We start from the raw sequence: 139739 nt of genomic DNA, 5'->3' as shown, positions 1-139739 counted from the left end.
CAGCCTAGAGTTCCAGATCCTGACCTACAAACCCTTGTTCTGCCATTCTGTCTAGTCCAGGTCCCCAAATATTTCTGAATTTGTGCATAGTCTGTTAAATATAATGTAATTTCTTCCTAGCAGAATGTTAGCCAGACTCGATTGATTATTTTGGCTAAATTTGGCATAGGGCCTTTCCCGGAGGTAGCTATGGCGCATCTGGTTGCCGCCAGAATATGCTCATAGTATGGTATATTTAACAGGGAGTCATTTAGCAGGAAAATACTGATTTGTAACACAAAAAATACTGAATAAAAGGTAAGGACATGCTCAGGGGGAAGGAACTAACAGCATATGAGTTAAACTTACAGGGTATTTTGGGGGAGTGTTAATGAGTGCACAAGCCTAAAAGATGTTTGCACAGTGGCGGGGTTAGATCAGTTAGGAGTGGCTGGACAATGGAGCTCCACCAAAGGTGTGGATACCTTGAAGGATGTCAGCTTGCAGTTTCACCAAAGAATCTATGTTCAAAAATTAGATCTTTGGTAGAAAAAGTAAATCCAACTTTTAACATATTTTTGGAACTTTTTGGAACTTTTTGGAATGTTCAGATACAAAAATGTGTAACGAATTTCCATAATTTTGCTCATTTCTATTACTAATTACTTTCATTGTTGTTCTGGTCTAAGGTCAAAACATTTTTTGTGTTTTGGTTTTCAATTCTTAAAGAAACTATTGAAAAAAAAACTCAAAATGAACAAAACAACAATTCTGAGGATTTTCAAGTTGTGACTCATATTTTGGTCAGATATGAAAATGTGTTCGGATTTCAAAACTGCCAACCTGCCCATCTGTAATAGATACAACCATTAAACAGATTCTTGAGACCAAGGACCTTGGAATCATGTAACATGCAGTCAGGTTGTCCAATAGCTCTATATTGCCTTATCAAGAAGATAAGAATATCATGTATGCACGAGAACCCTAACCAATTTGTATTTACACAACCAGAAACTTGTATATTATATTAAAAGCTAAGAACATGCTAGAGTCTCCCTTCTATGCACTACTTGATCAGTTTTTGAGCACCCAAGTTTCCGCATAACCTCCTTCACCTCTTTGTTCCTCAGGCAGTAGATGATTGGATTAAGCAACGGTGTAATCACGGTGTAGACGACAGATACCAGCTTGTTGTAGTTGAAAGACTGAGCTCTACTGGGTCGAGCATACATGAAGAGAGCGGCCCCATAGAATATAACAACCACAACCAGGTGTGAGGCACAGGTAGAGAAGGCCTTTTGGCGCCCGCTAGAGGTTGGGATGTGCAGGATGGTGACCAGGATGCAGATGTATGAAATGAAAGTTAGCAAGAGTGGGGCAAGAAGAATAAACAGGGCAAGGATAAAATCCACCAGCTCAGCCACTTTTATGTCTGTACAGGACAGGTTGAGAATAGGAGAGATATCGCAGTAGAAGTGGTTGATGAGACCTGAATGGCAAAAAGTGAGACGAGAAATGTAGTAAACCTTAACAAAGGAGATAAGGAAGCCACTGACATAGGAGCCTAGTGCCAGAAAGAGGCAGAGATGCTGGCTCATGATGGTGACATAACGCAAGGGGTGGCAGATAGCCACATAGCGGTCAAATGCCATAGCAGCCAGCAGGACACACTCAGTGCAGCCCAATGAAATGAAGAAGTAAAGCTGCGACATACAGGCAGTGATTGAGATGTGCTTACTCTCTACCAGGAATATGGAGAGCAGCTTAGGGACAGTGACAGTGACGTACCACAACTCTAGGAAGGACAGATGCCCCAAGAAGAAGTACATCGGTTTGTGCAGCTTGGAACTAGTCCAGATAATGACGACGATGAGCAGATTCTCCACCACAGTCAAGAAGTAAGCGAAGAAGAAGATGAAAAAGAGCAGGATTTGAATGGGCGGAGAAGTGGAGAATCCCAGGAGAAAAAAGTTGCTGATGTTTTCTGTCATGTTTTCTGCTTCTGCCATCATCCAATAAGTTTCCTGTTATGATTAAAGAGACCACATTCAACTGAATGTCTAGATTACAAAATCAGGGACGTGTTTGCCACATACATATGTAGCAGACATTTGTACAAAATCGCACAATGTTGTTTCAATGGAGCGGTAACGTGTGTAATAACATCTGCTACATCTGTATAAATAACTTCAACTTCAATAGAAAAGTGTCCTTGATATTGTTTTAATTGTTTCTTTGCCTTCTTTTTCCTTCGCTTTTATGTACAGTATCAATAATTTGGAAACATCAAAAGGTACATTGTGCGCACCAATAATTTACTCAAAAAGATCTTTGAAAATTATTTTATAAAAGAAATGAAAAGATGGGGATGAGGTGCCCCTGCATGACAAATTCCTATGCTAATCCTTCTTAATAATAGCTCTGAGTCTGATGATGCTACTCGGGACTCGTCTGATAAAGGGTCACGAGGAACCAAAAAATTTCACTTGGGGACGCTCACTTGGATCATTTTATTTCAACCACTTATAGACTCCCACTCCGCTCTATATTCAACCATAGGAGATGTGTGACTTTTTTGCACCATATTAACTTGTGAACGAATATTTACCTTTTGCTAACACTCATTTAGAATGTATACTTTTGCTTTATCTAAATCAATTGGAATAAAGGGCATAAGGCACTAATTGACGGGTAATTGCATCTGCTTTACTTTGAATAACTTTATTTTTGGAAATAAATTATAGCACCAATGCTAGCTAAATAAAAGGCATATTTGAAAGAAGTTTCATAAAATCTTAAAAACATCCTAGTGGCCGCTGGGTCTGTATATTGTAGTTTGTACCAGTCAATGATAGAGGAAATCTTTTTTCTTTTTTTTTAAATTAGACACTGGATACTGTGACGGCAAATTACATTATTACATTTAAACAATGATTTAACATACCCAAGTAGGGTAAGTCAGTCAATGCACATTAGTAAGATAGACAACATATTTGACTATCTTTATATCCCCCGAAGGGAGGACGCAGACGATGCTTTGACCACTAGAACCCCAGTGGTGGAGTGTCCAGTGCAGCTGTTGGAGACCAGAATGAAAGCATCACGCACCGTTACTGAGCCACAAGGCGTTCTTCTTCTCTTACCTTACAATGAATCCTTAATTAACTGGATTTTCAGTCTTTTAAAGCAATGGAAGTGTTTATAGAAACAAATCAACACCTCTTCTTGTTTAATTCTAGAATAGAGGAATGCCAGGAAATGTCAAATCAGCATAATTATTCCATTAAAATGAGGATTCATTGGTGACAGACGGTACAGGCCGGCGTACGCAAGTAACAAACCGTATTTATTTAAACTGGGACAAAATATTAGAGATTGTGTCCCTAAGAAGATAAACATATTAACTACACCTCTGCTTTGCACTGAACATCTTTCTTTTGAGTATCTAAACAAGTCATGACATTGTGCATAAAATGTTTGAATTTTTACATTAATGTGTTCATATGTCCCAAATAAAGGACGCTTTTTAGAATCCCAAAACAATATCCACAAATAGATTGTACATAGAGTACGCAGCTCTGTTGTGGATTGGGACATTTTGTAATGAAGAAACACAGCCCTTCTATAGACCAACATGACAAGTCTTCCCAAATAAGTTTAGACATTAGCTTTGGGACTCATGCAGTACAATTAGCTGCTTTAGATGTCATCTGTGATCAGTTCTGAAGAAAACTTTGTCATTTTCAAGTGTGACTTGCAACCTCAATTAAGGTACATATGTATGTAGATTCGTTTTATACATTGAGATCTATATAATAAGAACAACATGCAGCTACATTAATGCAAGAAGAGGTATATTTATGCTGCATCTCTTAGCTGAATTTATTAAGGTACTTCTATGTCAGAAATGTGATCAGCAGGTTTATTACATTTTACAGCCACCAGCAAGAAGTACAATGCATCAATAGAAACGTTGTGTTGCCTTGGTAAATAGACCAATAGGATTTTTCTCAGAGACTGTGAAAAATAGTAAAATCCTCAACTGCTCTTTAACATATAATTTATCACATTAAAAATCAAGCCAAGATCAGCAGAACAATATAGGTGTTACCTTCCACTGCATTTTCTTCACGGTCACAATGTGCATAATAGGGATCACACACTGTTAATTGAAGCTTTCCATGGGATCCTACTTGGCCGTTTAATAAATTAACCTGCGCTGGAGACCTATTTATTCCCTCTCACTGAAGGTGAGCAGATCAGCTGGCTGGATTCTTATTGGCTGGGAGGCTGCTCTGTCATTTGGATGTTTGGTTGCTCCCTTAAGGGAGGAGATCCAGTGAACTAACAAAGAAGATGCAGAACTACTGGGAATAGTGCGATTTTGTAGTCTAAAAATGCAGCGTTCATAGAAATGATTAATGTAATATGATGTCAGGGCCGGCCCGTCCATTAGGCAAACATAGCCAGTCGCCTAGGGCACCAAGGTCCTAAGGCACATTAATAATCATAATAATTTTTTCCTCTTATTATTTTTTATTTATCTTTTTTTAATTATTTTTCATTTTTTTGCTCGTTATATTTTGGCGCCCTATTATTTATATTTTGCGTTGCGCTGAGGTGCGGTTTCACAGCCTGCAGCCCCGATAGCTACGCCACTGTTTATTTTATTTATCTTATTATTTTTGATACAGCCAGGGTGCAAAATTTAAGTTTCGCCTAGGGCGCAGGAAACCCTTGTGCCGGCCCTGATTGTTATCTGTGTATGACACGGCTTCTCATTGAATTGTGGGGCTGGAGAGATGAGGAAATGAAGCATAAAGGGCAGAAATAAGAGAGAGAAGGTGAGAGTGACAAGGACTTTATGAGGTATAAAGTGAGACAGCGAGAGAGAGGAGAGTTGAGAGAATGGGGGAAAGAAATGGAGTAAAGAAAGAGAGAAGCAAATATAAAAGCAGAAAGGAGAGACCAATGTGTCACTAGGAGGAACATAAATTAGGAACTTTGTGTTCACAAAATGTGTGTGTGCGTGTGTGTCTTTGTGCGTATGTGTGTGTGTTTGTGTGTGCGTGTGGAGAAGATTTCTTGTAGGTTGTGATACCCTGTAGCAGACCACCATTAGGGGCCTATTCTAGTAGCTTCATTAAGTGACTTATCGAGAATTTGGGGCACTTCTGGAACGAGTTTGAATACAGTATGTAGCTATTCAGAAAGCTCCGATAACACGCCAAACTCGCTCGAGAACGGCTTCTTCCTGATTAGTCGCAGTCACACTCCCGTACAGACAAACCATGCGGGAGGTCAAAAAATACTCAAACTCGCAATTTTTGGCACATCCAGCTATTCTCGCAGATTCTTAACTCGCCACCTCAAGGCCACCTCAATTTAAACTGATTGCCTGGGGAGAGAGCAGGGCCTGTGTAAGAGAGCTGCCCTCCTCCTCCTCGACTTCGCGGCATCATGCGACACTGTGTTGTCAGGGTGACATGATGTCACATGACGATGATTTTCCATGACAACGCGCCGCCTTGTGACGCAGCAATGTCATGACGTCACGACATCGCGGGACAACGAGGGCCGGCAGTTACCAACTTTGTACCCCATCATTATGCAGGAAATCGTAGATGGCGGTGCAACTGCCTTGGAAAGAACTATGACCAGAATTGCAGTAAAAGCTCTTTGATAAAGCGTGGGAGGAGTTTTTTGCTGCTTCCATATGTGCCAATAAATTTTTGTACTTAACTTTTACTGCAATTCTGGTCATAGTTCTTTCCAAGGCAGTTGCACCGCCATCTACGATTTCCTGCATGTTGTTCATCCTCTCCAGTAGGAGCACGCCGACAGCACACAGATCTCCAGCGCATCAACTGAGTGTGTAACTTTTATTATTCAGCTACTCCAAGTGTCAAAGTGTTTATACAGCAACCCAAACCACTGAAAACCACATAAAATTTACCTATCAAGGCTAGTGGAAGTCTATCAGGAATGGTTACACCAGACACGATTTGTGACATCATTGACTTATGTGGATAATGGAGGTCTAGACTGATTATGCTGTCTTTTTCTGGGAAGGAATACAAGACTTCAAAGGCTATTATGCCTGTGTTTTAAACGTGGTTAATCCCAGTGAGCATTGCTAGGGGAGCACTTAACCCCTTACTCTTCGGCTACCCCATCAATATGAATTTATTGTTGTGCTCCAGAGTCTGACCATTTTGCAGAAACACTCACAGGCTGCCCATCCATTGCCATTGTGGCAATCCATACCCATATTGGGGGCATGGTTTATCACAGTGACAATCAATGGGTTTATTGGCTACTGTGTAATGTATTGTACTGTTATGTAAATGTTATTTTATTGTGTATTTTTTTGTTTTGCAAACAAGTGGGCAAACGTGCTATTAGCCATTTTTGGCTACTAATGCTTTAGTCCATTTGCTTGTGTGATGATGGGGTTAGTTGCCCCAGGGAGGGTGGTTAGGCCTCCCGGGTGGGTATCGTGTATGGTTAACCCCTCAATCACTACAGCAGTTAATAACCGCTGAGGTAATTAAGGGGTTAGTGGCCTGTAGTTACTTTTTAATTTTAATGTTGCTGCCCACGGAAGACGTGGAAGATGGAGATGAGGGCGAGGGCAGCCTTCATCCTGGCAGGGGTAAGTACAACTTTAATTTACTATATGCTGGCTGGGTAATGTTTAGGGTTGCCAGGTTGCTTGTCCAAAAATATTGGACAAAATGGTGAAAGGTGCTACGTGCGCGCGAATCGTTGGTGAGGAAGAATGTTATTTATAAATGACACAAAAATAGGAGCGCCTGATTACTTGTAAATCTCCGTGGTGGCGTCCTCGTGGTGTCTCTGGGCTATAGCAGCAGCGCAATGTCTGTCGTCACAGATTTGCGTTGCTGCGTGATGACGTCACCTACGCGTTTTGTGTCAAATGACACTTCTTCAGGGGTGCATTATTTATAAATGACCTGACTGTTATGTAATTTTTTCTAAATTTCACTCCAAGTATTCATTAATTTGCACCACTTTATATTCTGTTTCGTAAAAAATCTGGGAGGGGTCTTGGGAGGGAGTGTCTGTAGAGGGAGAAAGGGGGTGGCCCGGTATTAAAGGAATTGCACCCCATTTGGCCATCCCCTGACCTCACCAGGGAGACAAGGGTTAACTGGGCTGCGGTCCAGAAAGGTGATTTAACCCTTGTTATAACATGAAAATGTATATTCCCCTGTTCCCATGCTTTATTGTTATATCTGGTTTAATCAGTGTCTGCATCACATACACACTGGGATCCATCCGGGAGTACAAGGGTTAATAGTTCTTTAGTGATTATAGCTCTTTGTGTAATTTTCCCACCTTTTCAGGCACCATTTTGCAGGGTCCCATAGGCCGCCATTGGAGCTCAATGCATTTCAATGGCGGATCTTGCTATTTTAGTCTTGTTTCCTGTGAAGACCAGCAGGTGGCGTCCGAGAGGAGGAGCGGCGGTTTCCCATTGTAAGTCAATGGGCCCATTGACTTCAATGGAGATTCCTCGACAGCGCTTTCCAGGAACGAGTTGGCTGCCGTCCAAACCGCAAAACCGCAAATCGGATACATTATCTAAAAGAGAGCTTTGATCACTTAGCAGTCAAGTTCAACGTTAAGTGGCATGGGAATCTACAGTTCTAGAGCACCTAGAAATAAAATTCTTTTTGCCCCTAGTTCCTAGGCCTCCCCCCACTCGACCACAACCGGGTCCCCAAATCCTGGACCTCCGAGAAGGGTCATGCCGAGAGAGCGGGTCGCGCCATAGGGTCCGATGGCGGCGGCAGAAACAGCTCAAGAAATTGACTAAGTGGAAAAAGCTGAAAACCATGAATCCATATCTCCGGTTCCAGAGGGTCCAGAGGGCCAGGGTTTGGGGTACCTGTAGTCACTGCTCCGGCATGGCTGCAGAACCATCCTTGACCCTCTTGGACCAACCCGACGGAGTATGGACCCCCTTGAAAGTCCGGGACTTTTCCCATAGACTCCAATGGCGGCCAATTTCCATTGACCGGCTATGGCGGAAAAACCCCATAGACTTCAACGGCGGCGATGCCCCATTGAAAGTCTATGGCGGCGGATTCCCATAGCTGCCAACGGCGGCGGTTTGCCATTGAAAGTCTATGGCGGCGGAGCCCGTTGTTTTCAATGGGGATTTAGTGAAAAACCGTGATTTAATTTACAGCGGAGTTTATTGTATTAAAATAGGAAACGGTTTAAGGTGTATTTGTGTAACTTTGGTTCCGAAGGTCCCAGCGGGCTGAAACTCGGACCATATGGTGTCCCAGTTCCGGCATTGAGATCTGGGTAGTTTGGACCCGCTAGACCCAACGGAACCGGATATTTTAATATGTTTGTGTTTTACTTATAACACTGTATCCCAAGGCAGGGATAAAACTCAGATGAAATTCCTTTGTACAAAGGGCAGCAGATGGCCGGGGAAGCGTCCCAATGTCTATAATTTAAGTGCTGTTCAAAGGAGTTTATCACCTCCACTGTTTACATGAGGGCGGAGACGACTCAAACCAGAGCAGTCTGTAAGTGTCACATTTAACACCTTCCAACAAAGAGTATCCTGCCAGAAATCCCATTTGGTAGACTGGCTGGCATTCCTGATGTAAATGTGGGGCTACAGAAATGAGACCCCAGAGTCCTAATGCGCATGTGCCAACTAGCAGGGAGGCATGGATTATCATGTGTTCCCACGTTAAAGATTGGCTACAGGTAATTGTGGCCCAAACACCTGTACTTAATGTTAAGGATATGGTTACAAAAGATATATAAACTGTGGTCAACCCTATATCCTGTGTCTTCTATACCATCTTGATTGTACCTGATTGCTGGAGAATTGCTATGCAATATACTTCTCATCCCCCGCTCCCCAAGTAAGTGTTACCTCTTGCCTGTTTACTGTACTATATTGTGTGTTCACCTATTTAAAGGAATAAATATACTTTATTATATCTAAGCCTCGTTCAGTTCAAACCAGTTATTTGGTGTAAATTACAACCTGTCATAAGTTACCGTGACAGTGCCCTTCCAAGGATTTTTTTAGGAAATAGAATATGAAATAGTGCAAATTGATGCAAATTGGTGCATGCTTGGAGTGAAATTTAGAACAAATGACATAATGGTCAGAACATTTATAAATATCTGACCTGCAGTCATACTGTACATGGCGAGCAATACTGTACCCCTCCTCATCCTCTCTCTCTCCCCTTATCCTCTCACCCTCCCACCCCCCTCGTCCCTCTCACCCCCCTCCCCTCATCCTCTCTCACCCCCCTCCCTTCATCCTCTCATCCCCCCTCCCTTCATCCTCTCTCATCCCCCCTCCCTTCATCCTCTCTCATCCCCCCTCCCTTCATCCTCTTTCACCCCCCCCTTCATCCTCTCACCCCCTCCCTGTCATTATCACCCCCACAGGACAGCCAGAGAAAACACACACACACGAAACAGTACAAGTACAAATACATACACACTCACCAGGACAAAACAGAACAAATACACACAGGACACAGGCAGACAAGACACAGCTTCACCTCTCTCTGCCCCATGCTTTTCCTCTACTCTTTGGGCCCACCCCAAGGCTCCTGCCACCTCCTCCTAATTGGCTGCATTACACAGCAGCAGCCAATCAGGATCTAACAGCGCTTCTTACATCAGATGCATTGTAAATTCTTCTATATTTGGTACACTTTTTAAATTACCTGAAAATCACAGGGAACCCTTTAGGGATGCCAGGGGAACCCTGCTTGAAAAACACTGGCCCTGGAGGTTGTTAGATGCCTTTCCCACTTGTTACTGATGTGATGTAAAGCAAGTGTATGAACTTCTCGTGCTGTATTCCTTTTGGTGTATCCAGGACTAACTTTGCTTATTGTTTACCCCCATTTTTGTCTTTTTCCCCCTTTTCCCTATTGTGTTTACCCCAATCACCACTGTATTATTGTTGTTGGATTCTATTACATTTGTGCTGCCTCACTCCCTGCATTATCTTATGTTTACATTAAATCTCTTTTTCTAGTGGCATTATCCATAGTACCATTTTTCCTTCAGACAGTGTGTGCTGGGACTTTTGTTTGTTACTATTGGTTAGGGGGTTTTGGGTCCTCCTAGTTCTGTTGGCACCCTGCCGTTTCATTGGTATATTTTCTAGAGAGTGCTGTCTACTCTATATAGTTTTGCTTATTAACTCTTCCTATTACGCCATATAATCACTACCTATAATTCACCCTACAATTCCATATTACTGCTGCCTATAACTCTTCCTATTACTCAATAAAACTGCCCCTATAACTCCTCTTATTGTTCCATGTAGCTGATCCCTATAACCAGAGCTTGTGATTTTTGGGATGGTACGCTCCGGTACAGCCTACCGGCACCTACCATCACCTTTTTCTCTTACCTTCTTCTCCTCCTGCTCCTCCTCTCCGGTGGCATCTTCTTGTAATGACGCGTCATCATGGCAAAGCGGCGTAGAATGGCATCAAATGACACAGTGACGCTTAACATCATGCGGTGCCGCATTGACATGATAACGCAATGTCACATGACGCCGCAACGTCACAACGAAGATGAGGACCAGGAGAAGTTGCTGCAGGCTTATAACGCTTACTAATGAGAATACTAACTATGTATTTTGTCACATTGGATGTAGCATTGGGAATCTGTCTTTTGTTGTATACATTTGGCCACGCTCAGTAGCACTTCTTTTGACACAAATATATATATGATGTGGTGGGTTCTGGGGTTAGAGCTTGCTGGGGTTGTGTGTTCATTAATTTTAATTTTCAACTGGTATCAGTTGTTTGGAGGTTAGTGACCCCTCCTCCCAGGGTTTAAGCTCACCCCTCCCCACTTTTTAAGTAGCAGGTTTTTCCATGTTCCTGTGCAGGACAGGTCCACTGAGGTCATTCTCCCTCCACTGCAGAGGAGATGAGAATTTTCACAGGTAGTGTTCGGACCTGCATACTGGTCATGCCATGACATGGCTGCATACTGGTCATGCCGTGACGTGGCTGCAGGCTTATAACGCTTTGGCCAGAGGGTTTAACTAAATGGCCCTTACTCGTGAGAATACTAACATTTAAGTATTTAACAATGTTTTTTGTCACATTGGATGTAGCATTGGGTATTGTTTTTTTGTTTTTTTCTCCCTATAACTCCTCCCTAACTCCTCGTTTTGATTGATAATAACATACATAATAATAGTAATATATTATTATGCCCCTTCTAACTCCTCCTTTAACTCCTTCTATAACTTTTGTGTCCCTTGAAATACTGTATGTCACATCATTTACTGATCACGGCAGGAACCTATTTGAATTATCAGGGGGCACAGAGAGGATGTTCTAGGTTCAAGTAATATTTTCAGTAGAGACTTCTTACATAGGAATGGGCTACAAATAGATAAATAAGAAACACCTGACTCCTCCCACAGGAAGGGGCAAGTTGATCCGTTGTTAGAAAATATATTTGCAATATGAATAACTCATCCTATTAGTAATTAGAAGAGGTAAAAAATGATGGGCATTTGACTTTTTTTCCATCAAAACTAGAATGGGGAAATTCTCTAAGCGCGGATACAGGATATTGTATCCCAATATAGCATTACTGTACCTGCCATCGGGAATCGTGATGCAATGGCGCCCGAATCAGCGCTTAGCAAATCGCAGAATATTTATTTTTTTCAATAGAAATGTTCACAGAACTCGATTTGGCAGGATTCTGCCAAATTAAAGGGTTACCTTGGTTGTATGGTAATTTTCTTAAGTGCTGCAAATTATTGTGTAAAATAAACAATCTTTGGCCTTTAGAATACATTTTTATTACATGTCCATACATATGACTTTTGCTTCACAAGAAAAGTAACAAAGTTGAAATACAGTAAATGAGGCAATTTTGGTCAATATAAACATAATATTTCACATAAAAATATTAGAAAATAAAAAAAACTTTATTCACGCACACGCACTACATTCAGCGTGCTTGGTAAGTCCTGCTCAAAAGAGCTTGCCATCTAAACCAGAGAAAGGTAAGGTGACTTGTTCTGGACAGTGACTCAGTCTGTAAATCATCGATATTATGCATAACTTCCAGGCCAGCCCTAAATTAAAAAAAACAATACTTGCTTTCTGTCAGTGAAAGCATTGTTAAATAACACAATTACTCCATTGCCAATTTTCTTATTTAGCCAGGGCCGAGTTCGGAAGTTGGAGCCCGACTTCCTTCCAGGCTCCTTCTCCTTGTTGAAGGAATGGACCAGCTGGTCATGATGGGTAGGGTCCCAGGGCTCAACAGCTCTGCCTTTCCAAACCACCCTCCCACTCAACAACTGTCTGCAGGGCTGTATGTAGGCCTGACAGTGTGCACAGCAATGTACATAAACATTTAAAAGAACAATGAGTCCCTGCCTAGAGTTCCCATTATTTAATTTTGATCCTAAAGCACATAGACATAAAGAGACTTTAGCAAAGGTAGCCCAATGTCACAGGGAATTGGGATTTAAGCCAGGTTCACTCACTTCAAGGACACTGACATTACCACTGAGCAGCTTGGTTTTGTGAATAAAGAACATCAACTCAGACTAAAGGCAAAGGAGCTTCCAACCTATCGTCATGTTTTTATTAAAAGCTGATGTCATCATCTTCCTTTGAACAGGAAGTTTGAAGTCAGAGTAAGATTTTCTCCATTTCATTTGTATTTAAGAATCAGCCTCTTTAAGAACCACCATGAGTCCATCTGGTACAAAAAGGGAGATGGTTGTAGAATCTCCTTATTTGGTAGAGTAGGACATGCCATTCCTAAGTGCTGACTTTTTGTTCATCACTTTCCTCAGAGCCTCTTTCATGTTTTTGTTCCTCAGACAGTAGATAATAGGGTTGAGCAGAGGCGTTACCACTGTATTGAAGATACCCAAGACCTTGTTGATGTCCACAGGGTAAGACACACTGGGCCTTACGTAGATAAATATGACAGTCCCATATAAAATAGTGACCACAGTGAAATGGGAAACACAGGTGGAGAAAGCCTTTTGCCTCCCTTTGTTGGAGGGGATCTTGGAGATGGTGGAAATAATGAGCGCATAGGACACAACAGTCAGAAGGAGGGAGGTCAGGATGATGCTGCAAGCAAAAAAAAAGGCCATTATCTCCTCCAGGAATGTCTCTCGACAGGACAATCTGAGCAGAGATGGGATGTCACAAAAGAAATGGTTAATGACAGCAGGTTTGCAGAACTGCAATCGGGATATCAGAACTACCAGGAAAAATACAGCAAGGAAGGCAACCAACCAGCAAGCTGAGGCTGCCTGTATACATACTTGACCATTCATGATGGACGTATAACGCAAGGGGTTGCAAATAGCCAAGTAACGGTCAATGGCCATCACTCCCAGAAGAAAGAACTCTGCTGAGCCCAAAGAGAAGTAGAAATACATCTGCGAGATGCAGCTGGGGAATGAAATGTGTTTCCACCCAGCCAAATTGGCCAGAAGTTTGGGGACAATGGATGATGTGTACCAAATCTCCAGGAAAGAGAGTTGGCTGAGGAAAAAGTACATGGGAGTGTGAAGTCTTGGGTCCACCCGGACCAAGCTAATAATGGCGACATTGGCCGTCACCGTCAGGATATAGATTGAAAAGAAGACTATGAACAGCAAGACCTGCAGCTCCGTTGAGACCGAGAAACCCACCAGGAGAAAATCGCTCACACTGCTCTGATTATCCATTGTTCCTGTGAAAATGATGGAGTTAAGGTGAGTGATAATCATATTTTCAGCATCCTACACAAAAGGAAGCACAAAAAGTACTTTTTAAATATATTTGAAGGCAATGTACAGTATGTCTCCATGTCTGTGCTGGAAATTAAGGAAGCATGCTACTTTGACTTTCTCTGTGTGACAGCTTAAAAGTGGAATGGAAGACAAATGAACGTTTCTACAGTTATCATTACCCATTAAAACTGGATAAACCAAGCAAGGAATAAGATACACATTGGTTATTATAAGATATGCAACTTCTATCACTGCTGCCATTGTTTTCCGTGCTGACCGTTCTCGCAGCTATGATCATGTTAAATGAAGATCGTATTTTTAAACATGAGCTCATTTTTTAATATGCAGTTTTTTTATTATTAATATTATTTATTTATAAAATGTTTTACCAGGACGTAATACATTGAGAGTTACCTCTCATTTTCAAGTATTTCCTGGGATATCATGATCTGTAGAAGTTTCATCTGATGACAGATGTCTGTTTCAAGTTGAATACATATGGTGCACATTTTTAGATATGCAGTAAAGTTCCAGCCCCCATTTGGTGGTTCAAAATGATAACGCAAACAAATTAATACTTCCTATTATCATATCGGGTGCATGTTGATTTCATAGGTTTGACAGACGTCCTATATATACGGGATTGCCCCTTATTTCATTGATGTGCGTCGTTGTCCCAGAAAGGTCTGTCAGGACACATAATTGTCCCGTTTTTTAGCGCCTTGACGTGAAATGCCTGAACTTAAAATTACTTTAATTAAATCAGTCTTAAAAATGTAATAGATTTCTAATTGTGTCAAAGTTAACTTTTCTGATTAAATGTCGCCTTACTAAATGAATAAAATAATAAAGTTAGGACACTGCCTGGTCATCTCATATTAACATGACCCCCACCCTTACAGGTGGTACTTTTTCTCCCACCACTACTTGTTAGTTCATTGCGCATCTTTCCCCGCCCGGCCAAGCGCAGAAATGATAAAAAACAGAGAATATAACAGTCAACTGGGAGATACCATTGAGCTCAATGCATTTGCAACTCAGTCATCAATCATTATGACGTCCCATTTCATGCTGGATTTTGCAATGTGGCGAACCTATGATTGCCCCAGCTACTTTTAAGAAGCATATTAAAACGACTATCTACATCAATGTAGTTTCAAGCAGACAGTGCAGGTGCTTGATACACACACTCACCTTATTTCCAGTCTCTGAAAAACAGAGAGTTTCCGTTTTCAAGAACCTGGTGATTGTGTCAGATTTGTGGTGTCCATTCCAGCTCTGATTCTGGCTCTGGGTGACCATTGACTACCCAGACGCACCCCAGTTGTGTTGTAGCTCTGTCCATTAGTGTAAAGCTGCAGTCTCACAAGAACTCTCTTCTATCTCCCAACGGAATGTCTGCTCTTCTCCTGGTTTTGCATATGATCTTGAATACAATACACTTCTATATTGGCACAATCCTCAGATCCACTGAATATTTGCACAAAGTTGCAAAACCCCGATTAGGCCTGTTTAGTGCACCAATTTGCAGGCTATAATGTATAAAACGTCTAGCTTTCTTAACACTTTTCTAAAGTTTGCTCTTCTTCCAAGCACTGTATGTTAAGAGATAATGGGGAAGGGCAGGGGGTTGCAGACCTGCCTGGGCTATGTGAATGTGCTCAATCACAAGTGATACTTTTATTTGCTGCACACTGTGCGGTGGAGGGTTTTTGTCACTTTTTTACCTCCTATAACGTATGTGTGGAAGGGAGCCTGAGAGACCTCTGTGTTTTCTAAAGCCCTGTACACTATAATTTAATTATCCATTGAAAAGTATCAAAAACACACAGAAAGCTACACTGCTCTGGGACCAATATGGACCATTAAAAAACACTTGAGCAGAATGAGCAATTTGCCCTGATTGTGGTTTGTGGCTACATACACAAAGGTACAAACAACAGCGAGTCTGTATCTAAACAAGCTGATTAATACTTTATATACCAAATCTTCATTTTCATTATTGTAGGGGTGACAAAATCTGCATAGACTATTGCTATTGTTTTATTACTTGAGTATGTATTTACGACTTCCCCAGTGATGTGCCCAATTTCTATGGCAGAGAACAAAATATGTGAATTCTTTTCATTTGTGTTTAACAGGTGCAAATTTCTCTACTTCTGCCACTTAGTACTTATTTTGGGCCTGTGTTACATGGTCTGTTCTTCAACAACTTCTGCTGATGCCTTTCCCTCTATGCACCGACTTCCTCTCACTAAACCTTTGCTTGCCTTTGAGTAAATGATAGGCTTCTAATAACTCTGTCCCTGTGATGTGTTGCTGGTTCTTTTATGGAGCAGGAGGCAGAGCAAATTCTACAAAGAGTAAAGCCAGAGAGTGTTTCCTGCAAGAGAAAGAGGGAGAAGCAATACAACCTTGTGTAAAATAACATGCTAAACAATGATATATGCAATACTGTGAAGTGTTTTCCCTATTGACCTTGGTGTTGGAGATTGGGGGTGTTGGAGATTGGGGGTGTTGGAGACTGGGGGTGTTGGAGATTGGGGGTGTTGGAGATTGGGGGTGTTGCAGATTGGGGGTGTTGGAGACTGGGGTGTTGGAGATTGGGGTGTTGGAGATTGAGGGTGTTGGAGACTGGGGTGTTGGAAATTGGGGGTGTTGGAGACTGGGAGTGTTGGAGACTGGGAGTGTTGGAGACTGGGGGTGTTGGTGTCTGGGGGTGTTGGTGTCTGGGGGTGTTGGTGTCTGGGGGTGTTGGTGATCATTGGTATTGGCATCTGAGCTTTGTTCAAATGGGAACGCTGGGACCACTGATTGAAGTGACTAGAATTAACCGGAGAGAGTGCCCTCATGTTACAGCGGTTTTTATTTAGATGTGCCCAAATTGCTGTCCCCACCAACATCATATACATCTATATCAAATATGTAATATATGATCTTTAAACCATGCAGGGACACAGAACTTTTTTCTTTGAACTTGTCAGAGTTGCTTTAATAATTTTCAAATAATTTCAACTCCACCGCCCGTCTCTCACCTTGAACAATCACATTGCTCAGATGCTTTAAAAGACATATTAGAGCTCTACCTGTTTTTTGGAGAACGTAATAACATGAAATCAGAAAGCAAAGCCAGCAACCCAGTTTCTAAAGCTTTATATTTTATATTTGTGCTTTAATAATAAAAAAAATAACATGAACACTTATTTAAAAAAAAAATAGAGTGAGAAGTATTGTATGTGAAAGGAACAGGTACTCCACCTCACATAGTGCCTTCACATGTCAAACACTTACTTTAATTCCTATTGCCTCAGACAAGCCAGCTTGTCTGTGAGCTTTTCTCTGATCTTACCTCTTTCCTTTATGGCTCCTCATGTGATACTTGGGTGGTCAGTTGAGATGCTCCATGAACTTCTTGGGTCCTCTCTACCCTCCTCCAACACTCTGAGGCAAGAGGAGCCTGTCTATCAGGTAGGGAGAAGTATATGTAGGAAGATTTTCCCACATGGGAAACATACCAGACGGACTCGTGGGACACCCATTGGTTTTACATCTCCAGAGTGTGCTTCAGGGATTAGTCTAGTAGTCTGAACTATGTATGGAATTAACCTAAATGAACTGTGCCAATGGGATGTATGGGACTGGATCAAGTGTTAACGTGGCAATGTGAAGTAGTAGTATAAAAATATTTGTACATGGTACCTACATGGGTTTATCTATTTATTTTATCATTTCCCAGCCACATTTTTATTCAGCACTGTGAGAAATAAAAATACGATGAAAAATGGTAAACCAAATAGCAAAAATATTTATTAAAACATGAAGAGCTTAAGAAATAAAACATTAAAGAGCTTCCTGTAGTTTAGATTTACTGAACAACTATTGTAATCTGGATGGTTATTATGGTGTTTTGGGGGAAATGAAAGCAGTTAATTTTTAGAGCAAGAAAACATTTAGAGCAATGTTTCTGAGAAATACATTTGGATTCTGCCATCAATAAAATTGGTTATTGAGATCAGTAAGAGCAGGAAGGAATGCAGCTTGTAGTGGAACGTGGACTTATGGGTGAAGAAGTTAAACAAATATTAAAAATGTTAAAATCTGTTTTTTTATATAACTGCTATAAACCTAGCTCAGGAAAGATAATCCAAGCAATACATGATTTAACAACAAGAATCGGGGCTGCTGACAGCATTGCCGGGACCCAAGACTAGAGTGTCCACCCGGGGTGCCCCTGTCAGTGACTCTGAGATTCCTCGTCCTCTCATTTTCTTACACTCCCTTCTTTCTTTCTCTTATACTCCTCCCTCTCTTTCTTCCCCTTCCTCTCTCAATCTGCAACCCTCACTCCCCCCTGTATTTCACCTCTCCACTCTCTCCCACCCTCCATTTCTACTCCATCACTCTCCCCACTCTCTCCCCCTCAGTTGCTCTCCCCCTGTATTACTGCCTCCCCAGTCACTCTCCCCCCCACCTCCCCCACCCCTGTTTTTATCATCCCTCTGTATTTATCCCCCTCAGTCACTCTCCCCCAGTACTCCTCCCCCAGTATTTTCTGGTGTTCATCAATGATCTTCCTACAGCTTGTAAGGGAGCTTCAATACACATGTATGCAGATGACACAATCCTATATGCACACAGCCCTAGCCTCTCCGGCCTTGAACACACACTTCAGTCTGACTTTTTGAAACTTGAAAATTGGATTTCCCAAAACAAACTGTTTGTTAACACTGACAAGACTGTAACAATGGTATCTGGGACCAAGGCTAAATTTTTAAAGCTTACAATGACTGAGCTCCAGATCAGAACCAACGCTAACACCACCCTAACTCCTGTTACTAGTTTAAAATACTTGGGCATATGGTTTGACTCCCACTTAACATTCGGAATGCACATTGATACCCTGACATCCAAAACCTATGCCAAACTAGATGTACTTTATAGGAACAAATCCTCCCTGACTATTGTCAGTGTGATGTGGTATAATCAGTAAGATATGTTATAATCAGTATTATGTGTTATACAACATGGAAGAGACCCTTTCATTTTTTTTATACTGTAACTCAAATGTTATTTATTTATGTTTTCATGACAATTGAACACAAATTTGGGTGGGGTTACAGAAAATGACAGTGCTGGGAAGTCACATCCAGTTGTGTTACTGATACCTGCATAAACAAAGTCCCGTAGATTGATCTGAGTAAAGTTACATCCATCAGTTCCCCTAATTGGGTCAGAAATTGAAACAACAAGCAAAATGGAGCAGGGGTAACCAGTGGATAAGGGAGACCTGGGGTGGACCCAGTGGGGATCTCGACCTTCTTAGGGGGTGGGATTATTTCTCCATGGGGTGGTGACAACAGGTCAGGACCCAGGTGAACAATCTCTGGGCCCAGAGGAGAGAGTCTGGAGGGTCGGTAATCAGAGAAGCACAGTTGTTGGGTCTAGTTCAGGGATGCCCATATTGGTGAACTAGGGTTGCCAAACCTTCTGGAATCTGTAGCAAGAGTAATTCAAGAGACTTGTCAACTTCTCCGTCTCACATACAAACCATAGTTTATGGGTTGTACAAGAGAAGGATAGGGTCTTGCTTCCATATCGCAGAAAGCTCCCATCTGGTCACCATGGCTATGTGGGAGAGCAGCTTATTCTCCACTCTGAACAGGTCTTGGAGGAACCTATTCAGGAGGAACAGCCAGTGATCAAGTGGGAGATCTATGTCCAATAGCCGCTGTTCCCAGATCAGAACCTTTTTCCAAAGTCGGGCTATTGGGGGCAGGTTCACCACGTGTGAATGAAAGAAACTCTTTCTCCACAGCCTTTGGGCATCAGGGGTGAGTAGTCCGGGACATATTTGGACAGCGCCAAGGTGGTCTTGTACCTCCTCAGCATAACCTTATACTGTATGCATTCTCTTTTATGGTTGTGCAGATAGAGTTGGTCACCACCATCTCGAATATATCCTCCCATCGTCCCCCTCCAGCTCCTCGACTAAGTCTGCCTCACTCTGCCTTATGAACTCCAGTTTTTCCAGAGTGTCAGTTTCCGGTTATGAGAAGTAACCAGAGAGCTGTAATGTCAGATTAATTTGGTCCTCAGCCTCTAAGCAAAGCCTCTCAAAACCAAGCATGGGCGAGGTTGGATTTTTTTTTGAGCATTAGGCTTTGAGTTTTAGATAGCAGAATAGCTCACTATTGGGTAACCCCTTATCTTTAGAAAAGTAGTGAAACTGCCTCATCCCCAGATCCGGATCCAGATCCCCCAACCTTGTGATATTAGCCATATCCCAGTTCAGGAATGTGCTCCTCGATAAACCTGGTGCAAAGACTGGATTATCCACGAATGGGATCATTAGAGAATTTTTAGAATTACATTTGTACTTAAATCTGAGTTTGTCCCATAATTTGAGTGAGTGCGTAATTGTGGGTAGTAAACCCTGCTGTAATCCCTCTTTATTTCCCTAAAAGGAATGAATACGTATATGTACCTGGGATAGAATAGTCAGCCTGCAGAGAATCCGCCTGCAGACAGACAACACAGCAGGACACGTATCTTATTAATAACCGTATTTTTATAGGTAAGGAACAAGGAAATCACATGCCGTGGCCCTCAAAATCAGGGGACCATATGCAACACTTTGGTAATCATACATAGAGTATCACTTATTCAGTCCCGGTGGCCCGTGTGCTGACTAGTTGTCCACTGTTCATGCCGGCACAGTGTTGGAGTTCGTGTAGAGTTGTGTGTGTTAAAACAGTTGCAGGCGGGGGCGTGTCCAGGACGTCAACGAGGATGGTCGTGTGAGAGGAGAGCTCCACAGACCCTCGTAAATAACCTTACTTAAAAGCGCTTTTCCCCCCAGCTTTTGGACCCCAAAGTGCTGATTTTGATTGCCCAAACAAGCAGACATGGCAAACAAACAAAAAACAGAGCCTGCTCAAGGGGTGACGACGTTTTTCTCCCCCTCGCAAAAGGGCACCGAAGCGGCCTCTAAAATACAAGATGGCGCCGGATCCACGAACGCACGCGGCGCAAAGCAGCAGGCCCTGGAGCGAGAACGAGGAGATGAAACACAGAGCCCTGAAACAACCCTTACCAGGGAATATATGCAGGACCTGATGACAGCCATGCTGGACAAACTGCATGTCTCAATCCAGAATGATTTGTGGGCGGCTGTAACGGAGCTCCGACGGGATATTACAGGCCTGACTGAACACACCTCCGCTCTGGAAACCAAAATGGAGGAGACATTGCAGGCGCAAACAGCGGCGGAGGATGAGATATTCAGACTGGGGCTAGAGGTCAGCAGCCTGAAGGATACCCTGGAGGACCACGAAAACCGCGATAGGCGGCAGAATATCAGACTAAGAGGGATACCCGAGTCTGTCCTCCCCGACCAGCTGAAATCATACCTCATAGACTTTTTCTCCTCACTATGTGAGGATCTGGATGCTAGAGACCTGGAAATGGACAGGGCCCATCGCGCCCATGGACCGCGATCGGACGACCCAAACAGAACAAGGGACGTCATAGCTCGCCTCCATAGATATGCGGTCAAGGATAAAATAATGATGGCCTGCAGGATGAAGGAGCCTATCACGTTTCAAGATGACCATCTCCAGGTGTTTAACGACCTAGCAAAGCTCACGGTTGACAAAAGACGTGAGTTGAAACCGCTGACCAAGATGATGAGGGAACATGGCATAAAATATAAATGGGGATTTCCATTCAAATTGATAGTGAATAGGAACGGAAAGTTCCACACTATAAGACACCCCGCGGAGATGACCCGACTGGCCAAAGCGGTGGGCCTAAACCCCCCTCCCACGTGGGATTCAGACACCTCCAGGTCCCACAGCCAAGAAACTGAGGAACCGCCGGTTAGAGCATCGCAAAGGTTGGCTGGACAAAAACAACAACCAAGAAGATAAAGAAACAAGGACTAACCTGTATTACTCTGATCCCAGTTCACAGTTGTTCCACAGTTACACTCAGTCACGTTGACAGAGGAAGTCCTAAGAGTTCAGAAAAACCCAGCTGCAGCAGACGTGAGCCAAGACCACAGAGGATCCACAAAAGGTGAACGCCAGAAGCAAGCCCTACAACCGTCGGCAAGAGGCCTGACCTCCACCGCCTCCAGACCCACGGAAGTGCGTCCGCCGGGACACAGAACGAAGATAACCGCCGACCCGCCTAGGATTCGGCCAGGGCCTCGGAGCAGCTGTCCAGGATCTGCCTATATGGAGAGGCGAGAAAATGAGGGATTAGTTCCCTCGATGTACGGAGGGAGGGAGCGGCTGTGAAAGAGCTGTTATTCTCCTTTTTTTTTCCTCTTCCCCCGCTGATGAGGCACTTCCTGAGCAGCATTGGCGCAATGGCCTGGAGCATGGGCCGGCTGGTTTGTAAACGACCACCGAGGTCTGCGGCCCTGTGCGGAGGCCCCGGGTAGAAACCCCACCTTAACTGTGAGTACATTAACCCTTTAAGCTGGACTCCCAGCATTGAAGGCGGAAGGCACTCAGCGAGCGGCCTCGGAGACACAAGGAGACAAAGCAACCGATAAGACCACAGACTGTGTATGACGGGATACCCGTGCTATACCTGCAGACAAACATTGCTACCACATTTAGACCAGACCCGAGGGTGATACCAGGTTTCATAGTTGTTATAGTAAATATAATTAATGTGACCACTGTTGACACCCCCTGAGCATCCCGTTCCCCCCCCCCATCTCCCGTACACCCCCCCCCCTCCTCCCGTTCCCCCCACCCTCCTCCCTTCCCTAACCTCTCCCCCCCTCCCCTGGTTGTCAAAAGCTGCCATATCAGAGAATGATAGACGGGAGTGAGAGGAGCGACACCGAGGGGTCCACACAATGTATAAAATAGATGACTATTGCTGTGCTATGCTTGAAATGACCATGCGAGTTTTTGCAGATGATGTGTTTATCCCACAAGAGTCCTAAAAATGTTATTCACTCCGTTAGGAATGCTCTATATGTTGCTACCCGTGATATGAAGCCCAACATGGGGGACTAGAGCCACATAAGCCCCTATATATGCAGTCCCGCCCGCTCCGGGGAGTGGACACAGACACCTCTGCAGACCAAATAGCAATAAGAGCAAGCCCCCACTATAACCCTCACCACAACAGCGGAGGTATCCCCCCCCATCCTCCCCCTCCCTCCACCCTCCCCCCTCACCCTCACCCCCCCCCCCTTCCCACTCCCCTCCTCCCCACCTCTCCTTCCCACATCCCCCCCCTCCCCCTTCCCCCCTCCCCCCTCCTTCCCCTCCTCCCCCTCCTCCCCCCTCCTTCCCCTCCTCCCCCTCCTCCCCACCTCTCCTTCCCACCTCCCCCCCCTCTCCCCCTTCTCCCCCCTCCTTCCCCTCCTCCCCCTCCACCTCCACCCCCTCCTTCCTCTCCCTCCCCTCCCCAACTCAAAATAACTCTCCAAAGCAGCTCATGGGTTCCTAACTTAGATCACAGGGTCCAGTAGTAGAAAGCACGGTCTGAGGCAAAATGGATTGCACTGTTTAACTCATGGAACAGAGTCTGACCTTCCTGATATTTATGTTGTCACCCCAGACTCAAGGGACGAGAGGATGTTGTATTAACTTCCCTAGCTGGAAGACTCATTCCATGCGATAGAGGAAACAAAACTGTTAAATATTGTTGATTGTTGTAGAATCCAAGGTTGAAAAGAAATGTTAAAGAATTTTGAATCTGTTTCCCCTACCCTGCCCCCTTCTACCCCTCCCCCCTCCCACTCTCTTCCCTCTCCCATACCCTCCTCCTCCGTCACCCTCTCGCCCCTCCGTCACACCCCCCCTCGTCACCCCTCCCCCCCTTTTACCCCCTTTTTTCCCTACAATCCCAAAGAAGGTACATTGGGAAATTGAAACAATAATACGGGAAAAGGAGGGGAAAGTGCTTAGTAAAGGCACCAAAGGGTCTGGACCCCTCTGATGCCCTCCGGTTGTTGACGCCAGAACCACCCCCGAAGAGCACAATTGCCCAAATGCCGGTCGCCCATGGACCGGGAGATTTTGTTGTTAGGTTCCACATTGGACCTAATCACTACTATCTACTATTCGCTGATCCTGTCCCAGCGGATCTTTGCCCCACCCTCTCCTCCCCCTCCAACCCTCCCACCTCCTCAGTATACTGGGTTTACCTCACAAGAAAAAGGTACCTGTTCTAAAGGTTTGCTGGAGCTTTGTAAATCCCTAGACTACAAAATCAAGACCCCCTCCCCCCAGTGGGAAAGGAGGGGTCCTAATACACAATTTCACAATACAAACAAACCAAATGGCTACTAAGGCCCCAATTAAAATATTATCATTAAATGTCAAAGGACTACAAAATAACAGAAAGCTGAGACTGGCTCTCCAAGATATGAAAAAATCAGGGGGAGACATCATATTCCTACAGGAGACCCACTTCACATCGCAAGACCCCCCAAATTTATTCAAAAAAGTGTTTCCAACGTGTTTCTTTGCGTCATTTAGTAGTAAAAAACGGGGAGTGGCCATACTAATCAAACAAGGCACCCCATTCAATCACATCAAAACAGAAGTGGACCCAGAGGGTAGATTTTTGGTGGTATATGGCTCCCTAGCGGGCTCGGCAATTGCCCTGATTAATGTATACGCCCCTAACGAGAACCAAATAGAGTTTTTAAAACAGTTGCAGGCCTGATACTTTATAATGGATGGAATTAGCTGGGTACTTTGAAAGGATACTGATGAGTTGTTCGGGCCGATCCCCTAGATGCATTCTCAATTGGTTTACTCACAGCTTCGAAGTCCAGTTTACACGGGTGACGTATCCCTCCTGGATCTTATCTGCTGTCTCCAGCAAGTGCTAGGACTGGATACTGTCTCATTTCCTGGACTCCTCTGGACAGGTACTCTCTCTTTGCTTCCTCATGGGTCTCTCTCATGTGCTCTTCCAGCCTATCTATTTCTCCACTCCTCTTTCCATGATGTCATCTTCCCAGTATCCAATGGTCTTGGTCCTTTCTTCTGCTCACAGCCATTGGCCAAAAGACGTGTCCATCAATACACTTGAAACTGTGATATGTAGAGCAGGTTAACTCCTTATATCCACCGGGGGAATACGTGAATATACTCTTATATTTTGTGTGTGTTGTGTTTTATACTCTTATATTTGTATACTTAGGGGTGTTACACTGCTTTGGAATAGGAGCCGAACTCAGGAGCCATATAAGCCTATCCAACCCTATAGGGTGGATTACCAAGTCCTTCAGGGCAACCCACCATCTCAATTCACACCTTGTGTGCCAGGCCACCAACTGGCTTGTCTAAGCCGCCCTATAGTAGGAGGTGAGGCAAGTGAAGGGTGAGAATTTGTTTGCGAATTCTGGGTCTTTTATTGTTCTAGATAGATTTGGTAATCAGCAATTTGTTTTGTTGATTGAAAAGTGCAAAGATTCAAATAGATAAAGTAAGCATGGCAAGAGATTCATTGTTACCGACTGGACCCTATCTATCCAGGTATTGTTGAAGCTCATCCAGCCACTTAGATCGTCTTGGAGGGTTTTCAGCTGGGTAGGGTAATTAGCTTTGTAACGAGTGTTGTATTCTGGGGTCAGAATGTCCCCTAGGTATTTGCCATTTAAAATGAAACCTTTAACAGCTTCACTACCTCTCTTTTCCTCTGTCCGAGAGGAGACCTGCACTTTGTATCTCTGTCCCACAGGAGACCTGTACTTTGTATCTCTCTCCCAGAGGAGACCCGTACTTTGTATCTCTGTCCCAGAGGAGACTTGTACTTTGTATCCCTGTCCCAAAGGAGACCTGTACTTTGTATCTCTGTCCCAGAGGAGACCTGTACTCTGTATCTCTGTTCCAGAGGAGACCTGCACTTTGTATCTCTGTCCCAGAGGAGACCCGTACTTTGTATCTCTGTCCCAGAGGAGACCTGTACTTTGTATCTCTGACCCTGAGGAGACCTGTACTTTGTATCTCTGTCACAGAGGAGACCTGCACTTTGTATCTCTGTCCCAGAGGAGACCTGCACTTTGTATCTCTGTCCCAGAGGAGACCTGTACTCTGTATCTCTGTCCCAGAGGAGACCTGTACTCTGTATCTCTGTCCCAGAGGAGACCTGCACTTTGTATCTCTGTCCCAGAGAAGACCCGTACTTTGTATCTCTGTCCCAGAGGAGACCTATACTTTGTATCTCTGTCCCAAAGGAGACCTGTACTCTGTATCTCTGTCCCAGAGGAGACCTGTACTTTGTATCTCTGTCCCAGAGGAGACCTGTACTGTGTATCTCTGTCCCAGAGAAGACCTGTACTCTGTATCTCTGACCCAGAGGAGACCTATACTCTGTATCTCTGTCCCAAAAGAGACCTGTACTCTGTATCTCTGTCCCAGAGGAGACCTGTACTTTGTATCTCTGTCCCAGAGGAGACCTGCACTTTGAATCTCTGTCCCAGAGAAGATCTGTACTCTGTATCTCTGACCCAGAGGAGACCTATACTCTGTATCTCTGTCCCAAAGGAGACCTGTACTCTGTATCCCTGTCCCAGAGGAGACCTGTACTTTGTATCTCTGTCACAGAGGAGACCTTTACTCTGTATCTCTGTCCCAGAGGAGACCTGCACTTTGTATCTCTGTCCCAGAGGAGTACTGCATTTTGTATCTCTGTCCCAGAGGAGACTTGTACGTTGTATCTCTGTCCCAGAGGAGACCTGCACTTTGTATCTCTGTCCCAGAGGAGTACTGCATTTTGTATCTCTGTCCCAGAGGAGACCTGTACTTTGTATCTCTGTCCCAGAGGAGACCTGTACTCTGTATCTCTGTCCCAGAAGAGACCTGTACTTTGTATCTCTGTCCCAGAGGAGACCTGTACTCTGTATCTCTGTTCCAGAGGAGACCTGCACTTTGTATCTCTGTCCCAGAGGAGACCCGTACTTTGTATCTCTGTCCCAGAGGAGACCTGTACTTTGTATCTCTGACCCTGAGGAGACCTGTACTTTGTATCTCTGTCATAGAGGAGACCTGCACTTTGTATCTCTGTCCCAGAGGAGACCTGCACTTTGTATCTCTGTCCCAGAGGAGACCTGTACTCTGTATCTCTGTCCCAGAGGAGACCTGTACTCTGTATCTCTGTCCCAGAGGAGACCTGCACTTTGTATCTCTGTCCCAGAGAAGACCCGTACTTTGTATCTCTGTCCCAGAGGAGACCTATACTTTGTATCTCTGTCCCAAAGGAGACCTGTACTCTGTATCTCTGTCCCAGAGGAGACCTGTACTTTGTATCTCTGTCCCTGAGGAGTTGTACTGTGTATCTCTGTCCCAGAGAAGACCTGTACTCTGTATCTCTGACCCAGAGGAGACCTATACTCTGTATCTCTGTCCCAAAAGAGACCTGTACTCTGTATCTCTGTCCCAGAGGAGACCTGTACTTTGTATCTCTGTCCCAGAGGAGACCTGCACTTTGAATCTCTGTCCCAGAGAAGATCTGTACTCTGTATCTCTGACCCAGAGGAGACCTATACTCTGTATCTCTGTCCCAAAGGAGACCTGTACTCTGTATCCCTGTCCCAGAGGAGACCTGTACTTTGTATCTCTGTCACAGAGGAGACCTTTACTCTGTATCTCTGTCCCAGAGGAGACCTGCACTTTGTATCTCTGTCCCAGAGGAGTACTGCATTTTGTATCTCTGTCCCAGAGGAGACTTGTACGTTGTATCTCTGTCCCAGAGGAGACCTGCACTTTGTATCTCTGTCCCAGAGGAGTACTGCATTTTGTATCTCTGTCCCAGAGGAGACCTGTACTTTGTATCTCTGTCCCAGAGGAGACCTGTACTCTGTATCTCTGTCCCAGAAGAGACCTGTACTTTGTATCTCTGTCCCAGAGGAGACCTGTACTCTGTATCTCTGTCCCAGAGGAGACCTATACTCTGTATCTCTGTCCCAAGGGAGACCTGTACTCTGTATCTCTGTCACAGAGGAGACCTGTACTTTGTATCTCTGTCCCAGAGGAGACCTGCACTTTGTATCTCTGTCCCAGAGGAGACCTGTACTTTGTATCTCTGTCCCAGAGGAGACCTGTACTTTGTATCTCTGTCCCAGAGGAGACCTGCACTTTGTATCTCTGTCCCAGAGCAGACCTGTACTGTGTATCTCTGTCCCAGAGGAGACCTGTACTTTGTATCTCTGTCCCAGAGGAGACCTGTACTTTGTATCTCTGTCCCAGAGGAGACCTGTACTTTGTATCTCTGTCCCAAGGGAGACCTGCACTTTGTATCTCTGTCCCAGAGGAGACCTGTACTCTGTATCTCTGTCCCAAAGGAGACCTGTACTTTGAATCTCTGTCCCAGAGGGGACCTGTACTTTGTATCTCTGTCCCAGAGGAGACCTGTACTCTGTATCTCTGTCCCAGAGGAGACCTGTACTTTGTATCTCTGTCCCAGAGGAGACCTGTACTTTGTATCTCTGTCCCAGAGGAGACCTGTACTTTGTATCTCTGTCCCAGAGGAGACCTGTATTTTGTATCTCTGTCCCAGAGGAGACCTGTACTTTGAAGAATTTGTTTGTCTAGTGGTCAACCCCATCTCTGCCAGACTGGTTACTGCCCTTTCTCACTGCAAAAGGGTTTCAAGTGCTAGTCTTAAAATCACAGGACCTGTTTACTAGCGCAGGGAAATGTCATTTTAAAATGCACTTGTGTGCACCTACAGTACGAACGTTCCTGACATGTCCCAATCTTCACCATCAGTGTCAAAAATTGTAAAAAATAAAAATAAATATGTATTTTTGGTGCAGAGAAATGGACTGCCTTATCTGATACACAGTTAATGGTACGCACTAAAAATTAACGCTTTTGTGTGCCAAAGTGCGTCAAAATCGTCTGCCATGTTACACCTGGCGTAAACCTTGGAAAGACTGTTATTAGTGTCAGCGCAGGATTAAGTTGAAATGTATTAACTTAAACATTTATTTGAGGCAGCAGGAATGTTTCATGGTCTAGGTTACCAAACATTTTCACAATATAGCTATTAATAATAATATCACACTAATCATTTTTTTTTAAAAAACACCAGCTCCAAATTAAAAAAAAAACACAACTTTTTTTTTTTAGGCCAAAAATGTTTTTGGAATAAGCTCATTGTTATTAGTACATAGGGGGCCTATGCTATAAGCATTCATAAAAAAATTTAATTCGCCTATTTTTGGAGCGTTGCTATCACGGTATCAGAAAGCCTCGATTACCTGTGATAGCAAAATTCCCAAAACGGGGCGAGTACCCTGCGATGTGAGGATCGACTCCCAAAAAGGCCAAATCCGACAATTTCTTTCACTGCAGAGAGAGCCGCATCTCGCCAGCGATCAATTTTTTTTTTTAATAAAAAATGTAGTACTAGTGTAGATGAGCAGGGGGTCTCCGGAGCACAACCGCATTGATTTGAGGTCCGGGGACCCCCTGGTTCCCGAGCTACAGGCCCTGTATGGGGTGCCGGTATCTCCTATGCATTTTTATTCCCGCGGTCACGTGACGCGGGACATTTAAATGCATAGAAGATACCGGCACCTCATAACGGGGCCTGTATCTCGGGAAGCAGGGGGGGTCCCCGGACCTCAAATCAACGCGGTTCTGCTCCGGAGACCCCCTGCTCACATACACCAGTATAACATTTTATATTAAAACAGCTGCTAAACACAATAAACATTAAAAACACTACAACACTGGGTGACGTCACCGCGTATGGATGCCTGAAGAGAGAGCTCCGGATCCCTCCGTTGAATAGCCCAGCAAAACAGCGCTAATCAGAAGCCATTCTCCCCCTAAAAACAAAAAAGGAACAGGGGAAAGTCTCACGAATGAGCAATAGACCCAAAAAAGCGGCTCAGCAGAGTGTTTCAAACTATTTTACGCCGAGCCAGAGGTCCGCAGGGAGCTGCGGGCCTTTTCAAGATGGCGACGCGACAGACACGATGGAAAACCCTGGCGGTGCAGCTGAAAAGGGAAACGGACGGAGCAAGCACAGCAATCAATAAAGAATACCTTGAAGCTCTATTTACCAAAATGAGACAGGGGTTTCAAGAAGACCTGTCAAAAGCTGTGCACACGCTTAGATCGGACATGAACCTACTGGCAGCGAAAACGGACACTTTAAAAAAAACAAAGTGGAAATGTTGGAGCAGGCCCACTCCTCGGCGGAGGATGAAATTAACCGGATGCAGTTTGAAATAAGAGCACTCAGGGAGAACGCCGAAGAGCAAGAGAACCGGGATCGCCGGCAAAACCTACGAGTAAGATACATACCGGAGACAGTAGATGCTGAGATGTTACGTCCCTATTTAGTAGACCTATTTGCATATCTGGTACCAGATCTAACACCAGAAAAAATGGAAATGGACCGGGCCCACAGAGCCCTGGGCCCCAAATCTACAGACACCAAGAGGGCGAGGGGCGTCATAATAAGACTGCATTACTACTTAACAAAAGAAAAAATCCTAACCGCCAGTAGGGAAAAGGGTAATGTGCAATTTCGAAACACACATGTAGAAATATACAGCGACCTATCCAAGGCTACAATAGATAGGCGACGAGAATTGAAACCCCTGACACAGAAATTAAAGGTCAATAAAGTGAAATACAGGTGGGGTTTCCCCTTCAAGATTGTGGTTCAAAGGGCAAGACAGTTTCATACCTTAACATATCCAGAAGACAGCTCGCGATTCCTGAGAGGACTGGGTCTACCCCACACAGGCGACGAAGCAGCCCCTGAGGATGCAGAGGACGAACGGAACCAACAGCCGCAGACGGGAATGCCGAGAACCTCGCAGCGAATAGCCACGCAGAGGATCCCGGCCGGTGAAGAATGAGGGATTCCCACAACCAAAGCAACCAACCCCCGCGGCTCCCAGCTGATCACTACGACCGCTCCCAGACAACAAGAGCCACTCAGGTTGAACCGAGGCACCATCTGTCTAGTGTCGATCCTGGGACCCCTCTGAAGGTACCGGGGGCCTGGGGAGACTCCCCCGCCCCCGGCGCTCCTTCCCCTCCTTCCCTGGCTGTGGCCCCCGCGCCCTGGGCCTGGTTCTGCCCCCCTCCCCTCACTCCCCATCCCCCGCTCCTCGTTCCAGGCTCCTAGCTCCCCGCTCATACCGATGCCCGTGGACACAGCTCTCGCCGGCCATGCCTTCACCGGAGCCCAGTGGAGCAAACCAGCTATCGAATACTTGCGCGTCCCAGTCTCGCCCTCTCACCTTCTTCCTGGGGAGGGGGACACGGTGTTGGAGTTGTGCCCCGCGGACATTGGGCTGCCGCCGCTTCGGGGGGTCTGGGTTGGCGGGAGGGGGGGGGGGCTGGACTCGAGTTAACTTCCCGGTGTGGGGGGGTCTTGGTGGGTTTGGGGGGGAGCTCGGAGAGTCCCGCAAGGAATAAAGCGAGACTGAGCTCTCGGAGATGTCCCAGAGGAACAAAAGAAACAAACGGGAGCAACCAAAGGAGAAACTAACGAGGACTCAGGTTGTAAAATGTTCATGTAGCCCTGGTAAGAAAATACGGCTGTATGTCTATCCTCCTACTGGTATAAGCCCTGCTACGGGCAGGTTGCCAGTAGTTATCATGGGCTTTCCCCACCTCAAGCCCTGCTTTGAGTGGTGGAGGTAGGCCACCTGACTCTGTGTCTAAGGCAAGAGATACGGGAGGGGTCTGCTGACATCATGAGGGGCAGGGCTGTCTCAATTTAGTTGCCTGTTCCTGTCAGTGACAGTTAGTTGAGTTCTGTTCTGTCCTGGGCTCAGTGCTGAGCAGTAAGACAGTGTGTGAGCTAGCTAGGTGCCTGAGGGGTAGGGCCTAGTTAGCTATAAGTGGACCTCTCACCCTGCCTAGTGGGTGAGGGAAGAGCTAGCCCCACCCCTGAGCGCCCGCGGCTTGGGGTGGTGGCAGGGACACAGTGAGTACCCAGAGACCATCCTGAGGGTGTGCAGTCTGGAGAGAGAAGACCCTGTACCTGATTGACAACTTTCTTGCTGGTGTTGCTGCTGTGTGCTGTGTGCTGTGAATAAAGAGAGCTGCTGCTGATTTTAAAGACTGACTGAGACTGGAATCTCTCAGCCCTGAGTGGGAAGTTCTCTGTAAGGGTTCCACCCCATATCCCTGGGGCTTCACGGAGATGAAGGCGTTGCACCACTGAGAACGGATTAAGGCACGAACCCCAGAAACCTGGTCCTGTCCTCCCCCACACCATCGCGGGAGACTCAGGCCCTCCTGTTGCCAGCAGGTATGCACCACACCCAAGTGAAAAAATTATATATCAATGTGGCGCTCAAGAGTTATATCCCTATATAAACAAGTGTATAAATAATAAAAATAAAGTGATACTAATACAAACACATGCGAATGCAGCTTAACCCAGTGGGGGGGTCGTTCACTCGATCCCGTGGACGTGGAAGGGGTGAAGATCATCGGGAAGCGCAAAATCATGTAAAACAGAAGAAATTTTCTGATGGTGCAGTATTGTGATATTAATAAATAAATATTTATAGTGCTGTGTGATATGTACTCACAAGTATATGGTGAGTAATGTTCCCATAAAGGTATCTTTCAGGGACAGCCCGTCTGCCCGTGGTGTAGGTGGGTCTGTGTACGTGGATGGATGCTGAGGACCTTAGGTGATGAAACCGCAATACGGAGAAACGCGTAGAGTGAACCCTGATGAGAGAAGATCACTGCAGGATCGGAGTCCCCCAGAGCAGATGACGTCACTTCCGGTTTCCGGTTTGGGTGAGACGCATCAGTGAAACGCACGCCGAGGCGGAGGGGGGACTGATACAGCTACCTTGCACTGAGATCCGATATGTGATCAAAACGCTTGTATTCTTTTAACACATTATGAGTGTATTGTACTTTCACTTACAATTTTTAACAGAATTTTGTACAGTCTGCACTATGTCCGTTTCCTTATTATTCACCTAAGGTCCTCAGCATCCATCCACGTACACAGACCCACCTACACCACGGGCAGACGGGCTGTCCCTGAAAGATACCTTTATGGGAACATTACTCACCATATACTTGTGAGTACATATCACACAGCACTATAAATATTTATTTATTAATATCACAATACTGCACCATCAGAAAATTTCTTCTGTTTTACATGATTTTGCGCTTCCCGATGATCTTCACCCATGCACCACACCCAGACACGTAGCCAGACCTTAGTACACCCTAGGGGGTCCGATCTGCGACCGGGGGGGGGGGGGGCTGAGGGCTACATTCATTTATATGTTTTTGAGACCTATCCCTTCAAATTGTTATTGAAGTTAGGCTAAAATGTCTCTATGACCCCTATAATTAAGTTAAGATAAAGTAAAGTTGGTATTATGTAGTTCATGGTAACAAAACACTAGAAATGTCAAAATTTGCCCTTTATGCGGAACAATTTTAATCCTCTAGCCCCACCTTGTGGTTAATCTAAGAATTGAAGATAATGTTGGGACTCTCATGAAGAGAGAACTAGAAGGAAAAGAAAAGGAAAAGAAATAAATTCCCGATGTTCACAATGTCCAGAAATAACTAATCTCTATGCTAGACCAAACTACTTAATTCCTAGGTACCAAGGTCTTGAACTATATTAGATTATATTGTTGCAGGTTTAACTTCAAGTCTAAATACTAAGATCTCCAGAACGGGAAAATGGGGAAAAATGTTTCACAGAAAAATCTATGACAGCCTCATCAAGTTGAACTTATTGCAAATGTTAAAATATGCTCTATCTGGTGTATAATCGTAATCCCTGAGCTCCACCCTGAGGTGAACTCTGGAAATGTTAACCCTGCTAGGAGGTATACATAAAGGTATACATAGAGAGGGAACTAGAGGTAATAGACAAGTCAATAAATAATTCTCAGATTCCTATAGGGTTTAAAATAATAACTAAACTCTATGTTATGCCTAAGTATTTAATTCCCTGTTACCAATATCCTGTTTTGTATTATATTACGCTGTTCTACAATCCCCTACACAGTTCTGATTAGCTACATGGTTTCCCCCGGGGGGCTCCAGGTGCTCCCAAATGGGTACCGAGGCGCGACACATCAAGAAGTCTCCAGTGGGCACTATGCCCAACTCTCTCACCCTTAGCGCGGTGAGGGTCACTATGTTGGGGCGCAGTTACCGTCCACTTTCTCTTTTCTTTTTCTTTTCTACTACTCTTCTTCCCCTCCTCCCCAGCTGCCCACTCCTCCCCTCCCCCTCCCAGGTCCCCCCAGTACGGAACAACTAGGGTCCAGAGGAACTAGAGACACATACACCAAGGTCACGCAAGGACTACACATAGACATGTATACAAGGGAAGACCATAAGCCACCCCACCACCCTGGGAAAGTGGAGGGTCTACAAGGCCTCACCCAATTAAAAAAAACAAAATGGCCAATAAAACAACACTTAAACTAGTATCACTAAATGTAAAGGGACTGAACTCTGTAATTAAGAGAAAACTTGCCCTACAAGAACTTAAGAAAACAAATGGAGATATTCTATTCCTCCAAGAGACCCACTTTAACACTACAACCCCCCCAAACACCTTCAAAAGAATCTATCCCCAAGCATACTATGCGTCCTGCACAGCAAAAAAAAAGAGGTGTAGCTATACTCTTCAAACACAATATTCCATTCACCTTAAACAAAGAGGTTTCAGACCAAGAAGGCAGGTACCTAATTTTGTATGGTACCCTTTCAGGGGTAGAAATAATCTTAGTAAATGTGTACTCCCCAAATGAAGGCCAAGCGAAGTTTCTGAGAGACCTATGCGATAATATATGCCCCCAACCACAAACTACACTACTCCTGGTAGGAGATATGAAGATGATAGCAGTCCCAGAGCAAGACAGAACAAGCATACAAGGAACCCCTCACCCACGCTCCACAGATAAAAATGCTAGAGAATTTTGAAACATATTAAAAGAGTTCTCACTCACTGAGATTTGGAGGGCGCAACACCAGGGTCAGCGGGATTACTCGTTCTTCTCACCCCCACACGAGACCTATTCGAGGATTGACTATTTTCTGGGTACTAAAGACATTATACAGGCATCCTCCCAGTCAGATATAGGATCAGTATCATGGTCGGATCACGCTCCGGTATCACTGGTTCTCTCTCTCCCCTTCTATAAAAACAATGAATATAACTGGAAGCTAAACGATTCTCTGCTAAATCAAATGGATGTAGAAATTGATATTAAACAAAAGCTCAGAGAGTATTTTATGCTGAATAAGGGCCCAGTAGAGTCACCAGCAATGCTATGGGAAGCCCATAAGGCCACAATAAGAGGAACTATAATTTCCATAGCATCACACAAGAAAAAAGCTAAGCAAAAACTATATAATGAATTAGCTGAGAAAGTACAACTTCTGGAACAAAAACACAAAAACAACCCCTCAAAAAAACTATTTAAATTATTAGATAAAACCAGATCTGAATTTAAACAGATTCAACTAGACGAAGTGGAGAGGGCGTTAAGGTGGACCAAGCAAAAGTACTATGACAAAGGCAACAAAGTCGACCGACTATTAGCATCCAAACTTAGAGGTCTGACAACTAAGTCACAAATCACAGCTATCCAAACTAGGTCAGGAGCAAAAACATACAGTAAAAAGCAAATAGCAAAAGAATTCTCTGATTTCTATTCTAAATTTTACAACCTAAATTTTCCAAAAAAACGATCCTCTGGCTCGGAAGCCATTTCCAGGTATTTGGAGAAGTGTAAACTTCCTGAACTTTCGGAAAAAAATATCCTAGAATTGAACAAAGATATAACACAGGAAGAACTATTGAAAGCCATTGCCCAACTGAAAGCCAGCAAAACGTCAGGCCCGGGTGGATTCTCAAATCAGTATTATAAAAAATTTAAGATGGTGTTAGCCCCGTACATGCTAGATGTATTTAATTAGTTTCTAGAGGGAGCGGCCATACGGCCATCAATGTCCAAAGCAAATCTAGCAATCATACATAAGGAAGGGAGAGACCCACTACAGTGTGGTAATTATCACCCCATAGCCCTCCTTAATTCAGACTTAAAACTTTTCTGCAAAATTCTAGCAAACAGACTTACCCCAATACTACCCAGTTTAATCCATATAGACCAGGTCGAGTTTGTCTCGGGCAGACAAGCCTCAGACAATACTAGAAAAATGATCAATCTTATAGCCATGTACATCTCTCAAACACGAAGGCTATCCTGCTGAGCCTAGATGCTGAAAAAGCATTCGACAGGATAAGATGGGACTTTTTAGACCAAACATTGACTAAATTTGGATTTAGGGGCCAGTATTTAGAGGGGATCAGAGCTCTCTACAAAACTCCCACAGCTGTAGTGAAACTCCCAGGAGGAGACTCAAATCCTATAAAAATAAATAATGGTACCCGACAGGAATGTCCCCTGTCTCCGCTTCTATTCGCCATCTCCATAGAACCCTTGGCAACTACAATTAGAGACGAAAAGAGTAATAATGGAATTGAAATTGGAGAGACAAACTACAAAATATCCCTCTTTGCCGACGACAACCCCTTGAGTCCCTCCCGAACTTACATTCCCAACTAGATCAATTCAGTAAAATTTCGGGATATAAAATGAAAGCTGCAGTTCTTTTTTTTTTTTTTTTTTTAATTTATTTTTTTACTTCAATAGTTTCATGTGGGCAATCTCTAATTACCTAAAGAACAACATAGCTGCCGGTCAATTCGTTCTCCGTCTATTGATCGGCAAAGTTTGGCGACATCTTTAAATATGGGGAATGTAAATCGTTGCTATAGGAACAAGCATGCTTGTTAAAATAGAATACAAGAAAATTGGCCTTTCAACATTGTTTTTTTTAAAACAGAAAACGCTAAAAGTATTTTTTCTTACTACAGAACTGATTTATTAAAAAAAAAACACATGCAGGATATTGCCTGAACTGCAGCTTTAACACGGACAAGTCAGAGGCATTGAATTTATCCTTACCTGAACCCGAAGTTAGACTGCTACAAGCAAACTTCAACTATTAATGGAGTTCGACAAAGATTAAATATCTGGGAATACAGATAGCAAGGGTATATAAATCTTTATACCAACATAACTACCTCCCCCCCTTTTTTTTAAAGATAAAAAAAGATCTCCAGAGCTGGAACGAATGTCTGATATCTTGGCTAGGAAGAATAGCCACAGTTAAAATAAATATCCTGCCAAGACTCCTATATTATTTCCAGACTCTACCAATAGACATCTCACTGTCCAAGCTCAAAAATATCCAAAACAGAATTTTTCAATTTATCTGGAAAAACAAAAGACCAAGGGTTGCTAGATCAATTTTACTAGCCCCTAAAGAGTGCGGAGGCCTGGGAGTCCCGGATATCACTAAATACTATCTAGCGGCCCAATTAAAACAAGTAATAATGTGGAACAATGATCCAACTACAAGTTGTTGGCTTGAGATTGTGTCTACCTATGCGAGACCTCTTTCTCTCCCGGCCGCTCTCTGGACTGAGGGAGGAAGAGAGACCTTCGCGGAAAAATTAAAACTGGGAGCAATGAGATGTACATGGAAGATATGGACTAGAAACAAGGGGAAATATGATCTAGCATCCTCCCCCACACTATTAACCCCTATATTCAATAACCCTGAGTTTCTTCCAGGCTGGCTCCCAAAGGGACTTAGTAAATTCAAAAAGCTAAAGATGGTAATAGCCGATGACTTTGTATCCAAAGGTAAGATTTGACCACTTCCAGATTTAGAGAAAAAATATCAAATTACAAACCTACCAGTATTCGGTTTCCTTCAAATTCGACACTATTTACAAACAGTCTCTAAAGATTCGATGTTTCAGACTCTAACAAAATTTGAGAGACTATGCAGAAGAGGCTATTACTGTAAAGGACTGATTTCGGAGATATACCTGGGCCTGGCGAGAACCGCAGTACGCTCTAATCATAGTTACATGCTAAAATGGGCAGAAGATCTAAATTTATATATAGATAGAGAAGACTTGGAGGATATTTGGGAAGCAGCCTCGAAAACATCAATTTGTACCACTATAAAAGAGAATATTTACAAAATCTTATTTCATTGGTACCTAACCCCGAATAGGCTGAGACAGATTTTCCCCGGAACCTCAGATTTGTGCTGGAGAGGATGCGGGCAAAGAGGAGACATGGCTCATATCTGGTGGAATTGTCCAAAAATTCAGGGGTTCTGGATCATGATACAAACACTGATACGAGAACACCTGGGGGGTGGAGATAGAGGTGGACCCACTATCCATGATCTTAGCTAAACCAATAGATGCACTACAGTCGCAAGAGAGTAAAATGATAAACCATGTCCTCACAGCAGCCCAATGCTCGATTGCAGCGGCCTGGAAGAAGATCAATGCTCCCTCCAAACAGACAGTATTGAGAAGAATCAGGGAAATCAAGGTGATGGAACTCCTCTCGGCACAACTTAGCCAAAATGTAGATAAATTCCACAAAACCTGGGAGATTTGGCCAGAATATTAACAACCTAATGAGTCTGTCCACCATATGACTGGACTGATTATCCCCCCACCCTCTTCCACCCACCCCTCTTTTTCTTCTCTACTCTCTTCTATCCTTTGATATTTCCCAGAGAGATACACAAGGAAGCGGCTGCTTCCCTAATAAGTCCTGAAAGGTGATGTTGGATCACATCAAAAAAAAAAAAAGAAGGAAGATACGCAAGAAAAAAAAGACAACAACACAATGTTCATGTTTAAAACCAATGTTTAATCTAATTGATGTGAAAGATTGTTGATATGTATCACTTGTATGGAAATGTCTATTATATGATGTTTATCTCTCTATAAACAATAAAAAAAATTGAAACAAAAAAAAAACACTACAACTCTAATACCCACCCTCTACCCCACGATTGATACCCGTGGTCCCTGCGGGTGTCTAGGGGCCCTTGGGTGGTCCGAGTGGGTCCCCGCTGGCCTGCGGTACCAATCCTGTGGCAAAAAAAAATGTGCTGCTAAGGTAATGAAGTTGCCTGTAAATGCATTTTTATTGCATGGGATTCATGCCGGGGGTCTGATATTAATGGATAATGGACTCCGGCATCAATCCGTTGCAGAAAAAAAGCTTTTTTTTTTCTAAGTCCTGTATCGCCGCCTCTCAGCAGCTTCTCACCAGCCTCACGCCAACTTTTCCTGGCGTGAGGATTTTGGGAGAAACTTGCCATTCTAGAGCCGCGATTAGCCTCAATAACCTAATCGCGGCTACTAGAATCACACGAGTTTCAGAACCTGCCGATAAGTGGCTTATCGACGCTCACCCGGAGATCTTTTTTTGACGTTTGAAAAATTTGGCGATCCATGCCATTATCGCCCACTTATCGAGGCATACAGAATCGCAGTACGCATTTTGGCTGATAAGTGCTTGATAAGTGGCTTATGAACGCTTATAGCATACTGTAGGCCCCATAGTGTTTTTCTTACTTTCTCTTCGTGGCCATTTTATTTCCCTGTGTCTAAATGATTTACCTGTTCCTTTCCCCCTAGCCATGCTTCCCTTCTCAGATCAGAGTAGCAGAACTGTGCTGCCTAGATTCCACCCATAAGGTGGGTGCATGAACAAACATATGGTTAATGTTTGAAATTGAGGGTGCTATATTTAATAAAAAGGATCTTTATATTACTTAATAACTTTATTCATAGTTTTTGTTTTTCAATTCATTTAGTACTATGAAAAGCAGAGCAATCTAATTAGATGTCTGAGCATGCAATTTAGAACTCAAGTCTCCTTGATCACAGTTCTAGATCTTAACCAATAGACCCTAAATGCATCAAGTCTACTGAAGACTCACATAATAATAATAATAATAATAGCATGTTCTTGTATAGCGCTGCTAGTTATACACAGCACTTTACAGAGACATTTTGCAGGCACGGGTCTCTGCCCCATGCAGCTTATAATCTATGTTTTTGGTGCCTGAGGCACAGGGAGATAAAGTGACTTGACCAAGGTCATAAGGAGCCAACACTGGGAATTGAACCAGGTTCTCCTGCTCCAAACTCATTGCCAGTCAGTGTCTTTACTCACTGACACACTCCTTCTCCCATGACATCAACCTCCTACTGATTATTCCAGTGCTTCTTTATCGTGTTCTGTATTCCTGTTCTAATACTTGTATTTCTTAGGCTATAAATAATTGGATTGAGCAGTGGGGTCACCACAGAGTAGAAGACCGATATTATTTTGTCCACATGGGATGTGCTTATAGCTGAAGGCCTCATGTACGTGAAAATGATGGTGCCATAGAAGATACTAACCACACTAAGATGGGAGGCACAGGTAGAGAAGGCTTTATGACGACCACTAAGAGATGGGATCTTCAGGATGGTGGATATGATGTAAATATATGAAACCATTGTCACAAGAAAACAGCTCAGGATAAGTATCCAAGCCTGTCCAAAGAAAGTCTTCACTGCCAAAGTGGTATCAGAGCAGGACAGTTTTACCAATGGACCAAAGTCACAGAAAAATGGTCAATCTCCCTTTGACCACAAAAGTGTAGCCTTGCCACCCAAATTGTAGGCATCAAAGGAATGAGGCAGCCACTCATCCAGGATGCAAGGGCCAACCAATAACAGACTGTGCAAGTCATTATGGATGAATAGCGTAAAGGGTTACAAATGGCCAAGTAGCGGTCGTACCCCATGATGGCTAGAAGTACATTTTCAATAGAACCAGAAAAGAAAATAAAGTAAAATTGTGTGAGGCATCCTGGCATGGATATAGTCCCCTTGTCAACCAACAGATCAGCTAGCATTTTAGGAATAATAACTGTGGTGTAACCAATTTCCATCAGGGAGAAGTTACAAAGGAAAATGTACATGGGAATTTGAAGACAGATATTTATTCTGACTACAGTGATGATGAGAATGTTGGCCACCAAGGTGACACAGTAGGAAGCCATGGTTAAGGTGAAGACGAGATTCTTCAGCTCAGGAGACAGAGGGAATCCAAGTAGAATGAAGTCTGTAACACGGGAAGCATTCAGTGTCTCCATATCTCCTTATCTGGACCTGCTTAATAAAGAGGAATCAAAAGAATGTCAGGAAACTGTCACGATAAAGCATGGAGATGCTTTGTTTGTCTGTCAAGATCAGGACCATGAATAGTGGTGTTGCTAGGTGAATAGAAGCAGCAGAGCAACAGTATTATGATGGAACTGAGCTTATGATAAGATCATTGTTGCTATAATAATTAAAATGGTAATGGAGATAGTTTTCCAGTATAGTGTACACATGTATGGATATTTATCCATTATTATATACAGAAGCCTCCACAGACACTGCAGTATTTATACCCTCGGTATAAAGGGTTATACATTACTAATAAACTGGTCAAACCAAAGCTTTTTACACGTACGTGAATCATTTGCATTAATTAGGATGAGATAAATACAGATTTCGCTTTCTTGTTCTAGCAGAGACAGTGTTTGATGTTTGATGGGAAACCTACATAATTAATGGGTCCGCAAAGCCTGTATTGGAGATTCTTAATTTCTACCTCAATCACATTTGTGGCAAGCAAAGGGAAAGTAATGGTCGATGCTGCAGTGAGCAGAGGATTGAATCGGGAATGGTTTCTTTCCCTGAAAGATAGATGTTCGCAGGAAATGTGTGCGTGAAAAGTGTACATTATAATTGATTGGGTATTCGTCTATTGATCATTTTCCTCTTCAGTTAAGAGCCAGTTCCCAGCCTACAAGACTTGGCACTAAGCACTACATCTTCTGTTTAAACTCCAATACGAGATAGTTATCAAAGCCTCTCATCTGCAAAACTAGTACAAAAACAGCACCCGATTTATAGAGGAATACAAATCAACGTTAAGGCAATCAGATTGGATCAAATGGTGCTATTATTTTGCACCAGAAGAGTTTGATAAATAGCTGCACATTGTCTTGCAAAACATATTTGTTGTCAGAGGGACTGGCAATGTATATTCTTGGGTTGGTATCTGGCAATATTGACTATTTCTGATTTTTAAATTCGGATAAGAGATTTAAATACCCATAGGAAAAAAAAAAAAACTATGTACCAGGCATACGTGTTTTCATTTGGATTCATGCCCTATAACCTGTTATAATTCAATATTCCTCCTGTAGCATAAAAACTTATCACATATTTTGTTTAACTTCCAGGCAGGATACTGCTGTCAGAAGTTCCTCAGGCTAAAAAGCACCTACCTGGTGATGTATATGACAAATGGAATCGTCTCAAACAAAGACATTTCACTCTTAAATCACGATATTACCATCTATTTAATGGCATGGCACTGATATGTCACCACATTGTGTCTCACCTGTGCTCGTTGTTCCATACTCTGCTTCACCTGTGTATTTTTTCTGTTACGCCTGGATATTGCCCCAGGGCGCTTTGTTCTTATATTATTTCTGTTGGTCTCCAGGGTATAGACCCCAGGGTATTCTCTCAACTTGTTAATCATCCCTGTGTCTGTTCTTAACCCACAGGCACAACCCTCTGTCTCCAAAGGAATATTCTGGTGAGCAAGACACTACAATTGTGTTACTGCGCTAATTAGAGACAATACGTCCTGCAGTGATATACCAGGCAGAGCAATGTGAGCACCAGATAATAATAATAATAATAATAATAATAATAATAATAATAGCATGTTCTTGTATAGTGCTGCTAGTTTTACGCAGCGCTTTACAGAGACATTTTGCAGGCACAGGTCCCTGCCCCATGGAGCTTACAATCTATTTGTTGGTGCCTGAGGCACAGGGAGATAAAGTGACTTACCCAAGGTCACAAGGAGCCAACACCAGGAATTGAACCAGTTTCCTGTGCATCAAACTCGGTGCCAGTCAGTGTCTTTACTCACTGAGCCGCTCCTTCTCCCTACATATCTCCCTAGATACAGTATAAACACTGAGAGAAGGGGCTCTCTGGCCCGATTACATACAATCATATTACTAATGTCGGTCAGATAGTAAGCAGGACACTGCCTGGGGAAGTTGGGGACACGACGCCCACGTGAAATCAGCTGTCTGTGACAGGTATGATGTGATACAGAAAAACAGAGACACTCCCGCTCAGCTTAAAGTATACGTATAGGGGGAAGGTGCTGCTCTGGGTAGAGGGGTATATGTATACGTATAGGGGGAAGGTGCTGCTCTGGGTAGAGGGGTATATGTATACGTATAGGGGGAAGGTGCTGCTCTGGGAAGAGGGGTATATGTATACGTATAGGGGGAAGGTGCTGCTCTGGGAAGAGGGGTATATGTATACGTATAGGGGGAAGGTGCTGCTCTGGGTAGAGGGGTATATGTATACGTACAGGGAGAATGTGCTGCTCTGGGTAGAGGGGTATATGTATACGTACAGGGGGAAGGTGCTGCTCTGGGTAGAGGGGTATATGTATACGTATAGGGGGATGGTGCTGCTCTGGGAAGAGGGGTATATGTATACGTATAGGGGGAAGGTGCTGCTCTGGGTAGAGGGGTATATGTATACGTATAGGGGGAAGGTGCTGCTCTGGGTAGAGGGGTATATGTATACGTATAGGGGGAAGGTGCTGCTCTGGGTAGAGGGGTATATGTATACGTACAGGGGGAATGTGCTGCTCTGGGTAGAGGGGTATATGTATACGTGCAGGGGGAAGGTGCTGCTTTGGGTAGAGGGGTATATGTATACGTATAGGGGGAAGGTGCTGCTCTGGGTAGAGGGGTATATGTATACATACAGGGGGAAGGTGCTGCTCTGGGTAGAGGGGTATATGTATACGTACAGGGGGAATGTGCTGCTCTGGGTAGAGGGGTATATGTATACGTATAGGGGGAAGGTGCTGCTCTGGGTAGAGGGGTATATGTATACGTATAGGGGGAAGGTGCTGCTCTGGGTAGAGGGGTATATGTATACGTATAGGGGGAAGGTGCTGCTCTGGGTAGAGGGGTATATGTATACGTATAGGGGGAATGTGCTGCTCTGGGTAGAGGGGTATATGTATACATACAGGGGGAATGTGCTGCTCTGGGTAGAGGGGTATATGTATACGTATAGCGGGAAGGTGCTGCTCTGGGAAGAGGGGTATATGTACAGTATACGTATAGGGGGAAGGTGCTGCTCTGGGAAGAGGGGTATATGTATACGTATAGGGGGAAGGTGCTGCTCTGGGTAGAGGAATATATGTATACGTATAGGGGGAAGGTGCTGCTCTGGGAAGAGGGGTATATGTATACGTATAGGGGAAGGTGCTGCTCTGGGTAGAGGGGTATATGTATACGTACAGGGGGAATGTGCTGCTCTGGGTAGAGGAGTATATGTATACGTACAGGGGGAAGGTGCTGCTCTGGGTAGAGGGGTATATGTATACGTATAGGGGGAAGGTGCTGCTCTGGGAAGAGGGGTATATGTATACATATAGGGGGAAGGTGCTGCTCTGGGTAGAGGGGTATATGTATACGTACAGGGGGAAGGTGTTGCTCTGGGTAGAGGGGTATATGTATACGTACAGGGGGAAGGTGCTGCTCTGGGTAGAGGAGTATATGTATACGTACAGAGGGAAGGTGCTGCTCTGGGTAGAGGGGTATATGTATACGTATAGGGGGAAGGTGCTGCTCTGGGTAGAGGGGTATATGTATACGTATAGGGGGAAGGTGCTGCTCTGGGTAGAGGGGTATATGTATACGTATAGGGGGAAGGTGCTGCTCTGGGAAGAGGGGTATATGTATACGTATAGGGGGATGGTGCTGCTCTGGGTAGAGGGGTATATGTTAAACTTTTTCAAGACAGGTAAACCCAGTTATGGGCACTCAAATCTCCTAGTTAATATATTGACATAAGCTTTTCAAGTATATTGGTATAAAACAACGACGCAGTGTTGGATCCCTCAACGCCTGTGTAGGTGTTAGAATCTATATATTGTGAAGGAGTATTTGGTTATATATAATGCTCAATGTCCTTGGGTTTGATAACCGACCAAATCTAATCTAATACCCCGTCAATACAGACAAGGATTGGAGTGTTAATACACCATAAATATGCATTTAGGATTTATAGGTTGAGCATAGCGATTGCAATGAATAATTGCAATGCAACGGCACGTGACAACACAACATCACAGATAAAGATGCCAGAAACAAGGCTAGTAAAATTGCGGGGCTCAGTGCAGGGCAGTGGTGCGGGGCCTTTTACCTTCTCCTGCGTGCTCTCATCCTGTCGGTATTCCTCCTCATGGCGCCGAGACGTCAAATTGTGCCATGTTGCCATGACAACAGGATGCCACGTCATGTCGCAACGTTATGTGGTGTCCCGTTGTCATGGCAATGCGTGTCACGACATCACATGGCACCCTATTGTCATGCCAACGTGGCACCATTTGACATCTCGGCGCCATGAGGAGGGACACTGACAGCAAGAGAGCGCGCATGAAAAGGTAAGAGAGTTACAGAGGCCCCACGCTCTCCCCTGACAATCAGTTTAATTGTTGTGGGGAAGAACGCGGGGCCTCTGTAACCACGGGGCTCGGAGCAGTGGCACCAATAGCACCACCATCAAGCCATCAAACTAATGCATTTAGTACTAGGGAAATAAGAGCAAGGGTCTTGTAATCTAATTAGATGTCTGAGCATCATATTCAGAACTCAGATCTACTTGATCACAGTTCTAGATCTTACCTAATAGACCCTTAGTACATCAAGCCCATTGACGACTCACATGACATCAACCTCCTACTGCTTATCCCAGTGCCTCTTTATCATGTTGTACAACCGCATTCTTACACTTGTTGTCATGGGAGACTCCTGTGGCGGGTAGGATCTCGGTGGCTGGAACAGCAGAAGCGGAGTAGGGGTCACAATCAGACGTCCGAGGCAGGCGGCAGATAGCGTAGTCGGGTGAAAAGCAGGGGTCCGAGGCAGGCGGCAAATAGCGTAGTCGGGTGAAAAGCAGGGGTCTGAGGCAGGCGGCAGATAGCGTAGTCAGGTAGCAAGCAGAGGTCGGCAACAAGGAGACTGAAACAGGACAGGGGAGCAGGAACAGGTCTGGGAGCAGGGACTGAGACCGGGTAGCAGGGTCTGAGACCAGGGAGCAGTGACTGAGACCGGGGAACAGGGACTGAGACCAGGGAACAGAGACTGAGACCAGGAAACAAACAGGGACAAGCCAGATTACCAGCAAGGGCCTTTACTATGAACAGAATCAGATACAGGACTGGTACAGGAACAGATCAGGATCAGAGACAGAAGCATGTGCATAGGAGTCTGACTCTAAACAAAGGCAAGGGAACAAACAGGAAGCAGAACTATAAGACAAAGAGAGGAGCAACAAGAAGACAGACAGACAGAGGAACCCAGAGCAAACAGAAAGCAGCAGCACACCCGGTGGACAAGGAAAGAACTATGGCTAGGCAGGAGGTCTAGGAGACCCTGACACTTGTATTGCTCAGGCTATAAATAAATGAATTGAGCAGTGGGGTCACCACAGAGTAGAACATAGATACTATTTTGTCCACGTGGGATGTGCTTACAGCTGACCGCCTCACGTAAATTAAAATGATGGTGCCGTACAATATACTAACCACAATGACATGGGAGGCACAGGTGGAGAAGCCTTTCTGACGACCACTAAGAGATGGGATTTTCATGATGGTGGATATAATGTAAATATATGAAACCATTGTCAGGAGAAAACAGCTCAGGATAAGAATCTAAGCCTGTCCTAATAAAGTCATGTAGAAAAAGTTTATTTGATGAAAATGTAGGGTGAATCTGAAGTAAAACATTGCATCAGGTGTATGCAAGAAAATATTCACACAAAGCCACCGTTTAGCAGTGTTTTACCTCAGAATTGTACCAAAGAAATGAAGATATACAACTCCCCGCCATTAATAAACATTTCCCTCTAGCTTTACTTGATCTGTGACTCTCCTGGAGCAGCACCACAATGGTCTTAATAGTGGAAGTCTCCCCGTTCACAAGATTTGCCGCTATGCTGAATAAATGCTGGCGGGGGGGGGGGGGAATATGATGATCCACTGATTGATTAACTCGTTGACCAAAGAAAATGTCTTAAAGAAGAATTCTAGTCGTTCATCTAAATTGAAAGACGGCACCAAATTAAACCAACTCTTTATCCGCAGTTTGTATCTGAAAAAGGAAAAAAAATGGAAATATGGGAAGGTCTACTTATTGTTTTCAAAGACACCAGGCCATCAACGATGCCACAAAGACCTTCTCAGTCCTGGTTACCGGCACTTAACCAGTTTGGATTTTCAGATTTCATTGTCTATAAAGCAGGTTTCCCTGACAATCTATCTGGAGTGGTCAGAACATGGTTGTTCAGGTTAGCAAAGAGAACCCTTACTTTTTTTTATTTAGACACCTCCATTTACACTTTTCTTTAGAGAAAATATGATCTACATTAAGGTGACTTGCTCCATGTCTGTCCTTCTAGCATAAATATATGGGGGAAACCTTGGCACACAGGACACTTTGAACCAAATTTAGTAAGCTGTGCTAGCTCAAAAGACCTTGTATGGCGCCATAAGATACAGTTTTCGTCAGACTAGCCTTCCTTTATTTTTTAGACCTGGCCAGTCATGCCCAGGCATTCTTCTGCAATATTACCATTGAATCCTACGGAGACTCTTGAGGCATGCCTCGAAATTTTAAGGTATCTGTGGGAACAGTAAGCCCTACCACACCTGTACCTAACACTAACAGGCCATTTAAGTGAATGGGTCATAAGGTGTCTTATATATATATGATATATTCCCCCCCCCCCCCCCTTGTAACAATATCAGTTTCTCTTCTGGTGTCCCTCTTACCAAACACAGTAGGCTTCATAAGTTACATCTTCCTATGTTGTCTTTTGTGTTGTGTTCCACTAGTTGTAATGGCTCCCATGCTTCTGCTTATAAACTCTTCTATGGTCTCGGTGGAGAATGACACTAGAGAATGCTATGGAATTGTTAACACTGCCCCTGTTCATATTACATACAACATTCCGACTCTGACTGAGAAATGAGCCTGTTAATTGTTTATAGTAATTATATATTTATTCTTGAATAATGATGACCAGTAATACAATGCTTTATAGTATAACCCCACACACAATACAAACGAATATAAAAAAACAAATACACAATACAACATATGTTAATATAAACGTTATGTAAAGGGAATCCTTGTCCCGCAGAACTTACATTCAATATGTTTCAATGGATTATACTGTGACAAAGTGTTGTTGAGGGAATCAGGCCATATACAAAAGGAGAGAGACAACACACAATCGCAATAATAAAGTAACACTCACAATTCGTAGCTGGATATCCAATTCACTTTAAACAGCACACATGGACAGTGAAAAAACGTTGCCTTTATTAGCAAAGGAACATGTAACACAGAGAAGCGACATCCCAGGCCCATAAACGGCCCTTCATCAGGTGTGAGTGTAATACAATAATAACATGGTGCACTTAAATACACTTCGGGGGCGTCAAATTTTAGAAAGTCCCCCTCTTTTTTCTTATAGCAGAGTGATACATTTCAGAGATCAACTTGTTAAAACTGATAGACCAATGACTGGTACAACACAAGGTTTTCTGCCAAGGAAGAGCTTTATTTGTTGAATATGTTTTTAACATAATGATGAAATGACTGTGTTTGGTATCGGTTAAAATATGAGTTAAAAAAACATGGAAGGCATCACATGGTACATCCACCAACCAGATTGGTGGATGTACCATGGGATGCCTTTCCTTTTTTGGAGTGATGTGATGTCATCAACAAAAAAGGGCGGAAGCCGGCCAATCAGGTAGCATGCTTCCCTAGAAGATAAAGAAAAAACACCGCGCACAACGCTTATCGTGAAGAGTGAAACATAAATATGTATTAATAAAATTAAAGTTCTGCGTACATCGAATTATGAGCAAGCAAGCATGGTATAGGGTACAGTAGATGTTACCACACACTGGAACTGGGACCTTAGGTACAATTGATATTGTCTGGGTCACTCTCCCTCAGTGGTAGATAGTAGTATAATCCTCTCCCAACAGCTGATCGTGGAAATAGAGGAGAGCTGGTAATCAAGTCCCAGATTGAAAATATAGCACACTCTCCTTCAGCCTCTCTGCGCTCAGTGTGTTGAGTGCACACAGTCATGTGACACGGAGCTACCGGAGTCAGTGGACGACCGATGATGACATCACTTGGATTACCAGATGACTCACGGCCTCAGTGTGTAGGAGAGGGGAGGGCCGCTGGAACGCTCCCAGAGTGGAATACACACTCGCCGACTGCCTCTCTGAATACAGTTTAGCAAGAGCAGCTGATCACGTGGCGCACAAGCACCGAGGCTAACGGACGGCCTCTAATGACGTCATACGGACTAGCGTCTGTCAGCGTAACTCGCGATTTTAAAATAACACAACAGTAGTGTCGAACTCAAATAAGGCAATACAATAAAGTCCCCAGTATTACAGAGAACAACTAGAAGCTCCTTGGCACAATCCAACGCGTTTCGTAGCGGAAAACGCCACTTCCTCAGGGATCAAGGATTTTGAGCATTTTTCGTAAAATTTGCAAGTTTACTATTTAGAAAGCCTCGATGAGTTGGCCAAATCGTACGGGGACAGCATTTTCCCGTGAGTGCTCGCTCCTGGCCAACCTCACCGCGCTGGAGCTGCCCAACGGCAAAATAGCATCATTTCGGGAAACTCACGCTATTCTAGTAGCCACCAGAATCTCATCAAGGCTCTTTCATCTCGACACCGCAAGGGTGGCAAGATGGGATCTGAGAGCAAGACTTAGAAAAAAAAAATGCATTTTTCCTGCATCGGATTGAAGCCGGGAGTCTCCGAGCTTTTATGCATGATTATAGGCTAAGGCTGCGGTCCAGTACAGCCTGTGCGCACGGCGCGGTGTGCACTGTGCGTGTAAGCACCGCCCCTCAATGAGGCTGGGCCCAGTACGCACCGTCACGCAGAAGGTGCAGCCGCGCCGTGCTGCAGGGTTTTTCCCAATTCAATCAAATTGAGTTTACTCCTAGCGATGGGCGGTTCACCCAATGAGGGCGAACCAGCCGCGTGACATAATGGCCACGCCCTGCAAATCCCCGACCACGCCCCCTCCCGTCGCAAGATTCTCCTCTCCCTCACAGACCGCAGATCGCGGTTAGCGCTGTGCACGCCCCGCCCTCCCCCCTCCCCCCCCCCCCCCCGCCGGGCGTGCGTGTCACAGACATTACTGGGACCGCAGCCTAAAGCAGTAAAATTCAGGGCATTATTGAAAACCCTGCTCTCTGATTGGTTAAAATTCTGGGCATTATCCAATCAGTAATGCCCTGAATTTCAGCAGCTTGCAAAGTGCAGTTTTCAATCTGTTTATTTTCAGCCAATCAGCTTTCAGAACAGCTGAGACAGGGCAGGGGATTGGTTTGAATTAACTAACAGCTCTGGGACAGGGTGGGGGATTGGTCAAAAAGTATCAGCCATGGGTTGGCTCCTCCCCCTCCCGAGCTGACTGAGATTTTCTGAGCAGATTCAGTTGAATTGGTGGAGGGGGGGGGGGGGAGAGACTGTAAAGAAGTAAGTGTGTTGTGTATAGAGGTGCAGCGTTATGTGTGTGCGGGGGGGGCGGTGTAGAGGTGCGGTGTTGTGCTGTGTTGTGTGTAGAGGTGGGGGGGAGTGCAAAGTTTAGTAAGTGGCTGCATTTTTGATTGTGGCTGCAGTGTGTGTGTGGGGTGGGGGGGGGAGAGACTGTAAAGAAGTAAGTGTGTTGTGTATAGAGGTGCAGCGTTGTGTGTGTGTGGGGGGCGGTGTAGAGGTGCGGTGTTGTGCTGTGTTGTGTGTAGAGGTGGGGGGGAGTGCAAAGTTTAGTAAGTGGCTGCATTTTTGATTGTGGCTGCAGTGTGTGTGTGTTGTGCTGTTGTATGTGTATCAGCAGTTTGTGTGAGCGTAGAGCTGATGTGTTGTGTGTGTATACAGCTAGTGGTGTGTGTGTGTGTGTGTGTGTGTGTGTGTGTGTGTGTGTGTGTGTGTGTGTGTGTGTGTGTGTGTGTGTGTGTGTGTGTGTGTGTGTGTGTGTGTGTGTGTGTGTATATAGAGCTCCAGTGTGTGTGTGTGTGTGTGTGTGTGTGTGTGTGTGTGTGTGTGTGTGTGTGTGTGTGTGTGTGTGTGTGTGTGTGTGTGTGTGTGTGTGTGTGTGTGTGTGTGTGTGTGTGTGTGTGTGTGTGTGTGTCTGTGTGTGTCTGTGTGTGTGTGTGTGTGTGTGTGTGTGTGTGTGTGTGTGTGTGTGTGTCAGTAGCATTGTTTATGGGTGTAACATGTGTGTGTAGCAGCAGAGTTTGTGTGTGTGTAGAGCTGCTGTGTGTAGAGCTGCTGCTGTGTGTGTACAGGTGCTGTGTAGTGAGTGTAGAGGAGGTGCTGTGTTGTGTGTCTAGAGCTCCAGTGTGTGTGTGTAGAGGCACTGTGTTGTGTGTGGTGTGCTGTTTTGTGTGTAGCAGCAGTGTGTGTGTGTGTGTGTGTGTGTGTGTGTGTGTGTGTGTGTGTGTGTGTGTGTGTGTGTGTGTGTGTGTGTGTGTGTGTGTGTGTGTGTGGTGTGTGTGTGTGTGTACACAGAGGGGCGGCAGTGTGTGATGTAGATATCTGCAGTGTAAGAGTATATAGAGGTGTTTTCATGTATTAACCATTTTATTTTAATAAAAATGTAACTATACAAAAGTGTCTATCTACTATATATATTTCTGAAAGTGTCCTATGTGTCGTTGTCTGTCTGTATGTATGTGTCTCCCTGTGTCCCTCCCTGTGTCCCTAGCGGCAATCAGATTGGCTCCTTTGGCCCGCCCCCGCACACCTCTCATTGGCCGGTCACACACACACAACCTGCTCGCACCTCCTCTCTCCCCGGATCTCCCGGTTTCCCACGCTTTTTCCTCGCCCCCACCCCCCCCCCCCCCCCCCCCGGCGCCGCTACAGTCAGCGGCTCTCACCACCCATAGGCCACTCCCTCACCCGGCGCTCTCCCTCCCCCCCCCGTGCTCACCCCCCCCCCCCCCCACGCTCACCCCCCCCCCCCCCGTGCTTACCCCCCCCCCCCCACGCTCACCCCCCCCCACACACACACCCCCGCGCTCACCCCCCCCCCCCACACACACACAGAGCACGCTATCTGCGGCTCTACCTCACCCGGCGCTCCCCCCGCCCCCCACACACACACACAGAGCACGCTCTCTGTGGCTCTCCCCTCACACAGGCCACTCCCCGTCCCCGCGGCCGCTCCTCCGGCTGTCTCCCCCCCCCCCCCGCTCACCACACCCCCCCCCGCTCATCCCCCACCACCCTGCTCATCCCCCCCCACCCCGCTCATCCCCCCCAACACTTACACAGGCCGCTCCCGTCCCCGAGGCCGCTCCTCCGGCTCTCTCCGCCTCCCTGTGAGAGGTGCAGCACCTCCTCACCGGAGCGTCTCAGCCTCTCCGCGGAGGAGCCCGAGGAGGTGGAGGAGGAGGGCTGCCGGGACCCCGCGCGGCCGTGTGCAAGGTGAGTACACGCAGGGGAATGGGTTATTTACTGCGTCCCTGACTCACCCTGCCCTTTGCCCCCCCTACCCTCCATGCCCCCCTGCCCTTTGTCCTCCCCTGCCCTCCTTCCTTTGCCCCCCCTGCCCTTTGCCCCCCCTGCCCTCCCTCCCCCTGCCCTTTGCCTGCCCTCCCTCCCCCTGCCTTTTGCCCCCCTGCCCTTTGCCCCCCCTGCCCTTTGCCCCCCCTGCCCTCCCTCCCCCTGCCCTCCCTCCCCCTGCCCTTTGCCCCCCCTGCCCTCCCTCCCCCTGCCCTTTGCCCCCCTGCCCTCCCTCCCCCTGCCCTTTGCCCCCCCTGCCCTCCCTCCCCCTGCCCTTTGGCCCCTGGCCTACCTCCCCTGCCCTTTGCTCCTCCCCGCCCTCCCTCCCCCTGCTCTTTGCCCCCTGTCCTCCCCTACCCCTGCCCTTTGCCCCGGCCCTCCCTCCCCCTGCCCTTTGCCCCCTGCCCTTTTCCCCCCTGCCCTTTTCCCCTTTGCCTCCCTGCCATCTTGCCCCTCCCTGCCCTTAGCCCCCCCGCCCCTCCCTGCCCTTAGCCCCCGCGCCCCTCCCTGCCCTTAGCCCCCCCACCCCTCCCTGCCCTTAGCCCACCCGCCCCTCCCAGCCCTTAGCCCCCCCACCCCTCCCTGCCCTTAGCCCACCCACCCCTCCCTGCCCTTTGGCCCCCCCACCCCTCCCTGCCCTCTGGCCCCCTGCCCCTCCCTGCCCTCTGGCCCCCCCCGCCCCTCCCTGCCCTCTGGCCCCCCCACCCCTCCCTGCCCTCTGGCCCCCCCGCCCCTCCCTGCCCCTCCCTGCCCTCTTGCCCCCCGCTCCTCCCTGCCCTCTTGCCCCCCACCCCTACCTGCCCTCTTGCCCCCCTGCCCCTCCCTGCCCTCTTGCCCCCCTGCCCCTCCCTGCCCTCTTGCCCCCTCGCCCCTCCCTGCCCTCTTGCCCCCGCCCCTGCCTGCCCTCTTGCCCCCTGCCCCTCCCTGCCCTCTTGCCCCTCCCTGCCCTCTTGCCCCTACTTGTCCTTACCCCCCCACCCCTCCCTGCCCTTTGGCCCCTCCTGCCCTCTTGCCCCCCCTGCCCTTTGCCCCCCCTGCCCTTTGCCCCCCTCGCCCTTTGCCCCCCTTGCCCTTTGCCCCCCTCCCTCCCTGCCCTCTTGCCCCCCTGCCCCTCCATGCCCTCTTGCACCTCCCTGTCCTTAGCCCCCACGCCCCTCCCTGCCTTTGCCCACTCCTGCCCTTTGCCCCTCCCTGCCCCTTGCCCCCCCCACCCCTCCCTGCTCTTTGCCCCCACCGCCCCTCCCTGCCCATTGCCCCCCTGCCCCTCCCTGCCCTTTGCCCCCCCCCCGCCCCTCCCTGCCCTTGCCCCCCTCCCGCCCTTCCCTGCCCTTTGCCTCCCCCCCCCCCGCCCCTCCCTGCCCTTTGCCCCCGGCCCCTCCCTGCCCTTTGCCCCCCCCCCACCCCTCCCTGCCCTTTGCCCCCCGCCCCTCCCTGCCCTTTGCCCTTTGCCCTCCCCGCCCTTCCACACCCCTTGGCCCCCCCTCCCTGCCCTTCCACGCCCGGGCAACGCCAGGTATTTCAGTTAGTTATTTATGAAATAAGGCTACCTTTAGCGTATAATAGTAATAATCCCCTCAGAACAGGGCATTATTGGCCAGTAATGCCCAGTTCTGAGGGGATTATTACTTAAATACCAGCTCCGGAGACCCCGGTTTCTATCCAATGCAATAAAAATACATTTCCCGGCAGCGTCATTACCTTGGCGGCTAATCGCTAAGGCAATGAAGGGGTTAACTTCCAGTGCCCGGTTTAATGTGGGTAGCGGAGGTGGGTGAAGGTGGTATTTGGCCCATGATGGGTGTTTAGGGAGGAGTTAACTCCTCCTGCTATCCACCCGGTAGGCATAAACACCCACCACAGGCCAAATACCACCTTCACCCACCCCCGCTACCCACAATAAACATTCAAACACAATACTAGCCAATACACTGATTGCCTGTGTGGTTACTTATGCCCTCAATGGGAGCAAAGATAACCCCAGTGGCATGGAATGGGCACCCCTTCTACCCCTAACAACCATAATATTATAGTACACTAATAGGCAAAATTACTATTATCCAGATCAGGTTAAAAAGCACTGTTCTGCATGTACCTCTAGTGAGAAAATGTTACACATATTTTTGTTTCATTCCTAATTAAGCCCTGAGGACTCAGAGTTTAGGTCTGCATTGTTCAGTCATGATCACACTCCCAACCATGGAAGATATAAGAAAGACTCCATAGCAACGCATCACAGTTCTTCTGACCGATGGGAAGTAGACGTGCTGGAGCACAGGGGGCTTTTGTTGCTAATGTGTGGAGGAAAGACGATCAGTCTGTAGGAGGTTGTGCATAATTGTGAACTAATGGCGGACTTCACCACAACATTTGTGAAAATAGAAACCGTTACAGTTAACAGGACTCTTCCATACAATGTAGTTTCCATGTTATCAACAAAGACCAATAAACCAAGAACTATATTGGCCCTTCAAAGATAAGAAGGTAAGGAGATAATTAGAGGTGTGCTAGAAATTGTGTAGAGTACAATCTGAGCCTTCTTCATTAACTCAGTTGAATAAGTAGTTAACATAAACTAGTAAAAGGTTTCCAAAGGGCTCAGGTGCTGCTTGGCTCATGTGACTCACAAGCTATTTCAGTTATTAAAGCATTCATCAGTTGCATGAGTTTGCTGAATGTGCGGTGTAACCAGCCTTTAAGAGTCTTTCATGATGGTAAAACCAACTCGCACAGCCTCTTATAACCATTTGTAGCAATGTATGAAATCTGAACAACTTCTTTGAGGGAAATTGTTTGTATGTGCAGATTGGACATTTGAATGAATTAAAATAAACGATGAGCATATTTTAGTAATTACTAATGATCGGAATCAGTGTAAAACCTGCTTTAATGACAAAAACGCTGTTCAGTTGCAATCCCGAAACCCTGGAGCTCCAGAGGCCCTGTTGTGCATGTTTAATGTTGGAGGGGAAAACTCTTAAATAGGCAAATCCATTAAATATATGAAGTGGAAAATAGGACACAGATTGTGACACGTTATGGTCTGTAGCATCCGAGTCTATGACCTAAAGTCTTTTTAGGTGTATACTATCCTGAAAAGTATTTACTGATCACTTAATGGGACTCTCCTCTTGTAATCTCTGTTCCATCCCTTTTCCTCAGGCCATGTGTGAAGAGAACCAGACACAGGTCACAGAATTCCTGCTCCTGGGATTTCAGACACATGGGGCATTGAAGATCCTACTCTTTACTTTTTTCCTGATGATTTACATTATGATATTAATGGGTAACTTCCTCATCATTGGGCTGGTGTCAGCCAGTAACACCCTTCACTCTCCCATGTATTTCTTCCTCAGTAATCTCTCCGTAGCTGAAATTGTGTTCACCACAAATATTGTGCCAAAGATGCTACAGATCTCACTGACAGAGGGAGGGACCATCGCAGCTACTTGTTGCTTCATCCAGTTTTTTGTCTTTGGTTTTATGACATCAACAGAGTGTTTGCTCCTTACTGTGATGTCCTATGACCGATACTTGGCCATCTGCGATCCATTACATTACATGTCTATCATGAACCCCAGGCATTCCCTTCATCTAGTTATCTGGTCTTGGTCTGGTGGTTTTATGTCTATTTTGGTGACCTTCATAATGCTTTGTCAGGTACAGTTCTGCATATCCAATGTCATTGACCATTTCTTCTGTGATTATGCTCCCATCCTTCACCTCTCCACCTCAGACACGTCAATAATTCAAATAGAAACCTTCTGCGTCAGCTTTGTTGACACATTGTTCCCATTTGTGTTTATCATAGTGACTTATGTCTGTATTATTGTCACCATCCTCAGGATCCCCTCAGTCGCAGGCAGACAAAAAGCCTTCTCTACCTGCAGCTCTCACCTGGCTGTTGTGTCCACGTACTACGGAACTTTAATCATTATGTATGTGACACCGGTAAAGGGACAGTTATTGATTAAGATCCTCTCCTTGCTGTACACGTTGGTGACTCCATTATTTAACCCCATTATCTACAGCCTGAGAAACCAGGAGATCAGAGGAGCTCTGGGAAAGGTCCTCAGCAAATGGTTTACAGTATCACATATTTAACAAAAGTCAACAAAGCAAGGGGAGCCAGAAAGACAAATTAACCAGTTTCTATTGGTACATTTGTGTAACCAATCAAGGATAACACGGATTGGTCATTAGAGGACAGGGGAACTGATTCCTACAGTACATGCACCAAATAGATTGTTATAGATTGTATCAAGTACAATATACGTTTTAAATTATACTTCCTGAAGTTTAAAACCCAACAGATCATCGCCTGGCAGTAGTTACATGTGAATTTGGCTCTTCACTGATTACAGGACAATAATTAACATTAGATTGCAAGCTCCTCAGGGCAGGAACTCCTTTCCCCTAATGTTACATGTTTGTAAAAGGGCTGTCTACCGAGTTGGAGCTATAAAAAATAAAAATATACATACATGCAAATGTATAAAACAATGAATTTGGGCCAGAAGAGCTTACAGTCTAGTTTGTGCCCACTGATTGCATGAAAGAGATTAAGCAAAGAATAAAACAACAAACAGAACCTTGCTGACATTAAATGTCACATTTTCTATATGAGACAAAAAAATTATTTTAATATTGAAATAGCAAATAAAAATACCACTTGTGGGTAGATTGTGGGTCTACACCCCTGTCTGAGACGTGCGATTTGTACCCAGAAGTGGGATTCTTATTTACTGTACGGTGGAGGGTTTTTGTCACTTTTTTCGCCATAACTTTTTTAATATTGAAATACTAAGTTAGGGAGTATGACAATTAGTCACTTGGATATCATAAAATGTAGACAAGCAGGTGAAAAGGAAATAGGAAAATGGAGTGATTAGAGGCTGGGCTGAACTGTTTAAGTGGTTTTAGCACTTGTTTGGAAAGGAACGCACCATTAAATTCAACCTCAGGCTAACAAAGCCAATGGGATGCCCCCTCCCAACTCAATAAACAATCCCCCCTCCTGGTGAGGATATATCTTGTCAGGGCATCTAATCTGAGCATTGAAGGTGGGTCGTGCAAGTCAGCCCACTGTTTACTGAGGATCTTTGCATAGAATAGAGAAAAGCAGTAAAACTCCATGTGTGTGAGGATTAAAACAGTCATTTAAGAAGGGGCACTTAAGCCCCTCTTTCAATGGGACAGCTCAAAACTATGTCCTTTCTAGAAATTGCCTTTACTCTTCCTTTTCCCCCCCAATTACACACATCTGTAAAATCTTTCACCCGTTTTCATTTTACAAGGAAATATTGTAGTCAAATAACTTGTGTGGGGCTTCTGAAATATAACTACCATTGTTTATTCCTTAAGAAATGTCTAATGCGTCAGCCCAAGGCATAGCAAATTTAAAATCACTGCAACTCTGCAGGTACCACACATTTAGGTACCAAGCCTTATAAGCGGTGTTCTCCCGTAAGGTACCTCCCAACTTTGGAAGACACCTTACAACTGGATGGGCCATTAGGTGTCTTTTGGTTCTGGAAAGTGTATTATAGCAAAACACTGCTCAAAATAATAATAATAATAATAATAATATAATAATAATAATAATAAAATAACCCATGATCCATTAATAAGCCCCAAAACTAAAGTGGGTTAAATACTGTTGCTCACCATGCAACCGGACACTCTCTGCCCTGGATTCAGGGGACAGTCCCCAATCTTCATATCCACACACTGGACTTGGCTTCAGGAAGGGCTATATTAGGTATGAAACGTTGCACTGTCCTTTTTGTTATATGATTGTGGTATGTCAAAAAAAAAAATTGCATTACATAAAAGCTGACATTTTACAACAAACAACTGACCCAGTCACAGTTATCCCGTTTGTGATGTGCTGGAGCACCCGTTATTACTTTTTCTATAGAGTTTTTGGCGTGTCTCTCAGCTCCGTGCACTCCCCACTCCTATTTGTACTGTTCTTTTTCCATGTGAGCGCTGCCTCACAACTCCACCTGTTTTGGAACGCCTGGCGTGGTCCAGGGAAATTATTTATTTTCATCAGTTTTAGGATTACACCGGAAGATCCATCTCACAAACACTGACAATTAAAAATTCTTCACAAGGCGCTAAACCCCTGAGTTCTTTTATTTTATTCCAAATCCATTGAATATTAGCAAATGAGACTCAGGCTTCAACCGGACTCCCTCGCTGTGCTCTACAAGACAGGTAACAGGTATATTATACTCCTCATACTTCCTCCCAAGCCTGGTCTTACTGCCCCCTTCTACACTACTTTTGGCAGCCCTATCATACACCCAGTACCACAAGCACGCTGCCTAGGGGTCACATTCCCTTTCACATTCACAATGTAGCTAAAATCTGTCGTTTTTATTCTCCATAACATTACAAAGATACGCCCTTTCCTCTGTCGCTCTACTGTTAAAACTGTAACGTAGGCCTCATTCTCTCCCATCTCAACTACTGTAACCTCCTGCTGTCCGGCCTTCCTGCCTCTCGCCTGTCTCCCCTACAATCTATCCTAAACGCTGCTGCCAGAATCACTTTACTCTTTCCTAAATCTGTCTCAGCGTCTCTCCTGCGGAAATCCATCTCCTGGCTTCCTATTAAACTCTATATCGCTTACAAAATTCTCCACCTCTCTTTTAAAGCTATACGCTCTTCTGCCCCTCCTTACATCTCAGCCCTAATTTCTCGCTATACACCTGCCCGACGCTTGCGTTCTGCTCAAGGATGTCTTCTCCCTACCCCTTTTGTATATAAAGCCCTCTCCCACCCAAAACCTTTCTCAGTCAGTACCCCACACCTCTGAAATGTCCTTCCCCTCAATATACATCTAACACCCTCTCTATCCACCTTTAGGACCTTTCTTAAAAGACATCTCTTTTTCGAAGCATATTGGCAGCTCCCCTGGCTGCTCCTATACTGTACATCTCATAGGCACTGACCGTGGTCCCCTGCAGATGCACTTACAAGATCACCCTCCCGTCTCTGTAAGTTCTCCCCACTTACCACTTAGATTGTAAGCTCACCGGGGCAGGGACCTCTTTTCCTATTGTTTTATGTCTGAAGCGTTTATTCCCATTGTATTATAATATTATATCATGTGTATTACTGCTGTAAAGTGCAATGTACCTAGATAGCCCTATATAAATAAAGATATACATACATATACTCAAAAAAACAACATATACAGTCAATATCAAATATATATATATATATTTTTTAAATGGCAGATCTCAGCAAATCTTACATAATGGAACAGCTATGAAAGTTATTAGAAGATATTGGAAACGGTTGCATGCTTTCACGTCACTGCCATACAAATACTTCATTCTCAATGGGACCAGGTATTTTCCCTGTTGACATTGAATGGTAAAATTGTGCTAAAGATGCAGTGAGTTGAAAACCATTGCCTTGAAAATGCACAATATCTGGAGAGGGCCTGAAACAATTCTAATACATCATTTAATAATGTTTCACTGGGATTTGTGTGTGTGCCTTCCTCTGGATCAATATAAATACTAATATAGAATGAGGATCTCTTTTGGCTCATTTTAACATAGGTTCAACTCAATGGATGGATGTCTTTTTTCAACCTCATTGACTACATAACTGTGCAAATAGGAATATTTCTCAAAAGCAGGAAACTGTTGTACATTTCTTACGGCACCTTCGAATGGTTCGCCCCCTAAAAACATGCGTATTCTAAACTAGATTAGAGGTGGGAGGTGTTCTTTAATCTCTCGTCCTCCCTTGTCAGCATTGTACAGATACAGGGTGTGGTATCTTGGTCTTGTGTTGTTGATATTGGTGTATCAATGTGTGACCGTGTTAGCTCGTTAGAGGGTGTGAGGGATGACAATACCACCTTCATTTCCCCCGCACCTTTCCCCCCCGACCCCCATCACCTCTCTCTGTCGCTGTGTATTCCAGGCCCCACATATTACCACCTTACAAACCAACTACCTGCTGTACCTCTCTACTGTAACTATTTACTGTAACTATCTACTGTACCTCTCTACTGTAACTATTTACTGTAACTATCTACTGTAACTATCTACTGTACCTCTCTACTGTAACTATTTACTATAACTATCTACTGTACCTCTCTACGGTAACTATACAGTACCTCTCTACTGTAACTATCTACTGTACCTCTCTACTGTAACTATTAAATGTAACTATCTACTGTACCTCTCTACTGTAACTATTTACTATATCTATCTACTGTACCTCTCTACAGTAACTATTTACTATAACTATCTACTGTACCTCTCTACTGTAACTATCTACTGTACCTCTCTACTGTAACTATCTACTGTATCTCTCTACTGTAACTATCTACTGTAACTATCTACTGTAACTATCTACTGTACCTCTCTACTGTACCTATCTACTGTACCTCTCTACTGTAACTATCTACTGTACCTCTCTACTGTACCTATCTACTGTAACTATCTGCTGTAACTATCTACTGTACCTCTCTACTGTAACTATCTACTGTACCTCTCTACTGTAACTATCTGCTGTACCTCTCTGCTGTACCTCACTACTGTAACTATCTACTGTAACTATCTACTGTATCTCTCTGCTGTACCTCTCTACTGTAACTCTCTGCTGTACCTCTCTGCTGTACCTCTCTACTGTACCTCTCTACTGTAACTATGTACTGTAACTATGTACTGTACCTCATGTCTGTCTTACAAAATCACACCTCAAACATGCAAAAAATAGGAATCCACAAATGACACATTTTAATGACATTTATTATTTTTTATTATTATTTTTTATGTTATTATTATTTTTTCAACCTATATTTATACAAATGGGTGCATAACATACTCAGCAATGTGTATTGCTATTTCTCTGTGTGTCTCCAATAACACCATTAGAGTGTGAGCTCTTGAGTGCAGAGATTCCTATTTAACATTAGTGTCCCAAATTGGAACGGTAACGTTCTGTGTGTTTGTACTGTGAGACAGTAATATTAATGATAATACACGGCCATTAGATTTCTGGTGCTTTCTATAGTTTTCTACTTGCACAGAATTATTTAGATATTATTAAACATTTTATATCAATTGTTATGAAATATTATGAATGTAAGAAAATAGCGTGAAATAGAATTTTAAAATAATATTAATAACTAAATTTTAAAATTACACACACACACACACACACACACATATATATATATATGAAATTAAAATGCCGGTTGGGCCGGACATATCGCAAAAAGAATTGACCATTGTTGGACAAAGATGGTACTCGACTGGTTCCCAAGAGAGATTGAAAGACCTAGACAACGACCAAAAGTGAGATGGGAGGATGAAATCATAAAATGTGTTGGAGCGACGTGAAGAAGAGAGGCGGTGACCACAGAACCTGGGAGACCATTGGGGAGGCTTCATCCAGCAGTGGGGAAACATGGGCTGAAGGTGATGATGATGATGATGATGATGATGATGATGATGATGATGATGATGATGATGATGATGATGATGATGATGATGATGATGATGATGATGATGATGATGATGATGATTATGATAATATATATCTACCATATATATGAATGAAGTGAGCTAGCTATATTTATACCAATTAAAATTGCACCGATGTTTGTATATTCTGTCAAGTGCTTTACGTCTCAGCCCTGATCCCTGGTACACTGGAATTGTCTCAGCATTCTATGCTCATTGAGGTACTGTAAAGGCAATGTTGGTTATCACACCCGGAGTTAGCTGGCAGGTTTGAGCCTTCCATCTTTATTGTTCTGTAGCCTGCATTGGTAAATGGGCTTTAGTGGGTGGCAAGCCATAACTGTCTGATCATGGAAATTACCAGTCAGTTTATGCCTTGCTCTCGCTCCTCCACCTGCCGGAGCATGAAAGCAGATACCTACAAACAGTCTGCAGATAAGAAGAGCAAAGAGAGATGAATCAATGAGGGCTGGACCATTCTATTCGGCTGTTAACAGAAGCAATATACCCCCCCAATGCACACACACATAGACACACCTAGACATACACACACATATACCCACACACATATATACTTTCAAACATACATTCACATACACTCACATATACCTACGCACATATATACTCTCAGACATACACTCACACATATACACACACTCATATATACACTCAAACACACATATACACTCACATACACATGCATACACTCACAAACACACACCTAAACCTAAACACACACGTATACACTAACCTACACACACACAGACCCTCCTAGACATTCACTTCACATATACCCACACACATATTTACTCTCAAACATACACACACATTGACACACACATACATACACACACACACACACACACACACACACTCAAACACACATATACACATATGCACTCCCATACACATGCATGCACTCACAAACACACACATATACACTAACATACACACACACAAACTGACAGACACACCTAGACATACATGTACACATGACACACACATATACACATAAACTGTATACAGTACATATACATACATACCCGCACACATGCTGCAGCGCTGGCTGCATGAAATGAATATGTTTTTGAGTCACGGTTCTAACTATGCCACAGACTTATACCACTCCTAATTCTTACCCATACAGAACCTGCAGAGACCACTGCTGAGCATTCCAAGTAATCATACATTCTAATACTGAGATCTGCCGTGCATTGCTTCCTAACCTTCACCCTGATAGAGGTGTTGCTTCTTCGCCAATATTCTTAAAGAGAGACCTGTAGAGGGCCTTTTTTTTTGTTCCAGCAGTAAAAAGGTTAACACTTAGGAGCTTGTTTTTCTGGGATGGACAATGCAGGGGTCAGTTTGACCTTTAACCCTGAAGATATTCCTGTGGTCCATCGCTCACCAGAGAGTTGATTCCTTTCCAAACAGCAGTTACAGGTGTTACGAGAATGCAAAAGCTGAAGGTGCAGAGAAGGGTGGGGGGTTGTGGGACATTGATAGGGTCCTGGTCAAGTCGCACTCTGAGTCACATCCACCTTCCGGTCTATATTATTAGACATTTCTGTCTTTCCGGTTGAAATACCACCAGGGCTTCATAAAACGCCAAGTGGTCTATGTAACAAGCACAGGGAACGTGTTTTGATGCATTGCAACATTTTGTTCTTCCAGGTGCGTCCTATGTTACAGGCGGAACCACACATACCTATAGGATTCCTACAGTATAGCTAATCCAAATAAGGATATCACTTGTTAGCATGATCGCATGTCTCAGACAGGCCTGTAACCCTGCTTTCCCCATTATCTCTTAGCATACAGTGCATCCACTGCAGCTAAGGATTCTGGGAAATTACATGCAAATGAGCACACAGTGTCACCTTTTGTTTCATATCCATTTTAATCCAAATGCTGTCCCAACTTCCACTCTATTTTCCTCCTCTACTCCTACAATATATTTCCAAGGTAGTAACATTTTAGCAGCGTATTTTACTACCAGCTTTCTGGATGGTAATTTTCTTGAGCATCTGATACAGAAAACTTCCCCAGAACCAAAATCTAATCATGTCACTGTGTAGTGCTACCTTTATATTGTAGCCTATTATCAGGGGTGTGCAAACTGGGGGGGCAGGGGAAGGGGGGGGCAAGATTCTCTGCGGGGGGGCGGCGGTGACAGAGGCCCTGTGCTATTCCCGAAGGCATTTAAATGAAATGCCGGAGGAGCGGCGAAGGCCTCTGTAACTTCACTTAGGCCGTGATTATACAGAAAAACGCGCGCGGCGCCATGTGTAGCAGCACCGCGCGTCTGAAAAACAATATTAAAAAAACAATAGCAGCGCTTTTACCTGTTGCGGCGTGCGCGCCGTGTGGAACTGCAGGGCGGATGTCTCCTGGCGCAATCCTCAGATTTGTTCTTGGCTGGCGACGCCGCGTCATGTGAGCGGTTCCAGCCAAGGAGGGCGAACCGCTCACGGCCACGCCTACATGTCTCCGCTTTGCCGGTTCCCTGGTATAATCAAGATGCCGCTCAGCGGCATCGCGAGGCTGACGTTACCGGATTGCGCTGCCGCTCGGCGGCGTCTGGTATAATCGAGCCCATACCTTGGCTCAGGCGGCTTCTGGCGACATGTCGCCATGACAAATGACACTGCGGGTCACGTGATGTCGTGCCGTAAGAACGCTGGAGCTAAGGTAAGGAGGGGGGGGGGCGCGAGGAAGGTGTCGCGAGGAGGGGGGGGGGGGACTGGCAGAGGAGTTCTGGGGGGAAAGATTGCACACCCCTGGTCTATATAATACTGCAGGGGCGTCCAACTCCAGTCCTCAAAGCTCAACCAGTGGCTCATATATATATATGGTACCGTGTAGGTGTCCACGAAATCAGGAGACAGCACACAATCTTGAGCAGGTAAACTGTATTTTCAAAGCAGGGTATATATATATAGTCTATTGTATAACAGTATGCACACACAGTCTTCAAAACATCCTGATGCTTGTCCCATAGGAATAAGATAAACAGATAGTTACCAGAACCAGTCCGATGACAGAGAAACAGCACACAGCAAATAGTACTTAAAAATATATATATTGAAAATACAGGGCACCGCAAACCAACGTTTCGGTCCTCAGAGAGGGACCTTCCTCAGGACAGAAACATTGGTTTGCGGTGCCCTGCATTTTCAATGTATATTTTTTTGAAGTACTATTTGCTGGGTGCTGTCTCTGTCATCGGACTGGTTCTGGTACAGTAACTATATGTTTTTATATATATATATATCAGGAAGACTCCAAGCTTGACAAAGGACCGCGTTGTTCCGAAACGTTGCCCATTTTGACTAATTTTTGTTTGTTACGAAATACATTTTTTTTTTAATCTATACTTAGTGAGGGCTATGGGGACGTATTGCCCTATATTTGCTATTCTGGGCTGGAGAGGTGATCCTGGTTCGTCTGTGTGTACCTATCAGAATAAGTACTTTTGAACGTTATAGTGATTGGATTGTTGTCGAGTGCCCCACACATCTCTTTTTTGTGTGCGTGTATATATATTATTTATATATATATAATAATAGCATGTTTTTGTATAGCGCTGCTAGTTTTACGTAGTGCTTTACAGAGACATTTTGCAGGCACAGGTCCCTGCCCCGTGGAGCTTACAATCTGGTTTTTGGTGCCTGAGGCAAAGGGAGATAAAGTGACTTACCCAAGGTCACAAGGAGCCGACACCGGGAATTGAACCAGGTTCTCCTGCGTCAAACTCAGTGCCAGTCAGTGTCTTTACTCACTGAGCCGCTCCTTCTCCATTTAGTCTAATATATATATATTCATTCATCGTGTATGCTGTATATTGTGATTGAGTATGTGTATCACTGTTGTGTGGAAGTCTTTGAATTGCTTTCCCTTTAAATAATCTATTGTTCCTGCAGTAAGGACAGAAACTTGGGCCATGAGTTAGCAAAATTGCCCACCAGAAACCAAACAGCGTATTCCCTTCTTATCAGTGTCTGGGACACAAACAAAGCATGTGTAATGTGTAAATTTAAACCATGAAATGCACCATGCCTTGGACAATCCAAGGTGGGTGAACATGTTTAATTTTATTAGAGGTGTGTGTAAGTGTGTGGATTGGGAGAGTATTATGTTACTTCTGCTGGCATCATCCCTAACCTCATTAAGTGTAGGGTGAGGGGCTGGGCTATGTTGGGTGTATTGTCTGTTCTCTGGGATATAAGGTTGTACAAGTAGGGGAGGATTAAACCAGTAGCCCCCAAGAGCTTGGAAAGAGGCAGAGAGAGGAAAATTCCAATTCATACTGATTATCTACTTTAAGATTCCCATCTACAACAAGATTTGGACAGGGGAGAAGGGAAGAGGTTTTTGTCGTTTTCACAAGATCTCATATGTTTTGGGTAGTGGTATGGTCTGAAGAAAGGGGGTAGATCTTCTCTTCCAAGCAGAACATCTGGGTTTGAAGCACATCCAGAAGACTCTACATACTAAAGTACCAGCCTCTTGGGGTTAGCCGGGAAAATGGCAGATTGAGCACCAATACTTCCAAAGACTTCCCCTATTCTTCTTGCTCAAGGTAAGTGGTATCTTATTTTGGTTCAGTTAGTCCTATGATTCCCCACTCATCTGCATTGCTTGAGATCCCACAGTTATCTATATAAGCTTTCATTTACTATGTTTGGTGGTTGTCCCAATACAAATATGAGGCACCCACTGAGTTGCTGAATGATTTAGTATAATGTCATGAGTATTTTCATTCCTAGGATGCGATTCCAGAAGGTCTTCTCATAAATCTCAGGCTGTCTAGCCTCCTGTGGCTTAACACTGCAGGAGTTGGGTTGTTAACATATGATGATAGAACATTATATAATCTGAGGTTTAAGCCTACCGTTGTCATTGGATGTTGCTGTAAATGTAGAGTAGATTATAGTTAATTAATCAAATAGTCTCCCTGATATACACCAGGAGTAATTACAGTGCAAAGAGCAACACAGAAGGATCATAGAACAAAAACAGGTCTTACTGCTTTCAAGTAGACGTATGTCTTTCAATAGATCTGCCATGTGTCTCCTTTTTCAGAAGTATTTGACCAATTTTGGAGCAGGGGTCTTGATAAATCATGCTGACAATGACCTAGACATGCCACATGTTTGCCAATTATTTCATTATTATCATCATTATAAGTCACACACACCATATTTATATTTTAATAAATCCATAAAAAGTCATAAAACTTTTTTTATTAATAAGAAACCAGGAGCTGTTTTTTTTTTTTTAAACCAGTATTGAACAAGTTTTGCATCCAGGAGACTTTGATAAATGACGTCTTTTGTGTACTTCCTTTGTGTTTGTGTTTTTGGCGTCTCATACATTTTGTACCAACTTCAACCTCATTCATTTTTGTATTCGTTTGGGTTTTCTCTTCTCTCGCTGTCTTCATTTATATTCTCCATCTCTTTCAGCATCTCTTCCCCTCCCCCCCCCCCTTCACTCCATCTTTCCTTCCTATGTCCATATTATCTCTCTCTGTATTACCAAATCTGTCCCTCTGATCTTCTATCCTATTTATCTGTCTCTGTGACCTTCTCTGCAGTTCATCTGTCTCTCTGGCTTTCTCCCCTGTTCATCTGTCTCATTGACCTACACTCCTGTTCATCTGTCTCTCTTATTTTCTATCCTATTTATCTGTCTCTCTGACCTTCTCTCCTGTTCATCTGTCTCATTGACCTACTCTCCTGTTCATCTGTCACTCTGATCTTCTATCCTATTTATCTGTATCTCTGACCTTCTCTCCTGTTCATCTGTCTCTATGACCTTCTCTGCTGTTCATCTGTCTCTGATCTTCTCTCCTGTTCATCTGTCTCTCCGACCTTCTCTCCTGTTCATCTGTCTCTGATCTTCTCTCCAGTTCATCTGTCTCTCCGACCTTCTCTCCTGTTTTCACTTTTCTGGTAAGTACATATTTTGCTCACTCTAATTGATTGTCTGTTCCTCTGCTTCCCCTTTTGTATTCCCCTTTTGTATTCCCCTCCCATCACATGCTTCCCATTCACTGATTGACTTTGTTATATTACGCTTCTCACATATGGTGTGCTGGTATGTTTTTTCCACAAACTGTGCAGTTCTGCTTAAGAGGGGAATGTCTTTCCTTAAAGTACTCAGACAACATTTTCTACTTGTGAGATGCAGAGCAGCACCTCTTAATTATAGGCAACTTTCTACCACATAACCCCTTCTTAAGCCAAAGGGGCAGTGTTGCTGGTCCCTCTTGTAGCCAAGGGATTCAATTAAAAATCTTCACAAGAAGGAAATCACCAATGCCTATCTTTCATCATACACATACCAATATGGGCATCTGTGTTTGTGGATGGTGGCTAACTCTTTATGTTCTCCACTCTACAGATTATCAGTCAAAGGGACTGTAGTCACAGCAGAGCAGTGGTCTGAGGGTAATGGACTGTCCAGAAAACACTTCATTCGCCATTGGCAGATTCACCATACAGCACCTCTCCAGCAATTCTATGTTTGGTCACCTTGGAGATATGACTCCAGATGATTTGGTGGGATCAACTAAGCAACCTTCTCCTGAGGTGCCCTATTCTGAGGTCAGGAGTCCAGGTGATGAACAGGTTCAACCACATGTCCATAAGATTGTAAATGAAACCAAAGGAGGTAACAGTAATGCCCAGGCTACAGCCTACACACCTGACAGCTGTAGAAGTCTACCCTCAGCATACTCACCAGAAAGCAATAAAAAGCTGGCGCTGACATACAAATCTGAAAGCTTGGACTCCCTGGTGTGTTCGTCTGCTAGTGATGAGTTCTCTTCTGGTTACACCTCCACCAGTGATGGACAGGTTTTGGAGGTCCCAGCAGAACATGAGCAAGAAGCTCTGGAGCATCTTAACAAATCAATTGAGGCCTTCAGTTGTGGCCTTCAGATGGTTCCGTGCTCCATAGACAAGCAGAGAACAGAAAATGTTGGGAATACTACAGAATCAGGGAATCCCTTGACCAATGGAATCTGTCTGAATCCTAAGGCTCTATCCTTGTGCACCAACCTGATATCCAGGAGACAGCTGGCCTATAACACTCTGGATTCCACACCCCGACATGAGTTCTATATCAACTCCATGGCCCCTGGAAGACTGAAACGAAGCCGTCCATCCCTTGATATCCTTCGCAACGCCATAACAGTAAGCATAGTATGATGTCATGATATGGTTTGTCACTGAGTGTGTCCTCTCCATTATTTTGCCTATTCATGTCAAATGGCTTCTACCTTGTCTCTATCTGCCTCTGATTCTCCTAACTCCTTTTATATGTATGCCTCCTTGTAGTCAACACTCTATCCCTGCTTTGCTATGACTCTGCCTTGCACCCCAAGCCACCCTTTTGATGTTAATGTTGTTTCCACAGGATGAGCAGCAAATGGTCCCAGTGTCCTTGGACCAAGATGTGGAGTCTTGTAACAAAGAGGAACATGGCCCACAGGAAGAGTTTGATAAAAAGAACAAGAAGAGCAAGAAGAAGCCAACAGGGGGACCTGTCCGATTTGGATGGGTCAAAGGTGTCATGGTATGGACCAAGAGTTCATTTTTAATTTGTATCTTTAATTGATAAATAAAGGAGTTGCATTCTGAAAGGGCCAAACAGACACATACATTAGGCTAAGGAAGATTGCTTAGGATCTAATTATTCGTCATATATGGGTAATATTAAAGGGTTTCCTTAATTTTTTATTGCAAAGCCCTTACTCCTATTGCAAAATACTTACAAAAATAGACAAAAACAACCAAATGGCTCAAATACATAAGAATCTAACAATGTGTTGTCTCTTCTGCTATGTTACGTCAATTATAACATCACTTCCTATCTGCACATTCCTGTGCATTGACATCATATCCTGTTTGCACGATGAATATCTTGATATCACTACCTTTCTTGTGGCATAGCTCTCTGACATCAATAGTTATCTGAATAATGTACAGATGGGCAAAACCCGGTATTTTAAATGAGAACCTGCCAGACTCTTACATTGTAAAACCATATACAAAACCAAAACCTCAAACTTATTTAGCACCAAAATAAGAACACCAGGCTAATACCCATCTCTGGGTATTTCTCACCATATCTTTTTTTATTATTATTTTATATTTTTCAGTTATACTATTTTACTTTCCTGATTGTTTTTATAACATTATTCTTATTTTAGGTACTTTTCATGCTTTATTATGCTATTTTAGTATTTGTCCGACTTCTTTTGATTTTTTTCCCCATAATTTTGTAACCAAAAAAAAACTAAATGGGTAAACAGAATCAAAACCAAAACACAAAAAAAAAACATTTTAGAACCAAAAGCATGTAAAAAAATGAAACATTACATTTTTTTTTAGAACCAAAACACAAGAACAAGTGCCTACCCTTACAATAATGTTCTTTATTGACTTCACTGTGATACATTTAGACTAGCACTTCTTGCTGGGTCCTTCTCAATGAGTACAAAATAATTCAAATTCTGATCATCATTCACATACTCTTGTCCTTCCCTGAGCCTTTCTGAGATAACTTGTGCTTTCACTTTACAGATCCGATGCATGTTGAACATCTGGGGGGTCATCTTGTACCTGAGGTTACCATGGATCACTGCTCAGGCTGGAATAGGTATGGAAACCATAGGAGCATCAAGAGAAGATGCATTAGATTTCATGATTAACCTATTTAGCTAGTGGTTTTGAAGCTATTACCGAATTCCCCAGGACTAACAAGTTAATGTATGAACTGTACAATATGATTATGTAGTGATATTATAATTTGCTAGTCATTTATCAACCTGTAACAATATAGATGGACGTTTGGTGACACTTGATACCACTACTAAAGACACTTCGATGAAGATCATTGATCTTTTAGAACATGCATGGTGAAGTTGTTGGGGCTTGTAATTGTGAAATTGGAGAGCGGCAATGACTGATAACTGTTCCACTTTTCATTCAGGTCTCACATGGCTGATCATTCTGATGTCCGTCTTGGTGACCTCTATCACGGGCCTGTCCATCTCTGCTATCTCCACCAATGGAAAAGTCAAGTCAGGTAAGTGAGGGCTGGGATTAGGCGAACTCACAGAACAAGTAGTTTATCCATCCAATCACATTATAACAACGGCAGAATCTATATTGCACTGTATAATATATGTATTAAATATCTACCGTATAATTTAAACTATATAAGCATATGGAGCATGGAGCATTTCATGTTATTTTACCCTTTGCTGCAGTCTTGAAATATATCAGCAAATGTGTACTGGTTGAAATCTCCCACCTGAGACTTTCTGCTTCCATCTGCAGGTGGCACATATTTCCTCATCTCACGCAGTCTGGGCCCAGAGTTAGGAGGCTCCATCGGACTCATCTTTGCTTTCGCCAATGCGGTCGCGGTTGCCATGCACACGGTGGGCTTCGCGGAGACTGTCCGGGACCTGCTCATAGTATGTTTTGCTTTATATTAAATATTGTAATAGTATACACTGCATTATGCAAGAGGCACAAGACATGAACACTGTACACAGTCATCCTAGACTTAAATGTACTGGTTCATGGGCAAGAGCTCTAAGAGATTCTTTGCTAGTCCTGTCCCCAAGTCTTTTAACAATACTCATGTCATGGTTCTAACCAGGTAGCCTTCTCTTGCTGTCTCCATAGGAATACAACGTTGTAATGACAGACCCTCTCAATGACATCAGGATCATCGGCATCATCACGGTTACAGTTCTTCTTGGCATCTCGTTGGCCGGGATGGAGTGGGAAGCTAAGGTTTGCATGATGTCATATGCCTCTCTTTGACATCTCTTCCATTCTAAATTTATATCATCTAAGATCAATTCCTGTACTTAAAATGAAAATCCGTGAATGTCATTTGTTTTACTTCATCACTTGCCACTTTGTCGTTCTTAAATCACTTCCCCATTGTGTCTTCTTAAATATTGTTACTTTCTATCTCTTCCCGTTTGTGTCCTAGAACATATTATCTTTATTACCAATGTGAATTTCCTTCTCCTGATGTCCCAGCCTGCAGAGTTGAACTGACATTACTTTGTCTTCATCTATGCTTCAGGCTCAAGTTGTCTTCTTCTTCGTCATCATGGTGTCCTTTGTGAGTTATTTTGTGGGGACAGTCATGCCTCCCAGTGAAGACAAACAATCCAAGGGCTTTTTCAGCTACAGCGGTAAGTAATCCATAGACAAAACTTGGGATCTGTAAGACATAAGCAACGTTTTACCTTTTACTGCCAGATGGGCCTTCAACACATTGCTTTTAAGTCTTCCAGATTTCCACCTAATGGAAGAACATCTTTGCAGTGGGGTACTGGATTTCCAATAACACAAATGCCTGTGTATCTTTCTGCCATAGGTTCCATCTTCTTGGAAAACATTGTTCCCAACTGGCGCAGTGAAACTGGAGGTTTCTTCGCTATGTTCTCCATCTTTTTCCCATCTGCCACTGGTATTCTGGCTGGAGCCAACATCTCTGGAGATCTGAAGGTTTGAGACATATTTTCTGGTACCCTCATTTGCCATTAACTATTAAGGATCTCTCACCACCTGTTTTTGAACTCACATTCGAGTTAAGCCAACAGAATGTCAGCCATTGAACAATACCTTCATATTTAGAAGATGTCATCTGCAAGTGAGTGACATTTAATTATATACCTGTCTTTCTATGAAAGCTGTCACCTCTAGCAATAGCTAAGACTAGATGACATTCAGTTCACATCCTGCAGAAAGTATTCTCTGTAAGTGGGTGAGAGATACACACGCAGTTCTAGGTAGGTTACTCAATACCACTAGAAAAGACAAGCAAATTCTACAGATCAATATACATATGTGTTACTCACAGTGTGTGAGGTTTGGTCCAAGGGAATCTTAATTATTATCCAGGCTCTGAAAACCCTTCCTTAAATCCCTTTTACAGGACCCAGCAGTGGCTATCCCCAAGGGGACGCTCCTGGCGATATTCTGGACCACCATCTCATACTTGGCCATCTCAGCTACCATAGGTGAGTTTTATCAGCTGTAACTGCACCAGCAGGAGGAGACGTTTAGGTCCCTCCACCAGAATTTCTTTTGCGTGTGCCGATGTGAAAACTCTTCCATAATCCCCGTCTCCAAAGTTCCTTGATGACTTATTGCGTAAATTCTTCCTTGAGGAATCCTATGTATGTGTCACAACTGTCCCCTTTTCTTTGCCTAACTCATTTAGGTTCCTGTTTGTGTCACATTGTAAACTCTCCCCCTTTCCCTCGCCCCTCTGCCCCAGGTTCCTGTGTTCTACGTGATGCCTCTGGTATTCTGAATGACACAATGCCTGTGAATGAGACGTTAGATTGTGAAGGGTTGAGCTGCCAATACGGCTGGAACTTCACTGCATGCCAAGAAACAGAAACCTGTTACTATGGGCTGTCCAACCACTACCAGGTGAGAGAGCTCCCTGTTGTGTAGGGTTCCATAGTGGGTGGAAGGGACGCTGGGAACCTCACACGCCCTGCCTTGTTCCCGATCTGCACCATATCACATTTATATCCGGGCTGTGGTTATTGGGAGGTAAAACCTATAACAGCAGGAATAGGGCAATGTTACATTGGTTTATTTTGGGGGGATTGTATCAATTTGTTTAACCAACTACTGTACCTTCTAAACTCCTTTTAAGAATACATATTTAACTTAAAAGTCATTAGGTGCTTCACTTTTAAGTGATGCCAGAAGACACCGTACATAAGGGGCCCTTTTTAATTGGTGGTGGAAAGTGCCTTAAGTACGGCTTATTAAATATGGGCTAAAGTATGTGAATTGACTAAATTCATGCCAAAATCAGGTTTGGGTTTGTGTCACGCCTTACTCTTAATTAATGAAGAGTGGTTCCGAGTTACACTTTCCACTTGTACCATGAGTAGCCAGTCCTTGTGGTTATTGAACAGGTCCACGTCTGTTTGTAGAATGTGTAATAACTGTTCTCTTTCTTTCACACAGGCAATGAGCATGGTATCAGCCTTCAGCCCTCTCATCACCGCTGGTATCTTCTCTGCCACTCTCTCCTCTGCCCTGGCCTGTCTCGTCTCTGCTCCCAAGGTCTTCCAAGTAAGAGAAAATGTGTTATCGATCCAGTCTCGCTTTTCACTTACTCTCTTTCTTTCACCCTCCCTCTTTCTCTCTTTCACCTATTCCCTCTCTCACATGGTAGGGGTAATTTACTAAAGTCTACTGGCTGCAAAACGTGGGACAAACCAGTGCAAAAAAATTGATCCAGACTTATCAAAGGAAAAGCTCAAATGATTTCAAAGGAATTTCCCTTTCTTTGATAAATCGTGTGCTGTTATTTGCACATGTGTTGCCCCAGGTATGCAGCCGGAAGACTTGAGTAAATAGACCTCCATGTCTTCTTTCTGTTTTCCATTGAGTTGTATCCCTCTCTTCTCTCCCTTCAATTTACCCCTCCTTAATATTATTTTTATCCCTCTCTTCTCTCCCTTCAATTTACCCCTCCTTAATATTATTTTATCTTCTTACCTTTTTATGGTCCCCCCTCTCTTTCTCAGTTTCCATATTCTCCTCTCTCTTTCCTGTCTCTCTCTAACCCTCAACTCTCCTGTCTCTCTGACCTTCCCCCTGCAGTGCCTCTGCCAGGACAAGCTCTACCCTTTCATTGGGTTTTTCGGGAAGGGTTATGGGAAGAACAATGAGCCAGTCCGGGGGTACCTGCTGACTTTTGTCATCGCCATCGCATTCATCCTCATCGGTGAGTCCCTAGTACGACCAATCCCAGGACATTACTCCTGCATGGAACCATCGGCTTGGAACTTTAAGCGATGAAGTCACCATGTGCTAATCCATGTGACCTCCTCCCTGCTCTGTTTAGCTCACTGAGTGCTTTATTCTTTATAGTTTCAAGCGTCCCATCAGGCCATTTTGAGACAAACATCCACATTGAAGTAAATGGGTATTTTTATCCAAAAAGAGCAGCTTCCGTCCTAATATATATTATACTGTGTTTGTGTGTGTCTCTGTGTATCCCTGTTGCATAAATCCATTGCATTGCTGGTATCTCTGATAACAGAGCACTTATGCAGTCCAAGCTGCTGTTCCCCGTCCCCTTTAATATGTGCATCAATATAATCCACACAATAAGTAATTAGCTAAATTGCCAATCGATCCATTCTCCTGTGATCGATCGGCGAAGATTCAACTCAGGGGTTCACTAAGTGGCTGCAGAGGAATATTCTGCAGTCAGTGCATATGAATATAACAAAGTTCTGTGGGGAAGATCATGTGACCAGGCAGTCACTAGATACAATTAGTGCACTGCTAGAGAGGGCAGGGCTCAAAAAGGGGTGTGCCAGAGCCTTTTCAGAAGAGAAAAGGGATGTGACTTTGTAAATGCTTGCTACAGAAACAAAATTTCTTGTTACATTATCATACATTAAAAATATCATTTAGAGTTAAAAATGAAAAAAATGCTACAAGTCATTTCTCATAGTACAGAACTGATTTATTTTAAAAAAACAACCACATGGAGGATATTGCTTGGTCTGCAGCTTTAATTGCTTTTAATGGGAATCCTACATATATTGCTATTTTATGCACTTGTTTTGAACCAGTTTTACAGCCAGGAGATTTGAATAAATAGACCCCTGACAGTGATAAGGATCTGCCCTTAATATAATGCTGATAATGCTGAAAATGATGTGATCTCTGCATTTGCTCTGCTTGGGATCGTTATCTCAATACTTATAACAGAGCTGCACACCCCTTTCTACCTGAGCATGCTCAGACCTGACACTATCATATCTCCACAGCTGAGCTGAATACGATTGCGCCCATTATCTCCAACTTCTTCCTGTGCTCTTACGCTCTCATCAACTTCAGCTGCTTCCACGCGTCCGTCACCAACTCCCCAGGTAAGCGCCATTAGTGTACATAGCGCTTCACAGCCGTAATACACGTGACAATCATATAAATAACAAATAATACAGATAACACATAATGGGGAGAAGCGCTTCAGACATAAAAGTAACATTTAGGAAAAGGAGTCCCTGCTCCGAAGAGCTTACAATCTAATTGGTAGGTAGGAAGAACGTACAGAGACAGGAGGAGGGTGTTCTGATAAGTGCGTCTGCAGGGGGCCAATGTCGATGTATGAGGTGTAATGTATCAGCCACGGAGCTACCCATGTGCTTCGTTAAGCAGGTGTGTTTTAAGGTGGGTCTTAAAGGTGGATAGAGAGGGTGCTAGTCGGGTATTGAGGGGAAGGGCATTCCAGAGGTGTGGGGCAGTCAGTGAGAAGGGCTTAAGGCAGGAGAGGGCTTTAGACACAAAGGGGGTAGAGAGTAGACATCCTTGAACAGAACGCAAGAGTCGGGATGGTGCCTAGCGAGAAATTAGCGCTGAGATGTAAGGAGGGGCAGAAGAGTGTAAAGCTTTAAAAGTGAGGAGGAGAATTGAGTGTGAGATGCAGGATTTGATAGGAAGTCAGGAGAGGGATTTCAGCAGGGGAGACGCTGAGACAGATTTAGGAAAGAGTTTTAAGGGTTCTAGGGAACGAGTGAACAGCATTAAAAAAGCACAAATGAGTGAAGTGAAAATTATTCAATGTAATGGAGAATAAAGTGCTCAAAAGCAAATTTTGCACTCAAACTTCTATGCCTTGTTCCAATGTGAGATAAACACATGAAAATGACTTTATGCAGTAAATCTCCTCACAAAGAAAACAGAAAAAGAACATGGCATAACATTGTTTAACACAAGGGTTAAATGTACAAGGATGGAAAGGGAATGAACTCACACTTTCCTAAATAGCGCAGTGAGTGTATTTATGGTACACTCTGCCCACTCCGGACAATCTGGGATACACAACCAGTCCTGGATCCATCAGTGTGCTAGCTCTGCTCCTTCTTAGACTTCCGCATCGGCGTTGTGTGCATCCGTGTTATCAGTAAGGAGTCCCGGATTGAATCTTTGACTTGGTGGTACGGTGTCCTCGGGGGGGGGGGGGCAAAAACCCAACGCGTTTCGCTTAACCAATATATTCGGCTTCCTTATGGGTTCTTTTGATGTGACTCCCATGTTAGTTTATATAGTTACAATCTCATAAAGAGCGCCCATCCCATTGGACAATTAAGGTCAATGACTGAATGATAAACTCAGCTGATTGGCCCCTCAAAATTAATTCTAAAGTTATTGAATGGGGTTGCACAATCGCTGTTTATATTAAATGATGTTATGCATACATTCAAATATGCAACAGCACAAATATAATTATTTCGTTCAAAAATACAAAGTAAAACATAGTTTGCTCCAATTATCTCCAACTTCAGCTGCTTTCATGCATCCATCACCAACTCCCCAGGTATGGATGTTGTGTAGGGACCATGGACAGACACACAGCCTGGGTGGTATTATTAATAATACTAACATGTTCTAATTGAAGGTCCTAGAGACCGAATGGACAACTCTCAGTCAATGACTGAGCCACTGATTGAGGACTGGGGTTGAGCACCCCTGCTCTATTGTATTGCTGGCACGCCTCTCAGTACAAGGGTTAATTACCCAAGTTTCTTCTTTTTTGGACTCTCTTCCACAGGCTGGCGTCCCACCTTCCGTTTCTACAGCAAGTGGACCTCTCTCTTCGGAGCAGTGGTGTCCGTGGTCATCATGTTCCTCCTTACGTGGTGGTCTGCCATCATTGCTGTCGCCATCGTCGTCATTCTGCTGGGATACGTGATCTACAAGAAGCCAGGTGAGAGCCCGTTCACCAGGAGAGAGAGGAAAGGGATAAGCAGCCTGGACATATAACACATTAACATGTAACTGGGGTCAGCCACACATGTCTCTCCATGTTAATATTCTGCTATGCGTTGCAGGAGCGTCTAGCATTGGTGGGGATAAAATGTGATGTCTATAAAATATTTGCCCTGCCTGACAGTGGTAGGGTTAATAATATGCTCAATAATATGCTCTTCCTCCTTCATCAAGTATGAAATGCCTGAGATATTGAGCAGTTGGGGGGGAGGATGAGAAAGTACTGTAGCTTGGTGTAAGTATAAAGGCTTGTTACCCCATGGAGACCCCTCTGCTGTCCCACTTTGGGACTGACCATCTCTCCCCTGTAGATGTGAACTGGGGCTCATCTGTGCAGGCCGGAGCGTACAGCATGGCGCTGACATACAGCGTGAGCCTGAGCGGTGTGCAGGAACACGTCAAGAACTACAGGTAGTTGCTCTGTATTGTGTAGGGTCAGTGTGTGATGTGTACTCTGTATTATGCTGTACGTGTGTTGGGTGCTCTCTGCTGTGCTGAATGTGAGCTCTGTGTGCTCTGTGTTGTGGGGGGTCTGTGTGCTCTGTGTTGTGGGGGGTCTGTGTGCTCTGCGTTATGGGGGGTCTATGTGCTCTGTGTTGTGTGGGGTCTGTGTGCTCTGTGTTGTGGGGGGTCTGTGTGCTCTGTGTTATGGGGGGTCTGTGTGCTCTGTGTTGTGTGGGGTCTGTGTGCTCTGTGTTATGGGGGGTCTGTGTGCTCTGTGTTGTGTGGGGTCTGTGTGCTCTGTGTTATGGGGGGTCTGTGTGCTCTGTGTTGTGTGGGGTCTGTGTGCTCTGTGTTGTGTGGGGTCTGTGTGCTCTGTGTTATGGGGGGTCTGTGTGCTCTGTGTTGTGTGGGGTCTGTGTGCTCTGTGTTGTGTGGGGTCTGTGTGCTCTGTGTTATGGGGGGTCTGTGTGCTCTGTGTTGTGTGGGGTCTGTGTGCTCTGTGTTGTGTGGGGTCTGTGTGCTCTGTGTTATGGGGGGGTCTGTGTGCTCTGTGTTGTGTGGGGTCTGTGTGCTCTGTGTTGTGTGGGGTCTGTGTGCTCTGTGTTATGGGGGGTCTGTGTGCTCTGTGTTATGGGGGGTCTGTGTGCTCTGTGTTGTGTGGGGTCTGTGTGCTCTGTGTTATGGGGGGTCTGTGTGCTCTGTGTTGTGTGGGGTCTGTGTGCTCTGTGTTATGGGGGGTCTGTGTGCTCTGTGTTATGGGGGGTCTGTGTGCTCTGTGTTGTGTGGGGTCTGTGTGCTCTGTGTTATGGGGGGTCTGTGTGCTCTGTGTTGTGTGGGGTCTGTGTGCTCTGTGTTATGGGGGGTCTGTGTGCTCTGTGTTGTGTGGGGTCTGTGTGCTCTGTGTTGTGTGGGGTCTGTGTGCTCTGTGTTGTGTGGGGTCTGTGTGCTCTGTGTTGTGTGGGGTCTGTGTGCTCTGTGTTGTGTGGGGTCTGTGTGCTCTGTGTTATGGGGGGTCTATGTGCTCTGTGTTGTGTGGGGTCTGTGTGCTCTGTGTTGTGTGGGGTCTGTGTGCTCTGTGTTATGGGGGGTCTGTGTGCTCTGTGTTGTGTGGGGTCTGTGTGCTCTGTGTTATGGGGGGTCTGTGTGCTCTGTGTTGTGTGGGGTCTGTGTGCTCTGTGTTATGGGGGGTCTGTGTGCTCTGTGTTGTGTGGGGTCTGTGTGCTCTGTGTTGTGTGGGATCTGTGTGCTCTGTGTTGTGTGGGGTCTGTGTGCTCTGTGTTGTGTGGGGTCTGTGTGCTCTGTGTTATGGGGGGTCTGTGTGCTCTGTGTTATGGGGGGTCTGTGTGCTCTGTGTTATGGGGGGTCTGTGTGCTCTGTGTTATGGGGGGTCTGTGTGCTCTGTGTCATGGGGGGTCTGTGTGCTCTGTGTTATGGGGGGTCTGTGTGCTCTGTGTTATGGGGGGTCTGTGTGCTCTGTGTTATGGGGGGTCTGTGTGCTCTGTGTTATGGGGGGTCTGTGTGCTCTGTGTTATGGGGGGTCTGTGTGCTCTGTGTTATGGGGGGTCTGTGTGCTCTGTGTCATGGGGGGTCTGTGTGCTCTGTGTTATGGGGGGTCTGTGTGCTCTGTGTTATGGGGGGTCTGTGTGCTCTGTGTTATGGGGGGTCTGTGTGCTCTGTGTTATGGGGGGTCTGTGTGCTCTGTGTTATGGGGGGGTCTGTGTGCTCTGTGTTGTGTGGGGTCTGTGTGCTCTGTGTTATGGGGGGTCTGTGTGCTCTGTGTTGTGTGGGGTCTGTGTGCTCTGTGTTATGGGGGGTCTGTGTGCTCTGTGTTGTGTGGGGTCTGTGTGCTCTGTGTTGTGTGGGGTCTGTGTGCTCTGTGTTGTGTGGGGTCTGTGTGCTCTGTGTTGTGTGGGGTCTGTGTGCTCTGTGTTGTGTGGGGTCTGTGTGCTCTGTGTTGTGTGGGGTCTGTGTGCTCTGTGTTATGGGGGGTCTGTGTGCTCTGTGTTGTGTGGGGTCTGTGTGCTCTGTGTTATGGGGGGTCTGTGTGCTCTGTTTTATGGGGGGTCTGTGTGCTCTGTGTTATGGGGGGTCTATGTGCTCTGTGTTATGGGGGGTCTGTGTGCTCTGTGTTATGGGGGGTCTGTGTGCTCTGTGTTATGGGGGGTCTGTGTGCTCTGTGTTATGGGGGGTCTGTGTGCTCTGTGTTGTGTGGGGTCTGTGTGCTCTGTGTTATGGGGGGTCTGTGTGCTCTGTGTTATGGGGGGTCTGTGTGCTCTGTGTTATGGGGGGTCTGTGTGCTCTGTGTTATGGGGGGTCTATGTGCTCTGTGTTATGGGGGGTCTGTGTGCTCTGTGTTATGGGGGGGTCTGTGTGCTCTGTGTTATGGGGGGTCTATGTGCTCTGTGTTATGGGGGGTCTGTGTGCTCTGTGTTATGGGGGGTCTATGTGCCATGTCAAGTTCTTAATATGAGTTACATAGTAGATGAGGTTGAAAAAAGTTCAACCGATGCTAAATTTAGACAACAAATACTTTTCCCCGTGCGCACCCTGCCTGCCTTGGCTCCTCGCAACCACCCCCCCCCCTCCCCCACGCCCTTCCTGCACGATCCCAGCATCAAATGATGCACGGGGTCATGTGACATCACGTTGCCATGGTAACAGGCCATCACGTGACCCGTGGCGTAATTTCCCCCATCTCCGTGGGGCAGAGTGCAGGACCTCTATAACTGTGATGCCCCCCCCCCCCGAAAATCTAGCGCCCCCCAGTTTGCGCACTGCTGCTTTATCCTATATATATACTTACTTATTGATCCAGAGGAAGGCAAACAAAAACCCCCAGTGTCATATCATCCAATGATATCTCATAAGGGGAAAAATACATTCCTTCCTGACTCCAAGAATTGGCAATTAGATTACTCCCTGGATCAACATCCTCCCCATGTATACTTATTTGGTATATCCCTGTATACCTTTCCTTTCTAAAAAGATGTCCAACCTTTTTTTGAACAAATCTGTTGTATCTGCCATCACAGTCTCTATGGGTAATGGATTCCGCATTTTAACTGCCCTTAACGTAAAGAACCCTTTCCTTTGTTGCTGGTGAAATCTTCTTTCCTCCAACCTAAAGGGATGACCAGAGTCCTTTGTACTGCCCTTGGGATGAATAGTTCTTTTGAAAGCTCCCTGTACTGTACCCGAATATATTTATATATAGTTATCATATCCCCTCTTAGACGCCTCTTTGCTAATGTAAATAAATCTAATTTAGCTAGCCTCTCCTCATAAGATAGATTGGCCATCCCCTTTATTAATTTGGTGGCTCTTCTCTGCACTCTCTCTAGTTCCATAATGTATTTTCTAAGGAGTGGTGCCCAAAATTGTACTCCATATTCAAGGTGTGGTCTTACTAATGCTTTGTAAAGGGGGATAATTATGTTTACTTCCCTTCCATCCATTGTCCGTTAAATGCAAGATAAGATCTTGTTTGCCTTTGCAGCTACTGCATGACTTTGGGCACTATTGCTAAGCCTGCTGTCTACAAGCACTCCTAAATCCTTCTCCATCAAGGATTCCCCAATTTATCCCCATTTAATTTGTAAGTTGCCTGCTTATTCTTTCTTCCCAAATGTATAACCGTACATTTATCTGTATTAAACCTCATCTGCCATTTACCTGCCCAAGTTTCCAGTCTCTCCAAGTCCTTCTGGAGACATATTACATCCTGCTCTGATTCTACTACCTTACACAATTTAGTATCATCAGCAAAGATGGAGACTTTGCTCTCAATGCCAACATCAAGGTCATTAATAAACAAGTTAAAAAGCAGTGGCTCCAGTACCGACCCCTGAGGTACTCCACTCACGACCTTAGCCCAACCTGAAAAAGTTCCGTTTGTGACAACCCTCTATTGTCTATCCTTATTTTGTACACCAACCTCTTATGTGGAACCATATCAAAAGCCTTTGCAAAATCTAAGTAGACCACATCAACGGCATTATCCAGGTCTCCCTCACCCTCCTCCTCGCTCCCTCTCACCCTCCTCCTCTCCCTCTCATCCTCTTCGCACCCTCTCACCCTCCTCCTCACTCTCTCTCACCTCCTCTCTCCCTCCTCCCCTTAGGCCACAGTGTCTTGTCCTCACCGGACCCCCCAACTTCCGCCCGGCTCTGGTTGACTTTATCAGCTCAGTCACCAAGAACATCAGCCTGATGATCTGCGGCAATGTGGTGACTGTAAGTATATGAGGGGTTAAATATCTGGCATTTATGACTAGAGCCTCCGGTATTGGGATATATACTGTGTAAATAGGTGGGTGCTGGGGATATAGGATGGGTGCTGGGGATAAAGGATGGGTGCTTTTGATATAGAATGGGTGCTTTGGGTACAGGATGGGTGCTGTAGCTAAATGATGGGTGCTGTGGATAAAAGATGGGTGCTATGGGTGGAGGATGGAGGCTGTGAATAGAGGATGGGTGCTGTAGATAGAGGATGGGTGCTGTGGATGGATGATGGGTGCTGAGGGTATAGGATGTGTGCTGTGGATAATGGATGGGTGCTGAGAGTATAGGATGGGTGCTGTGGGTGGAGGATGGAGGCTGTGAATAGAGGATGGGTGCTGTAGATAGAGGATGGGTGTTAAGGGTATAGGATGGGTGCTGAGGGTATAGGATGGGTGCTGTGGATAGAGGATGGGTGCTGAGAGTATAGGATGGGTACTGTGGGTGGAGGATGGATGCTGTGAATAGAGGATGGGTGCTGTAGATAAATGATGGGTGCTGTGGGTGGAGGGTGGAGGCTGTGAATAGAGGATGGGTGCTGTAGATAGAGGATGGGTGCTGAGGGTATAGGATGGGTGCTGTGGATGGATGATGGGTGCTGAGGGTATAGGATGTGTTCTGTGGATAAAGGATGGGTGCTGAGAGTATAGGATGGGTACTATGGGTGGAGGATGGATGCTGTGAATAGAAGATGGGTGCTGAGGGTATAGGATGGGTGCTGTGGATGGAGGATGGGCGCTGTGGATGGATGATGGGTGCTGAGGGTATAGGATGGGTGCTGTGGATAGAGGATGGGTGCTGTGGATGGATGATGGGTGCTGTGGATTGAGGATGGGTGCTGAGAGTATACGATGGGTACTGTGGGTGGAGGATGGATGCTGTGACTAGAGGATGGGTGCTGAGGGTTAAGGATGGATGCTGTGGATGGAGGATGGGTGCTGTGGATGGATGATGGGTGCTGAGGGTATAGGATGGGTGCTGAGGGTATAGGATGGGTGCTGTGGATAGAGGATGGGTGCTGTGGATGGATGATGGGTGCTGAGGGTATAGGATGGGTGCTGAGGGTATAGGATGGGTGCTGTGGATAGAGGATGGGTGCTGAGAGTATACGATGGGTACTGTGGGTGGAGGATGGATGTTGTGATTAGAGGATGGGTGCTGGGGGTATAGGATGGGTGCTGTGGTTGGAGGATGGGTGCTGTAGAGGATGGGTGCTACAAGCCATATGGCGGGCGCTAGTGCAGGGTTAAGCTCCCATGTGTTGCTTTCAGGACAGTGATAAGGTGACAGACTCGGAGGGACACCTGCGGTGGCTGAACACCAGGAAAGTGAGATCCTTCTACAGTGTGATCAGGGAGAGCAGCTTGAGATCCGGAGCCAAGAGTCTCATGCAGGTACAGAAACCACAACCCTTACAGGATAGAACCTTACAGAGCATCCCTACAGGGCATTGCTTCATTTGGCCTTACTCACGGTACTGCCCAATCCCCTGCAGAGTATCTCTTCTTGCCCTCCCACTGCAGAACCTCCCTCCCTTCTGCCTTCACAGCATCTCACCCCTGCAGATTCACCATTGCACCTTCTGCCCCTGCAGGTCTCGGGTCTTGGCCGTCTGAAGCCAAACACCCTGGTCCTGGGATACAAGAGCAGCTGGCAGAGAGACCCCGAGCGGAGCCTGGAGGAGTATGTGGGGGTCATACAGTAAGTAGACTCTGATGTATCTGCACTCTCCTGCCAGTCGCTCTGCTTTACAGTGCACGTCTGCTCCCTGACATGTTTATTTCAGTGGCTTTTCATTCACCCCCCTATCTTCTCTGCTCTGTCTTGCTGTGTCTCACCGTGTCTCCTGTATGTTTGCTCTCCCTGTGTGAGGCCTCAGCAGTCTCTCTCTCTCTCACAGTGATGCATTTGACGGTCACTTCGGGGTCTGTGTTCTGCGGATGAGGAATGGGTTTGATGTGTCCCAGAACGGGCAGGCCCACGGTGAGTGACACAGACACGCAACAGCACACAAGTGTATTCCTGTGTGAGGCAGAGTGTGTCACTGTATATTGTTCACGTGGGTGTATCACTGTGTATGACAATGAGGCCTCTTATTCAATATGAGGTGAAGCGGCTTCCCAGAGCTGGAGAAGAGGTCAGATCCAATCAAGTGGGACTAACATCTTCTCTAACAAGGGGAAGCACCTTCACAGCATGTACTGTAATATAAGAGCCTGTGTGCGCATAACATTGTGTGTACATGTCGCTACATGTGTATCATTGTGTATGGTGTGTGTGTGTCACAGTGTATGACACTGGGAGTCACATGCAGCGCTGTGGGGTGTCAAATCCATCCTATAAGTGACACTATTGTCCTTGCAGTAAATCTGGCGTTCCAGGACTCTGATAACGAGGCGATGTCTGATCAGGAGACAGAGAAAGGTAACCAAGACACTCGCTGTCTGTAGGACTCTCACTGTCCCTCTTTCTTACCACACTCGTCTGTCACATATTCCATCCTCAGTCTCTTCTGCCCTTTCTTTCTATGTTCTGCCACTTGCCTTCACTTTCCTCCCTCTCTTCCTCGCTCCTTCCTTTCCCTTCTAGCTCTCTCTTGTTCCCACATCATCTCCTGCTTGGCTTCCAGAGCCTCCCCGCGCAGTACCAGAGATCCTGAATCAAACCAACACTGAATTCCAGAGCCGTCAGGGCAAGAAGAGCATCCACGTCTACTGGCTGTGTGATGATGGAGGCGAGTGCAGGGCCGGGGCATGCTTACCAGAGACGTACTGTACTAACCAGAGCTGTGCTGTACTAACCAGAGCTGTGCTGTACTAACCAGAGATGTACTATCCTAACCAGAGCTGTACTGTACTAACCAGAGATGTACTATCCTAACCAGAGCTGTACTGTACTAACCAGAGATGTACTATCCTAACCAGAGCTGTACTGTACTAACCAGAGCTATACTATCCTAACCAGAGCTGTACTGTACTAACCAGAGATGTACTATCCTAACCAGAGCTGTACTATCCTAACCAGAGCTGTGCTGTACTAACCCGAGATGTACTATCCTAACCAGAGATGTACTGTACTAACCAGAGATGTACTATCCTAACCAGAGCTATACTATCCTAACCAGAGCTGTACTGTACTAACCAGAGCTGTGCTGTACTAACCAGAGCTATACTATCCTAACCAGAGCTGTACTGTACTAACCAGAGCTGTACTATCCTTACCAGAGATGTACTGTACTAACCAGAGCTATACTATCCTAACCAGAGCTGTACTGTACTAACCAGAGATGTACTATCCTAACCAGAGCTGTACTGTACTAACCAGAGCTGTACTGTACTAACCAGAGCTGTGCTATCCTAACCAGAGCTGTGCTATCCTAACCAGAGCTGTGCCATGCTAACCAGAGCTGTACTATCCTAACCAGAGCTGTGCTATCCTAACCAGAGCAGTACTATCCTAATCAGAGCTGTGCTATCCTAACCAGAACAGTACTATCCTAATCAGAGCTGTGCTATCCTAACCAGAACAGTACTATCCTAACCAGAGCAGTACTATCCTAACCAGAGCTGTGCCATGCTAACCAGAGCTGTACTATCCTAACCAGAGCTGTGCTATCCTAACCAGAGCTGTGCTATCCTAACCAGAGCAGTACTATCCTAACCAGAGCAGTACTATCCTAACCAGAGCTGTGCTATTGTAACCAGAGCTGTGCCATGCTAACCAGAGCAGTACTATTCCAATCAGAGCAGTACTATCCTAACCAGAGCTGTGCTATCCTAACCAGAGCAGTACTATCCTAACCAGAGCAGTACTATCCTAACCAGAGCTGTGCCATGCTAACCAGAGCAGTACTATTCCAATCAGAGCAGTACTATCCTAACCAGAGCTGTGCTATCCTAACCAGGGCAGTACTATCCTAACCAGAGCAGTACTATCCTAACCAGAGCTGTGCCATGCTAACCAGAGCAGTACTATCCTAACCAGAGCTGTGCCATGCTAACCAGAGGTGCACTATCCTAACCTGTACTGTACTAACCAGAGCTGTGCTATTCTAAGCAAAGTGGTGCCATGCTACCCAGAGCTGTGCCTTACTGTGCTAAATCTAACTACACACAGCTCACCTGTACAGTACAACTTAATACCACAGTGAGGGATAACATCATTTTTCCTGGGATCTGGTTGTCGCCAAGTTACATTAACCCTTTCAGCTTCGCGTGTCTCCTGTGGGAGCCCCACGGTGTCAGCATGGATTTGTTTAACCCCTTCGCTTTCTGTGTTAACCCCCATAGGGCTGACGCTGCTCGTCCCGTACCTGCTGACCCGCAGGAAGCGCTGGAGCCAGTGCAAAGTTACAGTGTACATCAGAGGGGGTCAGGAGAACGAGGAGCAGGAGAGGAGAGAGTGAGTGTCTGAGAGGGGAATGAAGGAGGGAAGGAGGGGAGAGGAAGAGAGAATAGGGGAGGGAAAGGAGGATGGAGAAGAGAGGTGAGTGAGAACGTGTCTGAGAGGGGAAGGAAGGAGGGGAGAGGAAGAGAGAATAGGGGAGGGAAAGGAGGATGGAGAAGAGAGGTGAGTGAGAATGTGTCTGAGAGGGGAAGGAAGGAGGGGAGAGGAAGAGAGAATAGGGGAGGGAAAGGGGGATGAGAAGGGAAGTGAGGGGGTGAGAATGTGTCAGAGAGAAATGACAGAGAAAGGGAGGAAGAGGTAGTGAGGAGAAAAGAGGAGAAAAGGGGAGAAGCGAGAGTGAGTGACAGAGAGGAATGAAGGAGGGAAAAGGGGAGACGGAGAGAGAATGGGGGAGAGAAAGGGGGATGGAGAAGAGAGGTGAGGGGAGTGAGAATGTGTCTTGAGAGGGGAAGGAAGGAGGGGGGAAGAGAGAATGGGCGAGGGAAAGGGGGATGAAGAAGAGAGGTGAGTATGTGTCTGAAAGGGGAATGATAGAGAAAGAGAGGAAAGGATAGAGCGGAGAAAAGAGGAGATAAGGGGAGAAGTGAGGGTGAGTAACTGAGAGGGGAATGAGTAGAGAAGAGAGAGAGCACTCACAGAGGAGAAAGACCTATTGACCACGCCATATGCTGTCTCTTTCTCTCTGTAAATATGTTTCTGTCTTTAGCATGCAGTCTCTACCTAATACACTGTCTTTTCTTGGCTGTATTTTCTTGGCTGTCTCTCACTTTTTCCCGGTACCTAAATTCTCATTCTCGCTCTCATTCTCTCTCTCATTCTCTCTCTCTCATTCTCTCTCTCTCATTCTCTCTCTCTCGCTCTCCTCTTCCATTCTGTCCTCTGTGGGCAGTCGCTTTAGTACATGAACCTTTATAAATCTGTCTTTCTTTCTCTTGCTTTTATGCTGCATCTGTCTCTTTAGTTAGTATATAACCTTTCTAAAGCGGTCTCTTTCTGCATTGCCATCTAGAATGCAGTCACTCCTGGAGAAGTTCAGGCTGGGTTTCCATGAGGTCATTGTGCTGACCGACATTCACCAGACGCCTGAGCCCAAAAAGTAAGTATGACATCACAGTGATGTCATGGATCTGAAACCACTGCATCCCCTGGAGCTTCCTTCGATGGCCAGATCATCAGCTCAGGGGTTCTCAACTCCATCAAGACCCCCCAATGGGTCAGGTTTTCAGGATATCCCTGCTTCAGCACAAGTGGCGCAATCAGTGGCTCAGTCTTCCACTGCACGATCTGTGCTGAAGCAGGGATATCCTTAAAACCTGACCTGTTGGGGGGTGTTGAGAACCCCTGAATTAGTTGGTTAATAACCTCTAATGCCCCAGGAGGGGTATAAAACTCCACTTTCTAACCCTCGCTCTGTGTTCACACAGCATGAAGTTGTTTGAGGACCTTATTGCCCCATACAGAGTGAACGATAATCTGCGGGGGGAGGGGGAGGCTGAAAGCTCCCCCTGCAAGATCACAGACCAGGACTTGCTCAGTCACATGACCAAGGTAAGTAGACACCCACCCCGCGTGTTTGGGAGAGATGAAGTGGCCCCACACTAGAAAGGGACGTACTGCACTATAGAGTATGTCTGCCCAGTGCAAACTTTGTTCTGCGTAGAAACCCTTGAATAAATATTCTGGGTTCTCTACAGCTAGTAGTGACCCTAATACCCCCTAACCTCAAGAGAACAGAAACCCCACTCCTCCCCCCCTCTCGGGTTGCAGAGCAGTGGGGGCATCTAGGAAGGGATTGGGTATTGGAGACACTTTAAATTCTAGGATGATTAGAGATACTCAACAGGATTAGACATTGCGGCACGTTCAGGGAATTGAGGATCATTTAACCCCGTAAACGCTGGATGGGGTACACGCCTTTTTAACTCCTCCCTCTAACTCGGATGCATCTCCCTCTCCCTCACACTCTCTTAGTCGGAGCGCTACGTGCGAATGAATGAGATCCTGCAGGAGAATTCCCAGGGTGCTGCCCTCATTGCCATGTGAGTACTTCACCCCGGCCTGGTCTATTAACCTTCACTGCCTGCAGCGCACCTTAGGTAGGGGAGGGGTTAAGAAGTGACGCTGAACTAGCAGTTTCAACGCTCTGCAGATCTCCAGCACAGTTTGTAGCGACGCTCTGCAGGTTTCTGGCAGGGTAGGGCTGACAAAGTGATATTTCTGTACTCTAGCAGGGCAAGGGTTTAAGAGCAATGCTCTGCATCACTAGAAACTGCTCTGCAGGTTTCCTATGCAGGGATGGGATTAAAAAGCGATGCTCTGCAGATTTCACTAGCAGGGATGGGATTAAGAAGCGATGCTCTGCAGGTTTCCTTAGCAGGGATGGGATTAAGGGCCGTTGTCATTGGGTTAACCCTTGGTGTCCCTCCTGTCCTCTCTGCAGAAGCCTCCCTGTGGCCAGCAGAACCACCTGCCCCAGCTCCTTATATATGGCCTGGCTGGAGAGCCTGTCACGTGACCTCAACCCACCAATCGTCTTCATCCGTGGCAACCAGCAGGACTCCCTCACCGTGTACTGCCAGTGACGCACCGCCAGCTGCACAGGGATAGATGGTCTGCAGCCAGCGGCACGGCGGAGGAGCAATGCTCTGCACATCTCTAGCAGGGGACAGGGATGAGAAGCAACACACTGCATCAGCCTGGGCAGGGTTGAGGAGCGACGCTCTGCATCTGTCCACCTGGGAATGGGGATCAGGAGCGATGCTCTGTATAGGTCTAGCTGGGAGCAGGAATTAAAACCCCAATTCACTGAATGAGTAAATAAAAAAGGATTATATTTTGTATATTTGTGAGGTTTATTTTACATTTTCCCTCTATCTTCCTGATCTCATTATGAAATTGTCTCTTAATAGTCTACTTTGAAGGAATGATGTCATTGAATAATGGTGTCACACGATGATGAGGTCATAGAATACTGTAGTGATGCCACAGATTTTTGGTGTGGGTCATTAGCCCCTTTGGCAATGCCTTGCAGGCCCCTCCAGGGGTTAAAAAATGGTCAGTTTTCTCTGAGCGCTCATGACATCTTGAAAATGTGTATACGAGTAGATGTTAGTCAGTTGAGTGAGCGCTTTTGCTATAACTCAGCGTTAAAGGGTTAACGGAGCAATGCTGTGCAAGCCGTTATTGGGGTTATGAAGGAGCAATGTTCTGCGGGTCACAGCTAATAAAATGTAATAACCCCCGCACTGCCAGGAGCCAGCAACGCGGCGCTTCGCAGTGAAGGGGTTAACCAATCCTCTTCTATAAACTTGTAATATGTTCTGTAAATATCATTTAGGTTGTAATAAAATTGTAGGCAGACCAATGTGTGTTATAATTCTGTGTAAAGAGGGTTTGATCACGACAGTGTCAGTGTGAGAGCAATGCATGGATCGAAATACAGAGGAAAAGTTCACAAATCAACCACTCTTTCATTGCTAAGATTGCTCCTAGGTGGGACTGACCCTACATTAGCCAAGTACTAATGGTAGGTACATGTTTAAAGGGTCCGTTCCTTATAGCAGGAGAGTGCAATCTTTTTCCCCCTGCCAGCTGTCCTGCTTTCCACGCCCCCCTCCCTCCCGTGGTTCTAGGCGTCTGGGTGACATCACATAACCCCGCGGCAGCATTTGACGCATCTCCAGATGCCAGCTGAACCACGGTAAGTAAGGTTTACATAGGCCTTTGCCGCTTCCCCGGCACTTAATTTAAGTGCCTTCGGGAAGCGCGCGGGGCCTCTGTAAACTCCCACGCCGTCCGCTGTTAATCTCGCGTCCCCCCAGTTTGCGCACCGCTGCCTTATAGGAGCAAACTGTACTAATGGAACTTACATGGTTAAGGGGTCAGTTCTTCCAAAGAGCAGAGTGTACTAATGGCAGGGACATGTTTAAGGGGTCACATCTGGATGAATTTAGGCTTTTTCACAAAAAAAGTATCTTAAATCATTTTTTGAATTATTACATGGCGAGTGGACACTTGGGAGGGGTTTGATTTCCTCTGGCTGCTCCCTTTTGTCTGCTGTCCGTGTGTTCAAGAGTTTGCACAGGCAGAGACCACTCTCTTCCACTCTGGCATATTCCACTTTTTAAACCAATCACAAACGTTTCAAGTAATTGTTTTTTTATTAGGATTGTAACAAAAAATACTTACAAATGAAATGTGCTCGCACAGTTTGAGACTCGGTAGCTTTTACAACTCAAACGTTAAAACTAACCCAAGTATTTCCAGGACAAGACAGCAGCAGTCTCCTGGCGGCAGAGGTCACTTAAATCCCATCATCTGTATCCAGGCAAATCGTCTTTTGGAGGCTGATCAAGAAATGCGGTGACCTGGTCACGGACTGCTTTCTCTCTTCCTTATCCTGTAGCTTCACATAACTGGTTCTCAAAAAGAGGAGTAAATAAATCATGCTAAGACTGGGATGACAGGCACCCTTCTCGCCTCCAAACCCCCCCCCCCCCCCCCAATGTCTCTATGGGCAGTTATAAAAATGAATAATATATATCTCAACACCTTGCTTTTAAAAGGGACAGTCCCACCTAGGACAAAAGTGAATTAAGGACGGCGGTATATTTAATAGACCAGTGACGATTTACACCAAAAAAAAAAAAAGAGAGGTATTTGTAATATTTTTGGAAATTTCCATACTAAATAAAAGCTTTTTTTTTGTTTATTTTGAATATTTCTTTTAAGAACCAACGGTGGTAGCTGATAAGACTGTTTGTCAGTCCTCAAAGTCCCAAGCTAAATTATTTGTTTTGTTCATTGTTTAAAGTAATTATGAAGTCGCCATTAATCAATGATATAAAAAGGAGTATCGGCTATGATGGAATTCAGTGTTCCCAGAGAAAACGTTCAGGGCTTTTTTTTATATAAAGATGCATATAAGTGAAACCGCTCATTGCAGGGGGTGGGTGTGCATTTTGCCTCGCTACACCTTAAGCATCTTCCCACCACGGTCATTAATTAAGAGTCTTAGGTGGGGCTGTACCTGAACCCTTTTGGGGTTAATACAAGCAATGCTTTGGGGGTATAATTTGGAGCCTGGATACATAAACCTGCAGCACATAAACTCGAATACAGGGTCCGTATCAGGAGACATCTGCAGCCAGGAAATGTTGTGGGAAACAAGAAACAGACATTACATTTGGATTTTCTGCAAGAGCAGTAAATGACCTGACGTGTAACAGCCTGCAGAGCACGGAGTGACATACAGGACAAGCACCAAGCGGAGGTCTGCCCTTTTACATGATCTTACCCAGGGTTAGAGGGAAACGGACACCCTTTTCTTTATATAGCCATATACAAGGTTATAAGGCAGTGATCACCCTCTGTTTTATATAGCCATACACAGTTAGAGGACAGTGGTTAGCCTCCCTCTTCATATGGCCATATAGTTACAGAGCAGCGGTCACCCCCTTCTTTATATGGCAGCGGTCGCTCCACATTATATGGCCATATACAGTGTTATGGGACAGTGGTCACTCCCCATGGCCCCGCTCCTGATCTTGCTGTCGCACAGGGCCGTCCGCAGGGCCTCGGACAGCACAAAGTAATCCAGCCTCCAACCTACGTTCTTGGCCCGAGAGTTCATCATGTAGGTCCAGAAGCTGTAGGCGTTGGATGCCTCTGGGTACAGCTCCCGGAAGCTGTCCAGGAAGCCCTCGGCCAGCAGCTCCCCGAAGCCCTCGCGCTCCTGTGGGGTGAAGCCGGGTGTCTTCTTGTTGGTCTTGGGGTTCTTCAGGTCAATCTCCTGGTGTGCCACGTTGAGATCCCCACACAGTATCAGCGGCTTCTTGCCATCCAGCCCCTTCAGGTAGCCTCTGAAATCCACATCCCAGCGCTGGCGATAGTCCAGACGCACCAGGCCACGGCTCGAGTTGGGAACGTAAGCGGCAACTAGGTAGTAGGAATCAAACTCGGCGGTGATGACACGGCCTTCCTTATCGTGCTCCTCGATTCCTGGGGGGGGGGGGAAGAACCAGAAGAAGACCCACCAGATGTAACACAAGTGGGACACAGATAGGCAGCTCAGACACAGTGGAACTTCCTATCACAAAGTGACAGTGACACACACAGGGTGAAAAAAAAAAAATAGACGCTCCCACAAATCCTGTGTGATAAGTATTTAGTGAATTAAGTGTCAATTCTATATTAGTGACTTAATATATAACAAAGCGAACCAGAGAACAATAATAGTGCCTTGTGTAAAAAAATTCAATAAACATACAAATATAAAGTTGTAACCCCCTGCTCTGACCCTCTGGAAGGGACGGTCTCCACTGGTCCCGAAGAAATGCAAGTGTTCTTCAAAATCCAGGGGGAGCATGGGAGGAATTCAACCAAGGGAAAAACAGAAAAAATATCTAAGGTGTCTTGGAATTGTGGAGTACAAGGAAAACTTGGCTCTTATGCGATGCCTACTCAGTGTGGTAGGTTTATATAGGCACATCCAAAACCATGGCAGTGTAGTTCTTATATGTTGGAATCAGGTAGTTGGTACCTCAATATAAAAAGGAGAGAGGGACCAATGCGCAGATCAACAAAATAACAAGCTTAATGTATAATAAGAATCTCGCTCACAATGTGTACGATTTTTTAAAGCATTTAACACATCAGTGTCTAGTGGAAGACATTGTGAGCTCTCTCACCGCCCCCTCGAATGTTGCTGGTGGTCTGGAAACCCTGTCTCAGCCCTGCTGGAGTCTCTCGTGGGCTCCGCAATGTCACATCCGGTTCCTCCGGCGTCACTTTCGGGTTTCCAGCTGGGTAACGCGTCTACCAGTGCTGTGTCCGTTGAGAGGCCAACACTCTACAGGTTTCGCTTCCAGTTAGCTTTGTCAGGAGTGTACCCCCCCTCACAAGTCAATATATATAGTGGCACCAATTAATACCAATTACAATACAGATCTGCACTAATGATACACATTACAATATGAGAGAAGGAAATGGAGGAACCAGAAGTGACGTCGTGGAGCCCACGAGAGACTCCAGCAGGGCTGAGACGGCGTCCCGTACCACCAGTGGCATTCGAGGGGGCGGTGAGAGAGCTCACAATGTCTTGCACTAGACACTTGAATTGTCTAGTGCACGAGCTCACAATGTCTTGCACTAGAATGCTTTTAAAAATCGTACACATTGTGAGTCCGATTCTTATTCTTTTTATACGTAAAGTTTTTTATTTTGTTGATCTGCGCATTGGTCCCCCTCTCTTCTTTATATTGAGGTACCAACTACCCGATTCCAACATATAAGAACTACACTGCCATGGTTTTGGATGTGCCTATATAAACCTACCACACTGTGAGTAGACATCACATAAGAGCCAAGTTTTCCTTTTACTCCATAATTTCAAGACACCTTAGATATTTTTTCTGTTTTTCCCTTGGTTGAATTCTTCCCATGCTCCCCCTGGACTTTGAAGAACAAACAAAAGTGACCCACACCTCACTGAGACTTGTCCATCACAAAGTGACAGACATGGGACCTGTGGCCCACTGACTCAGTGCCTCCAATACGCTTGAAAACAAGGACTTCTGCCACATTAAATATGTGCCACGGTGAAACAAAGAGGGGACACAGAACGTATCCTCTCTACTAACAAGGTGACTATAAGGACCTATGACAGTCACACATCAGAGACCAACTTAATGCACCGAAATGCTATTACATCACTAGGAATAAAACTATCCTTCAAAAACCAGCCACAGATGTTCTACAATCTAGATCTCTCAGGCGGTTCGAAGCGCACAGACTAGGTGGGCCAAAAGGTTCTTCTCCACCATCAAAGTCTATGCTTCTATGTTTAAGAGAGGCACAGCCAGATATCACCAGGACTTGGCAGAAAGGCTTGCAACCTGTCATCCAACACCAGCTAGGAGGTGCTCGGGTGGAGTTCTTACCGATGCCGTAGGTGACCTTCAAAGGTTTGTCCTTGCAGAGCATCGCCACGCCGCTGTACCCCTCCTTGTCTTCGGAGCCAGCCCAGTACTTGTGGGGATACTCCGGCATGTCCTTGATTTCAAGGGGCAGGGATTTTTCAGCGCACTTGGTCTCCTGGAGGCACATGATGTGGGGGTCCTCTTCCCGCACCCACTGCCCGGGGAGACAGAGGACAAAGCGTTAACCACCAAAAAAAAAACAACTGGAACCAGAGCAGGTCACTGCTTCCACTGTGTGATTGTATAACACACACACACACACACACACACCTTTGGGGGCAGGGCCTCCCTTTCCATTATGTGGTCATCTACCTATTGCACTTATTCCCACTGAATGTACTTTACTTTACCATGCATTGCAATTTTGTAAAGCGCTGCGTACAACGTTGGCGCTATATAAATAAAATGAAACAGTCAACCATGTCTGCAGCACTTTAATGCACTATCCTTATATACAGATATATCTATATTTCTCACTTATGTAGCACGTTATAGAAAACAACTCAGCGTCACAGTGTCAGTCACCCTCTCTTGTACAACCTTCTTAGGTCGCGTTTATTCTCGGCGTGCGCACGACGGAAAACATGGCGTCACGCGCCTGTCAGCCAAGTTATTTGTGCTCAGTGTTTGCGCGGCGGGGAGGTATGGCGTCACAAGGCTGGTTCGACCCTCATTGGCTGAACCGCACACGTGATGCGCTCGCCACGCGTTAAAAAAATTTGTAGCTTGAAAATTCTGGGCGCTGTCGCTCTGCATCGCGACTGCGGGCACTACGGCCGCCCTCATCGACTTCCACAGATTTGTTGTCGCGCGCGCCCACTATAAACGCGGCCTTACTGCCCGCTCATATTTTACATCGATGACCTGCTCTTAGGATTTTGCTGAATCTTCCCCTTAAAATAGTTTTAGTTTCCAGGCTCTCTCATCCCCGGGCTCTGTTTATTTATACAATATTTTACCAGGAAGTAATACATTGAGAGTTACCTCTCGTTTTCAAGTATGTCCTGGACACAAAGTAAAATAAATAAAAAAATTTTGTTTATGCCTCGCCCCTCCCCCCACTCACCTTTTAGGAGGCTTAGGCCTGTTATATAGTGCGCTACCATGCACGTCAATTATAATTGGCTGTTAGCCAGACGTTTAAATACTTGGGACGCGCGCACACATGGCCTTGAGTGGTGGCACAGCAGACCAGGGAAATAACAATAAAATTTTATTTTTGCGCTGCTGCCATGCCGCGAACCAATCACAGTGCGGCCTAACGCTGTGACATCAGTCACGCCCCCTAACCGTGCGTCACCGCTTGCACCCTAACAACTAAACGCGCAACGCCGGGCGCACACCCGCGCCTACTATATAACAAACCTTAGAAATTATTTCAAAGCTTACAAAACGCCGAACAAGCACTTAATCAGTGCTAAATTCTACAAACTGCAGGCTTCGGACCCGAAATTGGTGTCCCTTGCGGTGTTACATCCCGTGCGTGTGGCCGGCAGAGCATGTATCATTTGGGCCGTTTATTACGAGATCTGAAAAAGGAAATAATGTAGATTCTATGCTCTATAAACAGCGATGGAAAAATCCTGGGGGGCTCGTTAAAGCCCTCACAACAGCGCAACCAACCCTGCTAGCACGAAGATAGGCTGAGCTGTTGCCGGACGCAGCAGTGAGTGACAAGATCTACTAAGCGTGAACTGCTTTGGCCACAGAGGTTTAGCGCCGTTATGCAAACTTGGCCCTGTACTCACAGCCAAGCCCTGTTTTTTCACCCAGGCCCTCAGTCCATCCACGTTCCAAGAGCTGATCTTCAGGGTGTATTTCTTGCCGCTGGCTGAGCTCAGCTTGTCCGGGGGGTCTTCATAAAGAATGGGGGCTTCTGCTTCCTTTGCGGGCTTCCCACCGCCTTTCTTCCCCTTCTTAACCTCCGGTTCTGAGGGACACAGAGACATACAATGAGCGGGGGGTAGTGGTTCCCGAGTCTCCCGCATGAGCTGCTGTCCTGTTTCTCCCTTTTTCTTACCGTTCCCGTCCTGCTCAGGCTCAACCTCACAGATCACTTCTTTCTTCCCCCGTTTGGGCATTTTCAGGCAAGCAGAGATCGGACGGAGGAAGAGTAGAGAGCGAAGCGTGGCAAGTACAGGAACTGCATGGGACAGAGGGAAACAATGTCAGCTAGAGAGGTCATCCCACCTAACACAGTGATACCAGGACCTGTGACACGTCTGTTCGGCCCTAACACACAATGACAGGAGAGATGCATAGCCTGATAATTCTGGCCCTGCTGGCTTTTGGTAGCACAGAGTGACATTAGGCACACTGTCCTTCCTATCAGTGTGACAGGCAGCGACCTCTGGTTCATGCTGCTGTTCAGGTAGGGCACGTGAGGTGGCACTGGCAGGGTGACAGGAGTGGAAGGTCAGAGGTCTCTAGCAGGGAAGATGGACTGACATTGTGAGTAGAGCAAAACCGGTGTTATGTGAGTCTCAATCCATTTTAATGCAACATCTCAGCCCCCCCCCCTCCCCCCCTCCGGCAGAGCTTCGCTCCCTCCCCGTCCTGCAGAGCATAACCACCTCTAACCCTCCAGCAGAGCATCACTTCTCCCATCCCGCAGAGCATCCCTCCATCTGACCCTCCCGCAAAGCATATCTCCCTCTCCCTCTCGTTCTCGTTTCTCGTTACCTCAGACCGACAAAAACAAAAAGCCTTCACGCCGGAAACTCCACGCGCCTGTTTAGCGGAAACACGTCACCGGATGCAAGAGGGATAACAGAGACACGTGTGAAGGGACAGACAGGCAGTACCGGGGCAGTCCGGAGCACGTGACACGCTAGGACCCCCCCGCCCAGTAACCCAGGGAGACCGCGTGAGGGGTGAGAGGAAGGAGAGACCAATAGAGAAGGGGGAGATAGAGAGAGGGGGAGAAACCAAGAGAGAGAATGGGGGTGAGAGAGGGAGAAACCAAGAGAGAGAGAAGGGAGGGAGAAAGCCCCTAAAGAGAGGGGCGAGATAATACTAAAATAAAGATGGTGTGAGTGAGACCTGGAGGGGAGGGAGAGAGCTGGAGGAAAGGGGAGGGGGTATCCAGACGTAAAGGGGAGAGGAAGAAGAAACCAGGGAGGGAACATGTTAGAGGTGGGGGAGAATGACTTAGTCAAGTAGGGAACCCCAGAGATGACACAGAGACTGCTGGGGGAGACCAGTTAAATTAGAGAGGAGGGGAGGGGGGGTCCTGTGACTTGGAGTATCTGACCACCCTCTCTTCTTCCCTCCCCGCCCCCCCAGGAGTCACCATGACCATCATACTCGGGTTCGAGGGGAGCGCCAACAAGATCGGGGTGGGAATCATCCGGGACGGGACAGTCCTGAGCAATCCACGCAGAACGTACATCACCCCCCCAGGGCAGGGTGAGGCACCACTAGGCCTGACCTATATCTCCTCTCCCCCCCCCGCCCCCATCCATCCATCCAAGGGCAGCGTGAGGCACCGCTAGGACTTGTACATCACCCCCTCTTGGGGCAGTGTAAGGCATTGGACATAGTGTGCGCGCCTGAGCGATCTGTGGACTCGTGTGCTTGCGACGGGGAGGCGTGGCCGTGACATCACCAGACTGATTCACGCTGATTGGCTCAAACACTCGCATGATGTGGGGGAAAAAATGTGTCGCTTCCTCGCACGCAGTACGGCCACCCTGATAAGTTACTCTATTTTGCTCGGGCCACGCACTATCACCGCAGCCTAAGGCCGGGGCCATAGAGGCTTCAGGAGAGCGGAGGCGCGCTAACGCTGAGGCTCGCTTGCTTAAGTCAGCGCGATTCCACGGACTTGCAGGCGAGCCAGCGTGCGCGAAAGGAGCCGGGGGGGAGGTGGTTGGAGGCGGGGCAGTGATGTCGCTGGGCCAATCGCCCGCGACGCACTGACGTCAACGTCACGGCGCCGTGACGTTGACGCTGCTTCAGGCTGATTGGATGTTTTCAGCCGACAGCGCGCTGAAAAACAGCTTGGCGTTCGGCTGAAAATTCCAAAGCCTCCGCACGGCTGCGGACGCTCGCGTGAGCCCCCTCTTAAGGCATCCTCATTGAGGATGCAGGGGCTCAGCGCGACCTGTCCTTCTATGGACTCGGCCTAAGACTTGTATATCACCCCTCTCCCGGTCAGTGTGGGAGACAATTTATTTTATTTATAAAATATTTTTTACCTCTTTGGTACAGAATAGTGTAATGACAACAACAGCATTGGCTGTTTCATACATGTAATATCTAAAGTCTTCAAGGAATGTAGCCAGGACGCGGATCTGAGAGACGCAGAGAAATTGTCCGAGCACCGGGGTGATCGATGCGAGAAGGAAAAGCGCCTGGATAGTTTTATTGAACCATAAGCAGATTTCTGGTGTTGATCTGAGGAGAAAAGTGCTGTGTACAGTGGGGGTGAGAATCCTCTTCAGATAATCGGATAATAATAACTTTTTTTAATGTAGCGCTTTTCTCTCGATGGGACACAAAGCGCGTCACAATTACAGTATAGCACGTGGTACACAGCACCTCCGAATGTTACAGACACAGTCCCTGCCGAGCTTACAATCTGTTTTTGGTGCTTGAGGCACAGGGAATTGAACAAGGTTCCCCTGATTCAAACTCCGTGTGGCTGTTTACGGAGGGTCAGTGTCGTTACTCACTGAGCCGCTCCTGCACAGTAACTTGTCCAGAAAGTATTTGAACGTTAGACAGGAGGGAACTGTACCTTGTGCCTGTAAGCAACCTACTGTAGGTACATTTTGCAATAATGTGTGTTGTAATTATATGAGACAAACGGCATGTTGAATTATATGGAATATAACGTTTGCTGAGGTGAGTTTAGAGTGCTGTACCAAGCACTGTCCCCATAATCAATAATTGGCATTAGCATCTGTTGTGCAATGTGCTTTCTGACCATAGGACGTAGGCAAGAAGTATTTCTATAAAGTGTCCCCAGGCTTTTAGGTGACCACAGAAATTACTGTTGCCCATTGAGTGTGTAACTCCCACCACAGGATGATACAGACTGTAATGACCTGTCCGTCCCACTGCAAAGTTGCATAGGAAACATATGGCCCATTCAGTATGTTGATCCTACTGTAGAGAGACAGTCACAAAAGTGTAAAACATTGTCTGCCCCTCACTGGACATAAGAGACCATTGGTACATGGTCTGCTCCTCATGGTGACACAGGGACAGAAGGGGACCCTGGGCCCTGGATGAGGTTTATTGATGGAGTGTGACAGTGATGTTCCCTGTGTGTTCCGTGCTGCAGGCTTCATGCCCAGTGACACTGCCCGGCATCACCGCTCCTGCATCTTGGACGTGCTGCAGGAGGCTCTGGAGGAGGCAAAGATACAACCACAGGACATCGACTGTGTGGCGTATACTAAAGGTACAGAGCACACAGGGAGCCCGGGAACACAGCCTCGCACACAGGGAGCCCAGGAACACGGCCTTGCACACAAGGAGCCCGGGAACACGGCCTTGCACACAGGGAGCCCAGGAACACGGCCTTGCACACAAGGAGCCCGGGAACACGGCCTGGCACACAGGGAGCCCGGGAACACGGCCTGGCACACAGGGAGCCCGGGAACACGGCCTGGCACACAGGGAGCCCGGGAACACGGCCTGGCACACAGGGAGCCCGGGAACACGGCCTGGCACACAGGGAGCCCGGGAACACGGCCTGGCACACAGGGAGCCCGGGAACACGGCCTGGCACACAGGGAGCCCGGGAACACGGCCTGGCACACAGGGAGCCCGGGAACACGGCCTGGCACACAGGGAGCCCGGGAACATGGCCTGGCACACAGGGAGCCCGGGAACACGGCCTGGCACACAGGGAGCCCGGGAACACGGCCTGGCACACAGGGAGCCCGGGAACACGGCCTGGCACACAGGGAGCCCGGGAACACGGCCTGGCACACAGGGAGCCCGGGAACACGGCCTGGCACACAGGGAGCCCGGGAACACGGCCTGGCACACAGGGAGCCCGGGAACACGGCCTGGCACACAGGGAGCCCGGGAACATGGCCTGGCACACAGGGAGCCCGGGAACACGGCCTGGCACACAGGAAGCCCGGGAACACGGCCTGGCACACAGGGAGCCCGGGAACACGGCCTGGCACACAGGGAGCCCGGGAACACGGCCTGGCACACAGGGAGCCCGGGAACACGGCCTGGCACACAGGGAGGCCGGGAACACGGCCTGGCACACAGGGAGCCCGGGAACACGGCCTCGCACACAGGGAACACGGCTTGGCACACAGGGAGCCCGGGAACACGGCCTGGCACACAGGGAGGCCGGGAACACGGCCTGGCACACAGGGAGCCCGGGAACACGGCCTGGCACACAGGGAGCCCGGGAACACGGCCTCGCACACAGGGAACACGGCTTGGCACACAGGGAGCCCGGGAACACGGCCTGGCACACAGGGAGGCCGGGAACACGGCCTGGCACACAGGGAGCCCGGGAACACGGCCTGGCACACAGGGAGGCCGGGAACACGGCCTGGCACACAGGGAGCCCGGGAACACGGCCTGGCACACAGGGAGCCCGGGAACACGGCCTGGCACACATGGAGCCTGAGAGGACAGCCTCACACACAGGGAGCCCGGGCTTCTTGGTCTGATTAGTGCGTGCTAATCCATTGGTTCTTCTCCCCTGAGCAGGGCCTGGGATGGGAGCCCCTCTGCTCTCCGTAGCCATCGTGGCTCGTACAGTAGCCCAGCTGTGGAAGAAGCCCTTGCTGGGGGTCAATCACTGCATCGGGCACATCGAGATGGGGCGGATGATCACGGGCGCAGAAAATCCCACTGTGCTGTATGTGAGCGGGGGCAATACACAGGTACCCGTCAGAATCCAGAGCTGGACTATACAGCACAGAACTAAGAGTGATACAAAGCCGTGACTGTGAGCTCACTGTCACAATCACCACTTTGTTTAGAGGAAAAACACTTTATTAACTTGAATTAAAAACACAGCTCACTATGTAAATCTGTCCAAAACGGGCAGAAAGACAGATATGCTGACCGCTTTCCCGTCTGCATCTCCTAATCAAAGGTGCAGGCGAAGGTGTGATGGGGGGACCTTGTGAGATGGCTCGGCATGTGCAGGACACTGAAGGATCTGTCCCTCTGTTCTTTTTGCAATAAGCCATCAGTCTCGTGGATGTGTACAGAGTGTTTTTATTGAGGTGGATCTCAAGAGGTCTTGAGAAAGGTCCCAGGTCAGGACTGAAACGTTGATCCACCTCAATAAAAACATTGCAAACGCCCACGAGTTGTGACTTTCCCTTCTTTATACTGTAAACCATGTAATCTCCAGGGTTTCTAAGCACCCATGGCAAGATTACAACATCTGTGAGTGCTCTGATATTTTTTATTGCTTACCCACTGTCCATTTACATGGGAGTTATATTTGTTTCTATAATAAGTACATTCCCCCCCCCCCCCCCCCTGCAGAATGAGGCAAATTGATAGCAGAAGTACCTGTACATTGTATTGTATGTATGTCTTTATTTATATAGCGCCATTAATGTACATAGCGCTTCACAGTAGTAATACATGTGGTAATCGAATAAATAACAGATAATATAAATAACAGATCATGGGAATAAGTGCTTTAGACATAAACATAACATTAAGGAAGAGGAGTCCCTGCCCCGAGGAGCTTACAATCGAATTGGTAGGTAGGGAGAACGTACAGAGACAGTAGGAGGGAGTTCTGGTAAGTGCGTCTGCAGGGGGCCAAGCTTTATGTATCATGTGTTCAGAATATCCACAGTGCTATTCATATGCTTCTTTAAGCAAGTGTGTCTTAAGGTGGGTCTTAAAGGTGGATAGAGAGGGTGCTAGTCGGGTATTGAGGGGAAGGGCATTCCAGAGGTGTGGGGCAGTCAGTGAAAAAGGTTTAAGGCGGGAGAGGGCTTTAGATAAAAAGGGGGTAGAAAGAAGACATCCTTGAGCAGAACGCAAGAGTCGGGATGGTGCATAGCGAGAAATTAGGGCTGAGATGTAAGGAGGGGCAGAAGAGTGTAAAGCTTTAAAAGTGAGGAGAAGAATGGAGTGTGAGATGCGGGATTTGATCGGAAGCCAGGACAGGGATTTCATGAGGGGAGATGCTGAGACAGATCTAGGAAAGAGTAGAGTGATTCTGGCAGCAGCATTTAGGATAGATTGTAGGGGAGACAGGTGAGAGGCAGGAAGGCCGGACAGCAGGAGGTTACAGTAATCAAGACGGGAGAGAATGAGGGCCTGAGTCAGAGTTTTAGCAGTCGAGCAACAGAGGAAAGGGCGTATCTTTGTTATATTGCGGAGGAAAAAGCGACAAGTTTTAGAAATGTTTTGAATGTGAGGGGCGAATGTGAGAGAGGAGTCGAGTGTGACCCCTAGGCAGCGTGCTTGGGCTACTGGGTGAATGATTGTAGTTCCAACAGTAATGTGGAAGGAGGTAGTAGGGCCAGGTTTGAGAGGAAGTATGAGGAGCTCTGTTTTAGCCATGTTGAGTTTAAGGCGACGGAGGGCCATCCAGGATGATATAGCAGTAAAGCTGCCCGCTTCTCTCCACCTTTCTGCTGCAGGTCATTGCATATTTGGAGCGCCGTTATCGGATATTTGGTGAGACGATAGACATCGCGGTGGGGAACTGCCTGGACCGCTTTGCCCGCGTGCTGAAGGTGAGAGGCAATTCCCAGGCTCCTGATATCTCTCTTGCCACATGCCGCAGCCCAGCTGCCCAGTATTGTAATGTTGGTCCTAGAGTATATGTTGGCGCTGCATACATAACCAATACGGGTGATAAGCACCCAAATCCAGTGTAATGAAGTGGTTGGGGGGTTAAAACTTTGCTTTTAATATAAAATCTAGATAAGAAAAAGTGTAAACAAGCAATGACTAATAGACAGGCTTCAAGGAAAGGCAGGGACCCTGAAACATTGCCATTTTTGTAAAGATTCCACAATAAAAGTGAGTTGAATCCAGCTACACTGGAGGGACACACTGATACTGTCTCTTTTTTTGTTTTTAATTTTTATACTTTTCAATGTATTTGAGTGCCGATCCAAACCATTGTTGTTTCTGTGTTGTCTGTAAGCCTGTTTTGGTGGCGCCCGTGGATCTGAGCACCAGGGCATAAGAAATGAGAAATATTTTAAGACAATGCTAATGCTGAGTGCAAGTTCTTTCTGGAGTTTTTTTGGGTGCAACTTACATAGAATTCACATCTCATAAAATGTATAAATACATATTTTCAGTGCAGGATGTCTTGCTGTACTTCCTTCTGCATACTTTTGCTAATTGAATAATAACCCTAGAAAAAGTAGTACAGTACCATCTTTATCCCCCTAGATTTCCAACGACCCGAGCCCTGGTTATAACATCGAGCAGATGGCTAAGAAGTGAGTATTGGGGGGGTGCCTTATACACAAGCTGTAGGATCCCTCTTATTATGTAGGGAATTTAAAACCCAATGGCCATGACGTCCTAGCTCTGAGTGCAGTACAACCAGTTTACACTTCTTCAGGTATCAGTTGTCCTGTTCACAGGGTGATTTGTATCTTCTTCACACTCCTGTGTAATTTAGCAGCAGGCTGACAATTGGACCAACCCGAAAATGGTGTCCTCCAAGGAGTTCCAGCTGCCAGAATAGCGCGCAGGGGCTGCTGTCCGTACATGGACTAGTAGGGATGTTTTTGAGGTTCTCTGTCTCTACTCTCCGTGTTTTCTCTCGCAGGGGAAAGAAGTTTGTGGAGTTGCCATACACAGTAAAAGGAATGGACGTGTCTTTCTCTGGCATTCTGTCCTACACAGAGGTGAGGACGCGGCTCTCTGCTTTCCTCTCAGGGTATCGCAGCTGTATGTGATTGTGCGTTATCGTGACTCTGTGCATGTGTTGGGACTTGGGGATATGGTACGTGTGCTCTTGGGACACGGGGGGGGGGGGGGGATATGGTGCGTGCTTGTAACAATAACACAGTGACAGACACATATTGTCATAACATGAACTTTAACACCCTTGCAGGTCTCTAATCTGTTGCCCGGATCAGAACCTTATCCCTTCACAAACCCCGTGCAGTCCAAGTACCCGGGTCACTGACACTTCTAATCTCCTGCAGTGTAAAACAGCTGCTCATCCTATTGTTCTCTGAGCCACCTGCTGCATGAGCTGCGATTACCCCCCAGTAATGGTGTGTAAATGGGATAGACTGTGTTAATCCTTCCTACCTTGTCCTTATCTGCCAAGGCGGGAACCCTCCCATAACAAGCTCTTATCACTGTGTGAGGAGGACTAGACAAATAGAAACAGAACTCTTATCAAAATAATGGTTGTGCTGACCTCTTAATAATCATGGGAGGTGTCACATTTAACTTGGGGATATTGAAAGCAGAACTTTAACCCATGAAGTGTTCGTGACCTACATTGCATGTGACTGGCACAGAACAGGTTAAACTGGCCGTGCTTCACACGCCATGCTTCCTTGTTGTATGTATATAACATGGACTTTGTTTAGTATGTAACTGAAGATAAACGCAGTGTTATATAAAGTGTCTACTCGCAGCGTAGTCTGTTATTTTGTGTTACTGTGAGATCCAAACCTTTCTCCATTAGTGTCTCGCATTCTGTCTGTTTGTGTTATTGTTACTCGCAGGTCCTGCCTGTGTGTGGGTGTCCCTGTGTTATTGTTACTCGCAGGTCCTGCCTGTGTGTGCCTGTCCCTGTGTTATTGTTACTCGCAGGTCCTGCCTGTGTGTGCCTGTCCCTGTGTTATTGTTACTCGCAGGTCCTGCCTGTGTGTGCCTGTCCCTGTGTTATTGTTACTCGCAGGTCCTGCCTGTGTGTGTCTGTCCCTGTGTTATTGTTACTCGCAGGTCCTGCCTGTGTGTGCCTGTCCGTGTTATTGTTACTCGCAGGTCCTGCCTGTGTGTGCCTGTCCCTGTGTTATTGTTACTCGCAGGTCCTGCCTGTGTATGCCTGTCCCTGTGTTATTGTTACTCGCAGGTCCTGCCTGTGTGTGCCTGTCCCTGTGTTATTGTTACTCGCAGGTCCTGCCTGTGTGTGCCTGTCCCTGTGTTATTGTTACTCGCAGGTCCTGCCTGTGTGTGCCTGTCCCTGTGTTATTGTTACTCGCAGGTCCTGCCTGTGTGTGGCTTGGTTACCCTCCCAGTAAGGTGCATGTTCGGCATTAACCCTTACTTCTCATTCCTTTGGCAGGATATAGCACATAAGATGCTGGCATCAGGGGAGTGTACGCCTGAGGATCTCTGCTTCTCCCTGCAGGTGACACACAGAGTTATTGATTTAGTTAGCATTGAGAGGTCACATATCCTCTGACACTCCCCACTCTGTCACTGTGGGTTACATGAAGCGCATTACTGATGGATAGGACCGATGTGTCCTGTCCCACTGTGACACTGCCCATTCTGTCCCTGCAGGAGACCCTCTTCTCTATGCTGGTGGAGACCACCGAGCGAGCGATGGCCCACTGCGGGTCACAGGAAGTGATGATCGTGGGTGGGGTTGGATGTAAGTGACACCACACTGGGCCTCTCTAGGAGTTAACAGCTGGAGCTATATGTGCAGGGATACAGCGCCTGACACCTCTAGGGCTAGACAACGCCGAGATACAAGGGCTGCCACCTCCCGGCCAGACAATTCAAGTGATGGGCACAGCGCTATGCGTGTTACTTCTGTCACATGCCGTCTTCTTCTCCAGGTAATATGCGTTTACAGGAGATGATGGGCGTGATGTGTCAGGAGCGAGGGGCCCGGCTCTTTGCCACAGATGAGAGGTGAGTGATCCTCGCATACATTAGCTCTGCCAAACCTGCAGTGCTGATTTTCCTGTTGAAGGTCACTCTCAACAAAATTCTGCCTCGGATCCCATTACTCCGATTCTCCTAGGTAGTGCCCTGTGTCTCACTGTTTTGTCCCCCTGTCCCACCACAGCTTCTGTATAGATAATGGCGCTATGATCGCTCAGGCCGGCTGGGAGATGTTCCGTTCCGGACAGGTCACCTCGCTACAGGACTCCTGGATAACCCAACGGTCAGTTTCTGCTCTCACAACTTACCTCAAATGCTGGAGCAGCCAAGGGGACTGTCCGGCAAGATTAGAACGCTATTGAATATTTCCCAACGCTCATAATCATGGTCTTGTCAACTGTTAAACCCATTCATTGCCTATAGTGGGAATCTGACAGGAAGGGGTTAATATACTTTCCTGAATGAGTGGCAGGAGAGCATAGTATTTGTACAGTAAAGTCACACACTTGTACCCCGCACAGGTACCGAACTGACGAGGTGGAGGTGACATGGAGAGATTGAGGATAAGCTTGGGCGGAACCTTCTCTTCCTGGAAGAGATTTCCAGACACCTGACACATTTCCCTCTGTGACAATGCAACAGTCATGCGGAATTCTACTGGCTCATAGAAGAGAAGCCCCACCGCCTGCATTATCTATACAGAACGATCCTGTGTTTTTCCTTTTCTGCACCATATTACAATCTGACTCGGACACACTTCCACAGGAACTGATCAGCACAGTAACAGATTATGCTGCCGGAAGGGAGTGCGGAAGGGGAGCTTTGTGGGTAAAGGGTGTTGGTACTGGCTGCAGCAGGACTAACTACAGGAGCTGGCACACAGCAGCAGAAGGTGATGTCTGTTTAGAATAAAGGTGCAGAATGGTGCGTCTAGCCCCATACCCCAAATAAGGACGTTGTACTCTGTCTTGGAATCAGGCTGTCATTTTATTTACATCACATGATTAACATCTTTATTCAGTGGCAGCGGCGTATGGAATAACAGGTTCTCTAAACGCTTTTGCTGCCGCAAAGGCAGCTTGCTCTGGCACCTAAAGGCTTCAGTAATCCAACTTGCACAACTGGTGGTAGGGATGAGCTAACAGTAACCCAACTCCTGAACTACCTCTCGCACAGAGAATCTGTTTCTTTACTGACTGGCGATTCTCATGTAGGAGCGTTACTCCTTGATGCCCTCAGTTTGAGGCTCTTCATCCCTTCAGGGCCAGACATGAAGGTGTCTAAACAGCGGCGTGACGGGAGGCAAGAGGGTGAATAAGAAACACTGGTCAACTCCAACACTTCGTATGTTGCTTAGGCCGCGCTTATGGTGATGCGACCCGTCGCCACTAGCAAAAGTTATAATTGAACTTTCAATGACGTCGCTAGCGACAGGGTCATTGATTGGCTCAGAGACAGTCACATGTGGCGACAGTCTCTGAAAAAAATCAAATTTACCCGGCTTCCAAATTTTCGGTCACTCCGTCACGCTTACTATAAGCTCTCACGACGCAGTCAATTGTTTTGTAGCGACGTCGCTGTCGCCGGCACTATAAGCGCAGCCTTAGAATTCAGATTCAACAGGGTGTAAATAGAGCAGCCAGCACAGACAAGTAAACTGTGACAGATGTAGCCAGACTTAATGATCGCACTGCGGGGGGACCCTCTGGGATATCTCTGTCCCACTCGGAAGAGCGGACGTCTCCCGAGGCATTTTGCTTTTCATGCTGTGTCTGCAGGGACATTGTCAGGCAACAGCTGTAGGTTGAAATAGCCGGGGTTCTCTGTACAGATCATTGGACGAGGTGCGTTCTTGTAAGATTTAGTGACCAATCGCTGCATGCTCATTATTTGTTACATCAGCGGAAGACTGAGCCAGCGGTCATAAAAAGGAATGTAATGAGCGCTAACTAATCTGAATGTAAGCGAGAAGATGGGGGTGGGGGTGGGGCACACCAAGGAGGGGGACGCTTTTATTCATAGGAAATGCTTTGTCACACCTGAAATTAAACCTTCAGTCATGTTCAAGACTAAAAAATAAACCCAGCTGGAAATAACACTCTGCTCGTTTCTCGCACATAGAACAAGAACACCCCTCTGCTGCCAAAGCGGCCAGCAAGAGGTTACAGAATTAATCTGAATTGGGACAAAATGATCGTAATCACAGCGGCACGTTTAACAGGTTACGGTGGGGGTTTTTTTTTAACACCAAGACTTAAAACTCCTCAACAGTTGCAGGCCTGTCACAGGTAACTAAATATACTTTCCCCAATTGTTACACATCATATAGTAAAAAAATGGAGTGTGTGTGTGTGTGTCTTGGAGCTTGCTATCCATATTGGACATTGACAATTTCGCTAGAGCGTTTGCTTACTGTATTAGTAATCTGCACTTCCAGTCTCGGGCTAAAGAAGTGCAGAACCAGAAACCTTGATCAAAGACCGCTAATTGTATATTGTTCGAAAGCAGCCGTTCTCGTATCAAGGTCCCCATTGGGAGTTTCGGCCAGAAACTGGGCCTGAAATGGACGCATAAGACAATCTAGCATGAATTATACCCCCCCCCCCCCCCCGTCTTTTGTCACTTGGGCCAAGCGTGGTTACGGATTCTGCAGTGTCCCATTTATGAGATTTAACATTAAACATCACTGCTGTAGGTTCACGTCGACTACAAAGCACCTTCAACCCTTCGAGTGACAGCCCCTCCAGCATATTGTGCTCTCACATGACCGTAACGGCACAATCAGAAGAGTCGCCGCTTTAATTCAGCGCTCCACGGGAGCGAGGAACGCGATCTCCCCTGCGAGTGGTTATTAAGTCCCAGGGCTGCTGGCCTGCCTGTCCTCATGAAGTGGTAGCTACGTGGGTTACGTGGGTGTTTCCCAACCAGGGATGTTAGAGAAAAAACATGGTAATAAATGATTTAGTTCATCACACTGGGGTGTCTTTGTCTTTTGTATGCATTAGGTCACTATCCCAGTAGCACGCCAATTGCCACAAATGTGTGTATATAAAAAAAAAAAAGCAGCGTTTGGGTTTTGAGCCTAGACTGTATGTCTACCCCAGTGGTGGTCAACTCCAGTCCTCAAGAGCTGGTTTTCAGGATATCCCTGCTTCAGCACAGGTGGCTCAGTCAAAGACTGTACCACCTATGCTGGACCTGGGATATCCTGAAAACCTTGAGGGCTGCTGTTGGCTAACCCTAGTCTAACCAGTGATGGACAAACACGCCACGATGCAAGTCCTCTTGTTAATAACAGACACGTCAGGGCCGCAAGATAAATGTAGTCAACACAAAATGCTTTGTCGTTAGTGGTTTATTTAGCACCCCACGCCGTGGAATTTTCTGTAAAACTGATTACACGCACTTGAGTTTAATGCATTGCACATCTACCCAACTGGCATCCTTCCAGTAAGGCAGGGGTTCTCAGCTCCAGTCCTCAAGACCCCTCAACAGGTCAGGTTTTAAGGATAGTCCAGCTTCCGCACAGGTGGCTATCAGTGACCCAGTCAAAGACAGTCACCTGTGCTCAGGCTAGAATATCCTTAAATCCTGACCTCCTGGGGGGTTTTGAGATCCCCTGAGCTAAGGGGCAACGCTCTGCAGACGAGTAGCAAAGAAAAATTAAAAATAAGGGAAAAAACATAAAACCTATATATTCAAGTTCATGAGATTTGTTGAAGGGACAGCAGCTAAAGGGGAGAAAAATAAAGAGTATTTACAACTTGGTTCCAATTCTGTACAGCGACACAAACAAAAACAAACATGGTGGACCCTTGACGACGCGCCGAAGATAAAAACAGCAAAAAAAAAAACTTAAGACGGATTAAAACAATTGCATCTTCGGAAATCCCAATGTCCTCTTTCTGTCTTTTTCAATTGTCGGATATTTTTCGGCCTGCTGCGCCACTCTAAATGATATCTAGTTATTGCTTTGCAATGCGTTGCAGAAAACATGGCGGGCGAGCGGGGGGATGATGGGGGAACAAAGCAAAAATTCTCCCCATGCTAGACGACGAAGAGAATAATCAGGCGCGCCATTTAAACGCTTGGACACAAAGCGTTGCCACTCACAGTTTTTATATCGTCCTAAAATGTAGCAGCGCTTTGCAGGATTAGACGGAGGGTAAGGGGTTAAAATTCCCGTGTTCCAATGAGCACCCCCAAAACCCTCCCCACACTGCTTTTGTTCAGCTGAGGTGGGAAGGGTGGAGGGGGGGGGGGGGTCGGGGTTATCCTCGGCTGCTGGCATGGTCAACAGCAAAGAGGTAAAAGGCAGACTCCACCCTCAACAGAAAGCAAGGGGGCAGCCATCTTTAATTGGTGATGTCTTCTGTTGAACCGTATCCAGAGAGGCTGCAGGGCGCTGGGATTCACCTCCGCTTCTCCAGGAGCATTCACAAAGCTGTTCTTTCCCTCCCTCACTTTTGCTGTCTTAAACGACGGGTGAGGAAGACTGGAAAGTGGGCAGGAGAAGCGGAAGGATTAGCGATGAGTCCCGGCGTCCTGCGGCCTCTGATATTCGCCATGTCAAATGACAAAAACTGGATGCAAAGGGGGGGAGGGGGGAGGGAATGACATATCATTTAATTCGGCTTTTACAATGCACATGATATTTTTCTTTAAAAAAAAGCATTCTGAAGGCTTCTCCAGTTAGGGTGAAGGAATAACCCTCTCCTGGACCCTAGCAGAGGGGGAGGGGGTAGGATAGATGCTCTAGGTCTCCCCAGCAGTGTGGGGGTTAAGGTGCGACACTGCAGTACACAGGAATCGAAGAGCGCGAAGAGACACAGAAAAGGAATTTGAAGGAGCGGACTACCACCCCCCCCCCCTCCCAGCACCAGCGTACTACCCCATATTTCTGAAGAGCCGAGGGACACCTCTGCCAGGATGAGTTTCTTGCTCCCCTGAAAAGAATGCCGCTGCCGCGCTGTATAATGATGCCGAGTATATGCGCACACTTCCACAGCTGCTCCTCGGGATACACATTGTCCTGAAATTATCTACAACATGCTGACTCTGTAGTGCCCCCTGCTGCCCGCTTACACGTTAGGGATGCACTGCAGCCCGCCGTGGCCTTGAAGGGGTTAAAGGGGAGCTGTGGGCAGCAGTAAATATATCGGCAGGGGGTTGGGGAGTGTATAAACCATACTCGGCACTGATTTATACTGCAGCGAGAATCAATTCCCCTGGCCACGATCCGCTGCTTAAGCTCCGTCCTGGTGCATTCACGTAGTAACTTGCCTTTCCGGCCACCACAAGGGAGGAAAGAGGGGGAGACGGATCCGGACGGGCTCACGAGAAGCTCTGGACGGGGTGACTGACCCTAATGCAGGCCCAGTAGATGGCGCGGCCCAAACACACCAGTGCCACCAGCAGCAGCAGCGCCCAGGAGGCGTAGATCCCACCAAATCTCTGTGCCAGGTGCCACGTGCCCGCCTGGGAGAGAGGGAGAGGAGGGTGGTCACATAAACGCTGTGGGTTTGGTTCTGGTATATAGCACAGGAAGGTTGTGGTGTGCGGTGTGGATTTGGTAAGAAGCAGTGAAGGTTGTGGTGTGCGGTGTGGATTTGGTAAGAAGCAATGAAGGTTGTGGTGTGCGGTGTGGATTTGGTAAGAAGCAGTGAAGGTTGTGGTGTGCGGTGTGGATTTGGTAAGAAGCAGTGAAGGTTGTGGTGTGCGGTGTGTATTTGGTAAGAAGCAGTGAAGGTTGTGGTGTGCGGTGTGGATTTGGTAAGAAGCAGTGAAGGTTGTGGTGTGCGGTGTGGATTTGGTAAGAAGCAGTGAAGGTTGTGGTGTGCGGTGTGGATTTGGTAAGAAGCAGTGAAGGTTGTGGTGTGCGGTGTTGATTTGGTAAGAAGCAGTGAAGGTTGTGGTGTGCGGTGTGGATTTGGTAAGAAGCAGTGAAGGTTGTGGTGTGCGGTGTGGATTTGGTAAGAAGCAGTGAAGGTTGTGGTGTGCGGTGTGGATTTGGTAAGAAGCAGTGAAGGTTGTGGTGTGCGGTGTGGATTTGGTAAGAAGCAGTGAAGGTTGTGGTGTGCGGTGTGGATTTGGTAAGAAGCAGTGAAGGTTGTGGTGTGCGGTGTGGATTTGGTAAGAAGCAGTGAAGGTTGTGGTGTGCTGTGTGGATTTGGTAAGAAGCAGTGAAGGTTGTGGTGTGCGGTGTGGATTTGGTAAGAAGCAGTGAAGGTTGTGGTGTGCGGTGTGGATTTGGTAAGAAGCAGTGAAGGTTGTGGTGTGCGGTGTGGATTTGGTAAGAAGCAGTGAAGGTTGTGGTGTGCGGTGTGGATTTGGTAAGAAGCAGTGAAGGTTGTGGTGTGCGGTGTGGATTTGGTAAGAAGCAGGGGAAGGTTGTGGTGTGCGGTGTGGATTTGGTAAGAAGCAGGGGAAGGTTGTGGTGTGCGGTGTGGATTTGGTAAGAAGCAGGGGAAGGTTGTGGTGTGCGGTGTGGATTTGGTAAGAAGAAGGGGAAGGTTGTGATGTGGGTTTGGTTCTGGTAAATAGCACAGGAAGGTTGTGGTGTACGGTGTGGGTTTGGTTCTGGTAAATAGCACAGGAAGGTTGTGGTGTACGGTGTGGGTTTGGTTCTGGTAAATAGCACAGGAAGGTTGTGGTGTACGGTGTGGGTTTGGTTCTGGTAAATAGCACAGCAAGGCTGTGGTGTGTGGTGCGGGTTTGGTTCTGTGCAATATGTACTGGACCCACTCACCACAAGTCCTGCTGCACCCACAGCCAGGAGCAGCCCCAGGAAGAAGCAACACACACATCTCTTCCGTGGATACCGCAGCCCGATGGAGGAGCTGAGAGGAAAATACACAGGGGGTCAGACAGACCTCTCCAAGCCTGCACCCGATGGGAGGCACCTCCCCAACCCACAATACTTACACTTTGCGACAGTGCGGGCAGCGGGCCAAGGTCCGGTCTGTAAACTCCGTCCACTGGGAAGAGAGACGTGAAGGGTTAGGGAGAAAGAAAAACAACTTTATGAAAAAGAGGGAGAGAAATAAAGAGTAAATCATTGGGGCAGCAAGGAGAGAGAGGGGAAGAAAGAGCGGGGAAGAGAGAGCGGGGAAGAGAGAGCGGGGAAGAGAGAGCGGGGAAGAGAGAGCGGGGAAGAGAGAGAGGGGAAGAGAGAGAGGGGAAGAGAGAGAGAGAAAGAAAGAGAGAGAGAAAGAGAGAAAGAGAGAGAAAGAGAGAAAGAGAGAGAGAGAGAGAGAGAGAGAGAGAGAGAGAGAGAGAGAGAGAGAGAGAGAGAGAGAGAGAGAGAGAAAGAGAGAGGGGAAGAGAAGGGAGAGAGAGAGATAAATATGTGATTTATTATTGAGCTGAGAAAAGAGAACAGGGGAGAGAGAAGAAAGAACAAGTCAGGAGAGAAAGGGGGACAGTGTGTGCCATACAAAGCCTCCCCCAGTGACGACCCTGTTACCAGGAAAGTGTTCTTGCAGTGTCCGCAGATAACTCGCACCCCCACAGGCTGCGGTTCGGGGCTCAGGGGCCCGGCGTGCACAGGACCCAGGTTAATGACTCGCTTACTGGTGAGAACAGAGACCTGTTACTAACCATCTATCAATTCCAAGTGTTTCCCAGTCAGCCCACTAGCAGCCCGTCATTACATAGCGCGGACCAGTCACTTACAAATCAGAACATTCAAAACACTCTTTAATACTGCACATCATTTGTCGGACTCATTCAACATCTCCCATAACTCCCTGGCCCCCCCAGCCTCCTTAATACCACGATAACCCACCGACCCTCGCCACACAGCCCCCAATTACCCTCCCCAGGGCCCTCAGCACTCACCAGTATGGCCTGGGGCAGGCTATCCTCTGAGACGTGACCTTACAGATGAGCAGACAGTTACAGGGGCAGCGTACATATTTCTTCCCAGGGGGGGCATTCTTTATGGGCTACAATGAAAGGGGAGACAGGAAAGGCACGATCAGTCCAGAACCCATTAGTGAGATCTTTCCCCCCTCCCCTCCGATGATCTCTTGCCCCCCTCCCATGATCTCTTGCCCCCCTCACCGTGGCTTCGTTACACACTCCACACTTGACCACGTGTTGGTGCATTTTACCCTCTACGTTGATGAGCGACTGGCACACTCTGCAGGTTATCATGGGCGCCGTGCCGCTTTCCGGGCTCGTCAGGGGGGAGTAAGGAGGGGGGTCCTCACCGGCGAGTACCGAACCGTGGCCGGTCGGGAACACCGGGAAACCTGGGGAGGGGAGAGACAGTTTAGGAAAAGAAAACAGAGATACCAAACAGAGAGGGACAAAGAGAGAGTTTAGAGTGAAAGAATAATGTATGTTATGTGTATAGAGCCATCGATGTACATAGCGCATCACAGCAGTAATACATGTGACATAATAATATAACATAATATGAATAAACACTTCAGACATAAAAGTAACATTAGGAAAAGGAGTCCCTGACCCAAAGAGCTTACAGTCTAAGTAGTAAGTAGGGAGAACTTACACAGTAGGAGGGTGTTATGTTGAGTGCGTCTGCAATGGGTCATGGTAGATGCATAGTGCTAGCCGAGGGAGCTACCCAAATGCTTAAATAAAGGGGAGGTGTGTTTTAAGGTGGGCCTTAATAGTAAGGAGAGAGGTTGCTTGTGAGATATTGAAGGGAAGGGCATTCCAGGTGTGGGGCAGTGAGAAAGGTTTTAGGCGAGAGGGGGCTTTATATACAAAAGGGGTACACAGAAGATATCCTTGAGCAGAAGACAAGAGTCAGGCAGGTGTACAGCAAGAAATTAGAGCTGCGATTTAAGGAGGAGCGGAGGAACGTATAGCTTTAAAAGTGAGGAGAATTTTGTAAGTAATATGGGATTTAATAGGAAGCCAGGAGAGGGATTACAGCAGGAGTGACGCCGAGACAGATTTAGGAGAGAATAAAGTGTGATTGTGAGTGTAATATCAGAAAAACTGGCTTCTACAAGCACCAGTCACTGTAACACAAAACTGGAGATTAGAAGAGACGCAAAATGACAGCATTTGGAAAAACGGTACAATAGCACCTATCCTTGAAAGGATCCAATTCAGAAAATGATGTTCTGGATGTAGGAAAATGTGGGGGATTGGTTAGGTTTTTATATGGCATTTAACACTTGGTGAGGCCTAGGAAAAACAGAGTGAGGTAGTGCTAAATCTAAGAATATAAGTGGTAATCACTAAAGGTGTGTGCTATGTGGCTGCCTGTGATATAACTCCGACCCCCAGGTCAGAGGAACAAGTGGGTGAAAAAGTGTTTATATCTCTGGCGTCCAACACATATAGTTAGAATACAAATATAAAGGATATATACAACCAGGACAGGCAGGTAGTACGAATCCAATACTGTATTATGCTATGTATTTTGTTTGTTTTTATTCCATGTAACGATTTCTTCACTGATTGGAGCACATCATTGGATTCGTACTACCTGCCAGTCCTGGTTGTATATATCCTTTATACTTGGTGAGGCCTGCAACACACAAAACACATCTAACAAGACATGCACGGCAAAGTGAATTCACCACTAGAACGACATGTCCATGTACAGCCTCTTCTTATAGCACTGGATGCAGGGATTATTCAAGCACGGATAGGTTATTATTCTTTACAAGGTGCCAAGATGTGTCACAGCGCAGTACAAGAGGCGTGAAACCCCAAAACTATAACATCCAAAAATATGACAACGCTGACTGACACATGAAAGGCAACTGTTTACAGATCTAAATAAATAGAGCAGCGTCCCAATCAGGAAGTGCCTGGTTTTATAGGAAGAATTGTGCATGTACACACGCCCTGAGCATTAAAGGGAATCGCAAGTCGCAAACCTAATGAGCTTTGCTCTTGAAGTTTATGAGCGGACAGAACAGTCACTGCACAGAAAGATGCTCTTTGAGACCCGATGCCGGGTCAAAAGTCACAGTCACTCCCCAGTGTCATCAAACAGCGTGTTCAGCTTTATATACCACCCAAGAGTTTTATCAACCCATCAACACTGCATTACATAGATTTACCAGTTTATTGATCTCAACGCACACGTCCACTGCTATAAAACAGATGTTTTCTACTGTATTGCTATTTTTGAGTGTAATATATATATATATATATATATATATATATATATATATATATATATATATATATATATTTGCTTTGCTAGTCCCATGCTGTGCTTAAAAGCTATGTGAACAGCGATGCGTCTGCTTAAATGGGCTCCATGTGAATGGATATTCCAGGCAAAAGGTGACACATTGTGTGCTCATTTACATAGTTACATAGTTACATAGTAGATGAGGTTGAAAAAAGACTTCCGTCCATCAAGTTCAACCTATGCTAAATTTAGACAACAGATACTTTATCCTATATCTATACTTATTGATCCAGAGGAAGGCAAACAAAAAACCCCATTAAGGGGAACAATTAATTCCTTCCTGACTCCAAGAATTGGCAATCGGATTAATCCCTAGATCAACATCCTTCCCATGTATACTTATTTGGTATATCCCTGTATACCTTTCCCATCTAAAAAGATGTCCAACCTTTTTTTTGAACAAATCTATTGTATCTGCCATCACAGTCTCCATGGGTAATGAATTCCACATTTTAACTGCCCTTACTGTAAAGAACCCTTTCCTTTGTTGCTGGTGAAATTTCCTTTCCTCCAACCTTAAGGGATGGCCCCGAGTCCTTTGTACTGCCCGTGGGATGAATAGTTCTTTTGAAAGCTCCTTGTATTGTCCCTGAATATATTTGTATATAGTTATCATATCCCCTCTTAGACGCCTCTTTTCTAATGTAAATAAATCTAATTTAGCTAGCCTCTCCTCATAAGTTAGAATGTCCATCCCCTTTATTAATTTGGTGGCTCTTCTCTGCACTCTCTCTAGTTTCATAATGTTTTTTCTTAGGATTGGTGCCCAAAATTGTACTCCATATTCAAGGTGTGGTCTTACTAATGCTTTGTAAAGGGGCATAATTATGTTTACTTCCCTTCCATCCATTGCCCGTTTGATGCAAGATATTTGCATGTCATTTCCTAGTATCCCTTGCTGCAGTGGAAACACTGTATGCTAGGTGATAATGGTTGAAAGGCAGGGTTGCAGACCTGTCTAAGACATGTGAATGTGCTCACAAGTGATATTCTTTATTGGCTATAGATATAGATATATACAGTGGTCGACAAATCACCAAAAAATCTACTCGCCGAACAAAAAAATCTACTCGCCACCTAGTACCAAACGTGTGCTACTTGGGCCAATAGGAGCTCGCCACGATCTTAAATCCACTCGCCCGGGGCGTGCAAATGTATTGGTTTGTCGAACACTGGATATATATATATAATGCTCTGAGAGAAATACCAGCGAGTCGACTTGAGAAATTTCAAGGCGAGAAATTTTCTAAGTCCCACTTTTTCCGGGGCCAAGTTCTGAAAAGAGAACGTAGCGGTCGCGGCTGGGAACGCAAGTCGAAAAGAGTACCAGGGCGTTTGGTACCATCTCCCGGTCACAGGATTTTGGCAGCTCCGGAGCAGATACAGTGGTGGCGTCAGTAACTTCATGCCGATTTGAGTTCCAGGACAAGTCCCGGTCAACCTAAAGACTTTGTTTTACCTTTGATTTCACCTAGGAAAGGTTTGTTGTGTAGCCCAGACCCCCAGTAAGTGTGTTTTTCTTCTGTATTTTGTAATCCACTGTGTGTACGTCTGTTTCAATGAAATAAATGACAATTTGTTTTGCTAACTTGTTTAGCTCAGCAAATGATCCTGGTAAAAAAAGTGTAAATACCTGGTGTCCCGTGACAGGCTTACAGTATATTTACTGGTACAAACGGCAGTTTATTTTTTTGGCTACAAATCCGATTTTCCCAAAAAACATTGAAGTGTTCTAGTTCTTTTCTTCTTTCGGTATTTGCAAAACAGAAAGCAGTGGGTCTTACCATGGACTAGGAGCAGAGAGAGTGTGTGTGTGTGTGTGTGTGTGTGTGTGTGTGTGTGTGTGTGTGTGTGTGTGTGTGTGTGTGTGTGTGTGTGTGTGTGTGTGTGTGTGTGTGTGTGTGTGTGTGTGTGTGTCTGCAACCGCAGTACCTGGAAGGTCCTTGGAGGAACTATTCATCCAGCAATGAGGAGACAAGGACTGAAGATTGTATGTATGTACACACACACACACACACACACACACACACACACACACACTACTTTGGGATGGTCACAAGAGTAGTACAGATGGGCCACGAAGTTCACCCTGTGCGTTACTTGGACCGGGTGGGCCGCGGCCCAACAGGGTGAATTTCCCATAAGGATTAACTCTGCGTCTCCCTGCACAACTCGTACAGGTGATCACACCGTTTTTATTTTTGGTACATAGGAAGGGGGTCTCCGGAGCTCAACAACATTAATTTCACGTCACGTGACCGAGACCGGGACAGCTTCTCTCTGCGCAGCTCTTCCACACCGGTGCGGCCCGGTAGGATTAACGCAGCAGGAGTCCCATTCAGAAGCAGGGACCCCCGCTGTGTTAATCCTTATAGGAAATTAGTCTACTGAGTTTTGGGGCGTAGGGGAGCAGCAATCGGACCGCGGTCAAGCTCCGTTCAGCTACAGTTTCCAAAGTTGACGTAAATGATACTCCACCTGTGTGTCAAATATATGAAGGACTAACACCTGTATTAGTGCAATAGCTATTTATTAAATATAGATCCACGTCAGGGTCAGTCTATATTTAATAAATAGTGATTGAAGTAATGCAGGCTATATATATATATATATATATATATATATATATATATATATATATATATATATATATATATATACATACATATATATATACATACTAGACACTGTTTTTAAGTATTCCCTTTGCTTGCTTCATTCATTGTAACATCGCCGGAAGAAAAGATCAGTGTATCTCGAAAGCTCGCACAAATAAAAGCATTTCGTTAGCCACAGAACGGTATCATCTATTTATTTTTTGATTATTGAAGCTCGGCTAACACGGTACTGATACCTCTACGTGTGTGTGTATGTGTATGTGTATGTGTATGTGTATATATATATATATATATTTTTTTTTTGTGTTGTTGTTGTTCCTGCTGTTGTTACCTGATTTCTTCAAGCGGATAAGACCTAAGTACAGCGGCTACGATTCCAGAATGCAAGGGGTTAAAAAACATCGCAACAAGGAAACTAGCCCTGCTTCAGGATTTCGGTAGCCCTGGGGATTCCAGACCGAACCCATAAAGAACCAGAAAAGACTTTGCACATTCACAGAAGGATTGGGGCTGGCAATTTGTGCCCTTGCAAAAGGACTACATTTTAAAAGACAATCTCCTGGTGTTTTGCACCTTTCTGGACATTATCCTCTGTTTCTCTACCTGTGAGTGTAATTATTAAGTTTATTCTGCAGTTGTCATGTGTTTGCCTATCAAGGGAATAAATCTCAGTTTATTTTGCTCAACCTGTTCTGCTCAATCAGGACCCACGAAATATAAATGTGTTATTAAGCGCGTCTCCCGTCACAGGCGTTTAAAACACATATATATACACATACATACACACATACATATATACACACACACACAGCATTTCCTGTGTGCTGTATTTCGACTGGAGTTATATAAATTAGAAAAATCCCTTAACCCTTCCACTGCCAGATGAGGGTACAAAGGAGTTGCAGCCCGCCTGGCAGCAGAGGTTATGCTCAGTAAAACTATACAGCGGTTAGATGCTTTTCCACCTACATTCTAGATCACATTTATTTTATTTTAAATGATGGATGTTTCTCCTGTCAAGTTCCAGTTAGCTGGCTGTTGCAAAATACAATGGTAAAATATTGTGAGAACAATAGCAAAAATAAATGAAAATCATCATAAGATAAATGATAAAATAAATTAAATAAATGAAAATCATCATAAGATAAATGATAATAAATGAAAATCAAAAAAATGAATCATAATAAAATAGATCCCCTCATTAGATCTGCAATGACCATGTAAACATGTGATCCACACCCCACGTGCCCAGCCCATCAGCAGCTTCACTGACCACCTCCCTCCCCCAGCCAATCAGTGCTCACCATCTCATAACCCCGCCCACCCCAGGCGGATTCTCCCTGCAAAAAAACCACCACGCTCCTTTGCCATTGGCTGGGATCCCGCTGAGTAGGTGGGACTTGCCTCATGAATAAGTGATAGAAAGGGGGGCGGAGCACTTACCCTGCGGTTTGTTGATGGGGGCGGGGCCCGGGCCGCCGTACGGAGGGGCTGAAGGGAGGGCGCTCCCCGGAGAGGGGGCACCGGGCCCCGGTGCTGACCCCATCCCTCCCCCATCGCTCAGGTCCGAGAGGAGCGGGGAGCGCTCTCCGTCCGCCATGTCCCGCGCGCTCCCTCCTCGCACCGGCTCCGCTTACCAGCTGCTGCTTCGCTGTCTGCTGACGCACCTCACACTGCGGCTGCGCGGCGGGAGGAGGGCCAGAGTCCCCACGCTGCGCATGCGCGGGGGGAGCGCGCGAAGCTGCGCATGCGCTGGGAGAGAGGGCGGGGCCGCGTGGCATCACTTGCTCCCCCCACCTCTTGAAAATAATACACTGCTCACGTGACACTGACCTGAGGCTGACCTTTTTTTTGTGTTGTAAAACTTTATTGAGAAAGCAACGCAACAACCGGTGACAAATCACTGCTATTTAATAACCCCTCACAACATGATATATATAAATATATGTAATCTCTAAAAATGTATGACAAAATATTTCCTTATTTTTTACAAAATTTGATATTTGACTCCAATATAAGGTTTAACTAATACTGATAACCACATTAGTTTCACGATACCCTACTGGTAATATTAATTTGCACAAAGTTAAAGAGTGCTTTATTTAGGAACTGAAATATACAATCTTGCAGAACGGCAAATATAGGACGTTCTTGGAATAAGGCCATGGGACTCGATGTTGTAAGTTGCAAAGGATCTTGCAAAACTCTGTTGTCCCTGCCATGGAAACTGTGTTTTGCCTACGCACGGTATTGTGAGATCTTTATAAACTTAGGGAGAAGGAGCGGCTCAGTGAGTGAAGACACTGACTGGCATTGAGTTTGGAGCAGGGGAGCCTGGTTCAATTCCCGGTGTCGGCTCCTTGTGACCTTGGGCAAGTCACTTTATCTCCCTGTGCCCCAGGCACCAAAATCATAGATTGTAAGCTCCACGGGGCAGGGACTGTGTCTGCAAAAATGTCTCTGTAAAGCGCTATGTAAAGCTAGCAGCGCTATAAAAGAGCAAACTATTATTAACTCAAACAAATAAGAATAAAAGATCAACATATAATCTAAAGAGACAATCTTTAGAGCGAGCGGCGGGATCAAACACATTGAGTCTATGGGACATCCATAGAGCACGTGAGCGTTGGCGCGGCTGGTTTTCGTAAGACAATTTTTTTTGTCTTTGTCTCCTGACGGTCAGGTCACGTAAGTGGTTCCCCCCAATGAGGGCGAACCAGCTCCGTGACGTCATCGGCCACGCCTCCCCGTCGTGAGGAACTGTAGTCCACCGATCGCTCGGCTGACAGGCGTGTGCGAGGCCATGCGCTCCGTCATGGGCGCGCCTGCACCAGGGACTCGGCCTTAAGAGTGACTATTTCTGCTAGAAATAACAGGGCACCAAGGCATGTCGTTCCTTTTGATTATAGGAATATGAAGCTGTTTTTATGTTACGTGACGTCATTACGCTGCAGGAGGAGGGGCCCCACTGCCGGCGTGCCTCCTTGGGCCCTGACAAAGGTAAGGCCGGCCCTGCGTGCAGATCATCATAATAAAACTTGTGTAGAACTATACTCTATTTCCTAACAAACCAAAAGATAGTACCAGCACTCTCTGTCTCACAGCTATAGATATAGGCGAATACCAGTGTAGGGAATATGAATAATTTAATGACACTAATAATAAACTGAAAATATAGCAACAATAGCCAATACGCCAATGCAAGAATAAATATCACCATAGAGAAAATGAAAAATTAAAGGGGTAGAGGGGAAAGAAGGAGAAGGGGAAAAAAACATGAAATAAAAGGAAAAAATCACAAAAATGGAAAAAGGAAAGCAAACTAGGGGGGCGACATTTCGAGGGGTGACCTCTTCATCTGGCCCATTCCCCCTGGTCCCAGAGGTACTTCCCTAAGCCTTCCCTTCCCACTGTCAAATAATCCCACACTCAGCTAATGATATACATCTAAAGTCTAAAGGGGGCACATCACATAAGCACTCGACAGGGCTCCAGGAGCTGTTGATAGAGGCTTTGCTTATACTTGTTCACTGATTGACATCTGATATCTGCATATGTTCTGTGTCTTTTACAATATTCTTGTATTTACATTTAGGGTTTGATATTTGATATCTGCTTATGTGATTTGCCCTCTTTAGACTTTAGATTTATATCATTAGCTGAGTGTGGGATTATTTGACAGTGGGGAGGGAAGGCTTAGGGAAGTACCTCTGGGACCCTTTGGGACCAGGGGGAATGGGCCAGATGAAGAGGTCACCCCTCGAAACGTCGCCCCCCTAGTTTGCTTTCCTTTTTCCATTTTTGTGATTTTTTCCTTTTCTTTCATGTTTTTTTCCCCTTCTCCTTCTTTCCCCTCTACCCCCTTTAATTTTTGATTTTCGCTATGGTGATATTTATTCTTGCATTGCCGTATTGGCTATTGTTGCTATATTTTCAGTTTATTATTAGTGTCATTAAATTATTCATATTCCCTACACTGGTATTCGCCTATATCTATAGCTGTGAGACAGAGAGTGCTGGTACTATCTTTTGGTTTGTTAGTACTTCTGAAGGGAATTAGGGTCCCTTCCTGTTCCGTGCACCCTGCAACCTTGCTGAGATCACCCCCCCCCCCCCCCCTTTCTACTATACTCTATTTCCTGATCATTTGGGAAAAGTCTGTTTCCTGAAACCTGCCTTTGGTGAATCTTAAGCTTGGGTCGGTGACCAGCGTCACTGCTTGACACAAGTGTCACACGTTCTGACAACTGTAACACACCTAAACCTATGTACCTATGTAGACCCGCATATGACACCATAACCTTTTGGCTGTAGACTTCTTGAAAGCCTTCTTCATTGTCCTGCCACTGCTCCCTATCCTTCCCCTTCTCCTGTTTCCAGCATCTCTGCCCCCTGATCCACGTGAAAAGAACCAGCCAGGGACATGGGCTAGGAGGCCACCGATCCCACAGTTTACCCATCCTCCATCCTGACAAAAAAAAAAGACAATCGCTGCTATTCCGATACACATCCACCACCAAAACATCGATCTTTCTACGGAGCAGGACCCATTGAGCTTGCAAAGTTCTTGGTTCATCACTGAAAATACTGCTGAGCTACACAAGAACAAAGTATTACTATTATTATTACACTGTACTCGGATTCTTCTGGAACCAGGATCACATGTGGGATGTGAGTGAGTCCAGTGGTTTAACTCCTCCCCTTTTGAGAGCTCACAGAGTCCTTTTATTTTCTTCAACTTTAATGGGGGAGTCAAAAACAAATATAAAGGGTACTTGCAGATGGTAATGTGTGGTGAGAGAGGGCTTCTCTATGTGAAGGTGCTCTGTTATGGGGGGACGGTAAAAAAGGATGGCCTTGCAGGGGTGTAATGGAGGAAGCATGTACTCACTAAGCCAGCTAGTTAATTCTAAAGCACATGTTCCTGTGGCTAGCAGGAAGGGTCTAAGGACCAACTAACTGCTATAAAGGCAGGGGAGTAGGATTGAACCAATCTTCTATCTATGAGGATTGGAAGGTTGTCAGGGCAACCAACTAGAAATGTTTGAAGGGCAAATGTGGTAATAATGTTGCTTTACACATGCAGCTAGCTGCTGGAACCGGGAGAATTACAGGCAGCTGAGCAAGGGAGACAGGAATTGTCAAAACTGCAAAGGGAGACAGAAAATGCGTAATCCTGTTCCAGGACACGGATGAAATACCCTGCACACACATAGAAACATAGAAAGTCACCTGGTCTGTCCAAGCTGCTGTGAAGCCTCAGACCCTGCTAAATCCCTGGGTTTCTTCTTCCTTATGTCTGTACCAAACAATTTAAAATTCCTCTATTGTATTATCCCCTCCACCTTTGCTAAGAAGCGGTTCCATGGATCTACTCCTCTTTCAGGGAAGAAGAACTTCCTCCTCATGTTTCTATCTATATTTAATAAACATTGTAGAGTTATATGGGCTGTATGTTAAAGAGTTTAAGCAAGATGTATGCCGGAAATATAGGAAGGCTTCTAGAAAAAAAAGAATGATGCATTGTAACATTGTAATACTGACCATTTAAAAGCAGTGGTACACTGGTGCCTTCCCTGCTTTTTTACCCCCAAAAATATTTTTTAAAGAGATTAACAATCTAAGGGCTGTTATATAGTGGCCGTGTGCGCTACGCCGTGCGCGCGCGTGGCACTTATAATTGGCTGAGGTTAGTCAGCCCTTCTATACAAGGGCTGCGCGCGCGCGCGCACGGCAGTGAGCGTGCATCCGGCTGACAGTGGGGAAGACAGGGTAAAGAATCTTTTCGCGCCGCAACCGGCACTGAAATGTATGTGTGTGTGTGTGTGTGTGTGTGTGTATGCATGCATGCGTATGTATATGTGTGTGTATGTGTGTGTCTGCACAATTTTAATAAATATTTTATTTTTACCAAAGTGTTTTTTTTTTTTTACATAAATAATAAATTACACATACATACGCCCACACCCACATATACATACACACAAAAAGCGTGCGGCACGTGCACGCGCGTTCGCACAGGCACGCGCGCACGGCCGCACACTCTATAGAACAGCCCTAATTGATTTCCTTAAGCAGATGTAACGATGATTAGAGCAAATATTTGGCTACTTTTGTTTCTTTTGAAATTGAGCACAGATTATTTTTATTGTGGGCCTCGGAATGGGAAACTGTTTGTCAATCAAATGTTTCTTTACCTTTATCCCACTGTGTCCTTATCAGGGTAAATACACAGTGACATCAGACAGGAGGGAGCAGCCAGAGTAAATAAAACCCCAGTCCAAGTCTCAGGTCTCCATGTTCAAATAATAACGCTAACAAATGAATTAAAAACATGTATAGGTGTCGGATGTGGGTATCAATCAATCACCCAGATGCGACCACTTAACCATGTCACTGCCAGTAGTACACTTTGCTTCTAGGAGGGACTGACCCCTTAAAAATGTCACTGCCATTAGTACACTTTGCTCCTAGGTGGGACTTAACCCTTAAACATGTCACTGCCATTAGTACACTTTGCTCCTAAGAGGGACTGACCCCTTAACCCTGTCACTGCCATTAGTATACTTTGACCCTGAATGGGACAATGCACTGTGGCTGTTTCCCCCGCCCCCATTTAATCACCAGAATATTAGGGATTAGGGGTTAAGGTTAGGGATTTCCTCAAGTGCTCCCCTGCATTATCCTCGGCTCGGATGCAAAAAGAGCTGAGAGGAGTTCAACCCAGCAGGGTAGTGTTAATGAGCCTCCATAAGAGGGAGAATCAGTGGCTTTGTGAAGTTTTACCGTGCTGACACGTCCATGAAGGCGTAGGCATAAAGCAATGAGTTCCTTAGGATGCACCCTGGCTCTGTATCACCTAGTACCTAACTCCTTCTTTCTATGGGAGATTGTATTCCTCCTCCTTACATCGGATTATTAGGTATATTAGAATCTTGGTTAGATTGAGGGTTAGGTTGGCATACTGGGGTTAGGTTGGTATATTATAGAAATGGTTATGCTGGCATTATTAGATTACTCTGGCATGTTATGGAAAGGGTTATGTTGGCATTATTAGGTTAAAATGGGATGTTAGGGTTAGGATGGCACGTTAGAGTTAGGCTGGCATTATTAGGGTTAGGATGGCATGTTAGGGTTAGGCTGGCATTATTAGGGTTAGGATGGCATGTTAGGGTTAGGCTGGCATTATTAGGGTTAGGCTGGCCTTATTAAGGTTAGACTGGCATGTTATGGAAATGGTTAGACTGGCATTATTATGGTTAGGCTGGCCTTATTAAGGTTAGACTGGCATGTTATGGAAATGGTTAGACTGGCATTATTATGGTTAGGCTGGCATGTTATGGAAATGGTTAGGCTGGTATTATTAGGGTTAGGGTGAGAGAGGGAGAGGATACACAAGTTATAATCATTAGGGTCCGATATAGTGCAGCATTGCCCAAAACAAAAATGGCGGCTGTCTGGAAGGAGCGGTGACGTCACCGGCGCCGCGCCGGAAGTATAGAGGCATCGCGCCCGGCAGGTGAAGCCAGGAGAGTAAACGCACAGACCGGGAGGTGAGGTTCCGGTGCCTCTCCTACCCCAGAGAGTGACGCCCTCTTTTGGGGTGTTACATTTTTGGGGTCTCCTTGGGATGGAGTCAGGGGGCTGTCGTTGTCATTACCGGGGGGAAGGAGGTGGGGCCTAATTGGCAGGGAAAGGGTTCCTGTTTATAACTGAATCCTAATGCTTATGTGGTACACATTCTAAATGCAGACACCGAATATACCCATAACCAGTCACCGATACGCTATTAGAGTATAAGGTACTGTACAAACATAACAAACAGGCACACCATAAATATGCAAAAATTATCTTTTTGGCGCAACCTTTTGGCTACCCACTTGAGCCTTGATGAAGACAAAATGTAGGGCCAACAAAATATATATTTTTACATATGTATGGTATGCCTATCCCTTGGATATCTATCTATCTATATACACACACACACAAACAGACCATGCTATGTGAAGGTCTGCAAATGCACACTTGCCTATACATAAACGGTATAATGTTATATACTGTTCAAATTGTGACGCCTGTGGTTTGTATGGGTGATATTCCCCTGGCCAGGAACCCAGTGTTGGAACGTGGCAGGGATTTCCTTTCCTATTGTCTGATTTTGCTACGCTTATTGTATTATAATTCCCTGTACTGTATTCTTTGTGAAGCGCAGAGTACACTTTTGGCGCTATATAAATAAACACATACAATACAACGTGACCCAGAAAAGCGGTTGTGCTGCTCGCGGGGCAGGAAATCCTCCGAACAGGGACATGTGCTCTGCGGAGCTGTACGTCTAATGTCTGTCACTGTTGTGACAAAGGGTTAACGGTCACCTCTGTCCCCAGATCGCAGTGATGGCCGCTCCGTCCAATCTGGTAGTCAACCGTGGCCGGCGTTTTAAGTGGGCTATCGAGTTCGGGGGCAGCGGGTGCAGGTGAGAGAGACATATGTGGGGAAAGTACAAGTAGCCCAAATACAGGGGATAAAATAGATGGGAGTCGGTGCATATGGGAGCCGAGTGTTGTGGTAACTGCACTCTGAAGTGAGGGATTCACTTAGAGACCGGTCTAGGCTATATTTATTACACGATACACCTTAGTGTGTGTATGTAACTTCTTAATGTATGACCATTTATCACTGCTGTGGGCAGCACAGCTGTTTGATACCATGTCTTGTTTTCCATATCTTCTTTTTTTTTTTCTCCCCTTTTTCTATCTCCCTCATTCAGGGGTCGGGGCGAGAGGGGCGGTGTGCAGGATAGTATATATCCTGTAGGATATTCAGACAAACAGGTTCCAGACACCAGCGTGCAGGAGTCTGACCACATCCTGGTAGAGAAGGTAAGAGGAGGCTGACCCACCTCTAGGACTGGGCAGTGCAATAATATGGTATAGCTAGGACATAAGGGGTTAGAGAACATATAGCCACACAGATACAGAGCTCCAAACCTGTGACTGGACACTACATGGTAACAATGCCCATGTCTAGGACTAAACAGGGCATGAAGAATATCTAGGTCTGGACAGTACACAGATTTACTCTTTCTCTCTCGTGTGCAGCGTTGCTGGGACATTGCTTTAGGACCTCTCAAACAGATCCCCATGAACCTGTTCATCATGTACATGGCCGGCAACACAATCTCCATCTTCCCCATCATGATGGTGTGTATGATGGCGTGGCGACCCATCCAGGCGCTGCTTGCAACTCCAGCCAGTGAGTGTCACCTTTTGTACACATCTTATAACTTTGTCGCACAATGTATATATTGGGGACACACAGAGATCCATCCAGGCTGTGCTTGCAATGCCAGTTATTGAATGTAATCACCATCAGTGTGGTTAAGATTCTGTGTGGTGTTTCTGGGTGAGATCTTCTGCAGTTAATCTGACTCTTCTCACTTTTCAGCCTTTAAACTGCTGGAGAGCTCAGGCCAGCGCTTCCTGCAGGGATTGGTCTATCTGATTGGGAACCTCCTGGGCCTAGCATTAGCAGTCTACAAGTGCCAATCGATGGGGCTTCTGCCCACCCATGCGTCTGATTGGCTAGCGTTCATCGAACCACCAGAGGTGAGTCTTACCACTCTTCACTGGTCCCATGGTGAGGCTTTTTCTGTGTTCATCCAGGCTTGAAAGGTACCAAGTTCTGTATCTCTATGCTGTTCAGTCTTGTGTGCTAGGCCCTGCCACATCACTGCCCTAAAGATACCGGACTTTACATCAGCATTACCCATCCTCAGACATACATCTGTAGTCCCTGTCGTAGAGGTGTCCGATACTGCATCGGATCTGCCCTCGTTGCCCTAGAGGTGCCAGATTCTGCATCCCTCTGCCCTAGAAGGTGCTGATGTCGCTTCCCTGTCCTCTCCTTTTCTTGCAGAGAATGGAATATACCGGCGGGGGCCTCGTATTGTGATGGACACTCCAAATAACGCACCGTTCCCCCCACCTGGATCCTGTTTTTCTGTCGCCCTCTAATAAATTATTACATGTCTGATTCCTCCCTTGTTTTCACCTTTCAGGTTCTTTCTCGCTCTCTCCCCCAACTCCACTGCAGGTCACACCTGGGTCATTATAAAACTCTTTATTCTGACCTTAGTCACAGAGTAAAGAACACGTGCAACCAAGTAATATCCCCCCCCCCCCCCCCCCCCCCTGAAACAAAGCAATATTCAAACAAACAGTTCCTATCATCACACATACAGAACACATTCAATTGTTGTAGTGGGGAAAGGGAACACGTGGGTACCCTCCCTCCCTGCAGTCATCACTACAGCTTCAAACCCACCGCAGCCAGAGGGGCCTGCAAAGTATCGCAAGCCCCTGCGGCAGCAAAAATGTGGAATGTTGTTTTTTTTGTTGTTGTCAAACTTCTACAAATAAATTAAGTAAAACAACTCCTTTTTGCTTGTCTCGTTACAAAAAAAAAGTTAATAGTGCAAAACGAATAAGCTGTGATTCTTACCACGTCTGTGTGTTTGCGCGAGTCCTTTTATCTGAGTGGATCTCCGCCCAACACAAGGGTAGCTGAATGCGGTATCCATCTTATGCAGTAATAAGTGACTTTACCTGATGGGGATTATTATTGAGGGGTGACAAGAGACCCTGATGAATTTGCTCATGAAATGATGAAAGGTGCAAACGGTGACATTGTATTTGGGGGGGGCAAAGGGAGGGAAGAAAACGCAACTTTTGTTAATGCCCCATTTCTGCGAAATCATTTGACGGTCTACACCAACTTCTTTGCACTGTAAAATATCTGCCTGCATTTGGGCAAATGGGTTTTGTTGCTAAATGTCAAAGAAAAATAATCAATAAAAAAAATACTTATTTTTCCTGTGTCTTTTAAAATAATTTTTGCCCCAGTTTGCAGATCTCAATATAACGAGAATTCCAAGATGACATAAAAAAAAGGGAATATTGGTGCTGCATAGATGGCGATCTTTTGAGTATTTGCACCTATAGGTGCAAGAGCAAAATTAGACACATTGCCCCGTTAACCACTTCTCTCTAGCAACGAAGAGGTTAATTGAATCCCTTTGGCATTAGGAAAAGAAGAATTCCCTTTTGTGTCTATAACATAAGTTCAAAGGAAACGGGTTAAGTCTGACACCCCCCCCCCCCCCGTCCTCTCCTCTCCCCGCTGAGAATGTTCACGGCTGCCCATTCACAAGCGTTCAAATGAATGGATAGGACGCGTGATGGCCAAGCTACGGCCTCTTCCTCTGATGCCCAGACACCTTGCTCTCCACCCCGATGTCTCTTCCCAGGATGCTGGCCCTTGTAGTGTCCCATGGAGGAAGGGGGCCACAGGCTTTGGGTTACGAGTAAATGGTAATGACCTCTGTGCCTCCTCCCCGTACCAGCAACACACGCTCCAAACCCTCTGTCAGGACCTCCAGGAACTCCATGTCTGGGAGAGTGATGAGTTAAGGTCACAGCGCAAGAGAACAAAAGTGCATTTATTAGGTGCCGCTTCTTGGACAGTGTCTAACAAAGTGTTGCCCGTACCCGTACCCCACTTTGTCCTTATCAGAGAACCAACAAAGATGTATACAAAAAAAAAAAAAAAAAAGCCCAAAGCTACATCCAATATGACAAAAATACCCAGTGAATTACCTATATATCTCTTGAAAATGGGTCATTTAGTGAAACCCTTTGGCCAAAGCATTTTAAGCCTGCAAGCCACATCAAGGCATGACCAAATATTGCAGGTCCTAACACTAACTGATTAAAATTCTTATTTACCACTATTAGAGGAAGAATGATCGCATTGGATCTGTCCCAACCACCTGCATGAAAAAGACCTGCTTACTTGGAAAGTGGGGAGGGGCAAGCTTAAACCCTGGGAGGGAGGAGCCACTAACCTCCAAAACAGCTGGACCAGCCATGTGTTTAACCAACAAAGATGACAGTAGGGGGAGGGGGGGTTAGACATTGGTGAATCTGCCCCAGTGACATCAGAAGGGAGCCGCTGGAGGAAATCAAACCCCTTCCAAGTATCGGCTCAGCAGGTTTACAAACCAACTTTTAAACAAAATTCTAAAATACTTGTGTTGCATTTGTTTAAAAAAGCAACATGTATCCTCTTGTTAAACATGCCACTGCCAGTAGTACACATTAGTCCTAGGAGGGACTGCCCATTTAAAGAAATGTAACTGCATAAACGCACACAGCAGCGGATTTCAGAATCCGCCGCCCGAGGCACTTCCATGTGCCCCGCTGGCAGGTTTCTGTACCACTGTGAGAAACGTAGAATGTGACACGGCAGATGGGAACCACGTGGCCCCCTCCCCCCACGTGTCTGCCCAATTTACGAAGTGCTGTCAAACCGCAGACCCTACGCGATCCTTGGGGCACCCCAATCCTCATATTTAGGATTTAGCCCTATGTCTGTCCCAAGCATACTTAAGTGCCATTACTATGTATTAGCCCCTAACACCTCTGCTGGGAGGCTGATCCATAAAGAAGTACTTCCTCACATTCCTCCTTGGCCTGCTCCCCTGCAGCTTCAGAGAACGGCCTCTTGTTCTAGCGCTTCTCCCTTCTCTGAAACATGCTTCGCTCCTGCACTTTGTTGAAACCCTTTACATAGAAACTTTCACCTATCACATCCCCCCCTCTCCCTTCTCTCCTCTAAGCTGCACATATTAAGGTCCTGAAGTCTTTCCCGATAAGTATTATGCTGTAGACCATGCACCATTCCCCCTTCTTTGTACAACCTCCAATTTATTTACGTCCTGACGGAGTTATGGTCTCAAGAACTGAACACAGTGCTATATATCTACCAAGTGGTATCGCCCCCGATTCTTTCTGCTGCCAATACCTCCAACACAGCGTTTCCCCATTGCTGTCACATTGCTCACCTACTTTTGCATCTGCCGAACTAACGACTCCCTGCTCCCATTCCTCTATAGCAGGGGTACGCAAACTTTTCCGTCAGCGCCCCCGTGCCTGCTCCCCCTCCCCCCCTTACCTTGTCTCCGGCGTTTGACGTCAAGACGCCATGTGTCCAAGCATTGGCAACGAGGCGCCATGTGACCACGCGGCATCATTTGACACCACGTTGCCATGGCGACGCATCACCAGAAGTCGCCGAAGAACAGGTATGGGATCTTACGGAGGCCTTGCACGCGCGTCTCCGGCACGTAATTTAAATGCTTTGGGGAAGAGCGCAGGGTCCCTGTAAGCGCCGTGTGCCCCCCCCCCCCTTGAACATTTCGTACCCCCTCAGTTTGCGTACCCCTGCTCTATAATAATTGACATTATAGTGCCATTAGTCCTGTATGAAGTATTATTCAGTATTTTCCCTTGCACTCTCTCCCTTGTTCGTCATTATTGCGTTTCCCGGCGTAAGGATACAGTTCTCGTCACCCTGGGGGTTGCGAGGCGGACCCGGCATATTTAGGAGCACGAGTTTGGCATCGTGGGACTTGTTGACGATGACCTCGTTCAGCTTCACGGCCGTGTGCATCCGCCGCACATTAGACTGGTCCCTGGGAGGACATCATGTGCATGTTACATACAAAACACGAGTAACGTCACAGACGCACGCCATATACACGGCAAAGGATGACACGCGCAGTCACATGGTGTCGCGCGCACACACGCTTGCAGTGCCACACGCACGCAGTGCCAGGCTCACGGGCGCATGCTGAGCAGCTCCTGGAAGCTGGGCATCACGTTGCTTTGTAGTCCGCGCACTGCCTGGTGTACTGCCTGGTGCTTGTCCTTGGTCCAGGTCATGTGTACTCTGTCTGGGGTGGCCTCGGTGTCCTCGTCATCGTCGGAGCCGACACTGGTCAGACGCAGCATGGAGTTGCGGTCCTTCACCAGCTGCGCCTGGGGGGAGTAGGAAAGAGAGAGACCTGCAGAGCGTCGCTCTCGATCCCCTGGCTCTCTCTGCGCAGCGGCGCTGCTGCTCACCTCCCGCTCCCGGTCGGTCTTGGAGAGGCGCATCTGCCTCAGCATCTGGGACCGCTGCTCCATCATGAGCGTGCGCTCGTACGTGTACGCAGAAATGTCACTGTCGTGCTGCGCAAGACACAAGATGGGGTGAGACGCTCTGCTCCGGCCCGTCACCGTCCCCTCCCGGACACCTCCCCCCGCCTCTTACCATCTCCACCACCTCCACTTCGGCCGGGATGCGCAAGTGATAGAGGAACGTGGCCAGGTCATTCTTCATCTGGATGCTGTTATCTTCCATCTGAGCCACAGTGAAGATCCGCATCTTACACTTACGCCACACCTGGGGGGGGGAGGTCGTGGGGAGAGAGCAGGAGGGGTGAGCCAAGGGGGGAAAGAAGAAGAGGAGGGGGGGAGGGAAGAGAAGAGGGAAGAGGAGAGGTGGGGGGGAAGAAGAGGCGAGGGGGGGGAAGAAGAGGCGAGGGGGGGGGAAGGAAGAGGAGAGGGGGGGGAGGAAGAGGAGAGGGGGGGGAAGAAGAGGAGAGGGGGGGGAAGAAGAGGAGAGGGGGGGGAAGAAGAGGAGAGGGGGGGAAAGAAGAGGAGAGGGAGGGGGAAGAAGAGGAGAGGGAGGGGGAAGAAGAGGAGAGGGAGGGAGAAGAAGAGGAGAGGGAGGGAGAAGAAGAGGAGAGGGAGGGAGAAGAAGAGGAGAGGGAGGGAGAAGAAGAGGAGAGGGAGGGAGAAGAAGAGGAGAGGGAGGGAGAAGAAGAGGAGAGGGAGGGAGAAGAAGAGGGAGGGAGAAGAAGAGGAGAGGGAGGGAGAGAAGAGGAGAGGGAGGGAAAGAAGAGGAGAGGGAGGGAAAGAAGAGGAGAGGGAGGGAAAGAAGAGGAGAGGGAGGGAAAGAAGAGGAGAGGGAGGGGAAGAAGAGGAGAGGGAGGGGAAGAAGAGGAGAGGGAGGGGAAGAAGAGGAGAGGGAGGGGAGAAGAGGAGAGGGGGGGGGGAAGAGGAGAGGGGGGGGAAGAGGAGAGGGGGGGGAAGAGGAGAGGGGGGGGGAAGAGGAGAGGGGGGGGAAGAAGAGGAGAGGGGGGAAGAACAGGAGAGGGGGGGAAGAACAGGAGAGGGGGGAAGAAGAGGAGAGGGGGGGAAGAAGAGGAGAGGGAGGGGGGAAGAAGAGGAGAGGGAGGGGGGAAGAAGAGGAGAGGGAGGGGGGAAGAAGAGAAGAGGGAGGGAAAGAAGAGGAGAGGGAGGGGTAGAAGAGGAGAGGGAGGGGAAGAAGAGGGAGGGGAAGAAGAGGGAGGGGAAGAAGTAGGGGGGGTAGAGGAGAGGGGGGGTAGAGGAGAGGGGGGTAGAGGAGAGGGGGGGAAGAGGAGAGGGGGGGAAGAGGAGAGGGGGGGGAAGGAGTGCATGGCAGTGTCAGCCTGCACCGTGCACCTCCTAACCTTGTGCTGTTTGATCAGGAATGGCAGCAGCATGAGCATGCCCCCATCATGCACCACCCACCACACGTCGATGTGGCCCTCTGCCAGCGGCTCCCGGGAGCCAGGGAACAGAGACACATTCTTAGCCACCAGTAGGGCCTGGCGGGCAGCCGTGGTCACACGAACCATGGCTGGGGGAGGAGAGGACAGAGGTCACATGGGGGTGGAAAGGAGAGGACAGGTCACATGGGGGTGGGGGAGAGCGGACAGAGGTCACATGGGGGTGGGAAGGAGAGGACAGGTCACATGTGGGTGGGGGGGAGAGAGGCCAGAGGTCACATGGGGGTGTGAAGGAGAAGACAGAGGTCACTAGAGGACAGATGTCACATGGGGGCGGGGGAAGGACACGGGTTAGTGAGCGTGGAGTCCCACACAACACACAGGAGTCACACGCATTTCCTGGCCCGGGAGTCGTCACTCTGCCTCCAGCCGCTCGGCCAGCCCCATGATCACCGTGTTGTGCCTCATGCCCCCGAGGCCGCAGGATTGGATGAGGTGGGACAGGCCCTCCGCTGCTTCTGGGCCACAATCACCTGGCAGAAACCTTTCACGCGCTCCAGATCCATCAGCTGCTTCACTGCCTGCGGGGGGGAGGAGAGACAGGAAGTGACGGGGAGAGACGGGGCACAACGTTCTGCGGGGAGAGAAAATGAGCGATGTTCTGCAGGGAGGGAAGAGAAAAGGAGTAACGCTCTGCGGGGAGAGAAAAGGAGCGACGCTCTGCGGGGAGGGAAGAAAAAAAAAAAGGAGTAGCGCTCTACGGGGCAGAATCGGGACGACACTGCAGGAAGTGACGGAGCGATGTTCTGCAGGGGAGAGAAAAGAAGTGACGATCTGCACGGAGAGACAGGGAGAGATGGAGTATCTGCAGGATACGGACGCTCACCTGCTCAGCTGCCATCGCCTCCCCGTAAGAATCCAAAGGTCCGAGTCCAACTTCACCAGCACCAGGAGCTGAGGTCTATACACACACACACACACACACACACACACACACAAAAGAGAAATCACACCATATATACAAAACAATTAGCTAGTGCACGCGTCATAAATACTAAATTAATATACTTCACCAAAATCAAATGACCAGGGAAGGAGGACACGACACTACTAGGAGCTGTAGGTGCTGTGTCTCTCTGTGTGTGTCTCTCTGTGTGTGTCTCTCTGTGTGTGTCTCTCTGTGTGTGTCTCTCTGCCTCTGCTTACAAACAGTGCATCCTGGAATGTATCTGACTGAAGCCTGTTATAGCCTATTATATTATAGTCAGTCACATAACATTCCAAGAGATACTGTTTTTAAGGTAAAACCCTTTCTTGCTTTATCCATTGTAACATCGCCAGAAGAAGAGATCAGTATCTCGAAAGCTCGCACAAATAAAAGCATTTAGTTAGCCACAGAACGGTATTATCTATTCGTTTTTTTTCATATATATATTATATATATACACACACACACACACATATATACACACACACACACATACATATATACACACACACACACACATATATATACACACACACACATATATATATATATATATATATACACATACACACACATATATACAGTGTTCGACAAACCTATACATTTGCTCGCCCCGGGCAAGTGGATTTAACATCGTGGCGAGCTCCTATTGGCCCAAGCAGCACATGTGTGGTACTAGGTGGCGAGTAGATTTTTTTTGTCCGGCGAGTAGATTTTTTGGGATTTGTCGACGTGTGTGTGTGCTGTGGTGTGGTGTGGTGTGGTGTGTGGTGTGGTCGTGTGTGTGGTGTGTGTGTGGGTGTGTGTGGTGTGTGTGGTGTGCTGTGGTGTGTGTGGTGTGTGTGGTGTGTGTGGTGTGTGGTGTGTGTGTGTGTGTGTATATATATATATATACACACACACACATATATATATATACACACACACACACACATATATATACACACACACATACACATATATATATACACACACACACACACACACACACACACACACACACACACACAGCACACACACACACACACACACACATATATATACACAACACACATATATATATACACACACACACACACACACACGCCCCAACCTCTCACCTCCAGTTCTTGGTGTGGGGGGGGGGCCCCTCTTCCAGTCGCAGGAGAGCGAAGCGAGCAGCGCTCAGACGACAGACCCCGGATCCCGTCACCCCCACTCCTTCTCAGCCCTGCACAGACGCACACACTGAGGGTCAGAGCCGCGCTGCGCAAGGGGACAGGGAGCCGCGCTGCGCAAGGGGACAGGGAGCCGCGCTCCGCACGGGGACAGGGAGCCGCGCTCCGCACGGGAACAGGGAGCCGCGCTCCCGCAAGGGGGAGCAGGGGAGCCGCGCTGCGCAAGGGGACAGGGAGCCGCGCTGCGCAAGGGGACAGGGAGCCCGCGCTGCGCAAGGGGACAGGGAGCCGCGCTGGCGCAAGGGGACAGGGAGCCGCGCTGCGCAAGGGGACGGGGGAGCCGCGCTGCGCAACGGGGACGGGGAGCCGCGCTGCGCAAGGGGACAGGGAGCCGCGCTGCGCAAGGGGACAGGGAGCCGCGCTGCGCAAGGGGACAGGGAGGCCGCGCTGCGCAAGGGGACAGGGGAGCCCGCGCAAGGGGACAGGGAGCCGCGCTGCGCAAGGGGACAGGGAGCCGCGCTGCGCAAGGGGACAGGGAGCCGCGCTGCGCAAGGGGACAGGGAGCCGCGCTGCGCAAGGGGACAGGGAGCCGCGCAAGGGGACAGGGAGCCGCGCTGCGCAAGGGGACAGGGAGCCGCGCAAGGGGGACAGGGAGCCGCGCAAGGGGACAGGGAGCCGCGCAAGGGGACAGGGAGCCGCGCAAGGGGACAGGGAGGCCGCGCAAGGGGACAGGGAGCCGCGCAAGGGGACAGGGAGCCGCGCCAAGGGGACAGGGAGCCGCGCAAGGGGACAGGGAGCCGCGCAAGGGGGACAGGGAGCCGCCGCGCAAGGGGACAGGGAGCCGCGCAAGGGGGACAGGGAGCCGCGCAACGGGGACAGGGAGCCGCGCAAGGGGACAGCGGAGCCGCGCAAGGGGACAGGGAGCCGCGCAAGGGGACAGGGAGCCGCGCACGGGGAGACAGGGAGCCGCGCAAGGGGACAGGGAGGCCCGCGCAAGGGGACAGGGAGCCGCGCAACGGGGGACAGGGGAGCCGCGCAAGGGACAGGGGAGCGCGCGCACGCGACAGGGGACGGCCGCGCTCCGGCACGGGGAGACAGGGAGCCGCGCAAGGGGAACAGGGAGCCGCGCTCCGCAAGGGGACAGGGGAGCCGCGCTCCGCAAGGGGACAGGGAGCCGCGCTGCGCAAGGGGACCGGGAGCCGCGCTCCGCAAGGGGACAGGGAGCCGCGCTGCGCAAGGGGGACAGGGAGCCGCGCTGCGCAAGGGGGACAGGGAGCCGCGCTGCGCAAGGGGACAGGGAGCCGCGCTGCGCAAGGGGACCAGGGAGCCCGCGCTGCGCAAGGGGACAGGGAGCCGCGCTGCGCAAGGGGACAGGGAGCCCGCGCTGCGCAAGGGGACAGGGAGGCCGCGCTGCGCAAGGGGGACAGGGAGCCCGCGCTGCGCAAGGGGGACAGGGAGCGCGCGCTCCGCAAGAGGACAGGGAGCCGCGCTCCGCAAGGGGACAGGGAGCCCGCCGCTGCGCAAGGGGACAGGGAGCCGCGCTCCGCAAGGGGACAGGGAGCCGCGCTGCGCAAGGGACAGGGAGCCGCGCTGCGCAAGGGGACAGGGGAGCCGCGCTGCGCAAGGGGACAGGGAGCCGCGCGCTGCGCAAGGGGACAGGGAGCCGCGCTGCGCAAGGGGACAGGGGAGCCGCGCTGCGCAAGGGGACCAGGGAGCCCGCGCTCCCGCAAGGGGACAGGGAGCCTTGCTGCGCAAGGGGACAGGAGCCGCGCTCCGCAAGGGGACAGGGAACCGCGCTCCGTAGATGATGGGAGGGAAGCGACACTGCAGGGAAGAGCAAGTAAGGGAGCAACGCTCTGCAGAAAGAGCTCACCCATGGTACTCTATGTACTTGTAGATCATGCCAGCGATCACCATGGAGATAATTGCGTAATACCAGGACGAGATGAACATGAGCGCCACACACAGTGCCATGCCTAAGAACGATAAGGTCCTGCAGGGGGGAGAGCGACACGTCTAGGACTGCTGCACACGGACACCCTCTAGGACTGCACGATGGTCACTAATACATGGAGGCAGCGAATGCCACATTCACGACTGGTGACCTCAGGGAGTCCGGCTCAGCGGGGAGCGGCTCATGGGCAGGACTCACCAGTGATAATACTGGAAACGCGGGCGCCAGTTGGGGAGAGCGAAGGAGAGTCTGTAATCCACAGGCCAGATTCACAAAGAGGTAACACATCAGAAAAAACCTGCGGACGGGGAGAGAGGAGAGGGGGAGAGAGAGAGGGAGAGGGGAGAGAGGGAGGGAGAGACAGAGGGAGACAAGGAGGAAGAGAAAAGAAAGAGTAGAGAGAGGAACGAGAGAGGAAGAGAGCGAGAGAGAAAGAAAAAAGAAAATAGAGGAGAGTGAGAGAAAGGAAGGAAGAGGGAGAGATAGGTTGATATGGAGGGTGGGACTTACTATAGGGCATGAGGAAGGGATATGTCAGTGACATGTTTCATATGGTGCATTGGTCATGGATTGTAGTTGTGATGGATACTCAACATGACACCTCTAGGACTATGCGCCTACACAAAGGACAAAGGGGCAGAATCTAGGACCTTAAGGGTTGGGTAGCTCAGTAGACGGTGCAGGAACACAGAAGCCTGGCACTGCTAGGGTCAGATAATGCCAGATAGAGTAGAACACCTCTGGGGCTG

The 139739-nt window shown here is 46.7% G+C and overlaps 8 protein-coding genes and 2 pseudogenes across 13 annotated transcripts; 4 read left to right on the top strand and 6 right to left on the bottom strand.

Annotated features, from left to right (window-relative positions):
* Window positions 1–1013: 1013 nt before the first annotated feature.
* On the bottom strand, window positions 1014–1970 carry LOC142465239 (olfactory receptor 6B1-like). The gene has a single exon (XM_075569237.1). The coding sequence runs from the start codon at window positions 1968–1970 to the stop codon at window positions 1014–1016; it is 957 nt and encodes a 318-aa protein (XP_075425352.1).
* A 9954-nt stretch (window positions 1971–11924) lies between these two features.
* Window positions 11925–13747, bottom strand: LOC142464509 (olfactory receptor 6M1-like). Its single transcript, XM_075567890.1, has one exon. It carries the CDS (start codon window positions 13742–13744, stop codon window positions 12791–12793), a length of 954 nt encoding a protein of 317 aa, XP_075424005.1. The 5' UTR covers window positions 13745–13747; the 3' UTR covers window positions 11925–12790.
* Window positions 13748–39910: 26163 nt separating this feature from the next.
* On the bottom strand, window positions 39911–40774 carry LOC142465238 (olfactory receptor 10A7-like; annotated as a pseudogene).
* A 13799-nt stretch (window positions 40775–54573) lies between these two features.
* Window positions 54574–56604, top strand: LOC142464508 (olfactory receptor 11A1-like). Its single transcript, XM_075567889.1, has 2 exons — window positions 54574–54908; window positions 55587–56604. The coding sequence occupies exon 2, from the start codon at window positions 55590–55592 to the stop codon at window positions 56526–56528; it is 939 nt and encodes a 312-aa protein (XP_075424004.1). The 5' UTR covers window positions 54574–54908; window positions 55587–55589; the 3' UTR covers window positions 56529–56604.
* An 11778-nt stretch (window positions 56605–68382) lies between these two features.
* On the top strand, window positions 68383–90264 carry LOC142465237 (solute carrier family 12 member 3-like). The gene is made up of 26 exons (XM_075569236.1): window positions 68383–69126; window positions 69350–69508; window positions 70519–70594; window positions 70928–71023; window positions 71278–71417; window positions 71632–71742; window positions 72044–72155; window positions 72341–72471; window positions 72902–72986; window positions 73247–73404; window positions 73957–74064; window positions 74599–74722; window positions 75780–75881; window positions 77564–77719; window positions 78093–78192; window positions 82346–82457; window positions 83774–83896; window positions 84097–84203; window positions 84403–84485; window positions 84867–84926; window positions 85132–85236; window positions 86792–86903; window positions 87919–88005; window positions 88334–88457; window positions 88881–88948; window positions 89350–90264. Exons 1-26 carry the CDS (start codon window positions 68383–68385, stop codon window positions 89489–89491), a joined length of 3525 nt encoding a protein of 1174 aa, XP_075425351.1. The 3' UTR covers window positions 89492–90264.
* A 786-nt stretch (window positions 90265–91050) lies between these two features.
* APEX1 (apurinic/apyrimidinic endodeoxyribonuclease 1) lies at window positions 91051–97705 on the bottom strand. Of its 2 annotated transcripts, none has more exons than XM_075568725.1 (5): window positions 97571–97705; window positions 96909–97031; window positions 96637–96818; window positions 94850–95042; window positions 91051–92909 (listed from the first exon to the last, which is right to left on the bottom strand). In XM_075568725.1, the coding sequence occupies exons 2-5, from the start codon at window positions 96967–96969 to the stop codon at window positions 92395–92397; spliced, it is 951 nt and encodes a 316-aa protein (XP_075424840.1). In that variant the 5' UTR covers window positions 96970–97031; window positions 97571–97705; the 3' UTR covers window positions 91051–92394. The 2 variants fall into 2 exon arrangements, with proteins under 2 accessions (XP_075424840.1, XP_075424839.1); XM_075568724.1 differs by lacking the exon at window positions 97571–97705 and adding an exon at window positions 97462–97564.
* OSGEP (O-sialoglycoprotein endopeptidase) lies at window positions 97607–107635 on the top strand. Of its 4 annotated transcripts, none has more exons than XM_075568726.1 (12): window positions 97611–97761; window positions 98174–98296; window positions 100179–100298; window positions 101579–101754; window positions 103489–103584; window positions 104255–104304; window positions 104640–104718; window positions 106119–106184; window positions 106340–106430; window positions 106621–106696; window positions 106854–106952; window positions 107191–107635. In XM_075568726.1, exons 2-12 carry the CDS (start codon window positions 98182–98184, stop codon window positions 107228–107230), a joined length of 1008 nt encoding a protein of 335 aa, XP_075424841.1. In that variant the 5' UTR covers window positions 97611–97761; window positions 98174–98181; the 3' UTR covers window positions 107231–107635. The 4 variants fall into 4 exon arrangements, with proteins under 4 accessions (XP_075424844.1, XP_075424841.1, XP_075424842.1 ...); XM_075568727.1 differs by lacking the exon at window positions 97611–97761 and adding an exon at window positions 97794–97833; XM_075568728.1 differs by lacking the exon at window positions 97611–97761 and adding an exon at window positions 99163–99316 and having other exon boundaries at window positions 98173–98296.
* A 2373-nt stretch (window positions 107636–110008) lies between these two features.
* Window positions 110009–121167, bottom strand: PIP4P1 (phosphatidylinositol-4,5-bisphosphate 4-phosphatase 1). The gene is made up of 7 exons (XM_075568730.1): window positions 120917–121167; window positions 114734–114924; window positions 114509–114615; window positions 114135–114240; window positions 113594–113646; window positions 113418–113508; window positions 110009–112147 (listed from the first exon to the last, which is right to left on the bottom strand). The coding sequence occupies exons 1-7, from the start codon at window positions 121071–121073 to the stop codon at window positions 112004–112006; spliced, it is 849 nt and encodes a 282-aa protein (XP_075424845.1). The 5' UTR covers window positions 121074–121167; the 3' UTR covers window positions 110009–112003.
* Window positions 121168–126883: 5716 nt separating this feature from the next.
* EMC4 (ER membrane protein complex subunit 4) lies at window positions 126884–129908 on the top strand. Of its 2 annotated transcripts, none has more exons than XM_075568722.1 (6): window positions 126884–127026; window positions 127861–127949; window positions 128244–128355; window positions 128575–128728; window positions 128921–129081; window positions 129392–129908. In XM_075568722.1, exons 2-6 carry the CDS (start codon window positions 127870–127872, stop codon window positions 129425–129427), a joined length of 543 nt encoding a protein of 180 aa, XP_075424837.1. In that variant the 5' UTR covers window positions 126884–127026; window positions 127861–127869; the 3' UTR covers window positions 129428–129908. The 2 variants fall into 2 exon arrangements, with proteins under 2 accessions (XP_075424837.1, XP_075424838.1); XM_075568723.1 differs by having other exon boundaries at window positions 127012–127146.
* A 632-nt stretch (window positions 129909–130540) lies between these two features.
* The window catches only part of LOC142465236 (solute carrier family 12 member 6-like), a 25093-nt pseudogene continuing 15894 nt past the window's right edge, over window positions 130541–139739 (bottom strand).

Source organism: Ascaphus truei, chromosome 13, assembly GCF_040206685.1.
Source record: "Ascaphus truei isolate aAscTru1 chromosome 13, aAscTru1.hap1, whole genome shotgun sequence".
NCBI classification, from domain to species: Eukaryota; Metazoa; Chordata; class Amphibia; order Anura; family Ascaphidae; genus Ascaphus; species Ascaphus truei.
The sequence above is the reverse complement of the archived record's forward strand: the minus strand, read 5'-3'. Positions and strand labels throughout refer to the sequence as shown.

Bases quoted from the DNA above. Each gene is read 5' to 3' on its own strand.
- EMC4 (XM_075568722.1), top strand. From the start codon at position 127,870: ATGGCCGCTCCGTCCAATCTGGTAGTCAACCGTGGCCGGCGTTTTAAG. The intron at 128,356-128,574 runs GTAAGAGGAGGC...TCTCGTGTGCAG, and splicing joins ACCACATCCTGGTAGAGAAG to CGTTGCTGGGACATTGCTTT. The intron at 128,729-128,920 runs GTGAGTGTCACC...CTCACTTTTCAG, and splicing joins GCTGCTTGCAACTCCAGCCA to CCTTTAAACTGCTGGAGAGC.
- PIP4P1 (XM_075568730.1), bottom strand. From the start codon at position 121,073: ATGGCGGACGGAGAGCGCTCCCCGCTCCTCTCGGACCTGAGCGATGGG. The intron at 114,925-120,916 runs GTAAGTGCTCCG...TCCCCTCCCCAG, and splicing joins CCCCATCAACAAACCGCAGG to GTTTCCCGGTGTTCCCGACC. The intron at 112,148-113,417 runs GTGAGTGGGTCC...CCTCTCTCCCAG, and splicing joins TGGGTGCAGCAGGACTTGTG to GCGGGCACGTGGCACCTGGC.
- LOC142465239 (XM_075569237.1), bottom strand. From the start codon at position 1,970: ATGACAGAAAACATCAGCAACTTTTTTCTCCTGGGATTCTCCACTTCT.
- LOC142465237 (XM_075569236.1), top strand. From the start codon at position 68,383: ATGGACTGTCCAGAAAACACTTCATTCGCCATTGGCAGATTCACCATA. The intron at 74,723-75,779 runs GTGAGTCCCTAG...ATATCTCCACAG, and splicing joins CATCGCATTCATCCTCATCG to CTGAGCTGAATACGATTGCG. The intron at 86,904-87,918 runs GTGAGTGTCTGA...ATTGCCATCTAG, and splicing joins GAGGAGCAGGAGAGGAGAGA to AATGCAGTCACTCCTGGAGA.
- APEX1 (XM_075568724.1), bottom strand. From the start codon at position 97,507: ATGCTCTGCGGGATGGGAGAAGTGATGCTCTGCTGGAGGGTTAGAG. The intron at 96,819-96,908 runs GTAAGAAAAAGG...TGTGTCCCTCAG, and splicing joins GCCTGAGCAGGACGGGAACG to AACCGGAGGTTAAGAAGGGG. The intron at 95,043-96,636 runs GTGAGTACAGGG...CTCCCCGGGCAG, and splicing joins TGAAAAAACAGGGCTTGGCT to TGGGTGCGGGAAGAGGACCC.
- LOC142464508 (XM_075567889.1), top strand. From the start codon at position 55,590: ATGTGTGAAGAGAACCAGACACAGGTCACAGAATTCCTGCTCCTGGGA.
- OSGEP (XM_075568726.1), top strand. From the start codon at position 98,182: ATGACCATCATACTCGGGTTCGAGGGGAGCGCCAACAAGATCGGGGTG. The intron at 101,755-103,488 runs GTACCCGTCAGA...TTTCTGCTGCAG, and splicing joins TGAGCGGGGGCAATACACAG to GTCATTGCATATTTGGAGCG. The intron at 104,305-104,639 runs GTGAGTATTGGG...TTTCTCTCGCAG, and splicing joins ATCGAGCAGATGGCTAAGAA to GGGAAAGAAGTTTGTGGAGT.
- LOC142464509 (XM_075567890.1), bottom strand. From the start codon at position 13,744: ATGGATAATCAGAGCAGTGTGAGCGATTTTCTCCTGGTGGGTTTCTCG.